The sequence below is a fragment of the Phocoena phocoena genome, chromosome 16 (assembly GCF_963924675.1).
Source record: "Phocoena phocoena chromosome 16, mPhoPho1.1, whole genome shotgun sequence".
In the NCBI taxonomy this organism is placed as follows: Eukaryota; Metazoa; Chordata; class Mammalia; order Artiodactyla; family Phocoenidae; genus Phocoena; species Phocoena phocoena.
Window position 1 is genome coordinate 37,808,388 of NC_089234.1, and position 121,896 is coordinate 37,930,283.

Below are 121,896 nucleotides of genomic sequence, written 5' to 3' on the forward strand. Positions count from 1 at the left end.
CAAAATCCATGGTGTAATATTTGCATAGAACCTATGCACACCCTCCCATATACTTTAAATCATTTCTAGATTATTTATAATAACTAACAGTGAAAATGCTATGCAAATAGTTGTAAATACAATCTTAATGCTATGTAAATAGTTACTGGCACGTGGCAAATTCAAGTTTTGCTTTTTGGAATTTTCTGGAATTTTTAAAAAATATTTTCCATCCATGGTTGGTTGAATCTGCAGATGCATAGCCTCAGGATTTGGAGTGTTGACTGTACACCATTCTCTCAATTTTATACATGTTTGAAGTTTTATAATAACTTAAGGTCAATATTAAAAAACAAAATATTTCTGTTTCATAGAAGTCTATTATCTATCCTCTCTCTACACTGTACTTTTACATTTAAATGAATGATTTCACACCTTTATCACCTCAGTCTCCCAAATATTTATCTCAATTCCAGACTTCTGCACTAAGCCAGTTTCATATACCTAACACTTAGGACAAATCAAAATCTCTTTTTTTTTAAAACCAAACATCTCTTTCCCTCAGACCTGCTCCTCTTATGGTATGTTCCATCTTCATGAATGTCACCATTGTCACAAACCTAGGAATCATGCTGGACTTTGTCTCCACTCTCAACCACTTAGCCAACCACTTTCCAGGTCCTGCTTGCTCCATGTCCTAAATAGCTGTTTATTATCACCCCATTCCCCCTTCTCTATCCCCTGTTCTTAGTTGAAACTTTCATTTTCTCACACCAAGATTTTATCTCACTCTGTATTATTAGCATAGACTAAGTTATGGTAATAGATCCAAATACACAATGACTCAACATTACAAATGTTTATTTCTGGCTCACAGGACAGTCCGAGAGTGTGTTTCAAGATAGTAAGGAGGCCTGTAATGATGGCAGCAGCAGTATCTTCATGACTTGGTTTCCAAGGTCTCAACTGAGTCCACCAGTAAGAAGAAAAGCATAAAACCCAGTATATGTGAGGTTTTAATGGCCTGACCAAGAGGTAGCACAATTAACTTTTGCACACATTTCACAGAATAAGGACACACAGCCACACTAACTGCAAAGAGACTGAGAGATGTGGTCCAGCTGTGTAGCTAGGCAGAAGAAGCACATTTTGGAAAACAGCTCTTCTTCTTTGCCAGATATCTTTTATTTTTTCATCCTTCACGTTGCTACCAGGGCACTCCAACATGGAACTTAGATAATACTTGTTGAGTGGGGGAGTGAGGCAGTGAGTGAGCAAAAAGCTATTAAGAAGCTGTGAAGGTTCTCCTCAAAATTCTCCAATGGCTCTCCATCCGTTATAGGGTAAAAATTGTAACTTATCATTGCATCAAGGCCCCTACTGCTCTCCTTCTGATTATCTTCCAGCCTCATCTCACATCACTCATGCCTTCTCGCACTTGTATTCAACTAGATTGGACCATTTACCGTTGCCCAAATTAGCCATGCTCTCACATATGATATGTATACGTTTCTTCTCCTTTTACCACCCACAAATCTCCCACTCATCCCTCACGCCTCAATTCAAGAGTCATTTCCTCTTGGAAGGCTTCATCAGTACCTTACCTCCACTTCTGCGCCAGGCAGAATGAGAGGCTAGCTCCCGCTTAACTCTTTAGTTCCTTGCAGTGACCTCTACTGTGTGCTTGCACAACCTGCCTCTCCTCTAGGTAGTGAGTTAGCTAATGGGGAAAGCAGTGCGTGTGCTACTCACTCTCTTCCTATTAGTGATGGGGCAGCAACCATTTAGGCACTTTTAACTTTCTCCATTTCAAATTCCACCAGCTTGTAGAAGTATAGCCCAAAATAAAAAGCAACATATAGAGAAAACATCAGAAAGGTAAATACAAAGTTTCCTCCTCCTTTTGGGTAAAATGGCACCACCATCATCACTCACAATTACCCAAGCCATGTGCGTATGTCTGTATATATGTATGTATGCATATATAATCCAAGGGGGATTGCCTGATCTCTCCTCATCATTTACATTTAAATCACCAAATCCTATACAGCCTACATCCTTAATATCACCAAGTTCCCTTCCTCTCTGTGTGCTCCACCCTGTCAAGTTCAACCCTTCTCCCCAAGCTCTCCTCCTCCTAAAGGAACTTCCTCTCGTCCCTCTCTCACTCTACATCACCTTTTCACGCTGGTGCAGATCTGGGCAGGAACTTTCAATGACACTCTCGCCAGTCCTAGCTGATGCTAACTCTTGGTCCTAAGCACAAGGAGGTCCTGGTCAGATCTCAGACTCTTTCCAGCCTCAACCCCTGCACTGATGCATCAATTCCCAGTGCACTGATGCTCTAACTCCGCAGAGCTGTCGTCAGTCCTCGACTCTAACATAGGTTTTTACCCGTCCAAGTCTTTTCATCTCTCTTTCAAAGTGCCCTTCCTCCTCTTCCACCCTCCCCCGCAACCCGGCCTTTTCCTACCATAAACTATTCATCATGAAGGGGCTCAAATAATATCATTTTTTGAAGCCCTCCCCACCACACAGAGGCTCGTACAACCTGTTCCCATAGGATTTGCTTTCGAGAGCTACGTCAGCACTGATCTCATTGTAACCACTGTTTATGCCTCTCTCTCCCAGTGCAACAGTGACCTCACTTGTCCCCTGCTCCAGCCTATGCTGCAGAGAACTGCTTTCTCCAGGTTCCTTTTCCTCTAGCTCTGGATTGCTTTGGCCAGTGGAAGACACGTGTGAAAGATTAGGAAGCTAGAAGCTGGGGGGAACCAGAATATTCCTCTCCCCTCCTCCTTAGCTTTCTGTGATGTTCCTGGAAATGTCTCTAGCTGCTCCCCACCAGTCAGGCCCCACCATGGTTCTTGCCATGGTTCTAGCCCCCTCCACACAGTCCTCCTGGGCTCTGGCAACACTGCTCTCCCCGACCACACCCCACTACACCCCTCCACACCCATCCCTCCCATCCCCCGCACCCCTGTACCTCTGCCCTAGGGCAGTAGCAGTTTCCTACTCTTACTATTCCTTCACCATCCCCTTTGCCATCCCAGTTTTTCCCTGATCATGTAATCAATTCCCTCTAATTTAAAACGTAGAGTGAGTCTGTTTTACTGAGTGGCTTCTGACTCATATATACCACCTCTAAATCAAGGTCCTCCAAGCAGGAATCATGTATGCAACCACTGTTTAATACATGTTCATTTAAAGAATGAGCAGAGGAAATTCCCTGGCGGTCCAGTGGTTAGGATTCCGTGCTTTCACTGCCCAGGGCCCGGGTTCAATCCCTGGTTGGGGAACTAAGATCCCACAAGTGACGCAGCGTGACCAAAGTGGGGAAGAAAATGAGTAGAGCCCTATTAAGCTATGTCTTAAGTTAAGCAATAGTTATACACCTATAACTCAATATATTAGAGAAAAAGAAGGAACCATATCCCTAGACATTTCAATCAGACAGGCCAAGAAAGAAGGGCCCTATGTAGGGCCCTCTACAGGAACAAGAACTGACCCTGACCCCCGGCCTTCTTCACTAAGATCAACCAGTATTCCATTAAAAAGTTTCAGCCACAAAGTGTGGCATTCTTTCCTTGTGGTTCACATTACCCAGGAGCCTCTGGTTTCCCGGAATTTGTATTGAGTAGCAGCTGTCAAAGATGATAATATTTGCCAACAATCCCTGTGGCACTACTTTACATTTTTCTGAAACAAAAAGGGGATTATTTTGTCCATATTTCTCATTTCTACAGGCTTTTGCATATATTGGTTCTTCCTCCTCTGGCATTAAATAGCAACATATTCCCATTAAATCATGAAAGTTACATTATTGTCTTTTAAACATCAGTTGTCAATCAAGGTTGACAAACAAGCTCTCTGACATTCTCATGAACATCTTACTCAGCCTGTGAGTACAAATGTCTCACTGATTTTGAGAAACACTCGTCACAGGCAGGCAGGCAGAAATAAATACTTGAGAATTTCATTTTTACCAACTTCCCATAATCACCTATTCAATTCTATATGCCTGCATTGTCATCCCAAACAGTAATCTTTGAAACTCTCTAAATTATGCTGTGATCATTGTTGATCTAATCAAATCAAAATACTCACTGCTGACTTGTTACCTTTTCTCTCTGGTCTTTTTTCATCCTTTTTTGTATCCCAGGAGTGTGCGTTGTAATGCTTCCTCCTACCCAGGGATTAGTATATCCAGATTCTAGCTTTCATGTAACATTTCCAAATGCCAGCAACTCCTCTATGAAATTTCCATGGTGCTATCCTGCCCAGCATAATCTTTCTGTCCTCAATGTAGTCCCTTTTCTAATACCTGATACTGAATTTATAGACATTACTTTATATGTCTTAACTCTCTACTGCACTGCAAGGTCCTTAAGAAAAAAACACACATGCTCTTACTATGTTATCTTTACAGGGTCTATCAGAGTATTGGGTTTATAAAAGATTTTCATTAAGCATTTGTTGAAGGAATACATTTTTCCTGGATATAAATGGCTACCCTAGGTAAACTGTTGCTTTAAATGTTTTAGTGAGTAATTGAGATGGATTTGCAGCAAGGTTTTTATAATTATTTGTACAGTATTTGATGTATACAAATGCAATCTAAGTTCCACTATTCTCTAGCTCAGGGATTCTTCTTTGCTTAGAAGACTCTCAGTCGTGACTGGAATGTAAGCTTCTTGAGGACAGAGATGATGTCTCTATTGTTTCCCTCTGTGTCCCTGGGTCTGGTATGTAGTAAGTACTCAATACATAAATGCCAAATTAAGCCTTCAAGATGCGGCTCAATTTCTTTCAAACGCTTTTCTAACCAACTCTGGATTCATTTATGCCTGATGCTACACGTATATGTGTATATGTACATATATTCATACATACAGACACATGTATACATATATGCATATATCCTTTCTTTAGGTAATTCAATATAAAAGTTATCCAAAGAAAGCATTATTATCCCCTTTTTATAGATGAGAAAACAGGGTGAGAGACCTTTAAATCCGGTAACAAACGGTTGGGTGGCAGATCTTGAATTCCAGTTCAAGTAGGCCTAATTCCACATGGTTCCTTTTACTACACCGCAGTGTCTCTTGTCATTTCATGAGGCTTGAATTTTTTTTCACTTTCTAAAATCAACAACATAGTAATATAATCCCTCCAGGATTAGCATTAATTTTAATACCTATATTCCTTTGAGATCTATTTCTCTTTCTGTTCTGTACTTTGTGGTACATTCTGCTTAGGAAAGTGTTCTCCTATGATAAGAGCTTTCATTCTAACGTTGTACAGCCTTGGCTTCCTTTTCCATATATGAAGTCATAATGTCTTTTTCTTGGACTTCTCTCAATTCTTGTAGCTTAATAAAACTTCCCAAAACACACTAAAGTTTTCCCCCACTCTGGTCATATTTCCTCCTTCCTACTGATCACCTCTTTCTTATTATGGTCCATCTCTTTTCTAATAATATGTATTTCACTTTACCATAAATTGGCTAGCTCTCCCCTTCACTTTTTTTTTTTTTTTTTTTGCAGTACGCGGGCCTCTCACTGTTGGGGCCTCTCCCGTTGCGGAGCACAGGCTCCGGACACCCAGGCTCAGCGGCCATGGCTCACGGGCCTAGCCGCTCCACGGCATGTGGGATCTTCCTGGACCAGGGCACGAACCCGTGTTCCCTGCATCGGCAGGCGTACTCTCAACCACTGCGCCACCAGGGAAGCCCCTCCCCTTCGCTTTTTCAATTATACAAGCAATACATCTTCATTGTAGAAATGCTAGAAAATACCTATAAATAAAAGGAAAATATTAATAACTAGAAATCCCACTACCCAGAGAAAAACATTGTTACTACAGCAGTCTTCATCTTGCTTTCTTTTTATCTATTTAAATATATTTGTATAAATATACATATACAGATTTTTAAAAGAAAATTATATTATACACATGAGTCATTTTTCATTAAAAATTTTTCATTTAGTGTTCCATGGACATTAAAAATAAGAGAGTTTTTTTGCAAGAAATAAGACTTTTTATATATTTAACTAAATATTATTAATTTATGTTATTCAGTTTTTTATAATCATATATACTTCTGTTTCTTTGGTTAGGTAAAGATTCAGAGGAATATGCTAATGTTTCCCTGCACTATTGTTCTGATCCTTTTCTTCATGCATTACAAACAGATTTAGCATTATATATTTTGTCATTATGTTGTTCAATGCATATAATTTTACTACGGTTAAGTATTTATTGAGGTTTATAAGTGCCAACAATAAAAGAATAATCCACTTTGTCCTATTTGTTGATTTTTATAAGCATATGAAAACATTCTATGTAAATTGGGAGCCCTGCTTTATTTTTTTTTTTGTATTTGTATGGCATATTTTTGCCAATTCTTACATTTTTAATCCAGCATTTATAACAGTTCCTGGTGCATGGTAAGCATTCAGTAATTTGATCACATGATTGAATCAATAAATGCTGATTAACCTTTGTTACCTCATCTTAGATGTCTTGTAAATAGCATCTTATTTGATTTTGTTTTTTGATCCAACTTAATACTTTTTACCTTAATTAGTGATTTTATCCCATTTATATTTATTTTTAGGTTGTAAACATTTGGATCTATTTCTGTCATCTTATGTGTTTCTAAATGTTTCATTACCATTTTCTAACTTTTAGCTGATGCTCTAATATTTTTTCCTTCAATAGTAATTTGGAATATTTTAGTTCTACTTATGGTTATGTTTAAAAAAAAACTACTTAAATCCATGTTTCTCTTCTATATTCTCAAATGTGTCTGCTCACAAATGAATGGTATCCACTGGTGTCTCCTAAAAAAATTATGGACATTGGTATATATATATATACACCCTCTCATAACCTCCCTTCCAGCTGCCATTTAGCCACTTTGGGGGTAGTAAGATCTGGGATTTTTGTCCCAGTATGTTATTATTTATGTTATTTATCTCTCATATGTATTATATTCCTTCTAATAGACTTTGTCCTTTTCTTCTGTGTTCTTAAAGAGCTTCTTACACTTGTCTTTCATTTAACTGATTTGATTCTCTGCAGTATTGATTCTGCTCTTTATTGCTTCTAATGTCATCGTCATTTCTCTTATGCTCTTACTTGTTCCCTTATATTTTAGTCTCATATTTCCCTTTTATTCTCATCTTGTTGTCTCACCATATCACCTTTTACAGCTTATTCAAAGGATTCACAATTTCTTTAAGTACCCTGAAAACACTAAGCAAATACTCCCAAAAATTTAATTGTCCTTCCTAAAGCTTGCTCATCCTGTGGTCTTGAAATACTATGGTAATCCTTTAATTTATGTGGCAGAATTTTTTTATATATTTCACTTTTGTTTTGTTTCATTGCTGTTTAGTTACTTTTGAAAACATTCATTTAATTGAAAAATGTATTCCCTGGTGGTGCAGTGGTTAAGAATCTACCTGCCAATGCAGGGGACATGGGTTCAATCCCTGGTCTGGGAAGGTCACACATGCCACAGAGCAACTAAGCCCATGTGCCACAACTACTGAGACTGCGCTCTAGGGCCCGCGAGCCACAACTGAGCCTGCATGCCACAACTACTGAAGCCCATGCACCTAGAGCCCATGCTCAGCAACAAGAGAAGCCACTGCAGTGAGAGCCCACACACCGCAACAAAGAGTAGCCCCTGCTCGCTGCAACTAGAGAAAGCCCACGTGCAGCAACGAAGACCTGACACAGCCAAAAATAAATAAATAAATAATAAAATAAATTTATTTTAAAAAAGAAAAATATATTAATGGAAGATCTTCACAGTTCTGGCACTGGAAGGATAATGATGAAAAGAAAAAAATCCTTGCACTAGCTTACAGTTCATCCTCTAGCGTTAAAGAGAGACTTTAAGTAAGTAAGAAAATAAATATCTAATATGAATTGGAGCAAGTTATCAAAGAAAAAGAAGGGAGTCTTATGACAGAAAACCTGGGGGAACCTACCTTAGATTGGGTGATCCAAAAGACCTCTTGAGAAGTGACTTTAAGATGGGATTTGGAGGATGGAAATAAGCAATCCATATGAAGAAAGTGAGTAAGAGTGAAGAAGGCAAAAGGAACAGCACATGCAAAAGCCCTGAGGCCAGAGACACTCTTGCTCTTCCCTACCCTAATCACTCTGCAGGAGATAAAGTTCAAGAGGTTGGCGAAAACCAGGACATTCCCAGTCTTATACAAGCTTGGATGTTCCTGGAAATGCTATGAGAAGTTACTAGGATCTTTAAGGAAAAGGAGTGCATGATCTGATGGATATTTTGAATTCACTGTGGCTGCTGTCTGAAGCATGGGGTGGAAAGACAAAAGTAGAAGAAGGGGACCAGTTGGGAGGCTGGGTCAGGAATCCAAATGAGAAATTATAGTTGTCTGGATTATGGTGGAAGGATTCAAACTACATTTTGGAATTAGAATCTTGGACTAAATGGGCTGGATTAAATGTGGTGAGGAGGGGGTTGTTAAACAAGAGGAAAAAATTACAAGGCTTTAGGCTTCAGCAACTGGCTGGACAGTGCTGTTATTTACTGAGATGTCAAAGACTAGTGGAGGTACAGGTTTACGGCTGAAAATCAAGAGTTTGGGACATGTTAAATTTGTGATGCATTTGAAAAATAGACAAGCTTGAGACTCTAAGGAGAGATCTTGGATGGAAATATAAATTTGGAAGTTAGCTACAGAGGTAATTAATATCACATGAATGGATTAGAGCACATTGGGTAAAGTATAGAGAGAGATGAGCAGGTAGCCGTGCACCACAGCCTGAGGGAAATTTTGATGTATCATATAGAAGAGGTGAGAGCAGAACCTGAGGACTGTGAAGTCACAGAAGCCAGGAAAGGAAGGTGTTTCAAGAAGAAAGAGTGGTTGACCTCCATTTAAAATTGCAAAGTAAAGATACTTCTGCACACTTTCCTCGCAGAACCTTCCTCCAAACAGCAAGGAGAATGAGAACAGAAACACAAATTCAACTTTAATGAATCCTGGAGACATCTGCAAAGCATAAACATGGAAAGAATGGAACAGATATGGATGAATAGTAACCACCTATCAGAACAGTAGCAAGTGAAACTTAAATGCCTATGGTGAAAGATACCTACAAGAAGAAAGTCAGTTTATTCTGTCAAACCCCAAAAAAGGTGCAGGAAGCAGAGTTGTCCAGTGTTGTAGAAAGAGGGGTAATACTGAAAACAGAGCTTTGGGATTTTTGGATCTCTTGTTCCTCAATATGAATGGACAACCAAGCAATATCTGGAAAGACATTTTTATTAATGTGAACAAAGATATCCAAACAAACAAAAAGGAACTTGAAGAAGAAAAAAACAATGCAAAGAGCAGATGAAAACTTGAAATTTTTAAAAATGTAATTGCTTCCCTCAGAATGATGAGAATATGTTGTGTCTATAAATCCACAACAGGAAGCCACGCAGAAGAAAAATTCAGAGAACAAGAAAGAGATTCTGGAAATGAAAATGTAACTTAAATTCTTTTTTAAAAATCAATAGAAGGACTGGGAAGATAAAGTCAAGAAAATCCACCAGAAAGTAGAACAAGGAGAGAAAAGATGTTTAAATATTAAAGTATCAATCCAGAAGTTCACATATGACTAAGAGGAGTCCCAGAAAGGAAGAAAAGAAAACAGTGGGAGGGAAATTATCAAACACACACACACACACACAATTTTCAGGAGTTAAAGGACAGGAAACTATAAATTAAAAGAGTCTACTATTACACAAAATGAATTTTTTAAAATCCCTAGGGCACATTATAAAATGTTAGAACACCAAAAATAAAAAGAAGATTCTAAAAGCTTCCAGAGAGAAAAGAAAAGGGTCCCACAAAAGAAACAAATCCAAATGCTATTGAACTTTACATCAGAGGTGTGCACAATAGTGTAAAAGCTGGGAACCTGGCTGCCTGGGTTTGAATCCTGACTCTGCTTCCTACTAGTGATGTAACCTTGCACAGTTAATTAATATTTCTGTGCCTCAGTTTCCTAATCTGAAAAATGGCATTAATAATGGTATTTACCTCATAGGGTTATTATGAGGACTAGATGAGTTAATATTTGTAAAGTGCTCAGAATAATGTCTGGCACCTAATATTTGCAATTTAAGTATCTCCTAAATAAATTTAAAGAAGAAAATTGAACAGGACTTCAAAATTCTAAGGATGAGTTGCTACCTAAAAGTCAATACCTAACTAAAACAAGTATGAAAACAGAAAAAAACATCTTTTCAGACATGCAAAATCTCAAAAAAAATTTTACTTCCTCTGTACCTTTCCCTGGGAAGTTCCAGAACTATGAGCATCACTAAAACAGGAATTAAACCAAGAAAGAGGAAGACACAGTAGCCAGGAAAGGATTGGAAGATAAAGGGGGAAAAGGAATGTAACACAAGAGAAAAGAAAAGGAAAGTCCCGGTATCACCTCAGTATAGCAGGCCAAGAGGGCAACCAGTGACAATCAAAGGAACACCTCCAGGAAAATAAATGGAATGATTAGGTTACAGCCAGATTTGACCATGTGGAAAATTACATTAAAGAAAGGAGAGGGCTTCCCTGGTGGCGCAGTGGTTGAGAGTCCACCTGCCGATGCAGGAGACGCAGGTTCGTGCCCCGGTCCGGGAATGTCCCACATGCCGTGGAGCGGCTGGGCCCGTGAGCCATGGCTGCTGAGCCTGCGCATCCGGAGCCTGTGTTCCGCAACGGGAGAGGCCACAACAGTGAGAGGCCCGCGTACTGCAAAAACAAAAACAAAAACAAAAAAAAGAAAGGAGAAAAAATAGCACAAGGGTACAAGGCATAAGGAAATGGACAAATGAAAACAAACCAGGCAACTACTAACCATAGGAAAAACCAAAAGTTGTATAAGAAACAATCAGGACAAAGAGAGCAATATTTATTTAGTCCAGTGATGCAAATACTTAATACTGATTTAACTAAAAACTGTGATATACCAGGAGGATTGAAAAGGGGTAAGAATTGGGGAATATGTGTAATAAATGGCATCTACCAAATAGGAAGTCAATATAATCTTTAAAATTAAATAATAAAGAGATTGAGTATTGACATATTATTTAGACACATGGAGGTAAATACCACATGGGATATTTGCCCCAAATAGTGTGCACTGATTCTCCTTGAGGCTTGTTGCTCATCTTGAGCACCCCTGACACCTCCTCTTAGATCCATCTGGAAGGCTGACCACGTGTGTTCTCATTACCATTCCAAAAGAAGTCTACAGAAGGCTGGAGAGAACGGAGGCCAGAGCCTGCCCCAGGGTCAGATTGGGGTGGCAGAATTTGTCTCTGTTGTTCGCCTTCCATGTTTCTTTCTCTTGTCACAGGAAGGCAATTTTCCATGCCTAGTTTACTGTTTGGCTTGGTAGCCACTCTTGGTCCACCCACTCATTTGGAACAGTGTTCCATCCTCTTGATGAGAATGTAGGCATTTATACCGCTCCTGATCTGGAAAGTCCTTATCTGCCTAGATGTGAAGCCCTAAGTTACTGAGAAGATGGATCAAAGAACAATTCCCAACTTGCTCTTGAATCATATTCTTATTATAGCCACACCTCCCACCCTCACTCATAACCTTGATCATTTTAAATTAAGGGGTGCCAGTAGGGTTTCCAGGATTGACCTTCTTCTCTGTCACTTCAGTCTGGTCCCATTGCACCATATCTGATATAAATTCTTTGAATTTTGTGGAATGTGGTTGGCACCATTCCCTGGTTTCAAAACAAATTAGTTCGAGGTACTTTAGTTTTGTTTCTTTAAAATCTTTTAGCCATTTCTAATTCTGAGAAAAGCTTCAAAATTTTATATGTAAGCTACTATCTTTCCCAGAAATCTGTCACAAATGGCAAGGTTTCTCGATTCTCCTAAACGTGCTTAACTCATATCTAAATATTCTTGTAAAATGTATTAAAAATAGACCTTTTCAAATTCACAACCTAAAAAGGACTTATGTTTCAATATATACTACATCACATCACTTGGTCCTGTATTGATTCAATTATATGTTGTTAACAAGGATGTTTAAACTTCTAATGCAAACAAAAGGTGGTATATCCACACAATGGAATATTATTCAACCACAGAAAGGAGTGAAGTACACCATGGATGAAACTTGAAAGAAGCCAGCTATAAGAGGCCATATACTGTATGATTTCATTTATATGAAATGTCCAAACTAGACAAATCTATAGGGACATAAAGTAGTATAGTGGTTGCCAGGAGATGTGGGGAAGGGAAATGGGGAGTGACTGCTGATTCATACAGGTGATGAAAATGTTTTGGAAATAAAAAGTGGTGATGTTTGGACAACTTTCTGAATATACCAAAACTCCTGTTGTGTACACTTTAAAAGTGTGAATTTTATGGTATGTGAATTATATCTCAATAAAAAAAATTCTCTTGCAATTTCCCTGGGGGCTTGAGACCTGTTGAAAAATTTCAAGCCGCAGCACGTATAACTGTATACAAAAAACCCCACAGAACTATGGAGAAAGTGCCAAGCCCTCAATTACCTATGGTAGAGCTTTATGTACCAATAATGAAATCAAAATATTATTAAATATTAAAACAAAATGGAGTATATGAAATGTGTACAGCGTGCTACCATTTGTATAAAAAAGTGAAAATAGAGGATATATAAGTGTTTTTATATATGCATAAAATATCTTTAGGCAATACATAAAAATTGGTTACAGTGTTTGCCTCCAAAAAGAACTGCCTAAGCAATGTATAACAAGGTGGTGAGACTTTTCACTGTATACTTTATACTATATATACTCTACACAGTATATACTTTTTAAACCTTGTGAATGGAATAATCATTCAAAATAAATTAAAATTAAATTATTTTGCTTAATTATGGTTTACTTCATATTTATAAATGCAGTCTTCAACTATAATTGTAGATTTGTCTATTTCTCCTTTCAGTTGTATTAGCTTTTGTTTCATATAGTTGAAGCTCTGTTATTAGACATACACATATTTAAAGCGGTTATGGCTTCTTGATGAGTTGACCCCTTTTACACTAAGAAATGCCCCTCTCTAACCTTAGGGGTAGGTAGGAAAACAGGAAGCAAGGTACTAAAGTCATCAGTGAAGAAAAGCAGGTGACCAGGAAATTGCAACTTGGAAGAGTATTGAATTGTAAAGTCTAATGCCATAAACTTCAGAGGGGATGTGTTTTTTTGTTTTTGTTTTTTAGGACAAGAGAGGTAACGATGACGAGCAAGGACCATGCCTATCCTACCACCCCATCCCTACCAAATCTTGATCTATCTGAAATGTAAAGGTAAAATCAGCTTCTACTTGAGAGGGTCACAGGGGAAGCAGTGCCTTTTGAGGCAAGTCAGATATGAGTTATACATTACTAATGACAGTTAATAGCATGAAATAGAAGAAATCACCCAAGCAAGCTGTTGGTGTAGAGAAAAGGAAGAGGGAGAAGTTCAGAACCCTGGAAAACATTAGCATCAAAATCTCATGCTGAATTTTTAATTATTTTGTATTAAAATAACACATGTACCTAATTTTAAACTTCAAATAATGTTAAAAGGTTTATAGTGAAAAGGGACAGATTCCTATCTCTACCTTTCTCTGTGCCCTGACCCTCCAGAGGAAATGTCTCAAATCCATTCTCAACTATTCTTGTTTTCCTTGGTGTTTGTCTCCTTATATTTAACTAAACATTATGCTTCTATCTCTTGATTCATCAATGTTAGGTGTTAGGTATTAACAATTGCCTTCCCATTATGGTGGACAGGGACTTAGCTCCCTCCATAGCATCATTCTCCCCACGCCATCACCCCACCCAAACCAACAGCTTAGGAATTTTTGGTAAAATCATTAAACAGTGTTTACATTTTAATAATGTATAGTAATGCTTCTGAGGAAACTTTGTAACCACACATCCTATTTTGTTCAACCCTTCATTTTTCCTAGAATCAATAATTAACCCCCCCACCCTTTTTTTTTTTCGGTATGCGGGCCTCTCACTGCTGTGGCCCCTCCCGTTGCGGAGCACAGGCTCCAGACACTCAGGCTCACTGGCCATGGCTCACGGGCCTAGCCGCTCCGTGGCATGTGGGATCTTCCCGGACCGGGGCACGAACCCATGTCCCCTGCATCGGCAGGCGGACTCTCAACCACTGCGCCACCAGGGAAGCCCCCAGTTAACCCATTAAAAAAAATATATTTTCTTGGCCGCACCGCACAGCGTGTGGGATCTTAGTTCCCTGACCAGGGATCAAATCCTCACCCCTTGCATTGGAAGTGCAGAGTCTCAACCACTGAACCTCCAGGGAAGTCCCTGCTCCATCTTTTCATTTGTTTGATTTTAAATGTACCTCTAACACTTTTTGCACCCGATGCCTCAACATCTCTGTCATTTACCTGTCAGTAACTTTTTGAATACACTCAAACACATCTTTTCCATTTTTTTCCCCTGGAGATCTTTCTCCTTGAAGACTCCATGTTTCTGCTTCTGTGCTGCTGTTTCTCTAGGCGTGCTACACAGCTCTTATTTTTAGGACTTCTCTTTGCTGCTCTCCCTCCCCTTTTCCAGATCCCACGTCTTCCTCTCTCTTGGTTTACTTCTGCATTTGAGTGGAATGTGACCCAGCCTCTCCTTACGTACCTCAAAAGGTAAAGTTAAAAGTAAGATTAAGTTCTTCAAGTTATTATTCTTTTGTTAGAAACTCTGTTAGCTAGAACGGCACTGTCCAAAAGAAATATAATGCAAGCCATATGTGTAATTTTAAGTTCTCCAGTAGCCATATATTTCAAAAAGTACAGAGAAACAGGTGAAATTAATTTAATAATATATTAATTTAGCCCAACATATCTGAAAGTTATTTTAACATGTAATCAATATAAAAATTACAGTAAGTCCCCTAATACAAACAAGTTCCGTTCTGAGAGAACGTTCATTAAGTCCAATTTGTTCGTAAGTCCAACAAAGTTAGCCTAGGTACCCAACTAACACAATCGGCTATATAGTACTGTACTGTAATAGGTTTATAATACTTTTCACACAAATAATACATAAAAAGCAAACACAAAAAATAAAGAAAACATTTTTAATTTTGAAAAGTACAGTAGTACCAGCTACATCACCGCTGCTTTTCTGCTTGCTTCCAGACATCCTGGGCTTGAAATAAAGATACCGTACTACCGTACTCTCTGCAGTACTATACAGTAAAATACACGAAAGCACAACTGCTTGTAGAGGATGCACGCACACGACAATGTACGCCAGACAAGTGAACTAACGTGCGTGATTGGACATGCAAACACACGTTTGCATCTTTGAAAGTTCACAACCTGAAGGTTCGCATGTAGGGGACTTACTGTATTGAGGGGATATTTTACATTCTGTTTCTCACACTAAATCTTCAAAATCTGGTGTGTAATTTATACTTCCAGCAAATCTCAATTCAGACGAGTCACATTTCAAGTTCTCAACAGACACATGTGGCTAGGCTATGGTATTGAACAGCACAGAGCTGGAAGTTACTTATTGGGAGGCAAACTTGGCCTTCGAATATTCCATTCATAAATTCTGGTTACACTCCATGAGTACAACTCATCCCTTTCGGAGGCCTTTGCCTCTTGAGTATTACAGATACAGAATATAGATCTAGAATTGAAGTAACTTGCCCAAAGTCATCCACTGAGTGGTGGGAAAGCCAGGATGGGCGCTCAGATGTTCTAACTCCCAGGGCTATGCTCTTTCCAAAACACCACACTGCTTTCTCTCACAAGGCAGACTTCAAATATTTTACAACATTTGAAAATACGCTTGGGCTTCTGTTCCCAAGGAAAACTCTTTTAGTTGTCCTCCATATGTGCCTCTCAGACCAGCCCCTTACCTAACAGAGTATTTTGTATATGGCGGGTGCTCTGTAAATGGTTTTTAATCAAATGAGATTTGTGCATTGTACAAGCAGTACCTATACAAATTATTATTCATCTGTCTTTATGTAGTTATTCAAACATTTTCACATGTATACCTTGTAAAGCATTGGGTCAGATGATCATAAAGGAAAAATGAAATTTAAGATGACCTACCTTGTCCTCATGACATCTGGTAATCACTGAATTATTTTCTAATGTTCTTCAATTACCGGCTACAGAATATGGTATAGTCATTTTTCTGGGAATCAGTGTTAAACACACTGGCATTCATTGCCCAGAATATATCCCTCTGGAGAGTTAAGGCAATCTTTTCTCATTTCTGTGTGTCTGAACTCTCTCCGATTTCCCCTAATTTATCATAAGAGTACTGCCAGTGATTCTGAGACCTCATTTCCAAGTTCCTTCATCACTCTGAAAATTAAAATTTTGGGACCTTTTAGGTAAATGTTCTCTTACTTGCCTCCTCCCAATCAAAGCTCTTACATCAGTGATCCTCAAAGTGTGGCCTGCAGCCCCTGTAGAATATTGAGATCCTTTCAGGAAAACAACTAACAGCATTTGTTGCCAGTAATAAAATTCAAGTTTTGAGTAAAAATTAATATTTTTTAAAACTTACATCTGCCACCATGAACTAGACAGCTCCCCAATATTTAAAGACTTTTCTGATGAGCCCAGAGTGATAATAGCAAACGTGATTTTTTTCTCACATTGTGTAATGAAATGTGTCAACATTTGGAAGATCTACACAACTCAGTGAACCAATATTTTCCAAATAACCCATGCATGATGTTACAAAATCATGCATGGGTAGAAGATCCATTCAAAGAACAGGATAAATCAATGTTTTTGCATTAAACTGAATATAAAAAGTTCACTGAAGGTTTCCAATTCCACACTGCAACTAACCTTAAAGAAATTACAACTTGATGGGCTGGTAGTACCAAATAAAAATATCTACAATTATCTGAAAAGGCTGTTAACATACTTCTCCCTTTCCTAACTACATATCTATGTGAGTCCGTATTTTCTTCACATACTACAAGCAAAAACCATATTATAATGGATTCAATACAGAAGCATGTATGAAAAATCCAACTCTTTTCTATTAAGGCACGTAACAAAAAGATGTGAAAAACTGTTTTTTAAAAATCCATGCTTATCACTAAATTTTTGTTTTGGAAAGCACAGTCATCTTGATTAAAAATGTTATATATGGTAACATGTAATGAGTTTATTATTGTTATTTTTTAAATTAATAAATATGTCAGGTAATAATGCTTCAGTTTTATTTATTTTTTTAGCTGTAAAATATCTTTCTTTTTTAAATTGAAGTACATTGACCTACAACACTATGTGAGTTCCAGATCCTGGAATGCTTCACAAATTTTCAGGGGCCATGCTAATCTTCTTTGTATCGTTCCAGTTTTAATATACATGCTGCCAAAGCTAGTACTCAGTTCTAGTTTCTAATATGGTAAATATTAATAAGTATAACCCACACAAACAAAAGCTCATTGACATCCTCAATAAATTTTAAGAGTGTGAAAGAATTCTGAGACCAAAAAGCTTGAAAAGTTTCCTTACACCACTGTTCTACCCATTCCAATTTGAAGACTATGCCCTCTTAAAGAAATTAAAGGTTTCATTAAGTTGTTATAGGAAGTAACATGCATAACACGGTAGTTAATGGCCTAGGATTGGCAATCAGATTGACCTGGATTTAATTCCTGGCCCTACTACTTACTAGTTTTGCTATGTTCAACAAGTTTTTGAGCCTTTCTGTACCTCAATTCCTCGTGTATCAGATGGATATAATCATACTTCCTACCTTATGAGAACTAAATGGCAAAACTTGTTATCTAGAATAATCATTGCAATCACAAAAATTTATACTAATGTCTGAGAGTAATATGGTGCTACTATAACAATGGGAGGTATTCTAAAGCCTTGAAATTCTCTTCCTTCATCAGAAGCAGTTTTTTCCAAATGAACTGCAATACTAGTTCAGTTTTTCTCCAAACCAACCTAGAAATTTGTTAAGATTTCCATTAGCATTTCCAGTAGCAGCATTAAACAAATATTTTTCTGTTGTAAAATCAAAGAGCATGTATTATGCCTACATGATAGGTCGATTGTCTTAGGACATCTCTGTAATAACATCCATATTTGGGAAAAGGCCCAATTGCAAAGGATGAATCAATGAGTTAACATGAGCAGATGAGCAAAGCGATTACCAAGCACTGATTCTGAGGATGAGCTTAGCAGTTATCTGGTGATGACTCTCCCATGTTTCAAAATTGCTTTTACTGCAGGTATACAATGTAATAGACCCAATCAGAAAACTTTTCTTTGTCAATGCCGCTTTGGACATTGTAAGTCACAGAGCATTTGAAACATGTTTTTACATATTAAGCCTCTATAAAACACTATAAAATTGACATAATTATGGTTGGACCTATGATAATACTAATTCTTCACTCAGTGTTATTGACAAATAGCAGGAACTTCTTCATATATATCTGAGGGTGCCCCATGAATGTACTCGGATTAATATCTTATTAAGGCACGTGTAGCTAATTACAATCAGATATATTTTGCTTTTCAAGCACTCATTTACCTTTAAGACTTTTAAAGTCATCATTAAAATCTGACATTAATTTATCTTCAAGTTTGCTGACTCCTATCATTTCCATTTTTCTGCTGCCCATCTAGTGGTTTTTATTTTAATATCAGATGGTGTACTTTTTGCTGTAAAATTTCCATGTGATTCTTTTTATAATTTGTTTCTCTGCTGAGAACTTTTATCTTTCCATTCAGTTCAAGTGCGTTTACCTCATGAAGCATAATTATAATAGCTGCATTTACAGCTGATAATTCCAACATCTGGGTAATCTGGAGGCTGGCATCTCTTGATATTTTTTTCTTTAGAAAAAATATTCTTGGTTCTTCCTAGTTATATAATTTTGCATATTGGGTTATACCAACTCTGGATCTTGTTGGAACTTGGGGGAAAACATTTTATTTGTTTTTGTTTGTTTGTTTGTTTAGTTAAACAGGCAATCAACCCAATTAGGCTCAGATTGCGTATTCTGTCTCACCTGTTGAGAGTGGTGGTTCCGATCTCAGTTTCATTTTCAAAGACTTTGCTATGGTGCCTTGGGTCCGTCCTGTGCATGCCAGCTCAGGAGTGAGCCCAGGATGTGTGGAATGTCATACACAGAATTAGAAGATTTTCCAACTGTCAGGATTTCTCTCAGCATCTCTTCAAGATTTTCCCACTTTCCCCAACCCCATGCTCTCTGGCTCAAAGGACACTCTTTTTCTGGTTCCTCTGGCCAGAAAGCTGGATTTCTCTGAATTTTAGCTAGTCATGTCTCCAGTGCCGTGCAGCTCCACAAGTGGGGCCCACCCTTAAGGCAAAAGCTGTAAGAGAAAAGAGAAAAAAATGGGAAACATCCTCATACAGGTTACTCTTCCAAGTTTTGACACTCCTTCACAATCTACCTGCCTTTGTTTACTTTTCAGAGTTCTTAGGTACTTGATTTTCACATTTGCTCCAGAGGTTTTTAGTTGTTGTTAGCAAGACAGACAGACTTGAGTGGTTTTGGCCCACCTCAGCTGGAACCAGAAGTTTCCCTACCTACTTCTCCAAATGTTTATCTTCCACCACTCTCCCTGGTCACTTACTCTACACCAGCCTTTCTCTTCTTTTTTTTTTTTTTTAGCCTTTCTCTTCTTAACAGGCTCCTAAATGGCCAAGTTTGCACCTACAGCAAGCCATGCTACTTGCTCTTCCCTCTATGCAAAATCGGTTTCCCCACTCTAAAATGTAAACTCTATGAACTTTTCTGACTTCTACACTACCGTAATTCCAGCTGAACACGGAAAGCATGCAACACATACTTGCCGGATGGCTGTTGGCCTGCTTAACTGAGAACCAATTACTTTGAACAGTCCGGGTATTCTAGTTCAAGCAAAAATAAAGTAAAAGTTTATTGAATTGATTTAATAATAAACTAGTAAATAAAAGAGCTCTCATTCTGAGTCTTGATATGAAAATGCATGCCAACATCTTACCATCTTACCTGTCAAGAAGTTTGCAAGATATAGAATTTTCTTTTTCTCTTTTATGGCTCAAACAATTAAGTATTTCTCTTTGCAATTCATTTTGCATGACTTATACCTGGTACTGAGGTTTGCTTTTCTTCTGTCAGTAATAAAGAATATCTGTATGACTTCATTACGCATTAGTTGTTTAAGCTTTGGGTTTTGTTCACTTTGTAAATTTGATTCTGTTTAACAGGTAGCAGACTGCCCTGTTCATACCCAGTTCTACTTACTAGTTGTCAGACTTGGGAAATTAACGTACTCTGACCTTCAGTTTTTGTGCAGAAAATGAGATACAACTACCTACCTCGAAGGGTGGGTAAAGCATGTGAAATATCTACCACAATGTCTGGCACATACTTCAGACTCAAAAGAATATTATTTTCCTATCCCTCTACCAGCCCTCCAGTACTAAGAGTTAGTTTGAGCTCTCCCATGCTTTTCTTTCTGCTTTCCCTTCTTTTCTTACTTCACCTTCCTCTCTCTCTCTGTGCTATTTTATTTTAGTCTCTAGGTACCTGACATCACAGAATTCCCATGAATTTTAAGTACGTGTCTTCAGGTTTTCTGAGGTAGAACTGTGTTTAATTTTAGTGATATTTTTGTTTTAACCTTATTGGATTTTTTTATAGAAACAAAGGCTTAAGTCTTCTCCAAGGACAGCTAAACACATTAAACGATGTCTGCCGACTCTGGCAAAAGGGACATTTTACCTCATACCTACTATTTTACCAAAGACTAAAACTCATTTTCTCTTTCAAATGTTCATTTAATATACAATACTAATAGTCATAACAAGCCCATGCATTATTCATATGAATTGCGATGGCTGTACACGGTAAACAAAATATTAGCTATTTAATTACTTAAGGAACGCTTGTGGTTCCCTTGTTGAGGATAACCATGTAAAATGTTTTCCTGCCAAAGATGTCTTCATGGAAATATTGAATAAAACTGAGAAGTTTGCTAATTTTCATATCCATGAAATTTAAATACATTTCTCTTCCTTATAGTAAGGATTAGAAAACTAGGAAATGTCTAATTTCAAAAGCATGATTACAACGGAAAAGGGAAGCATAAACATAAACATAAGCATAGGTAGTATTGTCATACTGAAAAAATTTTTTACAGATTATATTTTTGGTGAGTTTCACAATATCTACAGGTCATATTTACCTGTAAATATATCAAATAGAAAAACATAACTAACTCAATTTTTCCCAAGTCTCAGCTGTTTCAAGAAGAGTAAACACTGCAGTGAAAACCTGGCTTATTTCCCTGAAAATTAGGTTGACGGCTTATTTATCAATGCTTAAAGAAGCAATTCACAATAATATTGGAATGTATGGATTTTCAAATTCCAGTGAGGTAGGTTCAGGAGATATTCCCAGTAAGCGAAGTTTAACCCTTAGGCCAAGACCAATGGATACAAGTAATATTTTTTCCTAAACTGACTTGGCAATTCTTCTCACGTTAGGGAAACCCAGTCAGCTACCTTAAATTCTTTCCAAAGCAAAGTAAAATGTATTAAAAAAAAAAAAGCCTTGGACTCAAGAATAAAAACAAAATGCAAAACTGTCAAGGAAATGTCTTTTAAACCACTTATAACTCTATTTTCTAAAAAGCTAAAGTTAACATTTTCTTTCAAAATTTTATGTCCAACTATACATACCTGCCCTGATAGGAAGAAGAAACTGATCAATAGCAAATACAATAATAAATATTCCTGATAAGTAGTTGCAAATTTCTACTGTATCAACTTAATTTAATTATACTATTTTCCCTTGATCACAAAGTTAAACTTCTTGGATCTTGAAATGGGGTAGGAGAAGAGTGTGTGTGGGGGGTGTCCCTCTTCGTGAATATTTCTTTTACTATTTAGATATTTATACATTTCCACAGGTTTTTGCTCGAGTTAAGAATATAAAGAACTAGGCCATAAATTTCACCTTTTGTTTCTTGAGGTAACTCAAAATTTACAACTTGTTTCCCATCAATAAATCATAAGTGACATTTCCTTTCAGCTTTACAGTAGTGTTTAAGGCCATAACAGAACTTTAACGTCTACTGAAGTGATATCAAATATTGCCAAAGTACAATCACACACATTTAGTAAGATTTTAAGAAATTTAAAAATGAACTCAGCTCTGAAAATGAAGAGAAACAGATTGTTTATATAGATTTGGCCAAACCAATTTAGAAAATAAAGTAACTTAGAACATTGTGACTATTTTGAGTGGTATTCTTAAAAATTCTATCTAGATACACCAATAATGATCTTAAAAACTCAGAGTTGTAAAAGGTGAGAATAAAATTTTATAGAGGATAATGAGTGCACCTTGCTGATCCTTTTAGGATGAAAAGTTCTCACTACTGTTTCAGGGGGTCTGTTCAATTCTCACCTTCCCAGTGAGGCCTATTCTGGACTTACCCTTTTCAACACTGCATTCTCTCTACCTCTGCGTACCTGGTCTTCCTTACCCTGTTCCACATTTTCCCCCCATAGCATTTATTAACTTACATATGGTATGTTGATTGTTCATTACCTATTATTCCTTGCTAGAATGTGAGATCCATGAAGACAGGAACCCACTGTTCACCCATTTGTATCCCAAGCATCTATAACAGTGCCTGACATATATCAAGTGCTCAATACCTATTGAGTAACTTGCAGTTTAGTTTCCTTGTTGCATCATGTTGTTTAAAGATGTCACTTTCTGTTTTGCTTTATTCTTAACTCCTTCCTTGCTCAAGAGAGCCTTCCCTGATCCTTCCAAAGCATAAGTCAGAATGTAATTAATTATGCTATGGTAACAAGTTGTCCCAAAATCTCAGTTCACGTCAATATGTTTACTTCTTGCTCATGCTAATATCTAACACATTCAGTGTAGGGAGAGAATCTGAGGTAGTTTTGCTCATATAGTCACTCAAGACCCAAGCTGACAGAGTTGCACGATCTGGAACATGTCATGTACTCGGTCACTGTAGTAGAGAGAAGCCTAAGTATTGTACAAGGGATTTTATTTACAATGCCTTTCCTTGGAAGTGTCACATCACTTTCAGTGATATTTTGTTGGAATAAACTAGTTACAATGGCCCCATCTAACTTCAAAGGGGTGAAAATTTAGAGGAGCATATGGAATGTTTGGTAATCATTACAGTATCACATATTATAACTTTTTAAATAAGGTCTATTTCCTCTACTAGAGTGGAAACTCCTCAAGGGCAAGAGAGGGTGTCGTTTTGATCTCTAATGTATTCCAAACATCTGCTATATATAGCGGGGACTTGATAAATACTTGTCAAATAAAAAGTTTAAAACCAAATATTAAAAATAATTAACCTTTTTAATTTTTTAAAGAAAAAATACTCTCCATAATAAAGCATTTGTTTTTACGTCCATCAGTAGCCAAATGGAATTTGATATAAACATTTCCAATATACCAACTTTGGATAAATGCACAACTTAGAAAATAACTCAATAATGCATGCATCAAGATGCTACCAACAAATTCATTAACATCCAAGATTCATTACTGTATGTCAAAGGTCATCCAGGGTTAACATTATTTTCATTACGATGAACTGTAAAATTCCAGTGAGAACTGTTTGCCTGAATCAAACTATTTAATCTCTAAAATCGGAACCTAGCACTCTCACCACCCACCCAGACCTCCCTACACTCACACACATGCACACACACTTAAAAACTGCCCATTAAGGCATTATAATGGAAAAAGAAAATAGAAACTGAATGAGCATTTGTAAACGTGGGATATCATTTAGACAACTGTATAAAGTAGGCAGAAAATCCTAAAAGTGTACATAAATAAAAGCCAATAAATGATAAGCTACAGAAAGCCACATCTAAACATTTTAAGATAATCTCACTACAGTAAACAGATTTGACAAACTGAAACACTAGAGCCATGACTATAGGCCTTGCTCCATTCCAGCACAAACAAAATCTCTAACCATTTTAAGAACAGATGAGAATCCACATGCAACAAAGGAGATATAAATTACTTTTAATTAAAAAAATGAAAAATATAAATCCTTGTTAAACACTTCATTTAAAAATATGCAGCTTTATTTTAAAATGTGGTAATGCTCAAAGATGGCAGTTGACTTCACTCATATATGTAAAAATGTTCATAAAATATCAATACATTGGTTTGTAAGTTATGTACTGCCCTCCAGCTAAACTTTTTTCCACCAAATTCTCAAGTAACTGTTAAAAAAAAAGAGATCTACGTTCTAAGCCCACCATTATACTAATCATGGTTAAGTTCCAGAGCTAAAGGTGAACCATTCATGAAATAGTTTTGGATGTGATGGAAGTCTCATGAGCACACAGATGTAAAAACAACTAAGTGATAAACCAGCAGTGGCTTTTTTCTGTTTTCCAGGTGTTAAACTAATTCACTCTAAATTGAGCAACTGTTTGGGAATTATAAAAAGTGAAAAGCTCACCCTTCTTTTCCAACCTATAAAGAGAAATAGAAAGGTGATGATGAAATTCACTACTAATAGTGTTTCACACATTCTGTTTAACACCTAATTCCAAAATACAAATCTTTGAAATGGTTTTTGAAGAGAAACATCTACAATGTTAAGCTTGTCTGTGCTAAATAAATGTAACCGTTTTATTTACTTAGACATGTATTATTCTGATGCTAACAATATTTAAATGTCCATGACTGACCCACTGAATTGGAAAGGGCTCTCAATAACTGCACATAATCTGCATCTGTAGTGTTAGAAAGAATCCAGTCACTGTCCATTCTCTGATGTAATTTAACATTCTACAAATCCATGATGGAAATACTAAGCTTAAAGGCCTGGAGAGTATGCCCAGTACAAATTGCATTTTTTGAAGAAAATATATACATGAATATACAGAAAAAAATGATTGTATAGTCACTAAAGCATTAATAATAGCTGTTTCCAGGTGGTGAGATTATCACTGAAGATTTTGTTACGGGAAACTATTCTCAAAAAAGCTAACTTAAGAACCAAAGGGTATTACCACCAATGAAACTATTGTCCTTTACTGACTTTACATAACAAACTTTTAAAGCTACCAACACATGTGAATTTGTCAGAATGGCTACATACAGTCTGATATATTGTGTCGGCCAAAAAGTTCGTTCGGGTTTTTGGGTAAGGTGAAATACCCGAACAAACTTTTGGGCCAACCCAATACCTGAAAAAGGAAGATCTCTTAAAAAATGGAAAAATACCAAGATCATGGTCATAAAGGAATCGATTTGCTCTAAAATTAAAAACAACTGATAATCATTAGGCTTCCTATAGATACATAATTCTATAGGAAAATCGGTCTCTAACATGTCATCTTTAAAAGTTTTAAAATGTTTTCCTCTATTATCTTTTTTGCTAGTTTTTTAGGTACTTATACCAGTTTAGACTGAATATTTATATTATTTTTTCCATTCACAAACATTTCTCTCTGCACTAGTGACAGCACACTGCTAATCAAAACTTACACTTAAGCCATTTAAGACTAAGTTTTAGATCTGTGGCTAATTATCTGGCAAGAATAAAAGAACAAAAAAGTTTCACATTAGCAGCAAATTGACTAGATTTAAGGGTCTTGATTTTTTGTAAGCCTTTGGAAGCCTGCATGTTAAACACTGGTGATTTTTGTATTCTCAATGGAAATGGTGATGGCATTCACTTAACCAAGCTAGCTCAAATTAAGAGTTGTGAGAACACGCAATAAAAACAAAATTGTCAGTAAATTCCTATTTTTCAGACATCACCAAGATCATCTTATAAATCAGAATAATTTTAGACTCCAGTATAGTTTTCAACCATACTTACGATACCTAAAAAGAAAAAATGTGTGTACACACACATACTTTTCATACCTCTTTACATTATATATTCACATTTACTTTAAAAAAAGTCACATGGAGAAAATGTAAACCTGAAATAACATTAAATTCTATTGTTACATAAATGATCTGCTTTATTTTCAAAACATTTGTACAAGCTACACTTTCACTTATTACCTTACTATGCTTTGTTGAAAGGATGTGCCTTACTTAGTCTTTAAGCTTTTAAGAATATTAGAAATAACAAGATTAAGTTCAAGTACACAAAGTCCTTTAGACTATTCTGGAATATCAATTTTTAAATGGCACAAGTCACAATGAGTAGATGAAGCTCCCCATATGTTGATGGCATACTACAGAATCATAAAGAATGGAAAAGCCACAAAATTGAAATCTGAGATATCAAATCCATTCTGGGGAATTATCTTCAGACATCTTAGTAAAAAAAATATATATGCACAATTTTTCAAAACTCGTGAACTTTTTAGGATTAGCATATTATTTAATGTGCTTGAAACAGGATATTAAGTGTTGACTAAGACACTAAAAAAGCTAAATGCCTCTCTCAAACATGAGTAGACTGATACTCTACTCCCAAACTGACAAGAGCCCATGTTTTTATATAACTGTAGGCTTTGAAGGACAGCAGGGGAAAAAAAACCCAACAAACCTTACAAAAACTTATTAATCACATTTGGCTGCCCATCATTTAAAATGGCAATAAATCTAATCAATTTAAATTATAAATATTAAATATTCTCATTTAATAAAACACCCACACAATGACAAGAATGAGACTTTAATCAGTTTTAAGTGGAGTTTATAACACTAAGAGATAAAGGGTTGTTAACAAACACAATAACAAATGGACATCTGATTGGTATGAGGCATTATCCTGTACACATCGTAATTTTTTGTGTATCCTCAGTGCATAGCATTTACACACAGAGCCACTGCTGCACAGCACAAGAGTATCTGAAGAGGCTGAATCAGAGTAAGGCTGTTTAACAGACTGAAATTTTTTAGTATATATATTCTATATGAAAACAGATTGAACTTTTGAACTGGCAGGGTAGAAGGCAACTCTGCCAAACACTGCAGTTAAAGCCCCCACTTTAGTGCACAGTTCCACCCCTTCCATCTGCATGCATAACACATTAACAGTATTTAAAGGTAAACGAGGCACTTTGTGGCAACCACAGCCATCGTTATGAACATATTGCACAAATTTTCTAGAACTAAACAGTAACTTGTACCCTACTTTTATTTTTTAAAGCTGAAACATTTGATGCTGCCGGTAAACTCCACTTAAGTTTATAACCTGTGCCACAGCAAAGAATGGTGATGCTATTTATTCAACTACCCTTTAATAATTATGGCAAAAAATGTTCAAGAGGAGCTACAGAGGACTTGGGATGGTACAGGGCCCAATTGTAAGCTTTCTTAAAAGTGATGCCTTCAAGTAACTTCAGACATGTAAGCGGCTGCACATCCAAAAAGTCTAAGAAAACATTCCAGAAACTCAAAGAGATTACCTACAGAATGCATTTCAGGCTAATCATGAATACTGTCATAAATAAAGTTTTAATTAGGACTCAAAAACCTTTCAGTCATAGCAATTCTTGTCAAATTCTATGGGCGTGGTAACTGAAATAAAGGAGAGTAGTATGTATAATATATATTTATATATATATAATATATATAATGCCATTTTTCCATTTCCAATGACTACACCATAAAATGTAAGCAAGGCTTCTCAAAAACACTGAAACATTCAAAATCAAAACCCTCATTCAGACCTTCACATTCCAAAGGAAAAATAATAACAGTGCAAAGCCCATTATAATGTCATTATTTATGACCTGGCCCTCCATGTTACATATTGGAACCATACAAGTTACGCTTTAATATACTGTGCCCAAAACTGTAACAAATAACAGTATTAATAACCATCTTCAAAACATGAATAGCTGATTTTCATTTTAGTCAACAGTTTTCAGCTTTTATGAAAGACAAGGTGACATATAAATTTCAATGATGAGATCTTAGGAATAGGTGTCTCTAACTTTACCAATTTAACTTATGAGCAGTCAATCAGTTCTCTATATATCAATGTTTAAATATAAATGTGTAAATCCTAACAGCTTTGTTAAAATTTTAAAAATTTTATTTGTTGAATGAAACTGATGAGGTATGGAAAACATGTCAAGATTATTTACTAAGAATATTTTAGATGAAGTTCTGCCTAATCTATTTACCATCAAACTCTATAAATGCTGCTCTAGTAGGTCCTATGCAATCTGTATTTGTAAATTAACTAGGTCAGACCACAGCTAGTGAACAATTTCAGCACCAATAAGTTATTGAAAATGAGATTTTACACCATTAAGAAATAAATTGGCTGGATGGTCAAATGTTTCAAGGTCAAGGTATCATTTGAAAGATACCAAATTTCTGGGGGAAAAAATTGTTTTTAATCATATCTTCACATTAACTTTACAATAGTAGTTGTACTCTGCTTAAAATCGTATGCAGTCTGGGCATATCAAATATATGATATTTAAGAAGTGAAATTGAAGCCCTTGTCCTAACTCTAGCACTATGAAGAAATGATTCAACACTGCACATTTAAAAAAATCTATTCTTTCAATAGCAAATTGATAAAAGCATTATGTGGGACAATTTCTACTGAAAAAGTAAATGACATTATTTGTGCAGTGTTGAAAATTTACTGCAACTCTAATTTCCTTTTTAACACAAATAACGTCCTTTTAAATATAAACATTATATGTATTCAGTATTCAAGTAAAATTCCCTAACAGTTAATGACATTTAAAAAATGTGCAAAACTGCAAAACTCATTGTAATGAATGTGTAAGGTCAAAAGGGTGGAACGGCTGACATCTATTGGATTGAATAAGTGCATCATAAATCTTTAAAGGAAAAAAAACCGCTTACTGTAGAATCTCAAATTGAAATTTCCTGTGCAGCATTACAAAACATTTTATATTTAATGAGAAAAAAGAAGCTTTTAGGCAGCACATGAAGCATCCACAGCAGGTATACGATTGAAAACTAATAAAATAAATGTAAGTTGTTGACTGATGTAGGTAATAATAGCATCTGACTTTTAGCACTGGCCTTGATTACACAGGAGATGGAGCAGTCATTACAATTGAGAAAACATATTTAATAAATCATTGTCAATTTTTATAATGTTTCAAGCCCATTCTTTGTCGATAGCCTCCACATTTATATGGTTAAGTCATTGTTGCTGTGTTTCTTATCTATGACCACATTATTTTTATATCCCTTCATTTGTGGATTCTTAAGATGTTGTGGAAGGTTCATTCCTGTACCCCTATACAGATTCACTCCCTCTAGCTGCCTTTTCTAGCACCAATATGCTTAAAAAAAATAAAATGCACAAATAACAAGCAGTGACAGCGGCCAATTCCTCAAATGTCCAGATTAACAACTGTAGCATGCTAAAGAAAGGTGTGTGTAAATAGCTGGAGATGGTATATGGTCCAGAGTCCAGCGTAAAACATATTCCTTTCTGAGCATTCCCTCCATTCCCCTAACCCGAATACATGCATTAGAATGTAGCAAAACCCTTTAGAAACTCCTCTTAGCCAACTGCAAACTTATCTGTTGCCACAAGTGCAAAGGGGTAGGATGTGAACCTGTATATCACAAAGCTCTTTAGCCACTTCAGTTGGTGACAGAACACAAAATGAGAAATTCCTACGTATACACATCAGTCTGTCTCCACTTTTTATAAAACTGGAATAAAATGGGAAAGTGCCATCTTTATTTATCCTAATTGAATTTTAAATGTCCTTTTGACACAAAAAGGTATATACATGACACAGCTACACAACCTTTTTTCAACTGGACAACAAGTGTCAAAACCCTGTGGATGTATAGGGTAAAACAAGATTGGTCAGGAAAAGAGAATTGTTCCTATAACTGGTAATCTGACACAATGTCCTATTGCCATTAAAAAAAAAGGTCCATTTTCAGTTTATTCAAGTTTGTTTTCATGGTGTTTTATCCCTCTTGATAAAAAAAAAATCAGACTTTTGTAATTTGTGTATGCTGATCTTCATCAAAAGGTTCATTCTCTGGATCAGAGTCAGTGGTGTCAGAATATCTATAATGATCAGGTTCATTGTCACTAACATCTGGTGTTACAGAAGTTGAACTGCTAGCCTCTGGATTTGATGGCTCCTCTACTGTTTTTGTGAAGTACAGCTTCACCTAGAGAAAGAAGAGAAAGTATAAATGGAAAATCCATAAATCTGACTAATCTTAATTTACTTAAAGATACATATTTTTGACAGATTCACTTTTAAGTACTATGACACATATCTTTAAAGGGCCTTTTATTATGACCCTCTTCTTAAGATTTCCTACATTTTCTTTCTTGGTATATACTGAAAAGAAACTGGGATGTTAATATACTATATTTTTTAATAGGCATGGTACAAGCATTAACTAAATAATTCTGCAAAAGAAATGTATTGAGTTCAATAGTCCACATAATCTATTTTCAATCACAAAATTCAACTCACAAAGAGGTGAGTTCCAAAAGAATGTTTCACTTAACTACTTATCTGAAATTCAATGTATTTTCTGATAAAAACAATACTAAAAAATACAGATACTACACTATGTAAAATACTGATTAACAATGATGTTTAGGATTCCATTCGCCCTAAAAACTTCACCAAAAGGGAGTCATAAGAAAGTTAATATCCTACAGTGCTCTTAACAGTGAACCAACAGCCTTATAGGCAGAGCTGAAATAACTGTCAAAACAACTCTAGGGCTTCCCCGGTGGCGCAGTGGTTGGGAGTCCGCCTGCCGATGCAGGGGACACGGGTTCGTGCCCCGGTCCAGGAAGATCCCACATGCCACGGAGCGGCTGGGCCGGTGAGCCATGGCCACTGAGCCTGTGCTCCGCAACGGGAGAGGCCGCAGCAGTGAGAGGCCCGCGTACCGCAAACAAAACAAAACAACTCTAAACGGTAGGTATCTATTTTAAAAGAGAGAAAGCTATAGCTCAGAAAGGTTAGGGAACCCGCTAAAGGCCGCATATCTAATAGGTAGTGGATATGGGATTTAAATTAGATCTGACTCCAAATCCTTTGATCATTCTATTATATCTACAGCCCCTCCCCCATGATCCAAGAATCATTATCAATTTCTCTCCTTCTCCTACATCCAATATCCAATCCATCAGTAAATCCTTTTAGTTCTACCTTCAACTAGCCTCCCAGCTTTCATTCTTGCCCCTCTCGAGTCTACATTTTAAAGGAGGGGACAGAGTAAACTTTTAAAGACAAAATTCAGATTACATCTTTCCCGTGCAGAAAACACTCAACATCTTCACACTTGGACTGATGTGCGTTAGTCAAAACAATTTCTTATCTATTGCTCCTCAAATAAACCAAGCTCACTCCTGTCTCAGGGCTTCTGCACCAGCTTTTTCCTCTTTTCCCAGATATTTGTATAGCTCACTCATATGTTTACTTATAACTGAAATAGTTTTTATTTGTAATTACAAATATAAAACCTCTTGCAATATTAAAACAGAAAATAAGAAAGTTAGAGGAAGTCACATTTTAAAAGCTAATAATTGAGTAAAATATAGGCAGAGAAAAGAAAGTAAATGGAAACCTACGAATTCTAGAAGACACTACTGAACACTTTAAATATAAGATCTAAAGGCACTTATTATTAGATACATTTTCACTTAAAACAGGTAGCCCCCCCTTTATTTTTATTATTACTAGCAATATTCTTATAAGCTATGATTAGGTCTGCTACATTGTATAGAAATGGAATGAAGAGAGAATTTAAAAAGAGAAAGGAGGAGGGTATGGTGAAAGGAAGAGAGAAAAATGAAGTAGAATAAGCAACAGGAAAGGGGAAGAAAAAATGGCAAACCACCACTTGGGAATGTTTACAAGTCAGCTTTTTAACCTGGAGAATTCTCCTCTACAAATATAAATAGAAATATACACATACATATCACATTTAGATAAAAGTAAAAGGAACCAAATAATTCCATAATAAGAGGAAGTAGAGTTTTACAAAGAGAAGGAGAGGGGAGGATGATCAGAGGCCTTACAGAGCACATGAGATTGAAGTTAAGGTTAGAATGTGAGCGACAGCCACGTGAAGCAGGGAAAGGCCAAGGGTGGAGAGGTTCGGGGAGAAGGAAAAGAATTGTAAAGACCTGAGGCAGAAGAGTGTAGCATTTTGAAGAACTGAAAAGAGACCAGGTCTGAGAGTGAATCGCAGGGAGAGAATGTGGCTAGAGTAGATGCAGAAGGTGGTCCTGTGCTAAATTAGGCAGTTCCTGCAGGTCACATCAAAAAAGCACAAGGTCTTCCAAAAGTACAAACAGGAGTGATGCAATCAAGTCATTTTTAAGATCACTCTAAGGAGTTGAGAATAAACTGGAGGGGACAAGAGTAAAAGCAGTGAGAACATTCTACAGGAGTCATTCCCAAAGGGCTGAGTTCCTTTCCACTTCTGTTTTCACCTTTTCCTACTTCATATCCAACTTACTTAAATCCCCTCCCTAACCTACGCCCCAGATTTCACCAACTAACAAAGAATAGGGTAAGGAAACTGTAGCCTTTTGACTCTCTGTACATTGGATTTCACTGACTTACTGCTAAATAAACAATGCTTATGAATATACGTAATTTAAAAATTAGCCAAGCAAGTCTTTCACCAGCTACACACCTAGAATAAAACACACACACACACAGAATCACTCACCAACTCCTCAAAATGTTTTTAACTGACCTTAAAATTTGGAGAAAAGTATCGGTTGGCCTTGTCTTTATTTGCTTTGTCGAGATCATTTTTTGTTAAAGTGAGTACTAGATATTCCTTGTCATTATCTGCACGCTCTATACTGCAAATACTATCAATTTCTTGATCACATAGACTTCCATTTTCTACTTTTTCTGAGGTTTCCTCTGGTCCTGGTATGAAGAATGTATTTACCCAAAAGTGAAACATTTTGTCCTAAGAAAAAAAAAGAAAACAGACAAATTTTTTTTTTAAAAAGACAATGTTACTTATATTCAACATTTGCCCTAAGAAGTGAACAAATTATGCCATGTGTCATTAATATTCTGAATAAAGGTAAACACAAAGACTAATACTGGGCAATCTGTGGGTTATCTGTTGCATCTAGTTCACATAGGAATTTTTCCTTTAATTCAAATCCAGACCAAAAATATAATTCCACAAGCTCTAAAATAAACTTACTTTAATACTTTAAGTAAAATATTTCCTTTTCTAGTCTAACACTAGCTTTTAAAAGTGTTGAGTTTATATGTATATATTAAAAAACCCAGAAATGGATTTAATTTTGTTTCAACAAGCTATTACAAAATTTACTTTACCAAAAGTTCTTAAAATGTCACTACAACTTCCCAAGGAAGCAAGGCAGATACATTTTTACTTCCACAGCAATACAAATGTTAAGTGGCTCCAGTTTCTTGCATGACAATGTATGTTTGAAATTTTTCATAATACAATATGGGGCAGGTAAGAACTTCAACTTTTTGTTGTTATAAAATGCCTATTTTAAAAAAAATCACTTATTAACTAATAATGAGGTCTTGTAAATCAAAAACCACCAACATTACTTCAAACCTTTCTTGACCATTACTTCAAACCTTTCTTTCTTTTCTTTTTTTTTTTTTTTTTTTTTGTGGTATGCAGGCCTCTCACTGTTGTGGCCTCTCCCGTTGCGGAGCACAGACTCCGGAGGGGCAGACTCAGCGGCCATGGCTCACGGGCCCAGCCGCTCCGCAGCAATGTGGGATCTTCCTGGACTGGGGCACGAACCCATGTCCCCTGCATTGGCAGGCAGACTCTCAACCACTGCACCACCAGGGAAGCCCCTCAAACCTTTCTTGACCAACATAGAAAATGTTCTCTTAATTAGTGGAACTGGCCTGTATGCATTATTTGACAATTAATGATATACAACCCCATGACACCTTATCTGGTGCCTTAAAGTGCCATTTAAATCTTTTATTTTAATTTATCTTCAAGTTTATTTTCCCAGGAAGATGGTAAGACCCTTAAGTAACTTACATCTTAAATGTCTTTGTATCTTTTAACAGTACCTAGCATAGCAATTTTATATGTGGTAGTCTTTGAAAATATTGTTAATTTCAATCATTTTAGCAAAGTTACTGAGTTAGTAATAACTAGACACATATTTTACTTAGAGTCAGAAGAAAATAAGCTAGTAGAATTTAAATTTCAAAAAATGTAGATTCTGCTAATGTACTGATTATAGTAAAACTGTTCTTGTTTAAATCAGAACAAACATTTGTAACAGGCAAGGAAAATCACATAAAATGGAAATAAATGTAAAGTAATTCAAGATACACAAATTATTATAAATATTTAACTTAATCTTCAATTTTACATGTGTTAATATAATGTACAGGTGATAAGAACTAGAAGAATAAGAATTAGTACACTCCTAAACATAAAGGGAAAGTGATACAGGTGCCTATTTTGAAAAGCAAAACATAAAATCTTGTGTGTACCAGTCTTACAGTGAATAGAAGGAAAAAACTTACTTACCTTAATTTTAAAACATTTGTTAACACTTCTTGGATTATTGAAAAATATATTTTCAAAGTTACTGAGATATACTTAACTTTTATTTATACAGAACATGTAGGAAATGGATTTCTGGTGAAAACAAATCAGTTTTACATTTTGTGATTTTCCAGCTACCTGGATTCTGGATAAAGGAAATTATACTTCTTTTGACAAGTCAAAATAGAGGTTAAAATTTTTGTAGTAAATTAAGCTTCCTCTTATTTTCTCTCAAAAAAAAAAAAAAAGCTAAAATTCAGGAAAATGAAATCAATCCTATTACAGAGACTGTCTAAAGATTAGCAATACACTATCTGGTATGTTTAAGGAGGCAGTAACAATATACACAGCTAATGTTTTTGTTCATTACTACCTAAAAATTTTGCACCTTAGGTTCACCTTAAATGTTCACACTTAATATTTTAAACCAACACAGTTTGTTTTAAAATGAGCCTGCATTCTCTAAATATAGCTCAGTGAGATGCAAACCTCACTAACTTTCTAAACCTGCATATTTAAATAACACCACACTTTTTTCATTCTTTATTACTTCCTCTTCATATTTATTTCTCTCCTAACTAAAAATCAAAATACTCAGTAAATTTGAGGAAGCTAAACATAAAATGACCCAGTCTCAAGAAACATTAACCAAAATGGGGGAAAAGTGGTTTGTGTCATTACACAAGACCACAAAACAGATTTTATTTATACATACAGACCAAATTTTTTTTTCAAACTCATGGTCCCTTGTTAACTTCTCAGTAATTAATCATCCCTTCTAAAAGGACTGTAACTGATTGAATGGGATATGTATGCAATCTTTAATACTTTTATAAAATTTATATGTATAACCTAAGTTAAGGAAAATTCATCTCAAATTATAATGCCACATGGCCGTTTCCTTCTAATAGGACTATTTGACATTAATAATGGCTCACCGATGCCACAGTAAGCAAAGCATGTGCAGATCTAATAGAAAATAATTCATGATTCATTAGATGTCAGTTATAAAATACATCTTTTAGTCTCTCCTAACAGAAATGACTTCTGCCTAACTAAATGCTTTAAGCAAAAGATCTGAGGTTACTATTCAAGGTATGGCTATTCTGGATATTTTTCCCAATAAAAGTAAAGTGCAAACCTTTTTTAGCATCTTGTTCTGTTTGTGGAAGAACTCTACTTTGATGTCACCACACACAGGCAACGGCTGAGGGAACTCAAAGTACATGAACTTGTCTTCCCGTCGTGTGGGTCCTGAATTGGAGGAATATATCTTCACCTTTAGCTGGCAGACCACAAACTGAGGATCTGCGTGGTCAAATACATAACTAGTATCACTTCACAGGAAATACCTTTAACTGTCAAACTGTCAAAAGCTATTTTGATGATTAATATCAGCAATATACACAAAGTAGTAATTCTGCATCTTTAACCCCTGATCTAAAACAAATCAGTGGATAGAAAATAATAAATACATAGCTAAATAAATAAATAAATACATAAATAAAACAAATCAGCAGAAATAAACTAGGGCAAAGTAAAATCAATACAAGGTTTCCCCTAATTTGAGCCTTCAACATAAGGTTCTATTACTGGTATTAAAGTTAATTCTATTTCATAAATAGTAAGTACCAAGACTGGACTTCTAACACTGTACAGTAATATCAAAATTTCAACATTACAATAAATGAACTGCATAAAAAGTAACTTTTAAAACAAGTATTTGCTGCAGTATTTTAAAGTCTCTACCACGGAATAAAACCCACAAAATACCAATCATTACACATTCACAAGAAGAGAATATAATCTATAACAAAGTTATAAATATATTCCATAAGCACAAGTTTCAATATTTATAAAAATTTAAACCATAATTAATTTTACTTATAACTCATATTTTATTTTTAAAGCTATATAAAGCCACCACCACAAGAAACAGGAGGGAAGAGATTTGAAATGTCTGCAAAGAAATGCAACAGACATCAAGTACAAATTACAGCACAACCCCCCTTTCTCCAAAACACACTCCATTTTCATTAACAAGTACTTTGGCTTTGACCCATGTGTGTTATAAAATAACTGGTAAAATATGACCTCTCAAGATGTATCATGCTTATATTAGCAACGCAACTAAAAGGTAGGTAAGTGTGAACACGGAAGGATTATGTTTTTTATTTTTAAAAATCTACACATAAATACATTTATACCAAATGACATTAATGAACATTAAGATCCTAGGACTTTAAAAACTTTAAGTTACCTAAATAATTTGACAAAGTATAATTTATTTGTAGTACACCAAGTTCAAAAACAAGAGTTCATTAGAAAAAAAAGTAATTAACCTGAGGAGGTAAGAAGTGGGTCTTGAAGTTTCAAAACATACCAAGATAATCAAGAAATAAAAACATAAGCTTGCATAAAGTGCATGAGAAATACATATATATAGACATAAAGTTCTCAGCACCAAAAGGCATCATCCTTAAAGACAAAAAAAAGAAGTATCACATTCTTTATCAATGTGACCAACAACTGAGGACAAGGCAAAAAGCTTATTCAGGCTAAAATGTTCCAGTGTAATAAACACCTGCTGGCTCATCTATATAATACCTAAAGAGGTATCATCAATCACATAATAAATAGTAGGCTTCATAAAAGCATGAGGGATTATTCCAATATGGATTCGTGAGACATTTATCATGAGAAAAAGGAACTCTAAAAAAGGGAAACATTATACTAACAACCTGTCAATAATTTTCACTTCCTTGACTAAAGATTCAAAGTACAAGGAGCTATTTTACAAGACTTTATTTGATACTGAAAATTTCACTGGGAAGCCTAGTTTGAAGAAGCAAATAAACAAGGTATGATTTCAAAGCTGTGATAAAAATCAACCAGGAGGGAAATGCCTTGCAATCTCATTAATTCAAACTCCACTAATTCAGAATCTGATAATCCTGATCTTAAGACTTTAAAAAGCAAATTAACTGTGTAAGCCAGATTTCAATTAAACTACATCTAAAATGTGTACCTTCAAGAACTTTAGAATTATATATACAATTGATATTCTAATTAGAAATTAATTTTTTGAGGAAATATCTAAGCAACACTAAGCTAAAACATTTTAATAAAAATAAGTAGAAAATAGTTCTTCAAATCACTAAAGAAAATAATTTTCTTTACAGTATGAATTTCACATTTTAGATAGATAAGACCAAACTTAACAGTTGTCCAACATTAGTATGGTTCTTTTGACTTATAAGACACAACTCTGAGATATATATCTTTGATATGATCGACTGTGTTCTAAAAAGAAGAAATGAAGAGGCTGATACGTAGCAGACAAAAATTACAATTAAAATTTTCTTGGATATATGCATATTGATATAGTATGAGAGAAAAATCACACTGGTCATCTTTTATTAACTTTTTCAACCCTTTTAGATACACAGAAGATAGTAATCTTTCCTTTATTTAGAAATATTAAGACAATACTCAAATAAGAAAAAGGCTGTTAACCCCTGACAACTTTGCAGAAGATACTTTATTTTCACATGGTCTGTTCTCTTCACTGATTCCTCTTCCTCCTCCTGAACCCACACTGTTACAAATTCTATTTGTCTCAGCCCTCACCCTGTTTTCCTCTGAACCTTCCCATCTTCTAGCCCCACGCCAAATTTATATGAAAGGCTTAACTGCTATGTCTCTTTCCTAATGCTTCTCAAAATATCAGGTATATCTCTCACCTAAGTTCGAATCCATACTTTCAAGTACCCACTAAATATCTTCATGTAAATAGCTCACCTTTACCTGATTTACAACATGTTTAAAACCAAAATATCAACATTCATGTCTCCAAGTCTCAGTTAGATTCCCTTTTCTGTCTTCCCTTTTCTGTGAATTATTCACCTGACCAGAATAAAAACTTCGACAAAATATTTAGATATAAATGGCAAAAGAAAAACTAATCACATCTCATTTGATTGCCCAAGCAAAGCACATCTGGCTTAAAGCAAGTCACATAACTGCTTTCCTTTCCACCATTTTTCTCCCTCTTGCAATCACTACCTTCTACAAAACTATACCTAAATACAGCTTATTAAGCCTCTAGTAGGACCACTGACACCATAGTATTTATCAAATCAAGTCCGATATGCCCATTTGGAGTCCTCCAACAGTCAGCCACACATTCCGTTCCTAGTCTACTCTCCATCTCTATATTTCTTGTCCAGCTCATTTCCTTCTGCTGTGCTTCAATTCAAGCTATTTCCTATTGCCTGTAATACTTTCTTTGGTTTTAAGGCCAATCTAAACTGTATGCTTTCTCAAATGTTCAATAAAGAGCTGGACTTCCTTCATGAAACTATCTGACAATCCCCGCAAACTTGATTTTTCTAAATATACCATTTATGATTTATACATACAACCTCCCATTAGTTATATATTACTTATACTACAGCTTTACTACATAGTATTAAATCATAGTGCATAAACAGAGAACTAGCAAATTGGTAAAGATTAAAAAGATTTCAGTAGTAAGTTGAGAAGTTTAAATGTAATACACTGAGAGATCCAACACACACACACACACACCCCATTTAAATGTAGAGCAGAACTGACAGATGTTTGCTAGAGAGACCAATGTGAAAAAAAAATTATAGTAGATAAGATTATTGAATTGAATGTTCTCTCTCCCTTATTATTTCTCTAATATTTTATACCTTACCATTTGGCTCTTACAGTGATATCTAATACTATAGGAAGAGCGCGAGCTTTTTTATTTTCTTCCTTTTCCCTTCTCCACTATACATCTAAAGTTCCTGTGCCAATCATCTCTGATAGCCTAGTACCTTGTAGTCTGGAGTTTTAAAAATTGTACTGAGATGACAAAAGCATCAGTGAGGTCTCTTAGAAGCCTTTCATATGCTGTGTTAATAGATCTGTGGTCTCTGATAAAGTTATTTGCCCTAAGAATACAGAAAAGATCTAATGAAGGTGATCATACCTATCTAACAAAGATAAACAACATCAAGAAATTAATTCCCTAGGTATAAATTAAGGTCTGAAAAATTTTAATTACATAAATACTGTCAAGAAGCAAACTTTAAGCTAAAAACTGAAACCATCAACAAATTGCAGAATATCACTGAAATATTATTAGAGGTATTAGAAAAAGTAATACAGTGGTATCTTATCTAGAAACTACAAAATTGTATTCTAAATAAATAAGACACAGTTCTTAAACATGAAAACATGACCGATCACTTCCAAGGTAGAAACTAATATAAAAAACTCTGTAACAGAAAAAAGCAGCAACAGTCCGGTCTTTTACAGGGCTGAACAATACTTCCTTCCATGTGTTCTCCCTTGACTACCTGCTTTGGGTCAAAGTATTAAGGTTCCTATCAGTTTAGCTAAGAACACTGGCGAATGGCAGAGAAGCAGAACGGGACCAGGGTGACTGAGGTAGGCTTACAGACGTTAGGGTAAGAGAGAAATAAATTAGAGACAGACATCAATGACATGATCCTTATTTAGTACTTTTCTAGGAAGTTTCAGATTTCAAAATATCTTCATATTGTTGATGAGCAAAGACAAAGAGAGGTAGATGATGTGCCCTCGGTCATATAGCACATTAAGGACAAATCTAGCACTGGAATTCCAATCTAAATCCAGGTTTTCTCTAATACTCCACACACACGGAATCTACCCTATTCATTCAATATACTTCAGCTTGTTGCCATCTCTTATCATCGTTTTCTTTTTCTTTTTCTTGTCCCTATCACCATTACTATTAATATCTAGTCTTACTAAGATATCAAGGAATTGGTCCTTGTCCTAACACCAGTAAAGGGATGAATCCCAATGCTACTCTCATGCTGACGGGACAGGTTATTTTAGTCATCTAGTCAGAATATAGGCTGCATTTGGTAGCTGCAGCACAGAATATTTCTTTCATAAATATAATTTGGCTTCAAAGACATTAAAACCCAATGGTCTTAGCTTCCACAGCCCAATGTGCTGAACAACTGAGCTAATTAATTAGTTTGGATACTTAAGAAATATACAAACCTGCATAAATTTTAAGTGTGGTAAATTTCTTTTTAGACTTTTATATAAACTTCTAGCTATGTTAAGAAAAGTGTTCCAGTACATCAAAGGATGAGAATTTAGAGCACTTACTGCAAGTTCCGCCACTGAACATTGGAATAGTTTCAAACATCATCTTGTGAAACAACAATGCCACTGGTCTATAATCCAGATGATTCTTTAACAGGTAGCTATAATAATATACATAGCGCCTCTGACTGGGAATAGTTACTCCCTGGTGGACAGAAAAAAAAAAGAAAAGCCAAATTCAAAAGAAAAGTTCCATTATAGTCATTTCACTAAATCGTTATGGTAACTGGGTTGTATCCATTGAAGAACATATATACATTAGAAATTTGACCTTAAATGATTTAATACTTAAATCCAGCTCAGTAACAGAGTAAATCAAAGCAACATCAATATAAAGGAAACATCAGAATAACTTTTCTCCCTTAAAATACAATTATCATAACACCCCCATCTATTCAATGGTCACAACAATCTCTGACCCATGTACCCAATAAGCAAAGGCCACTGCATATCCAAAATAACTGTCAAAGGCCTCTGCTCTACAGCTGTGCTCTTTACACGTAGGGTTCCCCACAAGCATGTATAGATTCTTATTCAACACAGAATTCCTCAAAAACTTGGATACCTATTTTCCAGGCAAAAGCATATCAGAATCAGCAAGTCAGATAAAGGCTTATTGCCTTTAGGAGGCAGAAATAGCAGCAGCAAAAAGTGATGCTGGCTTTAGAACCCAACAAAAACAAGAGTATGCAGTTGACATAAATGTATGCAATAGTTTGACAACAAAGGTACTTAGAGATGTCCCTGAGCTACATACACCTCTTTGCATGTAACCAGGGAAATACATAATGTTTTAGAAAAGTTAAGTATTACAGTGCTAAAAATATATACAATTCATGTGGTGTTTAAATGGGGACCCTGACTTATCTCAAAAAAAAAAAAAAAATCTACTGTGTGCAGCAATGCACTCACTAATGATGCTGAATAAGTGAGGTATTAGGGAACTTACCTAAGGTTTCTTTTCCTATTACATGATATGACTTCAGAATAATTTAAGCATTTAACTTAGAATTTGCAATATTTCTCTTTTAGATGTTATATTGGCATATAAATATGCCAATGTGTTAGAAACTCTGGACATAAAAACTTTTCTTTCCCCAATGAAAAGTAGAAAGTACATTTACGTGAATTTAAAGAAAAGCATGTTGAATGGCAGGTATATAGGTATTTGTTTCAGTATTCTTGGTTCTTTTTTAAAGGTCAGCATGATTTTATTACAATTTTAAAAATACATAAAATGCCAAATAATGGATAAAAGCAATTTCATGGGCTTCCCTGGTGGCGCAGTGGTTGAGAGTCCGCCTGCCGATGCAGGGGACACGGGTTCGTGCCCCGGTCCGGGAGGATCCCGCATGCCGTGGAGCGGCTGGGCCTGTGAGCCACGGTCACTGGGCCTGCGCGTCCGGAGCCTGTGCTCCGCAACGGGAGAGGCCACAGCAGTGAGAGGCCCGCGTACCGCAAAAAAAAAAAAAAAGCCATTTCAAATCAGGACTAATGATCTAAGATTTTGGCTATAATACAAAAATCATATAATCAGAAGACTTGGATTTGAATGTTGACAGTCAAAACACAAACTTTGTTTCTGCAGGAAAATGAAGACAATACCATCTTCACAGGATTCTCATGAGGATTAAACACTAAACGCAATTAGACAAAAGCATGCTAAAACAACAGAATGTTACAGAAATCTGAATCAGCAGTTTGAGAAATTCTACCTACATTTAAGGTATAATTTTGGAATTGCTGGATTTTTAGTTCTACATATTTTCTTAAAAATGGCAATAAAACAGTGTTGCTTTGAATAGCTGCTACAAACACTAATGCTAAAAATTATCATTAAAGTTTAAAAAGTGTTTAAACTTAAAATTATTTTTTATACATTATTTAATGCCATTTCAGCAAAAAAACTTATTCATATGTATCAAGATAAAATACAGAACTGCAAAGCAGGTTGGGGGAAACAGCAGACAGAAGATGGGTGGGTGGGAGGGAATCTTTTTTGAACCATGTGTATTTATAATCTAGTCTAAAAATTAAAATTAAATAAGATTTTAAAAATTAAATCAATGGAAGTCTACTAGACGACCAAGCTGTCAAGTTATTTATTGGGGTTTAGTGGAATGATAGATGATATTTTTTCTCTTTATCTCCATTCTTGGTGTAAGTTTGCATGAAATAATTAAAAGGTTGTCAAAGCTTTAATTTCACTCAAGTAGCAAGTGACTGGTAGCGTATCTATAATGCAAGTGTTTATACACCCAGTTAATCCTTAACAGAAAGGCAAATGTGTAGAGAAACAGTGTTATGAATCTGTAAGTTCTCACCAGCAGATTAATAATTAATGTGTAAATACAAGATGAATCAAAATTAACACAATTCAAAGAAAAATGGTGAAAAACATAATTGTAAATTTATTATTTTACTATCAAATTACACATAATTAGTCTTCTGTACCTTAACTTTGCAATCCTTACCTACCTGTTAGCTTACCGGCACCTCAAATTCAATGTGTCCAAATTAACAGAAGTTAAAAAGTTGGGGAGAAATCAAAAGCTTTACAGACAAGCAAAAGCTGAAAGAATTCAGCACCACCAAGCCAGTTTTACAGTTTTATATTAGATCTTGATATCTGGTAATGAATAAACTCTTGTTTTGTTTTCCTTAAAAAAAAAAAAGTTTGGAAGGCCCAAATGTGTATGGACCATAGCCCTTAATGTGTTGTCCTCACTCTGTTCTCATCTCTTACAGCCATCATGCACACTTAGTAAAATTTAATTAACAATACAATGTATTGTACAGAATACACTATAACCTAGGATTCGAAATAAAATGAGTAAAACTTCCACACTAAGTTGACAATGTGATTCGTAACACTTCAAATATCATATTTCCTGAATGTATACACTGAAAACAATGATTCGTGTGCATGTTTTACATACAGCATCTTGAATATTAAGATTAAATTTATATCTTTTTAAAAATCTGAGAAATGAACCTTTTACTGATTTTCAAAAATTCTACATATCTGAAAAGAGGGCTGACCTTTAAAGCTCTTGAAGATTAAAAATTACTACATTTTCAAATTTTCCATTATTTCAGTTAAATTAAGACTAATAAAAATCAATTCTATTCTTGAATCAAGAATTTTTAAGCTAAACTGATCTATAACTATATCCCCCAAATATAGTTCTATTCCTACCACTAATTATTCTCCTTTTCCTACTCTAACTGTGAAGAAAAATACTTATATTCTTAACTTTTTTCCTTAAGTAAAACTTCCAAAACATTCTAATTTTAGCTAAACTTAGCATTCTTCAGATTGACTTAGCATCATGTTCCTGGCCATCTTCTCAAAAGGCAGCCATTGCTTCAATTCCCTTATATTCACAGACCAGGAGGATATTTGGTGTTCCTCCCACTATTCCTTCCAATCCACTTTTCCACTGTCTTTACTCAGTCTCACCTATTCCAAATCTATATCATTCAATAACTCTTCTGTTATGCACTTATTAACACTTGACTATAATGATTTCAGCATTTTTTTTTTTGCGGTACGCGGGCCTCTCACTGTTGTGGCCTCTTCCATTGCGGAGCACAAGCTCCGGAGGCACAGGCTCCGCAGGCACAGGCTCATCGGCCATGGCTCACGGGCCCAGCCGCTCTGCGGCATGTGGGGTCTTCCCAGACCGGGGCACGAACCTGTGTCCCCTGCATCGGCAGGTGGACTCTCAACCATTGCGCCACCCGGGAAGCCCTGAATTCAGCATTTTAAAACCTCTCTTTCTGTCCTGTCCCAAATATCATCCTCAAAGAACTAAGTTCCCATTTTACTGGGAACCCTGAGGTCACCCGATGTGAGCGCCCTCAAAATTATTTTCTCTCGTCTTAAAATCTTTTTAGGGGCTTCCCTGGTGGCGTAGTGGTTGAGAGTTTGCCTGCTAATGCAGGGGACACGGGTTCGCGCCCTGGTCTGGGAAGATCCCACATGCCGCGGAGCGACTAGGCCCGTGAGCCACAACTACTGAGCCTGCGCGTCTGGAGCCTGTGCTCCGCAACAAGAGAGGCCGCCATAGTGAGAGGCCTGCGCACGGCAATGAAGAGTGGCCCCCGCTTGCCACAACTAGAGAAAGCCCTCACACAGAAACGAAGACCCAATACAGCAAAAATAAAATAAATTAATTAATAAACTCCTACCCCCAACATCTTAAAAAAAAAAATCTTTTTAGTCCTGATATTTTCTAACAGTGCCTCTTCATGTTCACATTGGTTCCATTTTTGCAAGTGTTCTATTAATTTTCTCCTCTCTGGCTTTTGCCTTTATTCTCTCTACCTGTCTCCTCCTAATGAAAAAGCTCAGGTAACGCTCATCCTTTATCCAAAACAAGCAAACAATTCTAAGACCAAAGACCCACACTCTCCCCAAAATCTTGTATCTCTTTCAAACTATCATCTTCTCTCTATATATAAACTCTTGAGAAGCCTCTACTCCTTAACTCTTGGAAATCTGTTATTATGAGGCTGATTTCTTAATGGTCATTAGTTCTTAATGGTCATTAATGGTCATTTCCTACTGTTTTCTTATTATCATTGTGGCTCATTTTTTAGCTGCCATTTTGAAAACTCGCTGTTCCTTCCATAGGATACACTCTCTAAAGGTTTTCTCCTGGGACTTCCCTGGAGATCCAGTGGTTAAGACTCCCTGCTTCCAATGCAGGGGGTGAGGGTTCAATCCCTGGTCAGGGAGCTAAGATCCCACATGTGGTGCAGTGTGGCCAAAAACAATAAAATAAAATAAATAAATAAAATAAAATAATAAAATAAAATAAATAAAATATTTTTAAAAATAATAAAGGTTTTCTCCTATCCTTACCAGCTATCTCTTCTCTTCTTGTCCCTAAATGCAGGTATATCTCAAAAAATTGATCTCAGCTATTCCCTCTTTATATCAATCCTATTACTCCACTGGTTTAATTAGGTCTTACACATTAACTCCAAAACCTGTGTCTCTCAATATGACTTTGTTCCCAACTCCCAGTCCAGAATTTCCTACACTTGGACATTTCTAGCTGGAAATCTCAGAAGCACTTAAAACACCACATATCCCAGAACTGAAGCTTTCACATTCTTGCACGGACCAACCTCTGTTATTTGTCGTTATACTCAACTCACTGTCTTCTCCAGCATCTGAGCCGAAAATCTATTCTAATACCATCACCATCGTTGAGTGAAGGAAACAATCTGAGAGACAGCAGTGATATACACAGGGTTATAGTAAAGAGAAGTGCGGGAACCCCAGCACTATGGCAATGGTCCAGGCAGCAGAGTCGAGGCAGAGATTGGTGTATCAGTCAGCATATCAACTACCTGACATATATATATATATATATATATATATATATATATATATATATATATATATATATATATATATGTATATATATACACACACACACACACACACACACATGCACGTGTGTCTGTGCGCACAGACACACACACACACTCCATGCAAAATGGAAGGCAAACCAGAGGTTAAGCTTGTTTAGAATACTCATACTCAGGATTCCTTCATGTCTATTCAGATGTTGAAATCCAGATTTTTTCTTTTTTAAAAAAATTTTAATTTTATATTGGACTATAGTTGATTTACAATGTTCTGTTAGTTTCAGGTACATTGCAAAGAGATTCAGTCAAAACCCAGATTTTGACTTTGAAATGCTTCTCAAAATACCAGTTCTGGTTTTCTGTGGCCTTTCTATTCAGTCGCCTCCTGCAATTTTGCAATAGCCAAATGATTATCAGCCTTTCATTTATCTATTCTCCAATTCATTTTTTATGCTGCTTTTGGATTAATTTTACAAAAATATAAGATTAATCACATTACCAAATAATTCAAAATGTTAACTGGCTTTCCAGTGTCTACCCAAATAACAACAAATTTATCAAACACTTTAATTCTTTAACAACCTGAAAATATAGCCTAACCTCTTTTTCCAGTCTTATCCCTCACAACTCCCTTCCACGTACTCTTAACTTTTTGCCGAACCATTTAATTTCCCCCATATTATACTTTCTGGTTTTAAAAATGTTATCTTTATCATATTGAGGTAGAAGGGCTATGCAAGCAGTCATATGGGGAGTTTTACATACTTTCTAACACCTGGACCAATTTAAATAACATAATTATTTGATGCTTCAAGGTTTGATAGCAGCCATCTGAAATGCAATTCACATCAGGTACTTCTTGAGGGCTCCTATTCATTTTCACTCTTGGATGGTCTATTCAGATTTTGGATTTCATCTTGAAGCATTTATTGTCCATTTTCCATTGAAATTTTCAAATTAATTAGCATATACCTGAATATAATTTTTAATGTCACTTCCACACTGTAGTTTTATCTCTTTTCTCAAACTTCCAACATCTGATTTTTTGTTTTCCCTCTCTTTTCTTTTTGCTTTGATTGGCTTAAAAAGAGATGTATTGATTTTATTGGCATTTTTGTGTGTGTGTGTGTGTGTGTGTGTGTGTGGTACGCGGGCCTCTCACTGTTGTGGCCTCTCCCGTTGCAGAGCACAGGCTCCGGACGCGCAGGCCCAGTGGCCATGGCTCACGGGCCCAGCTGCTCAGCGGCATGTGGGATCTTCCCGGACCGGGGCACGAGTCCCCTGCATTGGCAGGCGGAGTCCCCTGCATTGGCAGGCGGACTCTCAACCACTGCACCACTAGGGAAGCCCTATTGGCATTTTTATACAGTGTTTGGATTTATTAGTTCAAATGGCTTAGTGTTTGATAATTCATAAATTTATATTTTCATCTTTATTAATCCATCTATTTGTTATTATCTTAATAATATCTAATATAAATTTCTATTTCTTCATTGTCCAAAAGTTATTTAAGTAAGTGGCTTTAAATTTCCAAATGGTTGATTTAGTTTGATTAAACTTTTTAACAAAATCTCTCATTCTATTGAATTGTAACCAAGGGATGAGGTTTATATATTTCTACTTGGAGGTGAGATTTTATGATTGGCCTAATGAATTATTAATATTGATAACTGTTTTGTGAATGACAAAAAAAAAGAAATACATTTTATGGGCTTGTATTATATTATTCAAGCTATCTATATATCTTCTTATTTTTTTGTACCTTCCTGATCTTAAAGTACATTAAAAAAGATTCCTACTAGCATTGCTATCAATTTTTCTTAATTTCTTCCAGTTTTTGCTTAATATATTACGATGTTATGTTTAGCACTAAAAAGTCCATAACTGCTAAGTCTTCATTGTGGAGTGCACCCTGTGTTAAAATAAAATGACATTCCTGATCCAGTTTTACACATTTTGCTCCGCATCAATACTCTCAAATCATCTTCTTTAAGATGAATTCACAATCTAGATTCCTCAGTTTAAAAAGTAATTTTCTACCTCAGTAAACTTTTCACTGGTACTTCTAAACTCAGAAATAATGTAGATGTTTTACAGTGATAGTGTTTGCTTGAAGCTTGGAAATCCATGTTTCAGAGTGATCACAGCAAGATTATTACAGGAAAGTAATTCAACAAAGGAAGAAATGTGGCTTTTAGGAATGCCAGTTCCCACAATGACAACATATAACAGTAGTTACTGGATATTAAGCGGCATGCCAGACATTTTACATATATCCCTAAAACTACCACCACTTTACAAGATAGATCTCCTCTATTTTAAGGATAAGAAAACACTCCTGGTGCACATAATCACCTTGTTCAAAAACAAGATTTGAACCTAAATATGAGTCTGATTCTAATTTTTTTACTCCTACGTCCTGGGTTTTACTAACAGCACGCATACCAACTATGTAATCTGAAAGATTCACAACCTCTCTGAGCTCTTATTTTTCCCACCTACAAAAAATCTCCAAAGCTTAGAGTATTACAGTGCTCCAGTTCTATGAAACAAATTATAAGTAGTGTATTAAATAGTGGTACATGAACCACAGAATTCTTGAGAATAAGATGAAGCAGAAAACTGATATTTTTATTATCTTTTCCCCTTTGGGATGTCATCTCTCTCCCTGTGGTTTGGGGGAGGGGGGCCCTATTCTTCAGCTTCAGATATATGGCCCAAGCCTCTGGTCAGAATGTTTGGTTCAGGGATGGGTACATGCCCTAATCCAGGTAAACCAGAACCTAAACTAGAAATGTCTGCTCAAATTGTAGCTCTCTTGCCATCGCAGTTGCTAAAGTAGACAGCATGTAAACCTGGAGCTACTACCTTGCCATTACTTGCAGAGTCTGCCTAAAAATAAAGTATATAAAGACAAAAAAAGAGAGTAGAGAGAGAGATTTCTGACATCTGTTAAGCATCTAGATTCAGGCCAGAGTTTTAGGGTTATATAAGCCAATAAATGTCTCCTTATGTTTCAGCTATTTTGAGTTGGGTTTCTGTAACTTGAAACTGAAAGAGTTATAATACATTATAACACAGTCACTTTCTTTTTTCCTTTTTAAGTTTCTATTTCTACTTTGGGGATCAAAATAATAAAGAAAAATAATTTGGACAGGAGAACATAGAACCGTAGAAAGGATACTGGATTTCAGGTTAGGAGATATGGTTTTGAGTTGTTACACAGAGAGATTAAATGACCTAGGACAAAATGATCTTTGCAGATCTGTTTTATCATTTATACTAAAATGGGTCTGAAATAATTGCTAAGGTCCTTCAAGGTATAAAACTCTTAAAATTTTATGAATATACAGATTGGATAACAGGCTTAAATACCATGTATTAGTGAAACAGTTTAGCCCAGGAGAATTAATGTGTTAGAAAAAATAAGAACGCTATATTTGGAGGGTTTTTTAAGCCAAAAAAGAGAATAATTATAGCTTACTTTGTTTGTTTGTTTGTTTGTTTATATGCACTTCCATGTTTATTGTGGTAGTTCACAATAGCCAAGATACAGAAACAACGTAAGTGTCCATCAACAGATGAATGGATAAAAATGTATATATACATAAAATGGAATACTACTCAGCCTTGAGAAAAAAGGAAATTCTGCCATTTTCGACACCACCAATGGACCTTGAGGACGTCATGCTAAGTGACATATGTCAGACAGAGATAGACAAATACTGTACAATATCCCTTATATATGGAATCTAAAAAAGCAAAACAAAACCAAAAACTCAACTGGAAAACAGTAGAATGATGGTTACCAAACGCTGGGGGTAGGTGAGGGGATGGGAGAGATGATGTTTAAGGGTACATACTTACAGCTAGTAGATAAATAACTTCTGGAGATCTAATATAAAGTACAGGGATTACAGACAACAAAACTACATTATAAACATTAAAAACCTGCCAAAAGACAAGATCTTATGTGTCCCCACCACTAGAAGAAATGATACTTCTGTGGCAAAACAGAGGTTAAGGCTACAATGGTAATCATACTGCAATATAAATGTATCAAATGAATATGTTGCACATCTTAAACTTACACACTGTTTTATGTCAATTATATCTCAATAATTAATCAAGGAATAAATTAAAAAATAAAAATAAAAATGAAGCCTTAAACGGTTTTAAGCCCTACAGTAAAAATGTACCCATTCATAAGTGTGTCCTTATCTCCTTAGATACAATTTTAGACAACAACATTCTTAGTATCCTAATTTCTTTTAAGTTTTAAATGCTTCAGAATTGAAGGCTTCACATAAGACAAAGTTTTGTAACAAATATTTGCAGAGCTGTTCTCAAGTGTCCAGCTATCCTGACGTGGCATAGCAGAGAGTGCATATGTACTAATTCAAGTGTGTACTCTCAAACACTGCTCCTCCCCTGCCACCCAATAACAACAACAAAAAACAACCAATAAATTGTCATGAGTTTGTCAGGAAAACCAGAAAGAAGTCATAAATACATTTCTTTTCCTGTTACATCTACTTCGTTTGTTCTTCCTTACTTTGTTTTAAATGAAAAGAAAATGAGAAAATTTCATTAGGTTACCATATGGGGAAATTTAGTAAACAGACTAGAAAAAAATAATCTGATTATATATTAGAACATAAATTCATTCCTCAGAGACACTAGAAAATTTCCTCTTCTTGGGATCACTTAGAATAAAGTTAATATTTATTATTTCTAGAAGATAGAAGTCTTCATTAAAGGTAAGCTAATGAACTCACATAGAGAGATCATAATACATAAGAACTTTAATAACTGCTTCGAAAACAAACCCCCCCCCCAAAAAGAAAATCAAAGCCTCAAAATTTTTTCCTGAGAGTTTTTTCAAAGAAAGTAAGTATTAATGCTTACTTTACCTGCTACCATTCTAGAAGCAGGAAGACAAGAGAGAGAGAGGAGAGATTCTGGGTAAGTTTGTCATGTAATAGAAGTTTCTCTCTCTAAATTCAGAAATTTTGGGAATCTTTCCAAAATATACACGTACCCCTACTGGTAGGATGTTTTAATTCTTTATTCATAGTCTATAATAAATATTGTGAGTTATCTACTTTAATTCTGCAGCATAAGTACAAATACAGACAGTGTAAGGCATAGATTAGATAGCAAGCAACCCTAGGAGCTTTATTGGGGTGGGAACCATCGACAGTTCATTTTAGAGTAACTTGCCACGTGCTCATAAAGCAAAAGATCAAATATGCAAAGAAATGATTCCTAGAGAAGTATAACATAATTGCCTTCTTGTAAATTATTGAATAAGAAAGTCTTCCCTCAAGTAGTTACACCACTCTCAGAAAACTTTTTTCTTTTAAATAAGAGGCATCAGTTGTACTTCTCTGCAACATTCAAATCCTGAAGTATTATTTGGGTATTTTACTAACACAGCTGCACATCTTATGGTCAGTTGGCACCCACCACTCTGCCATCTAATTTGTACCAAGTCTGCTGAGAAAAATGTCAAGACTCTACCAGGTTAATTTGAGGAGAGTCTCTTCAAAGTCTATAAATCTTCACCAAAAACATGACAACTGGCTCCTCTTTCTTCAAAACAAGAGGGAGGAGGGGAAGGTGGCGGGGGGGGGGCGGCGGGGGGGGGGGGGGGGGCGGAGAAGAGAAGGAGGAAGAGAAAGAAGGTGGGGTAGGAGGAGGAGAAACATTCTGCTCCTATAAAAATGTCACCAGAACACAATTTTCTTCAGCTTCTTAGTGTTTCTCCTTAGTTAAAATTAAGGCTACAAGCAAAAGAACATTAAAGACATTTCTAATAAAATTAATCCTACACAAACTGATAAAATGTACGTATCTCCTATAATAGTGGTTCACAATTACAAAAATGCAAATCTACAGACACAACCTAAAATACTGGTAAGAGAATAAATCTCTCTAACAGATATTTCAAGAATAAAACTACTTTGGATAGTCAATTATATTTATTATCAGATAACTTATTTCTCTGGAAGAATTCCACAGCTGTATAACAACAGCTCTACCATGGTCAGCTAAGTTTTCTTATGATAAGTTATATTCATTAAAGGTTAAAAAAAAAATATATATATATATACACACATATATATATATATATATATATATTTTTTTTTTTTTTTTGCGGTATGCGGGCCTCTCACTGTTGTGGCCTCTCCCGCTGCAGAGCACAGGCTCCGGACGCGCAGGCTCAGCGGCCATGGCTCACGGGCCCAGCCGCTCTGTGGCATGTGGGATCTTCCCGGACCGGGGCATGAACCCATGTCCCCTGCATCAGCAGGCGGACTCCCAACCACTACGCCACCAGGGAAGCCCTAAAAATATATTATTATATATATTATTATTTCACTAGTACTCTTACCATTAGGTAAACGTGATTTATTTGAAAATTCGTAAGACAAATTCCAAAGATTTAAAGGAAGCCTGCAGCATTATATTTTTAACACCAACAAACTCAAGCTACCATTAGGTAAACATGTGATTTATTTGAAAATTCGTAAGACAAATTCCAAAGATTTAAAGGAAGCCTGCAGCATTATATTTTTAACACCAACAAACTCAAGCTATCCTTATTCTACTTAATCAGGGGTCTTTACTGCTCCAGAATCTATTTCTAAATATAAACTGAGGAGCCTTGTCAAAAGAGGCCAATTTCATCATCATTATGTGACCTTTCAGGAGAGCTTGACTCTGTGCAGAGATTAATTCTGAAGAGCTTCAAAACTCTTTTACAATTCCAGGATTTATGGACTTGATATTGTAGAAAGAAGTTCACCAGTGTGTCAGGGGATTCAAATTTTACTCTGAACACCGTCATTAATTGTTTGGATAATCCTGTTCAAAGCACTTCATCTTTCTGGGCCTCAGTTTTATCATCTATAAAATAAGAAATACTCCTGCAAAAAAAAAACAAAAAAAAAAACCTCATAATCTTATGACTTTTATCTACTCTGTCTCGCTTTCTAATGCTGTTTCAACCTATAATGGAAACACCACCATTTAGTAAAATACAGCTTTGTCAACAGCATCTGCCCATAAACGTCTTTTTGCCTTTTAAAATGTACACAAGGATAAAGGTAGGAGCACATTAGGATACTCCTTTAGAGCCTGTGAATAATTCATCCAAAAAATAGTCTAGGTATATTAACTAATCATGAGCTAATAAAATAAGCACAGCAGATCTTAATGATTTACTTTGACTTCAAGATGCTAAAGTGATCAGTTTTGGCCAAATTACATAACTCTGAGTTTTAATGTCATGTAACAGCTAAACATAATTTTACTGAGTACATCCTTAGTAGTACATACAGAACTCCATTTTCTATTAACCCCATCACCTTTCACTTGGGTGAGATTCTAACCTATGAAAGGACAGAGAATATGCTGTGCCTGGAACAGTTCTGCTGATGATGTAGCTACTATTATTCTACCACATGACACTACAGGCTTTGCATTTTATTTTCATAAATACTTCTCTTGCTATCTTTTCACTCTGGCCCCTGTTTCACAACAATATCCCATGGGGCTTGCCATTTCATCAAATCTCCTCTCCTCTCCTCCACAGAGAAACAGAACTGACAACTGTATTACCAGATTGTGATGACTACAATATCTTGCCATTGAAAATTAAAATATGGCCTCATTTTTCATTATGTAGACATCTCTTGAATCTAACTTAAGTGGAAAACAGAGAAAATAAAATACAATAAAGTTTAAGTATCCTTAGGTTTTACCTTTTCCTTGAACACGATGGGACGGAATATCCCAAGTGCTTCTTATATGGCTAGTTCTCACTATCAGAAGCATTCAGCCAACTATCCTGAAGAAGCACCCACGTCAGACAGAGTATATATTCACATATGCGGGGGTGGGTGCGTATAAGAGTAAGAGGGAGGGAAGTATGACAGGAGTGGGAGGTGTGTGTAAGAACACGTGAGAGCACAGCTTAGTTACAAAGGCTGGACCATTACAAATACCTTATTTGCCCCCCAACTCAAAATTCTTGATTAAAGTAACCTACAAGGATACTGTAATGCCAAACAAACAAAAAAGTCACAGTGAACATGGTGAAGGCAAATATCTTAGAAATGGTCAAACATACTTGTAGTTTGCAACAGAAAAGTAAGACTGTTGTAGTATCGCTATCAAACAGTTTTGTCCATTCCAAAAAAACAGACGTTTTTTTCTAAAACTATGAAGCAGGTCATGAAAGGACTGGAGATACCACTTCTCTTCAGCATATGAAATCTCAGTTTAGCCAGCTACTAGTTTTCATCAAATACATGCATGGTGACACAAACAATAATTCCTATTTTGGAGTCCTTTTTGGAAACTTCAGCAGACAGTAACATTTTCAAAACGGTGAAGTTTCTCTGCCCAAAAAAAGTCCCCTGAAGAAATCTCAGTATTCTGTAGACAGAGTACACCTTAATGCCTGGCAAAACATCTGGTTTTGCTGCTTTGGTAAAGAGAGAAGTTCTACACGTCACTGTGACTCCATCCTTTGTTCACCAGTATGCACTGGTGTGTAAGACTCTACCATGAATCCCGAGAGAAAGCTTAGCTATTGTTGTAAAAGTATTCTATGACTTCATGAGAGCCAAGTCTTGAATCACAGACTGTACAAGAGGATTTGTCATGAAAAAATCTACTGTTGTGAAAGTTGCCAAATTCAGGAAAGCCAAGACTTTCATTCAAGGACTTAAGAGGTTTTGTCAAGAAGTGGGAGCAACTATGCAATTCTTTGCTACACATAAGTTCACTTGCTTTAGCAAGACAAATTCTATAGCTAGAATTTTACCTGCATAAAATACAAACTCATTAACACAGTTTAACTCTTCAATATTAAAACTAAAATGTGGAGTCATAATTTTTTCCCTCAAACACAGCATTATGCCAGAATCTTGCCAAAAAAATGATCTCAATAACTAGAAGGCAAAGAAAATGATGCAACATGAATTAATCTGAAGAGTCTTACAAGAATTCTTATTTCTTGACACAAGCCTACTTTCATCTGGCAAAAAATTAAAAAATCTACAGAGTCCATTGCTCTTTCATTCTTTCATGAGATGGGGAAACAAAGTCAAAACTAATTAGATATCAAAAATGACATAAAAGTTGCCAAGTCAAAGACAATGGCATAGTTTCAATGTGTTCTTTAAAAGCTAAATAATAGTAGCCCTTTCAGGAAAATTTACTACTGAGCAGAACTAAAGCTTAATTTTGGTTAATTTGTACCACTTGGATTTATTCAGCAGTCTCAAGTAGTGGCCACTGCCTGGCATAAAAAAAGAAAATGAGACATTATTCTTAAAGTATTTTTTACATTCTTTGTTAAAAAAAATAATTTTCAGTGCAATTAAATACTATAAGCAAAATTTTATGCTCATGTACATGATGCACATTTTTTGTGGGAGAATAGAGTTTTTATCATATTTTTAAAAGGTATATAACATAAACAGTTTAAGAGCCCCTAACTTAAAGCTAGTTCTGGCTGAACATTATACAACTTTTCTGTTTTTATTTTAAATTCTTTTTACCTGATTTCTTTTTGATTACCAAAATGTCTGCTGCTCATCAACCCTGTTTTAAATTTCTACCACTGCTCCTGTGACTGTATTTTAATTCGACCCATCTCTCTAGGTTTTCTTCTCATTCAGTCTCTTTTCCCTGTGCTGCCCTATGTTTATTCACTTAAGTACAGAAAAATTTACCTTCTATATTTTTCATCAGTAAAAGAAATTGTTTCCCTCTAAAGGGAAGAAGAAAGGATGAACCAAAGAAAACATCTCAGTCCTCTGCTCTGGAATTCATTCTAGTGCTATCATCCCAGGGTGCACACAGTATACAGAAATGTATGGCAAGTTATTATAATCAACACTCACCAAAATCATGCATTAGCAATAAGATTCAATTTTGTAAACTGTCACCAATAAACAGTGCTTTGGCATCCTTAGATATAATTCAAAAATGTAACAACAACAAGTAAAACAAGAAATGAGGAAGGAGTAAAGGAACCAGGAATCAATGCCATTATCCAGCTGAAAATGATGGCTATGATCACTTATGTTTCTGTTTTGAAGTTAAATTAAAAAGAAATTAGCTTAAACTGTAAGAGAACCTTCCTCATTATGAAAATTATTAAAACTAGAATAAATTTTTCATATAAAATTAGGATGTCTTCCTCAATAGAGGTCTCTAAATGAGTTTTTCCATCTATCTTAAGTAGTTTGGTTTTTTTTCTTTCTTGGAGACAGAAATGTACAAAGTCCATTTGTAAGAAATGTAAACATGTTTTGCCATACTTAGTATCCAAAGAAATAAATCCCTTGAAAATCACTGTAAAAAATTCTCCCAAGAGTTCATTTTTTGCTTTCAAATGTACTACACAAATTAAATTTGTCAATGATTTTTCAGCATAGTCTTTAGTCTTCCGAATAAGAGAAGAACCTTTGACTAATCTTAATTATAACCACATTTATGAGTATTCAAATCAAAGAATAATCTCTATGTATTTTAAAAGTAAAGATCACACTTTACTAGGTAATGGCATCCAAATTATTATCCAAAGACATTTTATTTTCAAGCAAGCTTCAGGAGTATCAAGCTTACTTTTGATCAATGTGCTGCTTTTTTAAATGCTTTGTAAAGATTTCATGATACCAAATATGCGATCCAGTTAATGGGTAAGATTTGCTAGCACGACATGAAAATGCTAGAATGAACAGAAAAACTGAATGAATCTGTCATTTGCTCATGTGAAAGTTAAGGGAGTATACTAATTTAAATGTTTAGAGGAAAGAAAATAAGGGTTAACAAGTATCTTTTTAAAAATTTATTTTCCAATAAATTCTCAGATCTAGGAAGAATAAAGAAAAAAAACATCAAATATAACTTACCTTTTTGTCTCTGGTCCTTACTTCCCCATAGAAATCTAGGGCCTCTTGTGCCTTTAAAAATTTGCCCCGATGTAACAAATATGCGCAAATCATTACACCAGTTCGTCCCTTTCCAGCTTTACAGTGAATTGCTGCTACATGATTGTCATCTTCACTTAGCCATTGGTCAAGATCTTCACAAAAGGGTTTGATAAGTTCTAGCTGTGGTGGATTATGGTCTTCGAAAGGATACTGTGCAACTGTGGTAAAAAGATAACCTCAAATAAGAAAACAATCTCTCCTGAATTGCTTATTAAAAGTAGGTTAACTTTAGAAATGTTGCATATAAACTTAACAGAGTTCTTAAAGAAAAACTGAACTCCAGAGAAAAATAATTTGTCTCATAATTTTCTAATTTTTGAATAGAAAATAGTCTCTCAACTCAAATTTATTCATTAGACAGGGAAACCAAGTATTATTTTCCTCACTTTATGAAGGAGGAAACTTTGCAATAGAGTAGCAAAGAAGTATCAGAGGTCACAACATATCAGAGGTGGAGGTAAACTCAAAATTAAATGTCACAGGAGCCTCTTATCAGGGCTCTCAATACATTTTCTAACAAAAGGAATTGTAACACTTATAATATTGCATAATCACAAAACATATATTCCAAAGAAAGTACAGATCACCAACAAATCAACAATGGAAAAGACTGCATTTTACACTTCATAGAATAAAAACGTCAAACATGTTATTTTAAAGATGGTCTTGCAAATGTTAGTGTTGTATACACATGACTTTAAAGACACTTACAAAAGAAATTGAGAAAAAAAAAACCCAAGCTATAAAATGTATACAATTGTAGTAAAGTTTATCAAGTGAAGTTTCAGGTCTTTTCACGAGTTATAAGAACTCAAAACTTCTCTGTTCCCTATAGTTAGAGTTGAGGTTTTTAAAAAAATTTTTTCTAGAAATAGGACTTTAAATATATCACTACTAAATTTTATCTTATTGGTTCCACTCTATTAAGATTCTTAAAAATGCCGACTAACATTCAATGTACTTATCTTCTGTGTTATCTAAATATGTGAAAAGTATGTCCTTTATATCTTCAACCAAGTCATTCATAATGTGGTACAAGATACACTCAATTAAGCCTTTGGTGTGACAGAACAGCTCTTCAAGTAGACAATGACTACCATTACAGGGAATCATCAGGACAGCTTTTACTTAGTTATCTGCCCAGCTATACCATCATTCCATCTTCATTTCCCCAGTGGCATACAAAAACATCCAGAAAAACCTGTTAAAGCTAGATAAACCTCGAGTAAAACACTCTTTGACCAGTAAGCAGTAGCCTAAATCCACTAAAAATGAAGCATTCTTAGTAAATCTATCCTGGCTTTCACAGCCATTAGCACTTCTGAATTCTCAAACCAACTGTTTGAAAGTCCATTCTAAATATTTAGGAGGGATATCAATCTGTCAAGGTACCCACTTTCTCTTTTTGACTATCACGGCAGCATCTTGCCAAGCTTCTCAACTCTTCAGGTCTCTCATGGTTCAAAGCGTTCCACAAATACAAATGAAAGTTTCTGTGGGCTCTGAGATAGAATTTACTACACCTGGAGAAGAACACATTTAAATCAACTCCTGCTCTCATCTATCAGCCTCCTCTTATCCATATTTCATTATACCCTTTTCCACCACGCAGGTCATGTTCCTCGATAGGAGTTAAGTTGTTCTTCTTTCTCCCTGTAATCTCTTACTGTTACACCAAATGCATCAAACTGTAGGAATAAACCTCTCTTTATTCTACTGTTTGTCTAGGAATTTCTCCTAATTCTCGGTCTATTCTACAATTTAGTCTTCCTAGTACTACTGGCAGGTTTATATGATACTTGTTTCCAAAAACAATAGCAAAACTAAATTTATTTTTCAAATTTTCTAAGACCATCTTTAAGATAAATATACCACTTAATAATTGAGATTATTCATTATTGGTACGACAGTAAGATTTAGACTGTTGGCTTCAAGTTATCAAACATAATACAGTGTATTTATGCCTACCTCTGCAGTTAAATTTGGCGGTATCATAATGTCTTTCAGCACATCTAAAAGAAAAGTTTAAATGTGATATAAAATTATCTTTTGCACTTGAGAAAAAAGTATATTAGTAGCAAACATTTTCTGAACCTTTATAATGTACCAAGCATTATGTTAAATGTCTTACATTAACTATTGCTTTTAATCTTAAGACTCCTGTGAAGTAGGTACTGTTATTATCCACATTTTACAATTAAGGAAATCAAGGCTGAAAATGTTAAGTATATACAATCAGAGCTTATACGTTTGCTTACAAAACTTATAATGCTACTAATATACAACACTGCAAATTCACTTGCATCTATACCTTCACATTCCCTTTGTGAAAATTATACATGCGAATGGTCTTTATTTTTGATTTCACAAGATATGTGTAAACAACTAACTACTAGCTTCAATTTTATCTCTGCCTTATAATTGAGCATATACAGTTTTCTCAAACTATTACTACAAAAGATGTATGTTAAAAACAGTAAAATTATAAGGGCAAAGGAAAAGTAAATAACTGAATGATGCTAATCTACTCAGACACAACACTTACTACATCTTTTAACCAGATCTTTCTCTCTTTAGAGAAGCCAAAGGTCATCTTTTTCAATAATCTCTCAGGTTATAAGTTTTAATTAAAGTCTGAGAGTAATGAAAGACTAGTAAGTAAAATCAATATAGAATAGAAAAAAGTAATGTTGACTTAGCATTACTTACAGCATGCTAAAATTTGTCTTTTTAATAGTAGTCACGTTTGTTATCATGCACTGGCTGACTCATGATTAATAGGCCATGTTCATAAACATTAATAGGCTCAGAAAGGGATTCCATACATTAGCTTGTGGTCAGCAGCATTCTGGTACGTTCAACTACTAACCAAACCAGATATTTAAAAAATTATTTAAAATAAAAACTTAGCATTTTAAAACAAATAAAGGTCCATAGCCTCTGAATCTACCATTCCAAAATCCCCAAATTTTGAAGCATCTGAAACTTTCTCTTAACTGTATGGCAAACTCAATTGCAGCAGAACTTGATCTGAGTTTATGAGAATGTGTACTCCTTAATTAATAGGAATACACTTACAGCAAAGAGTGAAACATTTTATCCTAGGTACTGTTCCAAATCCCACTGGGGTGTTAGGCAATACAAAATATATGCTTCCATGTTACCTTTCTAAAAACTGAAAAATTCTGAATGCTGAAACATAACTAGCCCAAAGAATTTCACATAAGTGGTTATGGACCTGTGCTTTACATTTAGAAATCCTGAAATATCTGTAGAGTTCATCTATTTTAAACAATTTTTAAACTCAAATCCACATGAAGGTTGGGAATTCCCTGGTGCTCTCACTGCCAAGGACCTGGGTTCAATCTCTGGTCAGGGAACTAAGGTCCAACAAGCCAGGTGGTGTGGCAAAAAAATTTTTTTTTAAATTTAAAAAAATCCGCATGAAGGTTGAACTAATTATAAGCAAACTGCAACCCACTAATTTCTAACTGGTCAGACCTGAAACAAATCAGCTTCTCATAATATTGCTGAAAACAAAGCTTTTCCACTTTAGCATACTATAATTTAGTATATTGAGTTTTGCTAGAAAGAAAATTTATTTAACAATGACATAAGCAAATATACGCATCCTTGCTAAATAATTTCATACTCGCTTTTATTAAAAAAAAAAATGACAGGCAGAAAGAAGAGAACTGACCAAGAAAATAGTAACATTTTACACTTTCTTTGGTACAGGTTAAAGAGGAGAATGGTCAATAGAGAAGAATCCTTAATGGAATATTTTTTAAGGAATCATGTAAAATAGGGCTTATGAGGTGAGGGGAGAGGTATATACCGGGAAACAATTCTAAGAAACTGGTCTCATAAGAGCACAACAAAAAATAAACATTTTGAGTTTCATACAGCTTCAGTTATCTAAAATTCCTGTACGTTTTTAGCAGCTCAAAATGTTTGGCTTGATAAACACTGCTGATAACTGCCTTCATACACTGATTCTCAAATATTATTAAGAGGAAAAAAATGGAGGGAAAGTGAAAATAATGAGCTACTAAATGTCTATTAGATGTGCATACCTTACAAAGTTTCCATATTGTTAAATTCATCCTCACAATCATATAACAGTTAATACTGTCTCCATTTTATGTATGAGAAAGCTAAAATTTAGAAGAGCATTACAAAACTGGCCCCAAACCACGATATGTAAATGGAAGAGCCCAGCACCTCTGATTACAAAAGTCAAACATTTTTCAGTATTGTTCCATATTCCACACATAATAAAAAATATAGAACTTTAAATAACAAATTTTAGTCAAAGTCAGCATTCCAACAAGAGCATTATTTGGCATAAAAGAACCAACAAACAGTGATAATGAAAACATGAAAAAATTGTGAAAATATCTACAGGTATGGATAGGGAGTATGTGAAAACATATACTGCGCCTGGTAGTGATAAAAGTGATTTGGGGAGTGGTTGGTCGGGTAAGAAAGAAGACTCTCTTAATTAAAACCTTCTCTGATGGGGCTTCCCTGGTGGCACAGTGGTTGAGAGTCTGCCTGCTGATGCCGGGGACACGGGTTTGTGCCCCGGTCCAGGAAGATCCCACATGCCGTGGAGCGGTGGGGTCTGTGAGCCATGGCTGCTGAGCCTGCGCGTCCAGAGCCTGTGCTCCGCAACGGGAAAAAGACTCTCTTAATTAAAACCTTCTCTGATGGGGCTTCCCTGGTAATGCAGTGGTTAAGAACCCGTCTGCTAATGCAGGGGACACAGGTTCGATCCCTGGTCCAGGAAGATCCCACATGCTGCGGAGCAGCTAAGCCCAGGCGCCACAACTACTGAGCCTGTGCTCTGGAGCCCAGGAGCCACAACTACTGAGCCTGTGCGCCACAACCACTGAAGCCTTCATGCCTGGAGCCTGTGCTCTGCAGCAGGAGAGGCCACGGCAATGAGAGGCCTGTGCGCCGCAACGAAGAGTAGGCCCCGCTCGCCGCAACTAGAGAAAGCCCACGCACAGCAACGAAAACCCAACGCAGCCAAAAATAAATAAATTTTAAAAATTTTAAAAAACACAAACTTTCTCTGATAACTGCACACACATACACACACACAGAATCCCTTGTAATTTTATGGTATATTAGTGATAAGACAAGTCTTTCAACAAACCAAAATTAAAGATACATGAATGGTAAATGGGATCTGACTAAGACAAGTGTATTTATACTTCCTTATAACTAGAACTCAAAAGATATCTTTTTTAAAATCATCACCTCATATTGGCTTATATAAGACAAGAGAAATAAAGATGCACTGAAAGAGAGCTTTTATGAAGCAGTAGACAGAAAGTGAAGAAAGGGATAAGATTAATACGAAATGCTTCCAGAGAAATGAGACTCATCATAGAATCAGCTAGGCATGTAGGTCTCTTCTTTACTCTCTTCAATGGAGCTATCCCTATCTTACAAAATAAAACTTAATAGATAAAAATTAACAACAGCTGAAGGTTTACCACAAATTGATGCATAGCTGTATGTCAAATAGAATATACCATGAAATATAGTCAACCTTTTAAAAATTAGCATCCAGTGAACATTTAACTTCCTCAAAGGCAAGAACTATAGTATGTCTTTATACCCTATCTCCCCCCTCCTCCCCTTACCCCCACCAGAAGACAGATTACAGAGGAAAATACAAAAATGAAGTACACACACTCGCATAAAACAAACTGATTAATGTACTAAGTAATTCATCAAGTATACCTGAATTTGGTTAATGATATGAGGCTAATTTTGTCCTTTCTTAAAATAACTTACTGAATGCCTGATAATAGAGATATAAAGTTACAGTCAATTATTAGAAAGTCCACATTAAGAACTCTTCTTCACCCACATATGTCATAGTTGCCATAAAAAGTTTAATATACTATTAAATACAGGTATGTCAAGAGCAAATATTTTAAGATCTTTCCATTTACATATGTTTGCAAAGACATACATCACATCTAATTAATATCCTAAAAATAAACAAAATAGAAACATCTGCTACTTATCAGACTCACTTACCCAGAGACAGAAATATAAACAGAGGTAGAAAAGTAAAGAAGACTGAAAACTGACATCAGAAATCAAAACATGCTACAACTTGGTAGTTCTAGAAACTTCTGAAGAAAGTAAAATTGGGGGTGATTAAAACAAACAAAAAAAAAACAGAAAGGGAATACTGGCATCAACAGTGGATGGTCTGCTACCATATGTACCTGTGTGACCCTGTTCAACTCACTTAACTTCTCTAGGCCTCAGATTCCCCATCAGTAAAATGAGAAGGTTGGACTAAACGATCTCTTTCAGGTACTTTCCAGTCTATGATTCCATTAAATGGATGGGGGAATAAGGGAGTTAAAATATGTGCATCAAAAGCTACTCTCAACTAATAATGAGACAGTTCATTAACTTGGGGGTCCGATGTTTGGATATACAAAAACAAATAGGCAATCAACTCTCCAGGCTAGATACCAATGCCAACTTAAACCATAATAACACAAATGACCCACAATACTGACAGTACAAACCTGAGTCCTAAATTCTAGAAGCAGGAAGCCATTGCATACAGGAATGAAAAGAATTTCCTTTCCTTTCTTTGGATATAATGTTAAACTCAAATAAAGTTTTGAAATAAGGCAGAATCTGTCTTTAGTATCTTTCTATCTTTAGTAGAGAGTCTGGGACTCTCTACATGCTCAGTACTAAGAGTCTAAGCCTGAGGTGACTCATTTAGTGGACTCCAGCTTTTGACAGTTCATGTCCTGTTTGGTTTTTTGTTTGAAACTTAACTTCTGAATCCAGTTGTTCAAAAACTACAAAACTTTGTGGTTTTTATTTTCCTCCACAGAAACACTCTGGCACCTGTAACAAGAGTTTTTGTAGGAGAGGTTAATCCAGAAAAGAGAAAGATACACGCACAGATCATTTGTTAAGTTGGAACCCACCTAAACTTAAGTTTCTACAGCACCTTTTACTTTCTTTCATCTTATTACCACTACACCGTACACACACACACACACACACACCATAATCTGACCATAATGGGTTATCTGCCATATTCTAGACAATATTATTGCCAACAAGCTTCTTACACGCCATTCTCTCTGCCTGCACTGCCATTTCCCCTCCTCCTAAGCCTCAGGTCAACCTCTATGATTCTTTTCACCCCAGCTCAAACATGCCATTCTTTATGAAACCTTCCCTACGGGGTGCAATGCACTATTTTGACTGTTGTCTACACAGCTCTCTTCTATACAAGAGTTACCTCTTCTATAATATTTTGTCTACCTTTCACATTAGACTATAATTACCTGAGGAATGGAACTACATCTTATTCACCTCTGCACTAACAAAATGTTGTAGAATGTCTAACATGTAGCAAGCCCTCAATAAATGTTTGCTTCTTTGTTCATCTGAGGAAATCAGTGACAACTTACTAAGAGATACAATACTAGTGTCTACTTCACTCTCAGGTCTTCTGAAGTCTTATCAGAGTACAAAGATCACTAAATTAAAGATAAAAAAGCAACATCCCACAAGCCAATAAGGCACAGAGACCCTTTCATTTTTTTGGTGAATATCTGAAAGCCCACTGAACACAGAAAAAAACCTTGTTCTTACATTTGATAAATAAACTCTACAGAAATTATAACAGTAAATTAGCATACATAACTTTAGATTAAAATTTTTTCCATTGCATAATTTATACATATCACATAGGAAAAATAAAAGCCAGGTAGAAACATAACACATTTTATGCACAATTTGTTTTTTTAATTAGAAAATGGTCAATATTTTGGGAAGGAAAAAATGGTCAAGAGCAAAAATGATAAGATATTTTCTTCACATTTTTCTTTCCTTCTTTTTCTATTTTACACCTCTACTCACAAAGTCAAAAGAAAAAGTGAAAGGTTAAAGATAAGGTCAGCTAGCTGAATCAAGAGGCAATCCTTACATCCCTGCCCCAGACAAGAGAAACCACCCAATTCAACAATTTTAGTTAACTTATTTATTTTATATACAGTTAGAGAATATGCTAATAGCTTTTTCAATCAATTGACCTAGAGACACAGAATAAAATTATGTCTACTCTAGAAGCATCCCTCCATGGAAGATGGCATTAATGCTTTAGCAGAAGCTCTGTGTGAATTACACTTCAAGTTACCACATGGTTATGGGCCCAAAGATGGGCTAGATGCCAAGTCATTTAAAGCAGATCAAGTAACATGAATCTGTGCCAACATTGTTTTACCTCATCACTACACTTTCTAAATGACCTAACAATGCTCTCAATCAGACTTCTTGAACTAATTGTTTTAGGAATACAATTCTGTTAAAATATATCTTTACCTCATTCTAACAAGGAAATAACTTTCACTCAATAGTTATTTTAGAAGATATTTGCAAGCATACAAACAAGAAAACATACTTACAGATTGTATATCTTGTAATGGTTTTTATGCTTTGAATCCAAAAACCTTAAAACAAAACAAACAAACAAAAAGCCACCATTAACAAAAATGAGCTAACATTTGAAATTACATTACTACTATTGAGAAAAACCAAAAGACAGATTCTTCTTTCCTAATCTCAAATATCATTTAAGAAAAATAAATAAACTCCAATAAATAGTCTATCCATGGATTTAAACTAGTAATCAGGTCTTTCTTAAGTAATTATTACATTACACAGATTTATACAATCTGAAGTAAAGCCATAGCTCTTCATAAAATGAATATTTTCATAATCTCTCTTCAGCCTAACATAATGAGATTGAGTATTAAGAAATAACTTCTTTAAAAAGCAGCATTAGCATTTAGCTCAAGTTTACCTAGCTTATACAGTTTTGTGAGAAATAGTCACATGCAATCAAGAAATCTTAAAAATAATCCTGGAAATTCAGCCATCATTTTCTTTCAAACTAAAAACTTTTGATATTTGAAAGATGCAAGTAATAACTATTAGCTCTGTACAAAGTTTATTATTTTCACATACATACTCTCATTTGATGCTCACAAACATCTGAGAGGTAGGTATCAAAGAAATTACAGGACTTGCCCAAGGTCATACAGCTAATACGTCAAAATAATACGTCAAAAGACCAAAGACCTCTCCCCTCAACAATTAGTTAAGAAACTAAACAACAACAATTACAGCCAACACTTACTATATACCAGGCACTATTTTAAATACTTTATGCATACAAATTTGTTTAATCCTGTAAGGTAGGTAATAGAGGGGTTAAAAAAGTATAAGGCTGAGGAAATAGAATAAATAGAAGAACAAATGGAAAACAGAAGAGAAGATTTTAAAAGATCTAAAGTCTAGGAGATTCAACATATGAATAGGCATCCCAGAGAAAAAAACAGAAAACACAGGAGAAGAAATCCAAGATATAATTCAAGAAAAATACCTAAAACTGAAGGCCATGAATTTCCAAACTGAAAGGGTATAATGCATATTCAGCAATATTAAAACAGACCCAAATAAAGGCATACATATCTCACTGAAATTTCTGAATGCTGAAGACATAAACATAAGATCCTAGCTGCATGAGAGGAAACATGTTTCATAAAATGAATCTGGAATCCGAATAACATCATCCTTTTTAATGGCAACACCAGCAGCTAGAAAACAACTGGGCAAAACCTTCTGACTTAAAATTATTCCCAGCCTAGAATTCCATACCAAGATAGACTATAAAACAAGTGCGAGTACATATATAATAAAGGCATTTTAAAATAAGCAAAGACTCAAATAATTTTGCTTTCCACATATTCTCTCTCAGGAAGTTACTACAAGATGTGTTCCACCAAAACAAGGGTGGGAAACCGTGAAAGAAGATGACAAGTTCCAGAAACTGAAGAATCCAACGCATGAGAAGAAAAAGGAGAATCCCCAGAATGAATAGTGAAGGGACATCTCGATTAGACAGTCATACAGCAAGCCTAGAGAACGACTAATCCAGATTAGGGCAGACCAGAAGGTTCCTGGAGAAGATGAAATTGATATAATAAAAAATGTGCTCAAACATATATAGAGATTTATACAACTAGGAGTAAGTTTAGGGATGAATTAAAGTTAAGAATGTAGAAACTAAACGAGAGAGAGAGAAAGAGAGAGAAAAAAGGAGGGAAGAAGGGATGGAGAGAGGGAGAATTGTAAATCCAGGGAAAACAAAATGTGTAGGAAAAACCAGTTATAATATACTATATTGCTTAACTATGAATGACATTTATCTACTCATAATGACATAAAAACCCAATATTGATATAACCAAAATTACAATATGGCCTAAGATTAAGAACTCTTGCCACAGGGCATAGGGAAACAAAGGAAAATAACTACCTTTTTTTTTTTGTGGCAGTGGTTGTTAATAAACCCTATAGAACTATTTGATTTTAGTATTTCATGTGTACAACTTTTTTAAAGTAAATATTTAAGGTATGTGTAATTTTTTATAATTCTTTGCTTTAACCCACTACTTCAACCAACCCAGGACGCACTGATTCTGCTACAGACTTCTACTGAGCTATAAATATATTACAGGAAAAAGTGGTTTGTTACAGACCCTTTCACTCCTGTCTGTTCTACCCTCTTTATCTTCTATATTCCTGTACCTTTTTCTCAATTTTTACTTTTGGATTTTTCTTTAAATTGAGGTAAAAATTTACATACAGTGAAATAGACAGATCTTAGGTGTACAATTCTATAAGTTTTGTAACAACCACTCTAATCAAAATATAGAACACTTCTACCACCCCAGAAAATTCCCTCATGCCCATTTTCAGTCAAGCCCCACCAAGCTCTCAGGTAGCTACTACTATTACCATATATTAGTTTGGCCTTGTTCTTTAATTTCATGTAATTGTAATCATGTAATATGCATTCTTTTTAAACTGATTTCCTTCACTTAATGTTTTTCGAATTTACCCATGTTGTTACATGTATGGATAGTTCATTCTTTTTATTCTGTTATTCCACTGCATGAACATAACACCATTTGTTTATCCATTCTCCTTTGATGGATATCTGGGATGTTTACAGTTTGGGGTTATTATGAATAAAGTGCATAAACATTCTCGTGCAAGTCTTTTGGGGGACATATGCTTTCATTTCCTTGAGTAAATAACAGCTAGGAGTAGATCTGCTGGGTCAAAGAGGAGATAGGGTGGGTGCATATTTAACTCTATAAGAAACTACTGAACAGTTTTCAAAAGCAGCTATACCATTCTACAGTCCTACCAACATTTTAAGAGTTCCAGTTGCTCCACAGTCTCATCAATATTTGGTGTTGTCAGCGTTTTAAAATTCTAGTCCTTCATTTGTTTATTAGCCATTTTTACACTTTCTTCTTTGAAATGTCTGTTTAAGTCACTGGCTCATTTCTTCCCCCAACTGGATTATTTGTCTTTTTTATTATTGATTTATAGGAGTCTTTTATATATTCTGGGTATAAGTCCTTTGTCAGATATTTGCTCCTTGTGTATGACTTGCCTTTTCATTTCCTTAATATTGTGCTTTGAAAATCAACAAATTAAAATTTTGATAAAATCCAATATATCAAATTTTTCTTTTGTTTAGAACTTTGCATCCTCTCTGAGAAGTCTTTCCCTACACATAAAGAATTCATAAAGATATTCTCTATGTTTTGTTCTAGAAGCTTTATACATACTTTTAGACTTTTCTCAGTTTCTATTTTAATTTGGTTGGAAATTTAGGTAAATATTATGGGTAATTAGAATAACCAAAACATAGACAAATGATTTGGAGGACAGTGATCATAAAATTTAATAAACAACAACTCATTGCTACCTGCCATATCTTCCACCATAGGTTTCTTCTGAGAGAAAATGAATAAGTAAAAAATGGTCTACAAAATACAATTTTCTCACGGAAAGCCTACAGTGTAAATGTGAGCGGGGGGGGTAAAAGGTATTTTGGAGGATTAACAGTTCATTTTTAGTTCATTCTGAGTCTGGTAACTATGTTTTGAATCTAAATACATAAACCAATACTATATTAATAGGTATGTACACATCCCATTGCCCATCTCCAAGGAATACTATTCACATGTGGCAGCCCTTCGTACACTTGAACTGGAGTCTAAAGGACTGACAGAACACATACCAAAATGATCACAGTGGCTATCCTGGGTTTTCAGGGAAAGATGGAGGCTTTCATGATTTACTTTCAACAATTTACTTCTACAATTTTGTTGTTAAAACATAAGCACATACTACTTTCAAAAGAAAAAAGTTTTCTGTCCTAATGTATTTTCCCAAAAAAGTAAGAACTGATGAAATTATATCACACTATGTTTTACCTCCAAAAAGTGAGCTTCATTAAAAGTCTAGGTTCTTTTAAACAGTATTTTTTAGTTTACATAAAATTAATATTTTCATATACTATTTTTAAAGTAGAAAAAACAAGGATCAAAGCTTTTTTCAATGTGATAACAGTCCTCCTTGAGAAATAATTAGTTTTAATGATTCATGCAATTCCTATTTATAAAGACTCATGAGGTTTTTCTTAATTATATTTTCATTCATACTGAGCCTGTCCTGAGGATGTTAAAAAAAAGAAATTATTGGCACACACTGTATGCCAAAATCACAAATCTAACATCAGTGAGAAACGATGTCAACAAAACAGAAACAATTCATTAAAATGCTGGTAACGTGTTATCTCTTTAAATCCCTCCTAGAGGCTCCAGCCATGGAAAGCCTATTCTTCAATTTCATCAGCACACTTCATATGTTACTTTAGCTAGGTGTCTACAATGTATATTCAAAGCCAACTTTTATCCTCTTTTAACTTTCAAGTATTATTTATTATGGGCACAACTGCTAAGAATTTTTGCTTCCCAATCCTTTATTTTCCTACATTCCATTCAGGAAGTACTAAAGGCTTCCTAAATAAACAGCCTCATTTGATGCCTTATAACACACATTTAAAAATAAAATCACTTCACTTCTAGAAAAGAAAAGTATCTATTAGGGTAACCTTTCATTAAATTAAATATCCCACAAAATAATACTGATTGACCTAGTAAAATGGAAATACATTAGAGATGGTAAATAGGTGTCAAACTAGTAGTGGCTTGTTGAGGGGCAATGTTAAGGCTATTAAGACAGGTTGGAGACTGGGAAAGAATATCTGCCATTAGTGAAGGAGAGAGAATAAAATAAAAATTTTCACTTTATTTGCCATTTCTAGAGAACATCAATACAAATATATGGGTAAAATTCAGTAAAAAGCAAAATTTGAACATTATAAATTATTATACAGTAGCAAAGTTATTGTAACCAGATTAAAGTTCTATTATGAATAGGCCTTAAATAACTTTGTTCTAAAAATCTTTTTTTATACTGGCATTCAATATAAAGGGGCCATCTCTTAAAATTTTTCTTACAGGAGCATGTATATACTTTTGACCATTAAAGAGTATCTGGTACAGGAGTTTTCCTCTTGTAAATAACTGTAAAACTGGGCAAAATGTATGAGGCACTAAACAAAAGGTAGCATAGGCTTATGATCCTTAGGGAAAAAGAAACATGAGGTTACCCCATGGCTGCCTTGTTTTCAGGTTGGAGACTCTTTTCTGACACAGCAGAAGGAAGTAGCACAAATGGAACAAAGGTTTCACTGAGGTATACAGGCAGAGATTGGAGTTGGGTGGTAAAGCAGCTAGAGTTTGTGGAAGAGGGTAGCAGAAAAAGGAGGATGAACAGACAGAGGGACTTCGAAGTGTGTATGGAAATTCACCTCAGGGCCTTGGCCATGGGTTGGGCTGCATGTGTGCAGAATCTGGAAGCATAATGGAGATGACACCAGAGATAGCACAGCTCTAGTAGAAGGAGCTCTGGTCCAGCCAGAGTGGAGAGACCTCACTGAGGAACTCACGTATTCAGCTGAGAACCCAGAAAGGCCACACGTTAGGAGTAAGGATCATGCCCTGAACAAAAGACAAAACTAAAATAGGCCTGCCTTAACAAAGCAAACCAAACCTGATAATACAAGAAGATTAACCATTAATTTAAATGCCTGCCAAAATGAAACTCAGCACCCTTAAATTAACATTCAGACTCCCTACAACATATCACCCACAACATTCATCATACAATTAAAACTTATTAGACATGCAAAGCAGGAAAACATGACCTACGACCAAGGAAAAAAAAAGCAGTCTGTGGAAACCAACACCAAGACAAACCAGATGTTAGAATTAGCAGACACGGACTTTGAAGCAGCTATTATAAATATATATGGGAATGTAAAGGAAAATGATTATAGCAAATGACAAGACAAATCTCAGCAAAGACACAGAGACTATAAAAGACAGAAATTCTGGGTCTCAAAAGTACAGTATCTGAAAAGAAAAAAATCTACTTGCATGGTCTTAATGGAAGACTGGGAACTGCAGAAGAAAGATGTGGCAGATTGCATTTTCTAAGAATGACTACATCTCCCATCCCACATGCTCTTCATACAACATAACCTTAACACTGTTCCCATCAAGTGATGGGGTCTATGGTCCCTCCCCCTTGAACTTGGGCACACCTTTGTGACTGCCTCAACCAACACAGTATGGGCAGAAGTGACATAAAGCTATTTCTAAGGCTAGGGCATAAAAATGCCATGCACTTTTACCCATGCACTTCATTCTTAACAAGCTGCCATGCTATGAGGAAGCCCAAACTAGCCTACATGGAAAGGCCAAGTATAGGGGTTCTGGCCAACAGCCCAACTAAAGACCCAGATAAGGACTGCATTTACCAGACATGTGAGTGAAAACACCTTCAGATGATTCAGCCCCCAACGTGCCAACTCATCTCCAGTCACTGAGTCTTCCCAACTAAGGCCCCAGACACTGTGGAGCAGAAACAAGCCACCTCCACCATGCCTTGTCTGAATTCCTGACTCACTTAATCTGTGAGTATAAAATAAATAAATGGTCTATGCTATTCATGTTTAGAGGTGGTTTGTTATGCATAAATATTAGCTGGAAAATAAAGATATGAATTTGACCAAAGATTAGTAGTAATTATCTAACCTGAAGAACAGAAGAAAGAAATTGAAAAAAATTTTAAAGACATCACAGCCGGAAATTTCCCACCCATGGTGTAAAACATTAACTTAGAGATACTAGAAGCTCAATAAACTTCAAGTAAGACAAATATAAAAAGAACCACACTATGCATATCATGATCAAAACCACTGAAAACCAAAGACAAACGGAAAAAAACAAAAGGAGTCAAAGAAAAAGACACATTATGTATAGGAGAATACCAGTCTGAATAATGGCTGACTTCTCATCACATCTAATGAAGTGCTGAAAAGCAAAAAAAAAAAAAAGCCATCCCAGAAGTCTATATCCAGCAAAATGCCCTTCAAAAACAATCAACAGAAGCTGAGAGGATCTGTCGCCAGCAGACTTGCCCACAGGCTGAAGGGAACTAATTCCAGATGAAAAGTGAGTCTACAGAAAGAAACAAAAAGCATCAGAAATAGTAAATATAGGAATAAATATAAAAGGACATCTTTTTCTTCTCTTGATTCCACTGAAAGACAACTGACTGTTTAAAGCAAATAAAATAACACTGTATTCTGGGGTTTATTACATACATAGATATAAAATCATACCAAAAAATTGAGGCAAGCAGAATTTTACTGTTGTAGGGCTCTTATATTTTAATGGGAACTGTAATAAGCTAAGAATGTGTTCAATAATACCTAGAACAAACTCTAAATATATATACATTTATACATACAAATAAAAAGTCAATAGAAGAATTTAAATTGAATACCTGAAAATATTCTATTAACCCCAAAAAGGACAGAAAAAGAGGAATGGAGAGAATGAGAGTGAAACAGGAATGAATGAACAACTAAACACAAATAGAAAGATGTTGGTCTTAAATAAAACATATTAATCATTATATTAAATATAAATGGACTAAACACTCCAATTAAGCAAGTTGGTGATTGGGGATTTCCTTGATGGCTCATTGTTAAGAATCCGCCTGCCAGTGCAGGGGACACAGGTTCAATCCCTGGTCCGGGAAGAACCCACATGCCGTGGAGAAACTAAGCCCGTGCACCACAACTACTGAGCCTGCGCTCTAGAGCCCGCGAGCCACAACTACTGAGCCTGCGAGTCACAGCTACTGAAGCCTGCACACCTAGAGCCCATGCTCCACAACAAGATAAGCCACCGCAATGAGAAGCTCGCACACCACAATGAAGAGCAGCTCCCACTCGCTGCAACTAGAGAAAGCCTGCACGCAGCAACAAAGACCCAACTCAGCCAAAAAAAAAAAGTCAGTGATTACAAAGCAAGTTCAAAACTGACCTTCATATTTCTTCATGAAATATAGTACATATAAATGTTTACATATACTTGCTACACAAGTTGTCACACTCTACAAATATACTATGCAATGCTCAACTCTGAAGAAGCAAGACAAGATTACATAAATCAAATGCAAAACTCAATCTAGATGCTCTATACATTAACACCATGCTACTGAACTCATTGTAGTAGAGGAGAAAAAATCTAGGTTGCAAGATAAGCTTTATACTGACTCTTAGAAGGCATAAGAAACTCAGTTATTACTTTGAAGTTACTGGTGGTCCAGAGTCTAACCCTCTACCTTTCAGGGTTAGACTTGATCCTGTTAGTATATTGAGTGGGTTTCCCCCCCCCTCCCCAGGGACAAATTAAAACCCATATCATATGACTGATGTATAAATATCACAATGATCATAATGGCAATATACTAATTTATTGAAAAATCCAACTGCCATAAGAACTAAATTATTCATATCTTTATGACCATATCTCACCATAAGCAGACCTGAGAATTGAAATCAGAATGTTGCTGAATAAATGTGTAATCAAACAAGAGAAGTTAGTTAAATGAAGCAATTTTTAATAGACTAAGATATTCTGATATTTCCATCTCCACAAAAGGAATGGTTTTGCCAAAAATATCTAAAGTTTATTGGCTAAAGCTTCCTTTCTCTTGGCAGTGCTTTTTCCATGTTTCAATAGCTAACCAATCCTTCTTTTCACCGAAAGGCTTTATGTTGACAAACTAAATATACTCCACTGCATTAAACTGAAGTCTTACTGTAAGGCCTGAGAGTCATTCTGTTTTTTAAAGGTGAACTGGTATATTTCTGCTTGGTGCCAGTACTTACCGATATTAAGGTCTATATTATTAGAGCTGGGAACTGATAAAAATTCATCCAACAAATATTTATTGAACACCTGCAATGTGACAAGCACTACTGTGGATACATTGGTAACAAAACTCCAAGTAGGAACAACCACAATCATAATAACAATTGCTCCTAGCAGCTTGAGAAAACCCCATCAGCAAACCCCCTTTCAAGGTATCCCATTCAGAAAATAGCCTAAGAACACTAGATAGCTCTTACTAATTCAGAAATAGGCTAAAAAGAAAAATAATTACTTATTTGCTACATTTTTCTGTAGGTGAGTCACTATTTGGTAACCATTTTTAATTCATCTGCTGTATCCATGTTGAATCAACATTTGCCCTTAGAACCCTAATATACCTACAATTACTACTGCTACTAATAAAACATGAAATTGGATTGTTGTTTTTCTTTTTAACACATAAATTATATCTGCCTTAATCCCATTAACACAGGCAAACTGCAAATATTCTAGCCCTTGACTATTTTCTTCTAGTCATCTTCAGGTTGTCAGAATTAAAATCAGTCATATATCGGACACAAGGAAAGTACCTTGTTGAAAATGTACTTTTCACTCTTGCCTGCGCAGTAGTACTTTCTCCTACATTATCTCAAGTTAAATAGAAGAGCAAAAATAAGAGCTTTATATTATATTCAGGTGAAAGGTAGTAATCCCCAGAACTAAAGAAAATCTATTCTATCTAAAGAGGTATAAAATTAGAAGGAAAAGAAATAAACAGTGTGGTAAGTAATCTATAACCCACTGAAAAAAATTCAGAAGGCTATTAAAAATATTATGAATAAGAAACCACCAAACATTTCGCTGAAGAAGTTGTATCATTTTGTGCTTTTACATGGATGAGAGTTCAAGTTGATCTACATCCTTGCCAACCCATTAGCCCTTTAAGTTTTAGCCATCCCATTAAATATGAAATAGGATCTCACTGCATTTTAATTTTCATTTTCCTGATGATTGAGTTTGAATTTTTCATATGCTTATTGATCATTTATAAATCTTCTTTTAAAAAGTTTCTGTTCAGATCTTTTGCCTTTTACGGGGTTGTCCTCTTATGAATTTGTAACAGCATCTTTATACTGTGTTGAATTCAATCCTTTGTCAGATATATGCACTGCAAATATTCCTCCCAGACTGTGGCTGCTTTTTTATTCACTAATGGTGTCTTTCAAAAAATAGAAGTATTTAATGTTGACAAAGTTCACTTTGTCAACTTTTTCTTATACGGTTAATTTTGTATGTACTAAGAAATCTTTGACTAAACAAAAAGTCACAAAGATTTTCTTCTTTGGTGTTTTTATCTAGAAGTTTTATAGTTTTACATTTTTTTTTATGTTTCCATCTATAATCCATTTTACGTTAATTTATGTGTACAGGCATACCTCAGAGATATTTTGAGTTTGGTTCTAGACGACTACAATAAAGCAGATATAGCAACAAAGCAAATCACATGAAATTTCTGGTATCCCAGTGCATATATAAAAGTTATGTTTGGGGCTTCCCTGGTGGCTTAGTGGTTGAGAGTCCGCCTGCCAATGCAGGGAACACGGGTTCGTGCCCCGTTCGGGAAGATCCCACATGCCGCGGAGCGGCTGGGCCCGTGAGCTGTGGCCGCTGAGCCTACACGTCCGGAGCCTGTGCTCTGCAACGGGAGAAGCCACAACAGTGAGAGGCCCGCATACCGCAAAAAAAAAAAAAAAAAGTTATGTTTGCACTACACTATAGTCTATTAAGTGTGCAATAACAGCATTATGTCTAAAAAAACAATGTACCTACCTTAACTTAAAAATACCTTATTGCTAAAAAATGCTAAACATCACTTGACAACTCAGGGCTGCCATAAACCTTCAATTTGTAAAAAAAAAAAAAAAAAAATGCAGCATTTGTGAAGTGCAATAAAGTGAAGCATAACAAAATGAGGTATGCCTGTATGATGAGAAAGGCTCATTTTACTTTTCATACTGACTTACAGTTGTTCCAGCTTCATCTGTTAATAAGCCTTTGTCAATTAATGTATATGTGAGTTTTTCTGGAATCTCTATTTTGCTCCATTGATTTACATTATATGACCCAGCAATTCTACTCATGGGTAGCCAACAGAAATGAAAATATAGGTCCACAAAAGTCTTGTCCATGAATACTCACAGCGGCTTTGTTCATAATAGACCCAAACTGAAAACAACCTGAATATCCATCACAGGGGAATGGATAAATAAATTATATCATATCCATAAAATGGAATACCACTCAGCAATAAAAAGAACCAAATTACTAATAAAAGCAACAACAGGGATGAATTTCAAAACTATTATGCTAAAAGAAAGAAGCCAGACACAAAACAGTACATACTATATGACTACATTTATATAAAATTCTAGAACAGGCAAAACTTATCTACAGTGAGAGAAGACAAATTTAGAGATCGCCTGGAACCAGGGCTGAGGACTGATTGCAAAGGGGCATTAAGAAGCTTTTTATGGTAATAGAAATGTTCTAAATCTTGATTGTGGTGATGTTTACATAGGCATATATATGTCAAAACTCAGTGAAGTGTACACTTAAAAAAGGTACATGTTGCATATAAATTATACCTTAAAAAATTGGTTTTTAAGAGTAATATGATTATAAGCATCAATTTATAAAAGGCAACCCACCTCAAAAAATCTCAAATTTATTTTGATTAATAGCAGACATAGCAATAGAAGGAGCACATCATCTTCAGGTATTAGAACTTTTTAGAATGAAAAGCAAAATGGCACTGTCTAGAATAGTAGTCCAATAGAACTTTCCACAATGATGGAAATGTTCTATATCTGTGCTGTCCAACACAGTAGACACTAGCCACGTGTAGCTACTGAGCACTTGAAATGTGACTGGTGCAAAGGAAAATGAATGAGTAAATTTATTTTTAATGAATGTAAATTTAACCATAATTAGCTACATGTGGCTAGTGGCTACCATATTGGATAGCATAAGTCTAAAAGATGTATCTATGAAAAAATCCACTGGAATACAATGCACATGCTTCTTAGAAAGGAAACAGAAATGGGTATATTCTTGGGATAGAGAATAAAATTGAAACAGAAGAAAGATACAGTAATAACTGGGGACTTCACAACTGTCAAAATATCCACTGAAAAAGGTATTTTCAACTATATGCAATTTTCTAACAAATTCTTGGTATTTTTTTTATTAATTTTCTTTTATCAGTAGACTAATAAAGAAGGGAACTACAATTTGGACACAGTTCTAACCAAGAATGAGGAACAAGTTTGAGTGGAAATGCCAGGAAACAGGGAGAAAGTGTTCATATAATTTTAGAATTTACGTCAGACAAGGAAGGAAATACTGGCATAGTTAGATATGATACAGATCAGTAAAACGGATTTCAAAAGCTTCATTTAAATAACAGGCTATGAATTCATAACTCAATATCTAAAAGGAAAGACCACAGAGAGGCTTTAAAAACTAAAATTCTGTATAAACAATTACAAATCACTCTAGTTTAAAAAAGACAAGAGGAAAAACAGAAATTATCTAAGACCAATAAACATAGCTGCAGAGAATTTACCCACAACGTTATTTTAAAAATAAACAAACAAATAAATACATATCGCCAGAAAAAAGGAGGGAAATAGTTATAGATGAACATAAAAGAGTAGCATATATAAAGGAACATAAAAATGGAAAAGACAAAAGAAAAGGCTTAGAGTGCGGGGCAATGTTTAGACTAAAAAAAGAACAATAAATAAGGTAGAATTCCATGAGTTAGACAGCTGTATAATGCTAGAGGTAGAAAAAAAGCAGGAACTCCTAAATCTCCTTTTCACTTCTATCTTCTCTGTCCAAGAGAATATTGCTGTGATTCAATAACTCAAGAGTGATTGGTACATGATGTTTCTCTGGATTAAAAGCATTTTTTATTTGCAATTTAAGCAAGGCTATCTCTTAAAGAACATTTCTTAACAAACAGCTATCAACAAAAATCTCTGATATTCCATGATTATACATATTAGTAGAGAAGACAGTTAACAATAAATAATTCAAACAGAAATAATCCACTAAGCTCTTTATCACTGCTTCATCTGAATCTTGTAGTTGTAAAATTCAAATGGCAAGAGTGGCATAGCATTATAAAAATGGTCTGAAGAAACGGTACCACTAATTTGCTAATTTTCAAAAAGTTCATAAAAATCATTAAGAAAAATAATAACAATAGGGTGGTATACACAAACAAACCAAGGAAAAATCTGTTAAGACCAATAAAGATCACCAAGTTGTTTAACCTCGAAAAGAAATGCAATCAAAAATCAAATTACAACAAATAGTAAAATGTTTTAAGTTTCATAATATTCAGTTCACCAAGACTGTGAGAGGGGAAAGACTCATACATGTTGGTGAGAATATAAAATGATACCATTTTTTAGTTTAAACCATGGACCCACTGCAAAGAATTTACCTTAAGGATTATAAGTACTTGCAAAAGGACACCAAGATAAATGTGTGAAGCTTTTCATTAGAGCACTGTTTTCAATAGCAATAACTGGAAATACCCTAAAAAATGTATCTGGGCAGGCTGTTTATTATGGTATGATCATAAAATGGAATAAAAGACAACCAATAAAATAATCAATTATATCTCCACACCAATATGGAAAATTCCTAAGTACATTAAATGAAAAAAGAATATGCAGTATGTTCTCATTTGTAATTCTTTAAAAAGTGAGTATAAGATGAAAACAATTTTTTAAAGAATATGTGAAACTTTTAATTGGAGATATCTTTGGGAAGGGGGTCTGAGGACGGGACGTGTAAAAGAGGAGAAATCTGTAGGGGATATTTGCCATCTCTAGGCTGCTGAGCATCCAAAACCATTCCATTTTGGAGAATTTCAAGAGATGAGAAGCAAATATACCCTTGCCCATCTTGCTCGCATCACATGTACGTCTAAGATCAGTTATGTCCTCGTGTTCTGAACACTGAATCCCGGTAGTAAGAGCAAGGTACGGAGGAGTCAGAGATTATTCAGAGAGATCTCCAGAGGAACTTAAAGTTTATGAGCACAGCCACCAATATCCAGTCATGGTGGCAGTATCTGGGACAGCAAATATCCAAGCAGCAATGTCCTCAGCATAGGATACTCTTATTATAACCTCTTGACTATGCCCTGCTTCTCTTAGCTTCTGAAAATCTTCAAAGTCTGGTTCTCTAGCTATGAGCTATCTAATATTTTTCAAAAAATTGTCTTCTAATTAGAGTTACTTTTTGTCATGTGCAACTAAGAACCCTGACTTCTTTATTTTATTTTCCTATAGTTTTCTTTTCTTTTTTTTTAAATGAGGGTTGGTGAAATCATACACATACTTTTTTGTGTGCTCCCTTTAATATTTGAACTTTACTGTAATTTCTTATCTAGCACTGTGGGCAACAATGAGACAGGCAGGAGAATAAACAATCTATTTAAAAGAAAACATCACAGCATTTTTTTTTTTAAAGGAGGGAGGGTAAGTTCTCTCAAAGAACTTGAATATTACTTAGGGAAACATTCAGCATGACTGTCCCTCCCACTTCCTCCTCTCTCCTCCCAAGGATTTCATGCCCACAATTGGCTCACTGCCTTATAAGTCTGATACAATGGAAAGGCGGAAAAAAGCAAGAAAACAGCACTTTCCAAAGGGAAATGGGAAAATTTAACTGTGGATACTTGGAAAGTTGAGAATAAGAACTTAGAGAAGAGCAGAGAGGTAATACCCTCAAAACTTAAAAAATTTTGAATTCAAATCCCTCTAATTTCTATACCTTATTTCAAATAATTTCAGATATATATAAAATCTGAATTCATTAAAGACAGTTGTGAGAATAAACACTGTCTTATTTTTTAAGTCTTTCCTTTCCTCAAAGAATTCCTATGAGATAGTTCTAAATAAGCTTCCAATGTGCAAAAAATTTTTAATTATTTTTGTCAAAATAATATATAAACATATATATTCCAAGAGATATAAAAAGTTTGTAATAAAAAATTACTTGAGTGAAGATGGCAGAATAGGAAGCACTAGGAATGCATCTCCCCACCTAGACAAAAATTGTACTGGCATAATCTGTCTGATGTAACTATTTTGGAACTCTGGAGTCTATTCAAAAGCTTGCAGCTTCCAGGAGAAGGCCTGGACAGGCCTGGACAGTAAATCACAGTTAATTTCAATTTCAACTCTTGGTGTGGTAGCAGCTATCCACCCCTCATCCCCTCCCAGCAGGCAGCCATGGATGTATTCCTAGAGTAGCCTGATGGAGCTTGTGGGACTTGTCCTCCAAATATCAGAGATCTGTGTCTTGATCCTTGACTGCTGCTTCTGATTACGATTATGGATGTGCAGACACAGAAGCAGGCTGCCATTGTTGCAATTCCCAACAACTGAAATGGCTTCCAGGGGATTTAGAGATCCAGAGCTTATTTTTTTCCCCCTTTTCTTCTTTTGGGAGCCAGACATTTAAGAAGTATGACATCCATGAAAAGGATGAACACTAAGTCTTTCTGTGTGAACATTAGTCTTCAACTCCTTCGGGTAAACAGCCAAAGGGGTGCATTGCTTGACTGTATGGAGTAAGTGTGGTTTTGTAAGAAACCACCAACTGTCTTCCCAAAGTAGTTGTACACAGCGTGCTGTGGAGTTTTCATATACTGCCATATTGAATAGGAAGAGAGAGTTTCTGCATGCTACATACTGAATAATTCTACCTATGCTACATTCTGGAAAAGCCAAACAGAAGCTTTACAGTGGAGACCGTAAAAACATCAGTGCTTGCCAGAGGCTGGGGAGAAAGAGGGATGAATAGCCAAAGCACAGACCACTTTTAGGGCAGTAAAGCTACTCTGTATGATACTATAATAGTGGATATATATTTATAATGATAAATTTGTCCATCCCACGGACTATACAATACCAAGAGCAAGCCCTAATGTAAACTATGGACTTCACATGATAAAGATGTGTCAATGTAGGTTCATCAATTTTAACAAATGTACCACTCTGGTTGGGGACATCGATAATGAGGAAGCTATGCATGAATAGCAGGGGGTATATGGGAAATCTCTGTACCTTCTGCTCAATATAGCTGCAAATGTAATATGGCTCTAAAAAATAAAGTCTATTAAAAAAAAAAACAACACTCCACAGCTAATATGATATGCTATGGTAAAAGACAAAGTTTTTCCTCTAAAGTAAATAACAAGGCAGGAGGCCTGTTTTCGCCACTTCCATTCAAACATAGTACTGAATGTTCAAGCCAGAGTAATTAGGCAAGAAGAAGAAAAAAAGGCATCCAAATTAGAAAGAAAGAAGTAAAATTATGTTTGCAGATGACATGATCTTATATATAGAAAACTTTTAAGATGCCACAAAAAAATTGTTAGAAAAAACAAATTCAGCAAAGTAGCAGCATACAAAATTAACATGCAAAAATCAGTTGCATTTTTATACAATAACAATGAACAATCCAAAAAGGAAAATTAAGAAAACAATTCTATTTATGATAGCATCAAAAAGGATAAAGTATCTAGGAATTATCTTAAGCAAGGAGTTGAAATACTTGTACACAAAAAGCTACAAAACACTGTTAAAAAAAATTAAAGAAGACCTAAATAAACAGAAAGATATCTCATGTTCCTGGATTAGAAGACTTGATATCGTTAAGATTTCATACCATACTATGCAATCTATAGATTAATGCAATTCCTATCAAAATCTCAACAACTATTTTCTTTTGCATGAATAGAAAATTCCATCCTAAAATTCATATAGATTCTCACAGGACCCTAAATCACCAAAACAACCTTGAAATAGAAGAACAACGTTGTAGGACTCACAATTCCTAATTTCAAAATTTACTTTGTACAAAGCTACAATGTATGGTACTGGCATAAAGACAGACATACACCAATGGAATAGAATACAGAGCTCAGAAATAAAACCTTGTATATATGGTCAAATGATTTTTGACTAGTGTGCCAAAATTATTCAATAGAGAAAGGAGAGTCTTTTCAATAAATGGTGCTGGGAAACATGGATATCCACTTGCCAAAGCATTACGCTGGACTTTTATCTTACATCATATACAAAAATTAACTCAAAATTGATTAAAGACCTAAATTAAAGACCTAAAACTATAAAACTCTTAAAAGGAAAGACAGGGGAAAAGCTCATGACATTGGATTTAGCAATGATTTCTTGGATGCAACACCAAAGACACAGGCAACAAAAAACAGATACACTGAACTGCATCAAAATTTGAAACTTTTATGTATCAAAGGACAAAAGCAACATAGTAAAAAGGCAACCCATAGGATGGAAGAAAATATTTGCAAATCACATATCTAATAAAGGATTAATATCCAGAATATATAAAACTCAACAACAAAAAAACAAACTATCCAACTCATAAACAGGCAAAGGACTTAAATAGATGTATCTCCAAAGAAGATATAAAAATGGTCAATAAGCACATGAAAAGATGCTCAACATCATTTATCATTAAGGAAATGCAAATCAAAACCACAATGAGATACCACTTTACACCCACTCGGATGGCTATCATCCAAAAGAAACAACCAACCAAACAAAAAAACCCCAGAAAGCCCAGAAAATAGCAGTGCTGGCAACGAGGATGTGGAGAAATTGGAACATCTGTACATTGCTGGTAGGAATGTAAAATGATACAGCCACAGTAGAAAACAATATGATAGTTCCTCAAAAAATTAAGCATGGAATGACCATTTGACCCAGCAGTCCCACTTCTGGGTGTATACCTAAACAAATTCAAAGCAGAGACTTGAACACATACTGGTAGACCCATGCTCATACCAACATTATCTACAATAGTCAAAAGGTGGAAGTAACCCAAGTGTCCATCAACAGATGAATGGATAAACAGATTGTGGTATATACATACAATGACACATACCACAATATGGGTGAACCTTAAAGACATTACACTAAGTGAAATAAGTCACAAAAAGATAAATATTAAATGACTCCACTTATCTAAGGTACCTAGAATGGTCAAACATATAGAAACAGAAAATAGAACAGTGGTTTCCAGGGTCTGGGAGTAGGGGGAATGGGGAGTTAATGTTTAAAGAGTACAACATTTCAGTATGGAATGATAAAATAGTTTTAGAGATGGATAGCAGTGATAGTTGCACAAGAAAGTGCATATACTTAATGTTACTGAAACTGTACGCTTAAAAATGGTTACAATGAAATTACCTTATATATATTATACCACAATAAAAAAAATTACTCATTTCCATCTCTTTTCATCCTCAAACCCATATTTTTTCCCCCCAAAGCAACTACCCTCAAGTACTGGAATTCCTTTTCCTGGTATTTAATTCAGCATTTCTACATAATAATGCTTTTTGCAGATTTATCAATTACCTACATATTTTCTGCCATGTTAGAGGAGGCTTACAAAACCAGTAGTACCCCCAACACAAATATTTCACTTCTCTTAATCCCCTTCAAATGGCAACATCACAATTTTGGGTTAAATAAATCAACAGATATTAAATTTAAATTGCTTCCTGTTTCTAACTCACCTAATTTCCTAAGAATCTATTATATTTTCTCCTAAATATTTCAATATCCACCTATAATTTATTTCCCTGCAGCCCTCTGTCCTACTGCTCTAATCACTACTGGTTACTCTTCAGCTTTGTGGCACCGTTGTCACCCTGGGACTTTCCTTTGTTGTTTCTGAGTTGTATTCTCTGTTTATCGAAGCCCTTTTCTTTTCTTCCATGGTTTATTTCCCTGTTTTGCTAGGGCACATCTTCTAGTAATCTCCTAAGATATGTTACAAGGACAAATTGTTTTTAGTCCTTGAGTGTCTTTTTTTCCCTACTCTTGCACTTGATTGATGGTTTGGCTAGACACAGAATTCTAGGCTGACTGCAGAACATCTGAAGTGCTGTTCCTCCATCTTCTATCTTTAATTCTACTGCTGAGAAGTTAGATGCCACTGATATTCCTAATCCTTTCTAAATGATCCTGAAAGCTTTTGAGAAATTCTCATTATTCTTGGTATTTTTAATTTCAAAATAATTTGCCTGGTATTGGCCTGTTTTCATTTATTGTGCTTGGCACTATATAGGTCTTTTCAATCTGGAGACTCAAATCCTAAAGAAATGTCTGGTATAATACCAGAAACGATTTTCTTTGATCATTTCCCACACTGTGGGGACCAACACTGTGTTAGGCCAAACAAAGGACATCAACAAGCTAGATGAGCCCAACAGTTTCCAGTTTTTGTCCTCTGATATACAGGATTTTATGGTTATTAAGGAAATCAGCTTTGGAATCTGACAGACCTGGACTCAATCCTCAGCCTCAGTTCTTACCAGCTGTGGCATTTGGGGAAGTTAGCTTCTTTTAAACCATCTATGAAATGGTGATCGGTTTACTGTAGCAATTTAATAAGATGACGCATGTAAACTGCTTATACAACAGTAACACATGTATATAATAAATGTAAATGTTACCTATTATTAAAATATCAAAAATTGAATTGGTGCAGATAATTTAATCATTGTCAAATCCTTCATGGCTTCACTATTTGTAAAGAATAAGACTAACAGGGCTTCCCTGGTGGCGCAGTGGTTGAGAGTCCGCCTGCCGATGCAGGGGACACAGGTTCGTGCCCTGGTCCGGGAAGATCCCACATGCCGCGGAGCGGCTGGGCCCGTGAGCCGTGAGCCGTGAGTCATGACCACTGAGCCTGCGCGTCAGGAGCCTGTGCTCCGCAGCGGGAGGGGCCACAACAGTGAGAGCCCCGCGAATGGCAAAAAAAAAAAAGACTAACAAAAGAAATGGGAGGCAGCAAATGGGGACAGGGTTTTCTTCTGGGGTGATAAAAAATGTTTTGGAACTTGACAGAGGTGGTGGTTACAAAACATTGTGAGGGTACTAAATGTAAGTGAATTGTATACTTTAAAGTGGTTAATTTTATGTTATGGGATTACACCTCAATAAAAAAAAGGAAGCAGGAAACAGAGAGGCAATATGAGGGAATTAGTCGAAAGCTGTTGGAAAGGGAGAGGGAACTGATATCCTTTCCTCTAAATTATTTTGAAGCTTTCCTCTAAATAATCTCTTTTCAACTCTTTTTCACTGAATAACCAATAATGGTAATGTTGAGATGACAAACACCTTTTTTATTGAAAATCAACATAAAATTAAGGTTGATTGAGAGATCAGCATGTGATTAAGAGAAGTTTTTTTGTTTGTTTGTTTGGTGGTACGCGGGCCTCTCACTGTTGTGGCCTCTCCCGTTGCGGAACACAGGCTCTGGACGAGCAGGCTCAGCGGCCATGGCTCACGGGCCCAGCCGCTCCGCGGCATGTGGGATCTTCCCGGACCGGGGCACAAACCCGTGTCCCCTGCATCAGCAGGCGGACTCTCAACCACTGCGCCACCAGAGAAGCCCAAGAAAATAATATCTGAAATTTTTCTTCGGTAAGAAAATGTATAAAACAGGAAAGGGGAAGATGGACTTTTGAATCTATAATACAGCTGCTTATATATGGGTAAAAAAGCTGATAGTATACAAGACAATGAATAAAGGCTTTTTTCAAAAATCACTAAATATCAGGAGACTGAGCTCTAAGCATTTCCTCATAATAAATACAGAAATCTTCGCACATCTAAAATCTTTCCAAGAAAAGAGGAGGAAGTAAATTATTTCCTACTGACAAACTAGAGGAAAATATTGTTATATACATCTTTTTTCATTTTCAACATTTCCCAAATTGTGCTCCATGGAACACTATTAGCACTAGAGAGATGCTATTTACTATACTACAAAAGAAAAGAGAGATAGAAGGGGGAAAGGAGGGAGAGGAAGAGAAATGGAAAGAAAAGAAAAAAAAAAGGAAAGCAACGTATTAAAATTTCATTCTTTGGAGATTTACAATGAGTAATAGCACATTAAAGGTTCTGCAGTAAGAAAGCCAGTTCACCTCTATTAAACCTAAACTTTCCTGATTTATTAGGTACCGAACAGTTCTCAAGCTATGTCTGTTAAACATATGAAGCATCAATTTGCTAAAGATTGCCTAGATTTATACCAGATAACATGTAAATTAGATAACTTCAATATTAGCCTGAGGGATAAGATTAATACACACACACACACACAAGATTAATATACATATCAAAGAATAATCAATCATCTGAATAAAACATTGTTTCATATTACCAGCTGGTCACAGCAAGAGTTTAGTGGCAAGAAAAAACAGGGAGAGAAGGCAGTATTAAGAAGAAAAAAAAATCTGGGAAGAGCTAGTTCTTCAACTTCCCTTCTATGAAATGACCCTGTCCTGTCCTGTCAATTCTGATCGTTTATTAAAGAAAACATTTGCAGTTAAGATAGTAAAAAATTTCAACTTGGTTCTCTTTTTCACCTCTTTTTATTTTTTACATTAAATTCCTGATGCCAGGAGGTAACTTCGAAAGGAGAAGTTAAATATCTGTCACAGAAGTATTACTTTGAGTACCTCAAGTATAAAATCTCACATTGCTATAATAAACCATATCCCTAAACAGTTAAATAATTTAAGCATGAAGATATTTGTAATTTGATTTTATTTTACTCAAAGCAATGACATACAGCAACAACTAAGTCTGAATTCTATACAATATTTCCTGCTTGGGGGGAAAATCATAGGGAAAATATGGAATTAGAGAAGAAAAGGTAATTTTAAGTATTCTTTAGACATCCCAATGTCTAAATCCCAATGTTTTCTTTTTGTTAACAGAAAAAATATAAGAAAATACATTTTTCACTGAGATGTTATCATCTTTGAACCAAAAAGGAATCATTACTGATTAGTACTAGTGTCTCCAATATAGTGTAAGCCATTCAAGAAAATCAATTATTTAGGTACTAGAGACAGTCATTTCCATGGAGAGGTTAATCCTAACATTCAATCTACTTAGGAATTATTTATTTTCATTTTACTTCATAGGAAAAACTACATCTTCCTTCCTGGTCACTGTTCATCCTTTCTCATAAACTAAGGGGGGCGGGTAACTGAGGCCAACAAAGCCTTACTGGCCATTTATCCACCAATCCAAAACAAACAAACAAAAACAAAACAAGCACAGTGGGCTTCCCTGGTGGCTCAGTGGTTAAGAATCCACCTGCCAATGCAGGGGACACGGGTTCAAGCCCTGGTCCAGGAAGATCCCACATGCCGCAGAGCAACTAAGCCCGTGCGCCACAACTACTGAGCCTGCATGCCACAACTACTGAAGCATGCACACCTAGAGCCCGTGCTCCACAACAAGAGAAGCCACTGCAATGAGAAGCCCCCGCTCGCCACAACTAGAGAAAGCCCCGCGCGCAGCAACGGAGACCGAACGCAGCCAGAAACAATAAATAAATAAAATACAATAATAAAATAAATTAAAAAAAAAAACAAGCACAGCATAGCTATTATGTTCAGTTGATAATTTTTCATTTTTATGTGCTATTACCATTATCACTGGGGTGACAAGATCAGTTGGCTAAAGTAACCACTGGCTAAATAACAATCCATACACATAAAACTCTTTTCAAGAGTGACATTTGAAAAAGTCAAAAGCTAGATAAAATAAACTTTAAAGAAGATAGAATAAATTTCAACCTTTGTTCCTGATTACAAGCTAAATGTGTGAATCTTAATTCAGAGGCATAAAAGCAGAGGTTATGAAGTCAGAAGATGACAGATCAAAATACTTCCCAGCACAGTAGTTGCTTGATGACGTTATTACAACCTAAGATCTGATAGTCATACGTATAGAACCAGAAACTGGACTTTATCAGTAATCTAAAACATGATCAGTCAGCCTCAGTAAATTCAGTCAAAAGAGACTAATTCACATTCAGAAGAGGACAATGTAAAAATTAGGATAATTTATCACAAGGATATCCTTACAGTGATCAGAAAACGCATCCTCTGCTCAGAGTACTCATACTCCTTTTCCGTATAAGTATTAACCTGACTTGGTTGAATACAGAATTATAGTAATGTGAAGTAGACAGACTTCAGAGATGTTTCATCTAGGCCATAAAGAGGCCTGATAAACACTCCTGCACCACAGCAGCAAACGCATGTTTGATGACTGCACTGCTCATTTCCCAGATTCTCCATCTCTTGAGTCAAACTTTACCCCTCTTATTCTTTTTTCTATCATTCACTGCATTTTCTGTAGATGGGTATTATCACTGACTAAGCCATATCAAGCTGTTGCTCCCATGGATCTGCGATATTACACATTCTTCCATCGTGTCCTGCCCAACTATGAGAAGGCAAATTCATTTCCTATTTTCAAGTTCTTAAATAGTTCCTCTGACAGCCTCATGTACCATCTATAACCGTAACAGAAACTACAAAGAACTCTGGGAGTTTTTTGTAGATACTGAAATTTAATTCTGAACACAACATTACAAAAATCCAATTGGATACAACTCAATACTGCAAAAATGTAAATATACTCTGGCTCAAAGCAAATTACTAAAAATTAACCACTTAGTAAAACAACTATGCCTAGCTCATGTGAGAGTACAGATACTCTTATATACTAAGACAACTATTTAAAAAGGATTCTGCATCTGCAAAAAGCTTTACAAAGTGTTTTCCTGCGCATTATAACATTTAATTCTCATAACCACCAAATATTTAAATTGAAAGTCTCCAAAAAAGATACTTCTGAGAGTACAGGGAATAATCCAAAATTTTAACTTTTAAAAGCCAATTAAAGTTCCTACTGACATTTTACAGTTAATTTATTTATACACATATTTTTTGCTCTGAAATTAGAAAACATATTGACTATTTACACAGCAGACAAAAATTCCTTCTCTCATAAAATATATTACGTACTCTTAGGTCATAAATGTATTTAAAATTATTTAAATGAGCCTTGAGAACTACTGTTCAGAACTGAATGATAATTACACTTAGAAAATTATGCAAAATTGTAAAGCAAACACTTAGGCTTTGGTATGCCCAGCAACTCCTTTCTAGATCCCCTGTACCAAATACTTCTTCAGGTCCTTGGTACACTTATGCCCCATTATAAACTGCTCTATGTAAAATTACATGGTACCAGGTACCTACACCTTAGCATAAATAAATTTAAGTGAATAAATCCACTCAGGATTTTAAGAATAATACCCAATTGTGAAATAAAAGACAAAAATCATAGTGTAATGGAATCCAGACATTAAACTGGTGAGGGGCATTTTATGGAGTCCATGAAATCATATCACATACACCTGATTATGTAAAAGGTCAGTTCTTATCAAATGAGTTTTATCCCACTGAGGCTGAGTAGGTACGTGAGGCAAGAAAAAAGCAGTTATAGGTCACCAACATAATAAAAATAAAGTTTACATCACAATGTACATCTTTTTCTGTGGTTTAGAAATCTTTTCTAAATGAAAATACAACACGAATATACATCAATATTTGAAACAGAAAATTAAAGAGTTCTTACCTTACTACATCATCAATATTGTTCCTGTATACGCCTTCAAGTCTTTCTGCAGGAAACCCCATGGCAATAATGTTTGGATAAATATCTGAGTACTTAAGTTAAGGAAACATGCAACAATGCAAATTACATGTACACATTTTAAAACATTAGCTGATTGAAATACACAACAATGCAAACTACATGTACACATTTTAAAACGTTAGCTGATTGAAATACACAACAATGCAAACCACACGTACATGTTTTAAAACATTAGCTGATTATAAAAAGAAGCTTTCCCCACTACAAGCTACGCTAATAAAAGATTGTCAAATGTATTTACTTATAAGCCATCATGTGTAATTAAGAAATACAGGTAAATACACTGATCCCCAAAAAGATCCTCAAAACAATTAAATGACAAAACAATTTTTAAATCCTTCTACTCAGTATATTTAGAATGCACCTAAGGTAAAAGGTAACTTCCATATTTACAGTCCTAAAGTATCAGGACAAAACTCAAAATAAAAACAAAACAAAAAACAGCATACAACTTCTCATTTTTCATGGTTGTAAAAGGTACTACAGTATAGAGAAAAGTAGATACAATTAAGAGTTACAAAGTCAGATTTAAGAACTGGCTATGCCTCTAAACAGTTGTATAAATTGGACAACTCAACCTTTCCTAATCTACACAATAGTTAGGTTGAGAAGACCACTATGATCTCTTCTAGCCCTTGGTATTTATGACTTGATAATGCTGAACTGAGGTAGAAACTTATTCTCATTTCCAAACAAGGTAATCAATATTTAGCATGCCCATTCTATTAACTTATGTTATATATTACAGTTGCATAAAACAAACTTCTACCCTCAAAAATTTGTATCAGTTTAACCATAAAAAAGCACCAATAATCTACATTTCTATGCATTTTGTCCATCATACTAGCTCTCATTTCTTGAGCTCTATCAACCCTCTCTAATCTCATGATTTTCTGACACAGAAACCAGCCAAGCTAATCTGCCTTAAGCCACTCAAGACCATCTCTAAAGCTCTATGCCCACCTACTTGGACCCATTCATCTTCCAAATACAATTTAAAATTCACCAAATCCAGTGCCTTTTAAAGATTTTTTTTCTTTATTTCTGCTGTATTCACACTATTGAGCTTATTTCAGTATTATTTTCAATCTAAAAATAACTATTAAATTACTAAAAGCTTTCACTTTGATATATCATTATAATTTAAGAAAAGATTATATTACTATATGTTCTACCTTTATGATTACTAGTACTGCTTGGACAGATCTACAGAATATTTTAAGAAAAAAATGTGCAAAACAGAGTATATAGTATGTTACCTTTTGTATAAAAGAGATATTTTATAAAAGAAATATTTATACATATTTTTGTTTGAATTTGAACCCTCCAACACACACACACACACACACACACACACACTGATAACTGAGAAACTAACAAAAATGGTTGCTTCATAGAGAAGGGGAGGGGAAAGAGGGAAGCACACATTGAAACAAATCTGATTAAATATCAAATTGGTAACCAGGAGAAAGGATTTATTTCAAGGGTTATTTGGACACTATTTTTACTGTACTTCTGGGCAGGAAGTGTTCTAAGAAGGAAGAGAGCTAAAAAGAAATTTTAAACTTCTTCTGATAGTTTATTTCTAATAGTATCAGTATTGATATCTTCAATTTTTTTCCTTATATTATAGGAAAAAACAATGAAGTTATGTTAATGACTTGAAGATTCATGATTATTACTGTAAGAGAAAAGAGATACCATTATAAAATCAAGAACTCAAGTAATAACTGAATATTAATGTGAACTCATGTTTGTAGAACTCTATATTGTTTAGGTCTTTTCAAAGAAATGGCTTAAAAGTATGTCACCTTAGCAGTAGTAAACACTTCTAGAACCCGATTTCATCCCTAATATCATAATACACTAAAGGGTACCAACTCCTTGGAAAACTGGTTGATGTCAGATCTGGGGCAGGGAAGGTACAAGGTGAGCCTGGGCTATCTTTCTGTGCCAAAAAGCAGGAAGGCATACAGAGATTAGTGGTCTATATCAAACAGACATAGGAGCTAGCATGAAGGATATCACAATGGCTCAATGTGTGACAAACTGAGTATCAAAGAAAATTTTTAAATGGTAGTAAATTAAAGAATACTGAATAAAATGAAAATCCGTGAGTCTATAAAGATACTCAAAACAGAAAAAGTTAGAGCAACTAAATAAAAAATTATTTTCATTTATAACTTTTGATAAAAGTGGCTATTGGAATAGTTCTTTACTTTGAAATTGGTGAAGGGGGAGATTAAGGATTTATCCTACTTTTCCTGTAGGAACTCTATTTCAGAGAAAGCAAATAACTCCATTTCATAAAGCAAACGCAACAGAAAATACCAGTTAATAAACATAAAAAGACAGAATTAGGAAAATCAAACTTTGCAAGCCCTAATAAAATTATTGATTTAGGCAAGGATCAACAAATGGTGCTAAACCAATAGGTATTAGATAATGAGGATCTGAACTTTCGTACAGAGCCGAAGTAACACTGCACAAAATATCTTCTAATGTAAGAAGACAAATATAATTGAATAATGGGCAGAAAAGACTGTCATCACCCAATTTCAGTGGTCAATCTCAGCATTACCAAGAAAGTTAAGTAGAGATCACATAACTTTTGATGTGCTGCAATATGAAGAACACAGCATCATCTATGATAGCCAAATCATCTTCAAGCTGCGAATCCACCAAGCACTTAGAGATATAAATTTTAACTTACAGACACTATATGAGATAGAACAAGCTAAATGACATTATGAGCATAATCTGGACAAATTCAAAAGGTCTGTCAGACATGATGCAGTCTCTTTCAAATTATCTTTTTAAAAAGTCAAATATCATTTTAAAAGGTGAGGAGGGGAGGGATGGGTAGTTATCCTTGATTTAGAAAGACATAAGTGTTCTAACAGTCAAGTTCACTGGTACAATCCTGTTCTGGTTACTGTTTTAGACAAACCAGCCATTAAGGACATTTTAAGAAATTTTAATATGATCCGAGGATTGGCTGAGATGAAAATTTACAGAAATGGAAGAGTAGACATTATTGACTGAAAAAAAGGTTTCAAGAGCGAAGGTACAGTGTGACACCATTTTGATAAAAGAAAACATATACAGTATACCTGTATACTTAATTAAATTATGTAGACAAAAAGATTACCAACTAAAGTACTAAAAGTAATAATCTCTAGATGGTAGGAATATATATTTTTTCTCATTTTTGCTTGTTCTGTATTTTTGGTATGATGCATCTGTACTATTTCTATAACAGGTTTTTTGTTTTTTGCTTTTTGCGGTACGCGGGCCTCTCACTGTTGTGGCTTCTCCCATGGCGGAGCACAGGCTCCAGACGCGCAGGCTCAGCGGCCATGGCTCACGGGCCCAGCCGCTCCGCGGCATGTGGGATCTTCCCGGACCGGGGCATGAACCCGCGTCCCCTGCATCAGCAGGTGGACTCTCAACCACTGCGCCACCAGGGAAGCCCTCTATAACGAGTTTTATAATTATCTCCAAATCTATTTACTAAGTGTCTTGACAAAATATTGTCTTTCCCTATATGACTTACAATCAGCTTTGTATGTAGTTTTTTAAAATGCTGAATTTCTTTAAAAAAAAAGTATAATAATAAAAGTATCTAAGACTTAAATAGCTTTTACTATGGGCCAGGAACAATTTTTGTCACTTTAAGAATACATAAATTCACCCTCAACCTCAAAGGGTTCTTCTACTATAAAGACTCCAAAAGAAAACCGTTAGGATTAACATTTTTAACATCACGAATATTAGCTGTCATCTATTATTCTCACATAAGAAAGTAGCCCCACTTAAAAATGTAGCTCTTATTCAATTAACAAAATGTTTTAGCATATTGTATCCACTCACACACACACACACACAAACCCAAAACAGGGCTCCCCTGGTGGCGCAGTGGTTGAGAGTCCGCCTGCCAATGCAAGGGACACAGGTTCGTGCCCCGGTCCAGGAAGATCCCACATGCCGCGGAGCGGCTGGGCCCGTGAGCCATGGCCGCTGAGCCTGCGTGTCCGGAGCCTGTGCTCCGCAACGGGAGAGGCCACAACAGTGAGAGGCCTGCGTACCGCAAAAAAAAAAAAAAACCAGAACAGAGGCTCAAATTAAGCCTAAAGCAGTACAATTCCTGAAAATGAATCATCTTTACTTTTTAACTCTGTCTTATAGAGTAGAAACATAAGAAAATGGGAGATAACAGAAGAAAATGAGGCAGCAGTAGGGAACCCAAAGCAGTGGCAGCTGCCACAAATCTGGAATTCCTACCTAAAAAATTATAAATACATTTTAGTAAAAAATATAAATTGAAATAACGCCAAGTTTTTCTGAGCAATGCAACAGAAAATTTTTTATGTAAAAAAAATTTTATTACTACTAACAAACTTACCTAACCATTAATTTCTGTGAGAATGCTAGTAAGATTCTAGCCTTATAGAAAAGCATAGAAGTGGGGGGAGGGATAAATTAGGAATTTGGGATTAACAGATACACACTACTATATATAAAATAGATAAACAACAAGGACCTACTGCACAGCACAGGGAATCATATTCAATATCTTGAATAACCTATAATGGAAAGGAATATATATATTCTTAAAATCATATATATATATAAAACCGAATCACTTTGCTGTACTCCTGAAACACTGTACTTCAATAAATTTAAAAAGAAAGAAAGAAAGAAAAGCATAGAAATATAAAGCCCCTTGAAATGCAGTCATTTTAACAAGGACTAAACTCAAATTTATCCGTGTACTATGAATACTAACTAATAAAGTAAATAAGGCTGGAAAGGGCTTGGTTAACTTACTGAAGAAAAATACTTATCAGTAACTACACATAACTGGGGATGTTATATACTCTTAAAGTAAATTCAGTCAGCCCCCTCTATTTACTTAATTAGGAGGGGGCCGACTGAATTTACAGATTTCCATAACTGATGTCAGCAACTAATAATAATGTCCAAACACATTTTGAACATTCAAAAACACACTGAACATTGTGCAAGGGGCACTGAGAACATAAGACTAAGTAAGCAAAGATTACAGCACTCTAGGAGTTCCTATTCTATCAGGGAAGACAGACGCACAGACATACAACTATGCCAAAGGCCCCATTATATATACATAAGATCAAGATATTTTAAGAGCCAGAGAAAGAGGAATTAATTCTGTAGAGGCAGAGATACAGCTTCACAAAGTAGGTAGTAGTATGTTAGATAATCCTTAAGAAATAGGTCATACACCAGTAAACAGAAGAAGAAACGAGAACAATTACAACATTTCAAACAGAGGGTAGAGCAGATACATGGAAATACATAAAATATTCAGAAAAAGTGAGCAGTCCAGTATAGCTCACACACAAAGCTTTATGGAGAAGGTGGCAGGACTGACAGAAGATTAGGTCTGGTTTTAAGGATGCTGTGACAGGAAGTTCAATTCAATCAGACAGATAAGGAGTCAAAGGCCAGGATCAACATGGAAGTTTCTTGCAGAGCAATAATCCAATCCTTCCTTTAAATAGAATCTAGGAATTTAGCCTTCTTAAGGTTTCATTTTTCCTCAGACTCCCAACTTCCCTATTCATACAGTTTGAGATTTTACCCAACACTTTGGCATCCATCATAAATTAGAAAAACAGAGAACATGTCCCAGACAGTACGCCAAATACATTCTCATTTAATCCTAACAATCCTATGAAGTAACATTACCACTTCATAGATGATGAAATTGAGGGTCAAAAAGATTGGTCCCAAAGCCAGCAAGTAGTTACAATTCAAACCCATTATGTACGTAACTCTAACGCCCAAACTTTTTGTACCATTCTGCCTCAAAAGATTAAGATTTTCTATACTTCCAAATCAATAGTAAAAATATAAAATTTTCAAAGGAAGCATATTCAAATGAAAGTAAGTTACTAATCACATGTTAAAACTAAAAAACTTCTAAAAGACAATACAAAAATCTACTGGTATTTCCAAAACTGATGTCAGCAACTTATGAATGCTCAATTTTGAGGCAAACATTTCTCATGCCAAGAATTATGTCAATAAATAAAACCTTTCTAACATATGACTTTTTTGCTTCCCATTAAAATTTTTATGACATACTTTTTTAGACAATTTAAACCAAATAGGAATAACTGAGGTAGGGGAAAAAAATATATATATATATGACTTCTAATACAGAATAGACTTAACTTGCACTTACTGGATATTATTTTGAAAAATAAAAGTGGGCTAATAAAAGTACCTATCATATAGGGTTGTTATAAAGATTAAATGATTTAATATATGAACAATGCCTAGAACACAGTGATGTCTATGAACTGAACAAATGGTATAACCATAGATCTTAAGAGCCCACCGCTATTTGGTTGGTTTTCAATGACAATGACTTGTTGAATAACCTAACCCTTCTAAAGAACATCAAAACCCAACAGAATCTTTAACTCTTTAAAATCTTTACTATATCAATTTGCCTTTTTACTTAAGAACATATGCAAAATATAACTCCAAAAGGAAAAAAAAGCTTTCTTTCCCAGTGGCTCCTGCACATGCAACAAGGAGAGAGTAAGAAATGCATACATGGTACTATCTTGCCTAGGTCGGATGCCACTATAGCTACAGGAGATCTGATATGCACTGGACAGTCTTTCCCCACTCCCCCTCCTTCAAGTAAACATGTTAAAATGTGTTTTGTTTTCCTTTAATTGAGGTATAATTTACATAAATACAAAGATCTTAAGTGACTGGTTTATGAGTTCTGATAATTATATACAGTATACCATGTTTGATTCAAGTGCTACAACAATCCCTTCACACCACAGAACACTGTCCCAAAGAAAATAATGAATAAATAATAGTTAAGTTTTAAAGTCTGTGCACAGAAGTTGATTCAACCCATAATATAAATGACCTATTATAAAATAATGTGGCTACTATGAGTTAAATAATTTTTTATTGGCTGTTCTAAGCATCCAAGCATAACTTAAAACACTAAAAATATGTTCGAAGTTACCTCTAATTAACAAAACATCTTTCAAAAAACTTGTGACTTGAGATCTCATGAGTCTACCTTATCTCAGAAATTTATTTGAGCCTAAATTAATGGGGTTTAAACTATAAATTTACCTTGAATTTTCAAATAGAGGATAACAACCAAAAATAGCTCCCTAAGATACTTTATTTTACTACTTACCATTCTATTGCCATTTTATTAAAATGACAAGGGAAGGAAAAAATAGCTCCCTAAGCTATATTTTATAACAATGTGTTCCTGACACAGATTGAATCTTATTTTAAATATGATAATTACTGGGGGCTTCCCTGATGGTGCAGTGGTTAAGAATCTGCCTGCCAATGCAAGGGGCATGGGTTCGAGCCCTGGTCCGGGAAGATCCCACATGCTGCACAGCAACTAAGCCCGTGCGCCACAACTACTGAGCCTGCGCTCGAGAGCCTGCGAGCCACAACTACTGAAGCCCAGGTGCCACAACTACTTAAGCCCGCACACCTAGAGCCCGTGCTCTGCAACAAGAGAAGCCACTGCAATGAGAAGCCCGCTCACCACAACTAGAGAAAGCCCACACACAGCAGCGAAGACCCAACACAGCCAAAAATTAATTAATTAAAAATAAATAAATATGATAATTACTAACAGTAAAGCAGTTCTGAAAAGTTTCTCTGTAGTACTCTGTATAGTATATAGATATACTTATCCCTTAACTTATAAACTGAAGTGCAGTGCTCGTATACAAACCAATAACTACTTATTTTTCCTGCCATAATTATTTTAAGGAAAATTATTTCCACAGACCACATAAAAGCTATTTTTAGAATTCTAGTTAACTGAAAGTTGTACAATGTGAAGCTATAGCATACGTGGAACACGACAGGTCAAATAAAAAGTGACATACAGATTTTAGAGAGGTAGTGATCAAAAAGTTTCAAAAGCAAATCTCAAGTTGCCTGGCTCACAAGAGGAACTGAGCTAAACTGGCAGCGGGAGTAAAGGAATAAAGTCAGACTAACAAAAGACAACAAGAATCAAAAGCATGTTAGCAAATACCAGGACATCACCATTTAATTTCATTTTCGAGGAATTTCTGGAGCTTTTTCCCTGATTTCTGTCAGTGCTTTCAACTCACAGACACTTAAGGCTCAGGTGAGAGGAAAAGAAATTCAGCCACTGATTCATTAACTACATCAGCTTTACATTTCTTTCAACAAATTTTAACAGGTTTAAATTTAACAAATACTTTCCAAGTATGTCACAGTTAATCCACATTATCAACTTTTATAATCACATTATGTTTTAAATACCAGCCATGCTCATAGACTTCTACGACTTTCTCATTTAATAAAAGATTTTATATTTCTTAACTAGATTTTATTTTTCCCTAATAAGTGTGTTAAATGTTTGGATCTGGTTTCTGATGATTCTATTGGGAGGAAAGCAGAAATAGGAGTTCCTTGAATTTCCCAGTTGATAAAGTGTTAATTGTTCAGTATTTAAGATCATCTGCCCTAATATACATCATATAATCATCCCTGTACAGACCAAATTAATGCAGCCTAAAATTTTATTTTCTAAAATGAAAAGCGTACGTAGATACAAAAGCATGAACTACAGAAATATGAAGAGAAAGAATGCTCAAAAAGATGGGAATTTTAAGAATAAAGAAGAAATGTCCAGGAACAACACAGGACACAGGAACTCTGAAATATTTACTAGATGACAGGCCCTGTACTAAGTACTTAATGCATACTGTCATTTAATATAGAAAACCAGAATTCCATTCTTAACTTTGCAACTTAAAAGCCTAGACTTCAGATTAAGTTAATCTCTGAGCCTCAAATATTTTTGTTTTTCTGTAAAACAATGATAATAACACTTGCTGTAACTTCTTCACCGGTTGTTTCAAAGATCAAATGCGATATCGGAAATATCTTTAAATCTGTAAAACTGCAAAGGGGTCTACAATTGTAAATAAGGGGTTGTTATTATTTGAGGTTGCATAAGTTAGAAATGTCCTGTTATTTTTTAGTTTAAATGTCTCATTACAAGGCAACTCAAGACAGTTTTCATAAACAAATTATATTAACTTAAATTCACTTTAGCATAAATTTTAGGTTCCTTTTAACACTTTTTAATTATCTGCTAGCAGTGCCAAACCAGAAAGGAAAACTGACTGCCAAATAACTTAGGAACTCCACTAAAGTTTTCTACTTCTCCAAGCAATTTGAACCTCACAACTTTCTTTGATGTTTTTATATTATACCAACTCTTCTTGACTGAAAAGTTTACACAAGTTTATATCTCACTTTCTAAATGAAAAATTACATTCTTCTAAGGTAATGTCAAGAATTGCTAGTAATTCTTCCACTTAGAAACAAAACTATAAACTGGTTCGTTTGGCAAGAAATCTGCAACCATGTGACTTCCCTGGTGGTGCAGTGGTTAAGAATCCGCCTGCCAATGCTGGGGAGAAGGATTCCAGCCCTGATCCAGGAAGATCCCACATGCTGCAGAGCAACTAAACCCATGCGCCACAACTACTGAGCCTGCGATCTAGAGCCCACGTGCCACAACTACTGAAGCCCGCATGCCTAGAGCCCGTGTCCAGCAACAAGAAGCCACCTCAATGAGAAGCCCGTGCGCCACAACGAAGAGTAGCCCCCACTCGCTGCAACTAGAGAAAGCCCGCGCGCAGCAATGAAGACCCAATGCAGCCAAAAACATAAATAAACTAAATAAATAAAGGAATGAGCATCTTAAAAAAAGAAACAAGAAATCTGCAACCTATAGAGCCATGAAACTGCTGTATCTTTTATTCCAACAATCCCACTCTAACAATATAATCTAAAAAAACAAACCAAAGAAAAAAAACTATACAAAGGTTATTTACAATAGGGCTGTTTAGCAAACCACGATATTTAGCCTGATGAAATATTACCTATATAGCTATTAAAATAAGTATCCATCGACAGATAAAAATCTGTGATAAAAGAGAACACAGAACAGTATGAAAACACTGATTACAAGGATCTAATTATGTTCATATGTACATTAACAAACAGGGAAAGATAATTTCCAGTGACAAATATCTGAAATAGAAGTAACTTTTTTCTATTAAATTGTTCAAATTTAAGAATCATTTTGAAAACATTTCAAGCTAGATATATTGATTACACTGAGGTTAAAAAAAATCTTTTTAAAGGAATAATCAAGGCACTGAAATTTATTTAAATTTAATCAAATTAGAGCCATGGAAAAATATCAAGTCACTGATAATGCAAGCAATAGTCTAAAATCCAAAGTACAATTTTCTAGTGTATTAGCTGAGGGATTATTAGTCCTCTCAACTAACTGAACCAATTCTTCTCCGGAGTAGTTTGTTAATAATGAAATAATATATCCACAACTGTTCAAGCCTACATCTGTGAACCTCTAAAAATTTAAGTTGCCCAACTAACTGGTTTTAACGAGTATACCAAACAATTACCTTCTTCCTAGGTCTCTGGATGAATACGATAAGACTGATTTCCTGTTTCAGAACTCTGCTGCTGTTAAAATACATACACACACACACACACACACACACACACACACACACCCCTCCCTAAAGTGTTGCTCCCACTAAAAAACATCTAAGATTGACTACCAATGACAAATCAAACAAATTATGGCTGTAACACATAACAACTTTCAAAAAGATTATCAGTTCAACAACATGCATTAGACATACTTATCCACATTATATACCTGAACCAAGCCAAATGTTAATTCTAATTAGTTTTCTACCATAAAATCTTAATAAAGCATATTAAAGACTGTAAAAGTTAAAATTATATCAATCCATCATTACTCTGAAGTACATAAGAGGGTGTCTTTTATGCTCTAATATTCATATTCAATGTTAGATTTATAAATTACTTCTGTAATATCATTCTATTATAAAAGCCATTCTTTTATCATTTATTTTAATAGAAGTGACTACCTAAAACATTAGTTTTGGCTACTCTATAGCTATGCAAAAAGATAAAAGGCCATTAACTTTTACAGAAAAAAGACATTCAAAGAGTTAAGGTACAAGATGCCAAGGGATTTGTAGTTTGACAACAAAGGCCAGTAACGTTTAGTGCCAATTCACTCAATATTAGCAAACTGCATTCTGGAAGGAACAAAAAGATTCCAAGATTTGTAACTGAATTGATCTTTTAGATACAATCATGAACAAATTTCCTAACATTCAAAAACTACCACACACACACAAGGTACTAAGAAAACAAAGTTCTAATACAAATGTGTCTCCAACAAGTGGATTTTCTTTTTCCTATTAATTTAGCCAAAACTGCAAGATTTTAAAGTTTACTTCTAACAATCAAATTTACTTTTCAAAGAAAGTCCTGTTGATTTGAAACATTTTAAAGGAGAAAAGCTCCAAACAAGTGTGTGCTGTTTCATTTCATATTTCACTTTTAATATTATAAAATCAAATCTCTTTATTCCATATCTTAAGTCAGAAAATCATCTGGAAATGACTTTTTTCCTCAATTAGCAAAAAGTTTTGCCTAAGTGCAGTATTTTAATCTGGATAAGAACAATATAAACTAGAAATTCATATAGATTTTAAAATATGAAGGCACACATACTGGCATTCATTACTCTATTGGTAAGAGTCATATTACTGATTTTATGATAAGTGCCTTGTTCTAATACTACTGTATAATATGATTCATATTCCCACTGATGGTATTTTAATTATTATATCAATTTATAACTGCTTGAATAAGTATATTATCCAAAAGATCTGAAATTACATATACTAAAATACTAGTCAAAATTCATCTTAAGATTTAATAATATGCAATTTTAGAATATACTAACAGCTATGAGAATAAGGTACATTGCTTGCTTTGAACTGATAACACTTAATTTTAGACAGCATGTTCCTCAAGGGATACCATTATTAGTATGAATCCAATATTGCAAATGGGGGAGAAAACACAATTACTGATCACGGTTAGTTGTGGAATCTTCATATTCACAGGAGAACACAGTAAAAATCTTGGAAACTAATTAGACTGAAACATTAAAGAAAAAACTAACTTAAGGGCTACTAACTTTTTCAACAGTAAATAAACTTTTAAAAACATAACGTTTGGGGCTTCCCTGGTGGCGCAGTGGTTGAGAGTCCGCCTGCTGATGCAGGGCACACGGGTTCGTGCCCTGGTCCAGGAAGATCCCACATGCCGCGGAGCGGCTAGGCCCGTGAGCCACAGCCGCTGAGCCTGCGCGTCCGGAGCCTGTGCCCCGCAACGGGAGAGGCCACAACAGTGAAAGGCCGCGTACCGCAAAAAGGAAACAAAAACCATAACGTTTAACATACAGAAAAACAAAAATACCAAGTTAGACAGGAGGGACAGAAATGAAAAGAGGGGAAAGGAGCTCTTAACACCTCACACCATTTAAATACTATTAAGTAAACAGAACAGGTGAAGACTTTTACACTTTTAGTATTTGGATAAAAAAATCTCACCTACACATGCACCACACTTCATGTAAGAGATATAATTTATGTACACACTATCTATCCAAAAAGGTACACAAAGGCAACATTCTGTTCATGGCCTACAATTCAGGAATGAACAAAATCTATAAACTGATGTTAGTAAAACAATCTACTTTCATCAGACATTAATTTGAAATTGGCAAGATGTTTCTTACACGGAAAATAGAAACCCTGGACACAGCTGAATTTGAGGACATAAATTCAAAATGGTATCTAAACTGAAATATTATATCTGATCATATTAATCACTTGGCATGGTAACAAACTTCTCAATAAAAAACAATGTCAACATAATAAATAAAACAAAGTAGATTAAAATTAATCAGATCTTATTAAGCCCAATATGCAATTTTAAAGACTTCTATGCAACTCGGCAAGATTAAATTCTTGGGGGTGAAAAGAAATTAAGTTATAGAAACAACTACTGCAGTGGTTCAAAATGCAATAGCAAAATTTTAGGGGAAACTCATTTACTAGCATACAGACAAGAAGTGAGTTATGGTAGAAGAAAGAAGAGAACTTGAAAAATATTTAAGCAAATCTTTAAGGAATACTTATTCAATCAGATTCCTGATTAAGTTCTGTAATAATGAATTCCTATATATCAACTCTTAGGGAAACTACAGTTTAAAAATCTTGTATAACTACAGTATCAAAATATTGTATAACTTAATACCTCAAGTTAAAACACGATGTTTCCACTTAAATATCCAATCTTCTAAAAGTAAATGACTAAAAGCCAGGCTTTCATTACATAATCTTTAGTTCCCAACCGCTATCTTTGTATTTTAGTAGAAAAGTATCAACACTGGCATAACCATTAAGTTTTATTTTTGCAAAAGCTTAAAATTTGCTATTAGTTTTTAAAAATTGTAATTAATAGATGATTCCAAAAAGAGAAGTGTCAAAACCACTTATATCACTAGATTATCTTAACTTTTTCCTATATTTGTGTAACAGATGGCAAACCTTACTTTTTGGACACTATACAAAAATCACAATCTGTGTGACCTTTTCATTATCAAGAAGAATCTAACTAGCCTTAATAACCAGTACCTCAGTGTATTTTACAGTATTAGATATAAACTTGCTCACACTACACAGAACCTAGATATGAAAAATTGTATACTTTCCGTATACTAAGTTATTTAGATTTCCTACCACTAGTCCATGAAAACTATTCATATATTAGATTGCTTCTTGAGTTTTAAAAAAATACATATATTTACTTACAAACAAAACATTTTTGCCTTCATTATATTTTCATTAACACCCAAGAAGGTACCCCACATCTAGATTAACATTTCCTTATGTTTAAGAATTGAAACAGGGCTTTCCTGGTGGCATAGTGCTTGAGTCCGCCTGCCGATGCAGGGGACAGGGTTCGTGGCCCGGTCCGGGAAGATCCCACATGCCGCAGAGCGGCTGGGCCCGTGAGCCATGGCCACTGAGCCTGCGTGTCCGGAGCCTGTGCTCCGCAACGGGAGAGACCACAAGAGTGAGAGGCCCGAGTACCGCAAAAAAAAAAAAAAAAAAGAATTGAAACACTTTTATCTCATTTGGAAAAATGTTACTCTAACAAGTAACTGTGTTTAAAAAAGAGAAAAGTTTGTTTCTTCCACAATATTTTTTTTCTAACTACATGAATAAATTCATTGAGAATTATCATTTGGCTAATAAGGTTAAAATTATTTCCATGCTTTAGTAACTGATACTTAAAATTAAAATTTGATACAAACAAATGCAATTTTTTACCACAAAAATTAATATTGATTATAAATGCAAATGCACATCAAACCTGCATCAATCACTATCACCAATTACTATCACCAAGGCAACTAAGCAAATATAAACTGTATCATTCAAAATATGCTCTACGGAACAGTAACATCTTAAGTCATACCCTTTCTGATTAAAGAGAGGACAGCAACAGGGTTATAACAACTTTAGTATAAAGTGATGTGACAGTTTATTCAAATTACTTCTATATCCACTTTAATTTCAACACAATAGGATTACTATTCCTATTAGTAATAGGAATAGAAAATAGCAAAAGAAAATTTGACAGATCAAAAGTGTTTAGATACATTTTATTTTGCCTCACTTTTACATAACTAAAATATGCTTTAAATTTTAAATATGCAATAACTATCCTGTAAGTAAATAAGGAAAAAAAAAGCTTCTAGACTTCAAACTTCAGCTATTTTTTTGTGTAAGAGACTATGATTTTGTGAATCAAAATCATGAAAACCTTTTCTAATATTTAGGTCAGCTTAAATCCACACTAAAGAAAATCTGAAAAGGGCAGAGAAACAAATTGGCCAAATATTGGATAGATGTTTAATGTATAACTACAGAGAAACAAATATTTCTGATGACTTCGCCATTTAAAATAATTATGAGGTGCTTTGGAAATTGTTAAAACACACACACACCTTTAAGTTCACTATGATGAATTATATTTTAAAATAAATGCATATGAACAAAAACTAGAAGCTAACATGGAAATATGAAGTTTCAGAGAAGTAGGACAATGAGTAATTTTTTTAAATTTTTAGTTAGTTTTTATAAAAGAAATATTCTTAAGTACAGTAAAGCAAATGGAATGTTTTATTCATATACTGAAATAAATACCATATTTATTCAATTAAATTACAATAATAAATGTTACTTGTTTTTCTTAATAAATGTGAAGCTATCACATGATTAGCAGTCCTGGTTTTAAAATATTAGTATCTCTATCTCCTGTAATTTCACAAAGAATCATAACAGTCAAAACTTAAATTTCATAAGGATTTTTAAAATAGGCCTTGACATTTTAATCTGCCTGTGCAAAGTTGAGTGGCAAAGTAAATTGTAATATCAAGTGAACAGAAAAAAATCATAGCAAACAATCAATTCCTAGAACACTTTCGTAATTATGTTTGTCTGCCCTAAAAACAAAACAAAATTCAGAATCCACTAAGCTACCCCCTTGGCATCTTCTCATCTCTGGACTAGTCTAAAACTCCATCCCAATTTTTTTCTAAAACTTTCACACACTAACGCAAGTTTTTAATGTAGATAAATACAGCACTTTAATTCAACAGGCTGACATAGCAAATTTAGGGTCTAGAAAAGAATGTAACACATGCATCAGAGAACCTTAGAGTTGGCCCTACTTCATCTGGAAAGATATGAGAAATTCTTATAACTTGTCAGAAATTTGCCATTTTACATAAGCAGATTTAACTTCACCACATCTGACTGTAACAAAAACAGCTTTAGAAAAAAAAAGCAGAAGATTAAAGAATGAATTAAACAGCACAAAACAAGTATCCTGTGAGCAAAGTACCTCTTAATTACATAACTAAAGGAAGCAAGCTAAGAATTACTTTTAAAACTAATGGCAATATAAAAATGAAAAGAAAAATGCTTTAATAAAGCATATCCATCCTGTTAGAGTTCTATGTAACACCCTTCTGAATACCTCATATACTGCAATATACTTACACGTTTATTGAAAACATCTTCAGCCTTTTCTGACAGAAGTTCAAAGCAACACCTTCACAATCAGTCAGTCACACATGAGCCTTCTTCAAATAAACCCTTTTTTGTTACCAGGGATATGATTTGTGGAAAAAGTTATTATAAAGAATACTGGCCTAGCAGCAGTCAGAAAAAATAGATATTAAAAGCCTAGCTCTATCATTTATTAGCAATTTCACCTTAAATACCACAACCTAAGGACAAAGGTACTGACTTATCAAATATTATACTTATAATAATATACCAGACACTTACACCTCTAAACCAGAGTTTCTCAACCTCAGCAGTGTTGGCAGTTTGGGCTAGGCAATTATTTGTTGTGGATGAGGCTGTTCTGTGCACTGTAGGATGTTTAGCAGCATTCCCGGCCTCTACTCTGAGACAAATGCCAACAGCTTCCACCCTTTGACCACCCCCACTACCCCCGGGACTGTGACCACCAAAAATGTCTCCAGACATTGCCAAATACCCAGACAAGGTGGAAGGAGATCACCCCCAGTTGGCAAACAATATTCTGAAAATATATTCTTCCAACAAACCTAAAAAGCACCCTACAAGTTAAGGGTTTTTACCATGTTAGAGATGTGAAAACTAAGGCTCACTAAGGTTAAGGAGTTTATCTTTTATTACATAACTGATAAGTAGCGGAGCAAGGATTTAAGCTACACTTTAGGTCTAGCTGACTCCCAAATCTATGCTCCTTCCATTCCACTATGCTGCTTTTCTAAACTCACTGCCTTGTCCACAAAAATCAGGGTAACATTTGCCATGCTGAGCTACTTAGGGTTTACAAATCAAATGATATAATGCATGTGTAAATTCTATTAAACTAAAAGAGATAACACATTAAGGATTTGCTTGACAGGAGATTATATACCACAGTGATTCACAAAGTGTGATCCCCAGACTACCATCATCAGCACCACCTGGGAACTTGTTAGAAATACAAATTCTAGGGCTTCCCTGGTGGCACAGTGGTTAAGAGCCTGCCTGCCAATGCAGGGGACACGGGTTCGAGCCCTGGTCCAGGAAGATCCCACATGCCGCGTAGCAACTAAGCCTGTGCGCCCCAACTACTGAGCTGCGCTCTAGAGCCCACGAGCCACAACTACTGAGGCTGCGTGCGACAACTACGGAAGCCCGTGCGCCTAGAGCCCGTGCTCCGCAACAAGAGAAGCCACCGCAATGAGAAGCCTGCGCCCCGCAACGAAAGAGTAGCCCCCGCTCACCGCAACTAGAGAAAACCCACGCACAGCAACGAAGACCCAAGGCAGCCAGAAAATAATTAATTAATTTTAAAAAAAACAACAAATTCTCAGGCCCCAACCCAGACCTAATGAATCAGAAACTCTGGAGGTGGGGCAAGTAATCTATGACTTAAGCCCTGCAAGTTATTCGAATGCCGTCTATAGTCTGAGAACCACCGATGTAACATAATGGGAAAAATACTGCACGAGGTACCTAAAAACCCTGCATCCTTCTTTGGACCCAATCTTCAGGTAGCCTTTAACAAGTTACTGATTTTTTTTTTTTTTTTTTTTTTTTGGAGCTACGATTCCTGTACTACAAAAAATGAGGAAAGTAATGCTTGTACCATCTCTTTTTTTTTTTTTGGTATGCGGGCCTCTCTGTTGTGGCGTCTCCCGTTGCGGAGCACAGGCTCCTGACGCGCAGGCTCAGTGGCCATGGCTCACGGGCCCAGCCGCTCCGCGGCATGTGGGATCTTCCCAGACCGGGCCACGAACCCGTGTCCCCTGCATCAGCAGGCGGACTCTCAACCACTGCACCACCAGGGAAGCCCTGTACCATCTCTTAGGTTGCTCCTTTTTTCTTTGCAAAATCAAATGAGCTAATGATTAAGAAAAGGCTTTGTTAATGAAAAAATAGTGAACAAATATAAGACACTGTTAGGGTATATGCTAGCTAATTCTATTAATTGAAAAAAAAACTTCTGACTTAAGTCCTCACTTTTTCAGCTTTCATACTTCATAAACGAGTAAGTTAAAATGTTAAATAAATTTTACAAGGCTAAGTTAAGCCTGGCAAAGTACTGTTTTCACATTATGAAAGAAAAAAAAGTCCAGGCATTCCACTTTAACTCTGATAGACTCAGAGTAAAGTAATTAATAAATACATTACACCTAAATATCAAGCTTGGTAACATTCCCCAAACTTCATTTTTCTTTTTTTTTTTTTTTTGATTTGAAGAGAGTTTAATGCAAGGACTGCTTAAAGGCAAGGTAACAATAAAGAATACTGAAGCATCACAGAATTTAGCAATGGTGCTAAGCCTTGTAAACCATTTTCACCTAGGCCTAAAGGGACAATAGAAGGCAGCCATTATGGGAATAAAGAGCCATAGAAGAGGAGCCATCATAAAGGAGCTATAGTCTTAGTGCCCAACAGCACCCCCTGCCAACTCGCCCTCTTCCCTCCAATATTCTGCTAGAGCTTCCTGGAGACTGAATCCAAATGGAAGCCAGAGGATAAGGGAGCCTGAATGAGCCATCTAAGGATGTCAGTCTACCAGGCCTCAAAGAAGGGTGGAGAAAGGCGGAAAATGGATCTTGATGGGCAAACAGAATATCCAGCACTGTCCATCCCCCACCCCCCAAAAAAGTAATAACACTGTTTCATATCCAAACAGGTACCCAAACTTCATTTTAAAAGTAGAGAAAATATTTAAATTCTATTTATTTAATCTCCAGTAAGTTCCGAGTAACTAGAACACTCAAAAAGAAGAGTCTCACTAAATTCATGAGAGCAAAAGAATTTTAAATGGAAAAAACAATTGCACACATTTTTAAACAAGGAGTTGTTTGCAACTCTGAACAAGTATGCTGTATTTATAAATCACTTTAGGAATACATATGATTTAAAGAATCAGATCACAACCCATTTCATAATACCTTAAATAATTACATCCTCCTTAAAAGATCAAAAATATTAAACATATAAAATTAGCAGAGTGCAATCCCTGCAATTACTACTAAAGAAAATAGAACCTTATTATACTTAGCCTGAGAACCTACAAAGATCAAAATAAATAAAACTGAAAACTATTCAGAAGTGCTTTAATAACACTAAATCAACTAAGTTTTAGGTAGTAATATAAAACAAAAAACAGGAGCATGAAGCATTAGAGAGAAAGAGAGGGAATTTTAGATAACTAAATTTTCCTAAAAGTTGTCGAAATGAACAGTTCAATTCTACAACCTAGACTTGGACCAAAAATACAGCTACTTTATCCAACACATAACAAAACACATAAAAGTCATATAATCAGATAACTGCATATAAAGTTAGACAGCACAATTCATTCTGCAATGCAAAACAAATATGTAAAAAAAAAAACTCACTGGAAATCAAGTGCTTCACTACTGAGGGTACTGTGACACAGCTTGGAGACCAGCACAGGGAAAGGAAAAAACAGATTGATCCCTATGTACAAGTAATGACCTTTAATAGGCAGGTCTCAAGCTTATCCCATCCTTCCCCATACCTGGTAAGAATAAATGAAGAAAGAAATCCTTTAGCTCTTCTTCCCATTTCTAGGGCCTACAATGAGAATCTTGATCAAAAGCAAAAATGGGAAACAATAATACAAAGGTTTAACCTAAATAAAATTCCTATATTAATGCACTGCCAAATTATATTAAGTGTAAATGTTACTGTAATAAATGTTAACTTGGCATTCAAAGTTTCATGACTCCTCCAAAAATCTGAACTTAGAAAGAAATGCTAAGATACCTTTATTGATAAGACAGTTTATATAACTGTTGTATCATATATTAAAAGTTTTGAGATGGCGATTACTCTGTGAATAAAACTATATGATATTTTAGCTGACCTATCTTTAACACTAAAGAAAATTTAATATTATAGCAAATTTTTATTTTAAAACTTCTACTTCATTAAGCCATAACAGAGGAAGTTTACATCATACCTTAGTATTTTAAAGCAAATACTCTTCGATTAGCAATGATTATCTCTTCTTTGCTCCATAGTATGAGGGAGCAGAGCTTCAAATTATTTGCAAACAGCAAAATCACAGACATGTTACACTCACAACTCCTAAAAGAATACCCCTATTTTAAAAAATAGTCATAGCCTGAACCAATTAACATGCTAACATATCCAAAACTGAGGAAAAATTCAGTTAAAATCACTGCTCCTCCCATAAATGAAAAGACAAATAATTTCTCATACATGGGTAATCTGAAATTATAATTTTTAAGAGAAGCTGTTACCATTTAAGTATTTACAATGTGGTAGGTGCTATGCTAAGTGAATTATTTACATTATCTCATTTACTCTTCAAAATAAACTTTATGTGGGTTGGTACCATCATCCTCATTTTACAGATATAACAGATTGAGAAAAGTAACCTACACAGTCATCCAGCTACTAAGCGGCAGTCAGGATTCCAACACAGGCAGTGTTGGTTCCAGAGCCTACACTGCCACCCTAAAATCTAAAATGAAACAATGTACAAACAGTGTGTAGATAAAACTAATACTCAATATTTTAATGTAATTTAAAATAGATTTAACCTTATTTAAAAATTATAAAACCACATCCACAAGTGATTTCTAAAGAGAAAAAAGTTGTTTTTAGAAATATTACTATAGTTTCCTCACTCTGTCTTTATTTACATATATACACAGAGTATTCAAACACTTATAAGTTAGATTCACTGTCCATATCTGAAGTGATGACTACTGGTAAGAATTAAGTGTATAACCACTTAAAATATAATACATAAACAGTCTTTTTTTCCACACTATATACAGGTTAAGAATATTCTTTTGCTGGAAGGTGCGCCACAGTATCCAAATCTCTCAATATTCTCAACACTACCAACAAGTGTATACCTAATACCCTGAAGATGTCCACTCATCTCTTAATGCAAACTGTTGCAAATGAAGTGAATTTGCCTTAACTATACTGAACTAAATTAAGACTTTCCATACAAAATTAATTTATCCCTAAATTATGTTTATTCTTCTTATACTAATATTTTTCTAACAGCCTTTTTTAATTCCACTGCAAATTATTTTAAAAGAACCAAACTGCCAATAGCTTTTCTGTAACCCATGAAAAAATTCCAAAAATTTGGGGATATGTGAATGGTCAAATCCAATATACTAATTTCACCTTTCCTGACAAATGAAAGTACTTTACATTAGTAAATGCATATACATATTCAATACTTAGAGAATCACAGACCAAAACACTTTTGACCACCTAGCAAAGAATGCATGTGGCACTAATATGGCCTAAGTAAAGGAATTAAGGACATCAGTTTGCTCAGCAAATCCTTGACAACTTAGGGTTGTTCAGTCTAACATTACTGGTATTTCTGATAGCAACTGTGTTAACCTCAAAGCTACCACATAGAAAACAACTGTAAAACAGAATATTTAATATCATAAAACTGAATATTTACTGAAACCATTTCTGACCCCAATCTCACAAGCTGATACAAATGTCTTAAGTCACTATCCTTAGAACAAATCCTAACACCTTTTCTTAATGAATTCATACCACAAAAGAATACTGATTTTACTTAAAATCAAGTTTATCTAACAAAAAAAGAGACAGGAGAAAAGGTACGAGTGACGGTTCTATGAAACAGAAATAAAACTTCAGAACTAATGGGGGCTACAGGAAAAAAAAACACACCAAATAAATTTCTTACACCATCATTAATAACGTATTTTTCTGGAAGCTAAATTCTTATAGTACAGCCAAGGCCTAACATTTCAAGTAAGTGAAAAACTGTCATATGCATACAAACTTCTAAATTTCTTTTTACAAACTCAAATTTCACATACAATACTAATATAAAAACATTTCCTACACTGCTGTCTTACTAAAAATGCAAAGGCAAAAATTTTAAAATAGAATGTTTACTGAGAGTGATTTAATGTAGAAACTTTGTGAAGTGATCTTCCCATAATAAATACTCCTACATTAAAAAGTCACTGAAGTGACTACTTCTTAAGTTGCTTAGAAATTATTAAAAAGTATTAAGCTATCATCAAATGAACAAATAGCAAATGGGGCAAATCTCAAAATGAGGACATTTGAAAATCAGTACTAAAGACTTCCAAAAAGTAAGAAATTTTGTAACATTAAGAGTTTATATTTTTGTGTGTGTGGTTAATGGGAAAAAGCAGATACTATACTGTTCCACACAAGCATTAAAGTATCACCAGCTACCTTGAATGTTGTTAAAATAAAATTCTGATAGGTAATACACACATATGCACCTTTCTTTACTATCTTTCTAAAACTATTTAAAGTTAAGGTGATTATACCTCACCATATTTTATATTTACTTAGTATTTATTTAGTGTATCATAAGCAATATTAAATCTGCACCGATTACTGTGCAAACTTTTACAATGAACATCAATAAAATTCCTTTTTACTTATATTAAGAGTTATATAAACTGTAAATTCCTCTCAGATGCGCTTTATTCTTTAATACACTTTATGAAAATAAAGTTTATAAATTATTGTATAGCAATTAGGTGGCCCAATTATGTTGCACAGGAAAGAAATACAACTTAACAGATACAAAACAATGTAAAATAAAAATTGTGAGTAGAATCTTTTTCAAAAAAAACCTCACAATACAGTCATTTCAGTAATCACTAATCTTAAAAGATAATACAGCTAACTTCAATAGCCCCTGTACTCTCTACGAATTAAAAAGTATTCCCTATGAAGATGCAAACTTATCCATTATACAACAGAAGCCTAAAGTTTCCATGAAATCTAAAGACAATGAATTTTTTATAGTCTCATGTTTAATACTACTTTCAGACTAACATTAAGGATAAAACCCCACCAACAAACTATTTTTAGAATAATTCAATTCTGCAAAAAAAATTAAGTATGGTCCTCAATTTTCCTCTGAGGAAATCACTTCATTATTGATCTTTATAAAAATACTCCAATCACTACTTTCATAAAAGAATTTAACTTTGAACAGGTTAGCTGTTGAAATAGATACTACATACAACGTGCTAGAGAGATACTACAACCTGCTAGAGACAAAGCCTTCAATGGCCATTTTAATCTTCCCCCCACCACAGTAAACACAAAACACTAAAGTGAAACCAAGCAAACTAAAGTGCTTTGGTATTTCAAAATTATTGGAAGTGCAACTATCAAAAAAGTAAACCCTTTACTGACTTCCCTAAGTGATTTTTTTTCACATCAACATTTGGCTCAATAAAACCACAACTCTAGAAATTAAGTGTTATTAGTCATTTGATGCAATATACGATAATGCTTTCTATGCATACCATAACTAAAAGGACAGTTTTAGAGAAAGTTGTAAGTCACATAAATTTCATACATAGAGGCACACACACTCTGAAATCAAAGGAGAAATGGCTAATCACCTCACTGCTCATATATAAGAACCTGGTAGAATGTTAGTCTTATAACTCTGATAATTTTAAATCAAATGTGTAAAGCAAAAATAGCATAAACATATTCTGAATACTAAAAGCAATCTGCCCAACAAACAGCATTCTAGAAAATTTTTTGAATGGGGGTTTATTTTAAAAATTTAAACATTTAATTAATTTGTTTCTATACATCTAGATGACTGTCAAGTCACACCAATAGCAGACTATTTTTGAAATAGGTTACAAATCAAAAGAGTTTTTTCATAATTAATTATCTTCTGGGCAAGCGGGTCAAGTTCAGCTTTAGTAAAGTTTTTCAATTAATGCAACTCCAAACTTTCCAAATATTCTTTTAAAATATCATTTTTTAACCTAACAGAAAACTTACGTTGTGTGTGTTGTAAAGCTACTTCTTCAGTAACTTTTATCTTCATTTCATATCAAAAACTGGGGCAAAATTAGCTGTGCACATTTATGTGCGGATACATAATCCAAAGTAATAAAACCTCTTCAGATATGTAACATTTTCTTCAAAAAAATCTTCCCCACGGTTTTTACCTGGATGTATAGACACTTTAGTGTCACTCTACCTTTAGGCAAAATGTTTACTGATACTTGCTAAGAAACCATTTTTATTAAGATTATTAACACTTATGCAATTATGTAGTTTTAAGTAAGTATTGTCCACTGCTACAATTCACAGCACCAAATTTTTTATCTTAATAGAGGCCTTAATAAAATGCTTCAGTCACCTCAGACCAATAACTTAATCCTGTTCTCCATGCCTTACACTGGCCTACCAGTGACTCTCAATTCCTATGATACTTTCCATTCTGCAAAAAAGGAGGGCTCTATCGCCATCCTTGATCAAAACCGGTTTATTATACCTGAAACTGCAAAGACTCATGCCTTTCGATAACCACTATCTTTTGAAATATAAAGGCCTAACTTTTAGACAACCAATTATATACCACTGAAACTCTTGAGTTTCTGTCTTATCCAACAAGCTGACTCAGTAAATTTAATACACCATATGAAAAAAGCGAACACACCTACAATCCGAAGCTGGAGTGATCCACTCTTGCCAGCATTTCTGGTTATTAGCTGGTAAATTATACTTATACTGATATTCTACACAAGCCAGAGCAAAGTTAATGGATACCCAAAGGTGTCACAGGACCTGAAACCTAAATAAGGTGAGTGCCAATTCTGGTATCACAATAATACTTAAATTTCAAGTGAAACTGAAGTTTAATCTCTGCAATCACCATTTGCTACACACAATACCCTTGAACCTACACAACATTATCATCTGGGATCAAAAACCACTCAATCTCCATTCTATTATGTGTCACAAGAGCACTGAATATACCGTGCTACTGAACTGCAAATTTCATGCCCTATCCCACATCAGCCCAACACGAGACAAAAAAAGCAAATTTAACAAAGATCTAGTAAGAGCGCCTTTGAGATGTATCACGGTACTATTGATTTCAAGCTACAAAACTTCTAAATGCGATTCAAAGTTGTAATTAACTTAGTTTCAACATACAAACCTACTTTTGCCTTCAAATGAGCACCATATATGCTAAAATGATTCTCTCTCTAAAGTTATGCAAATCAGTTCGGTTCACAACTCACATTTTAAAAGAATCTATCAATGCAACTCAGGAAACTAAAAGCAATCACTGCAAGATTCTGATGCAATATGCGTACGCGCAACACTAATTTTCATTTTAATCTGATCTATACCCTTGATCTAGGGCCTAAAGCCAAGATTTAATCGAAATATGCTCAACCTCAAAGCATCTACTTTTCTGTTCATTTAGCAGACCGGATTACCGAGCTCACTAATCCACTAGCAGTGTACTGTATTCTTTATTAACGGACAATAGCCCTTAGGGAGAGTCCCCACAGACAGACTAAGAAACCCATCAGTGCCTTGACACTTGCAACCAGGCAAGAGTTCCGAATAGCCGAACACACCCTAGGTTGAATGCATTCAAAAGAGGCACAAAATATACATGATCTAGAAATCCGACCAGGGTTAAATGTCATAGTCACCCAAACTATGGACATTTTTCGCATCCGTCTACTCCCACGTTATAGGAGAGTGACAGAAAGGCAAAGAGGAGCGGCAGCCACAGAAATGGATACAGGTCAAGTCTAAGTCGAATCCATCCTCTTGATATCTCCTTTTGTTTCTGCTAACGATCTCTTTGATGATGGCTGTCATGTCTGGGAGCCTGTGGCTGAAGAAAAAGGAGGAGAGAGATGGCAGAAGCTGCTGGTGGCGGGGCTTCTTCTGCAGGATGGAAATGGCTCTGGACTTGGCGGTGGCTGATGCCCCTCGCTCTGCTGCCGCTTGGTTCTGGACAGCAGCCGGGTAATGGCTGCTGCGGCGGCTGCTGGATGGTTGCAGCGACTGGGCCTGCTTCTCCTCAGCAGCCAGAGGTCTGGCAGCGGCGGCAGCGGAATGGGGAGAAGAATAATCCTCGGAACGGCTGCCTCCTCCGGCGGCCTCCGGAGCCCGGGCCAGGAGGGGTGCGGCGGCGGCGGAGGGGAGGTTTAAAACCGGCCCGGGTCCCTGGATGTGCCGCCGCCGCCGCCGCCGTGTTGGAGGCAGTAGAAGGGGAGAGACCAACTCTCCGGCGTTCCCAGCCCTGGAAATGGTGACAGGCGACTCCGACACCCTCCCCGGAGCTGCAGCCGCCGCCGCCGCCGCCGCCGCTTCTCCCCCCCGCTCCAGGAGCGGGAGGTGCAGCCGCCGCGCCTCAGCCGGCTCCCGCCCGAGTCCACAGCTTCCACCTTCCCTTTCAGGAGACGCCGAGGAACAGGCTGCACGGTTAGAAAAGAAGACGAAGAGGAGGCGAGAAACGCCGCCGCTGCCGCCGCCGCCGGCCGGCCGGCTCCCCGAGGGCGCTGCCCCCGCGGCTGCTCACAGGCGCTGAGAGGGGCTCTGGGCCGCGGCCGCCGCCGTCTCTCATCTCCTTCGCCTGAGCCCGGCCTCGCCTCACAGCGGCTCAACTCTCAAACTTCCATCATGGCTGCAGCTTCCGAGAGGAGAGAACTGAGCGCAGCCGCGTCCCAGCGCCCGAACGTGTATCCTGCCGCAGTGCACAAAGAGTCCCGCCACATCACCGCCCGCCGGCCTGCCCGCCCCCTGCGCCGCCGCGCCGGGAGCCCGGGCGCCTCGGAGCCCGAGGGGAGGCGGGAGGCGGACGGACCGCGCCGGGGGAGGGAAGGGCAGGGCAGGGGCTGTAGGGAGGGGGCAGAAGCAGCAGCTCCGGGTGCGAGCGCCGAGTACCCCACGGGCAGGCGCACTGAGCATGCCCAGTATGACTGCCTGGAGCTCGCTCGGGCTTGTTTCGAGGCGCCCGCCTGTAGCTGCACTTGCTGCGGGTGCTTCTGCAGCAGCCCAGGGTGGGGGGAACGAGCTGAGCCACGGCCGAAAAACCCAGCCACAGGCAGAGTAGGCTGTTGCGAGGGGGAGAGGGGGAGCGAAGGTGAAGGCTGTGGCCGGTTCGTTGAGCAGTGTCACTGACTTGAGTCTGAGGTTACCTGTGCACAGGTGGAAAAGACCAGGTGACTGCTATGGTCAGGGTACAGGAAAACGCAGGGACGATCCCTGCAGCGAGGACACCCCTCCCCCTGCCTCCACCTCCAGATTTCCCCGGCACGGCCTGCAGCCTCCTTCTCCTTATGCACGGATGTCGGATCACGATCGTTCGCAGGGATGTGACTGCAGCAGCCCTTGCTGAGAAATCCCACCTCTCCCCCCATCCCCACCCGTGTCCTCAAGGTGTCAGTCTTAGTACAAAGAATAACCCCCTATTGTGTCTCCAGTGTGTAACACCTCATCCGGCTCCCTTTCACCGCCCCACCTCCCGCTTCCCCGGCACTCGGTTCATTTGCCCTAAAAATGAAAGCTCCCAGCGGAGCGCGCTGAGTGTGAGCACATCGCCCCTGAATTTCTAGATTCCAAAGGGCAACTGTCCAGGTGAACTGAAAGCGGATCCCCGAGGATGGGATGCACGCTGCAGCCCCCTGCATTTCCCCCGGAGAGCCGAGCATCTCTCCCCTCGGGGTTCCAGTTGGGTTCACCGCTCCGAACTCAAGCTCGACCCTTAGCGGCTCCTCGCCCCGCCCCTTTTGGGCCGCAGTGAAAACCCGGCTGGGTGGATCGCCCCGCGGCCAGGTTCCGCGCTCCCCTAGCGGGTCAGTGCACGCTAGAGACCGGGGTTGCAGGGCGGGAGTATGAATTACGGGACGGTAGGAAACTGCAGCCCCAGCGAGTGGGCGGAGCCGAGGAGACCTAGGAGGGTTCAAAAGGAGGTGGAGGGATACACGGGCCACAGTCGGAACTACTTTCAGGAGGAGGTCACGTGTGTTCCTAGTTGGGGAACTTTCCAAATTCCCACTCCCATTTGATAGCTCTAGAGGCAAGTGCTTCGCTTCCTTTGCCCAGGGTGCTCCCGCCATGTACGGGTAGCTGGACCCCAAAGCCTCCCCGGTTTCGGCGGAAGAATAGGCTCAGACGATCCTCCCGCCGGAGCGCTGTCAGTGCTGGCGCCTGAGGAGCTGGTTACACAAGCACCCACATCCAAGCACGTGCCCCCGCCTCCCCTCACCTTGGCTGCCGCCGCTGATTCTTGCGGATCTCGGAGCAAGAGTTCCCAAGCTGGTCGCACCCTTTCCTGCTACCCACAGAGCAAGCTAGAGGACGGAGACCTGAAACTCCGAGCTCTGGATCCGCTACCACTGCGCCTTCCAAACCGTGGGAGAAGGGGCTGGGCCCCGGGGGTCTGGCGCATCTTCCTTGCTAGTGCCCTGCCCCCTAGGGCGAACCTTTCTGGTGCTGTACTCGCGGGGCAAAGGGTATCTACTGCAGCAGCCCGGTGATTGAATTAACGATGTTGCGACAAACTTTCAGTCACTGCTGAGCTGGTGAGCGCGCCCCACCTACTGTAGACTCAGCCTAGTGACTTATCTGGTCGGAGAACCTAGTCCATGGCCTTCAGCCCAGAACAAACTTGTCAAGTCTGCTTAGAGCTCGGATTGTTTGACCTAAACCGCGAAAGATCTGGTTCGGAAATGCTGAAAACTAGAGCACATTTACCCTGACATCGATCGGCTGCAAAGTGAGTGGTCCACCGTCTGCTTGTAGAGAGTGGGCATCAGTACCATTGTAGGAATTCTTTCTTTCCCCTGGGAAGTAGAACTCAAGGAGAATTTGAGTCCAAAAGTATTTAAGTTGATACCTAGACTGAGGCGCTGGTCGTTTTTTAGATCTGAGAGAATGGGATCAATTTGCATGTGTGTTGCAGTTATTGTGAATTGATGCCTAGGAAGGTCTAAAAGAGGATTTATTCAGTGTATGAGAAAGAACACATCATAGTTGTAGGCAGCCGCTGAAGACTAGAAACCTCAAGAGAGCTACCATAGAACTCACAGACCATTTCCTTACTCCAGGACTACTTACTAATTAAACCAGGGATATTTACACTGTTCTTAGAGATCTCTGAGGCTTCATAAAACTTTGAATTTATATGCAACATCCTTTTAAGATAGCCCTGCAGGAGTTAGCCACCTGCTGAATCTTCAGTCTTGATATTTATTGGAGCCTGGTCTTGTGCATGGTCCTGGTCAGCTTGGGGGAAGGAGGGGCCACAAGTGGAAAAAGAAATGGAAAGCAACCTAGAAAGAGTAGGAGAAAGGCCTCCATTTGGTTTCCAAAGATGAAAGTCCTGACCACACAGCCTAGATAGGCTAGAGATTTTTTTTTTAAAATAAATGTATTTATTTATTTATTTTTGGCTGTGTTGGGTCATGGGCTTTCTCTAGTTGCTGCGAGCAGGGGCTACTCTTCGTCGCAGTGCACGGGCTTCTCATTGTGGCACGGGCTTCAGTAGTTGTGGCTCGCAGGCTCCAGAGAGCAGGCTCAGGAGTTGTGGCACACGGGCTTAGTTGCTCCGTGGCATGTGAGATCTTCCCAGACCAGGGCTTGAACCCGTGTCCCCTGCACTGGCAGGTGGATTCTCAGCCACTGCACCACCAGGGAAGCCCTAGAGATTTCTTTATTTTATAAATAACCAAGGATAAGTCCCTGATTTCTAGGTGTTCCACTAGATTGCATGGCAAGAACCTGAGAGCTACGCTCAATTGATTATCAACTACTGCTTGGTGAGGAAAGGGAAAATGAAGATAAAGTTAAATGAAGGCAAGTGATTAGGGAGGGGTAAAATGTCCCACGTTTGTTTTTCCAGTTGCTGATCTTGTCCCCAGAGTTCCTGTTATTAGCACTGCCCTACTTTGCCCACCCCTCTCCCCCCACTCCATGTGAAGATTAGTCTCACAGTATCTGAGAAGTTCTGAAATCCACTTCCTAGGAAGAAAGTGGATTCATTCCTGCCCTGTTGATGTTTTGGTGTTAGGCCTGAGGAGAGAGAACCCTTTTCAATTCCTGTGGCACAGAGTTATTCTGGAGCAGAGAGGGTGTGCATCACCAGTACTAACATGCTGGAATATGAGACTGGCCCACAAGCACTTCCATCTGCTGAAAGAAGAAACTGGAAAATGAGTTTTGCTGCTACTCTAAACATCAGGTCCCTCTACTTATCTCCATGGTGAGTGAAAGGACCACCAATGTTGGCAGATATTTGACCAGCCTGACAGCAATACCAGGTGGTTATTAGAAGTTGCTGAGTAAAAAACTTCCTCCCCTTCCCAGTGTTAAGTGGGTTCCTGAAGGAAATCCTTTTTTAATTTTTGTATTTCTTCACTTTGTCCTCCTACCCAAGAAGTCTCCATATGCAGGTGGTAGAGCTGAAACCTTTAAATAGATGACACTATCTAATGTACAGAAAGTTTTTTAAAATGTTTTTTTCAAGTTCAGTTGCAAATATCTGCTTGGCTGTACAGATATTACAATACATTGGTTTCTAAACACTTCAGTTATTTACCTGTCTGGATTCAGACTGCCCTGGGGAGAAACAGAAGCTGGTAACAAAGGGAGAATTATATAAAGCTTCAGGGAGACTAACCATACAGAATAATTAGTGAACAGGAAAAACCAGCTTTAATTATAGTTTCTAACAGCTGATTCCAAAACTGTATTGCTACTGCATCCAGAGAATATCTAAAGAAGATTCCTTTCTTATTTTCTTTGATAAGTGAAATGACCAGCAACTCAATGGGGATGATATAAATAGTTGATGTGCTCTTTGTAGGTCCTGCTGCTAAAATGTCTTTTGTTGAACACTGATTGCTATAGTGCCTTTCTCATCTCCCACACACTGACCTTTCAAATAGAGATCTAAAGCAATGGCTTCAATTTTTAAGTAATCTTCTCTATTTTTATCTGCTTAACCACTGTTTTCTAAATAATACAGAGTAAAATGTAATAATTATATATTTTAACTTAAACCATCCCATTCTTCCAACGGTCTGAAGACTTTTCCCTTATTTCAGTTATCCTAATTACAAATATCCCTGTTGTTTTAAATAAAGACCTTTTGCTTACAACATTTCTCCAGAAGGTACCAGTATGGATCATACAAGCAACCACATCCTAGAAGAGAATTTTCCATTGTTGCCTACAAGTTCTTCATGCCCTAATCTCCTGGAGCTATTTCAGATGGCACTTGTGTCTCCTTTCACATCTCAGTAGAGAGGTGTGCTGTATGAAATATCACACAAAGAGAAATAAGGGCTGGGCTGGGAGAACCACAGAGCAGACTAGGCACTCACTATGTCCAAGTGGCATTTAGAAATTGTGACTTGGACTAGAGAGTGATAGAAAAGAAAGACCTAACATGACAAGACAGCTTAGATTGTTTTAGTCTCCGATCTAATACTGGCTATTGGATATTCCACTCTGGTCCCCTTAATACTAACTCTAGCCCTAGGAACACGTATCTTGCCTTTTAGCTCTTCCGATAATAGAAAAAGATAATAATTTTTATGTTACCAGCAGATATTGGGGCATTTACCAGGTGCTTCACAGAGTAGCCCTCATTGGTCCAGGTATAGGAGGGACACTGATAAGGAGTCAAGGGTAACTATTGCCTCACTCCTACAAATCTTTCCCTTCAGAACATCCTTCTGGCTTCTGAGGTATCACTTTTTCTGGTAACAAAAAGCAACAAAAAACCTTTTTGAAAGAGAAAATGCATGGTTAAAACTCTATCTAAGAGACTTCCCTGGTGGTCTAGTGGTTGAGAATCCGCCTGCCAATGCAGGGGACGCGGGTTCGATCCCTGGCTGGAGAACTAAAATCCTACATGCCAG

At 35.9% G+C, this 121,896-nt stretch overlaps 2 protein-coding genes and 1 pseudogene across 3 annotated transcripts; 1 reads left to right on the forward strand and 2 right to left on the reverse strand.

Annotated features, from left to right (window-relative positions):
• Positions 1-17,325: 17,325 nt before the first annotated feature.
• LOC136136770 (U6 spliceosomal RNA) lies at positions 17,326-17,417 on the reverse strand (annotated as a pseudogene).
• A 12,304-nt stretch (positions 17,418-29,721) lies between these two features.
• Positions 29,722-116,703, reverse strand: PTEN (phosphatase and tensin homolog). Of its 2 annotated transcripts, XM_065894917.1 has the most exons (9): positions 115,765-116,703; positions 89,976-90,060; positions 65,630-65,674; positions 59,127-59,170; positions 57,078-57,316; positions 40,762-40,903; positions 35,723-35,889; positions 32,755-32,979; positions 29,722-30,192 (listed from the first exon to the last, which is right to left on the reverse strand). In XM_065894917.1, the coding sequence occupies exons 1-9, from the start codon at positions 115,841-115,843 to the stop codon at positions 30,007-30,009; spliced, it is 1,212 nt and encodes a 403-aa protein (XP_065750989.1). In that variant the 5' UTR covers positions 115,844-116,703; the 3' UTR covers positions 29,722-30,006. The 2 variants fall into 2 exon arrangements, with proteins under 2 accessions (XP_065750989.1, XP_065750990.1); XM_065894918.1 differs by lacking the exon at positions 65,630-65,674 and having other exon boundaries at positions 30,007-30,192; positions 115,765-115,843.
• A 929-nt stretch (positions 116,704-117,632) lies between these two features.
• On the forward strand, positions 117,633-118,509 carry KLLN (killin, p53 regulated DNA replication inhibitor). The gene is given in 4 exon segments (XM_065893906.1): positions 117,633-117,700; positions 117,806-117,911; positions 117,914-118,292; positions 118,295-118,509. Coding segments are annotated over 4 exon segments (768 nt in total).
• Positions 118,510-121,896: the final 3,387 nt, after the last annotated feature.

Excerpts from the sequence above, each read along its gene's own strand:
- PTEN (XM_065894917.1), bottom strand. The coding sequence starts at position 115,843 with ATGACAGCCATCATCAAAGAGATCGTTAGCAGAAACAAAAGGAGATAT. Across the intron at positions 65,675-89,975 it reads AATATTGATGATGTAGTAAG|GTTTTTGGATTCAAAGCATA; the intron begins GTAAGAACTCTT and ends TTTTGTTTTAAG. Across the intron at positions 30,193-32,754 it reads ACTTTTCTCCAAATTTTAAG|GTGAAGCTGTACTTCACAAA; the intron begins GTCAGTTAAAAA and ends TTCTTTCTCTAG.